Below are 144,179 nucleotides of genomic sequence, written 5' to 3' on the forward strand. Positions count from 1 at the left end.
TGCTGTCACCTTGGCTGCTTGGTAGACTTCCCAACAATCCATGTGGGCTCCTCCAAACAACTCCTAAGGTTTCCTCAAGCTGCCCATCAAGCTGATCCAAGCACTGGTCAAACTATTTGACTCAACATCCCTCCAAAAACACTGTTGTACTGATGTTTTCACTTGTTGTTTGTAACTGTCCTGGTTAGGGCACTTACTGTAGCCCTAAATCCACTTGACAGTCACAAAACAAGCCCTTAAAGGGTTGCGACATACCTTAAGAAGGCTCCTCCTTTTCCACACTGCCTCCTTAGGGCATAGTCCACCCTTGATATCTCTTACGCAACTCCTGGCTGTGTGCTATGGCCTACGACCTAGCACAACAACCCTTCTATAACAATAACCCCTCCAAATAATGCCCAAACACCCTCCAACAGTAGCGTCCCTGCCTCTCATGAACTCAGCCTCATAGCAAGCCTACTTGACCCTCAAAACAATGACCTAGATAGCCCAAACACATTCCGCACCAACCTCCTTACTCGGCCCCCCCTGCAGACTTCAGACCCTCTCCTGCACACTGTCTAGGCTTCTTGTTTTGCTACGGTTAGGGCTAGATAGTCTGCTCTCTTCACTGAGTCCTTCTATTGAGAATATGTTGCACAATGGATACCTATAACACATCAAATCACCCTTTATTTGTAGCCAATAAAGGGGCTCCAACAAATTAGTGAAGAGACACATCTATTGGCTAAATTTTACTTCAAGCCTACATGACTTGAAAACCAATAATTATTTTCGAACTTCAAAAATTCATTTCTCCACTTCTACAACTCGAAATTCAATGATTCTTAAGGTGTTGGATTCTCCTTTCCGTCATATATCATCTCATGACATCACACGTAATAATGTGCTTCCGAAATTGCCCCAAACACGATTGGGTGCAAGACCCCAGGCTTGGGTTCCAAGCCCACAAGCCTACTTGTGGCACTTTGACCTCCAACCCTTAAACACTAGGGCTTGGAGTACCTCCCAAGCTACAAAAAAATCAACACTCCCTCTTAGTGAGGGAGGTACTTCCAAGACTATGAAGTAACCATCATCATCCAGCAACGACACTAGCCCATTTGGCATCCATCACTGCAACATATCCTATAGAATGAATCTGACAATCTCGGTAGTGCTTCTGCCTCATCATATTTGAACTTGAAGATCCCAAACATCTATAGGGCTGCTCCCTCTGAGGCTAGAATCCCTTTGAGCCTACACGATATCCAGTGGCTCAGTCCTGTGAGCACTCATCCTCTGGATCAAATACCACTTGTGAAAAATCCACCAATCTCGGATATGCAACATCACGTTTCGATGAAGACTCTAGCCTGCCAATTTGACGTCCATCACATGAAGCCATCTCGATCAACCTGATCTTGTCCATTGCAAAGAAAACCTCGAGCTTTCCCAACCATCCATGAAAAATCAACGGAAGTCCATGATCAACAATCTATCCTACAACATACTGAAGTGCACCAGGTTCACCACCAATCCACCAGAACTCTCAACCCATCTCATCATGTAATCTATCGAGACCACATCTCCATGTCTTCAGCTGAACCCTTAGCTCCATGATCCAGACACCCACAACTCCCTCTGAGTTGCTTCGTTGTGCACACTCTGATTCACTGTCCCTCAAAGTAGCTCATATATGCTCTGATACCATGTTGAATTTCCATGATCTTGGGTCTAGTATAGAATCTTAAAATCTATGACGCTACCAAACCAAGAATCTCAACGATACTACTTTTCACAGTAGAATATAAATAACAGTAAATCACACATGCACAGAATATCAACAAATTTTTATAGTTTTCAACCCAACTTCATTATATTAAACAACATATAAAACAATAGTATAGGGCTCCCGTATTAGGGATAATGGCCCTCATACATCCACTAGTACAAGATACAAAACAGGGGCTTGGTGTCAGTTGATCGACAACCAATCTGCCCTCAACAAGATACTCTGACCATCTGGCTATCGTATGCTCTCTTAGCTCCTCTCAATCGTACCCTGTACCTTCCCAGTCCTTCGTCTCCTGATTTGCATCTCCTACCTCTATTAATGCTCCAAGTCCATCTAGCCACTGAACCTCGACTGTCAATATGCTCTCTAGTTGTGCCTATTCCATCAAGGCATCAACACATGGAGACTCCTATCGAGTTGTTTGTAGCGCCACTTGTGAACAACTCTCAATCTTCCCACTGCTGCTCCTCAACTACTCAGGCACTTCTGCCCACTATGGTCTTCCTGCGCTATTCCAATGAAGACCAACACATGGCATAGAGGGCCGCCTCCTATCACTATAAGGTGTCCAGCTCCCACAATGAACATGGGCTAGGAGGACTACCCATCATCTGTTATAGAAGTCCTTCCCCACACACAAGTCTCAGGCTCCACAAACTGCTCTTAGCTAATTAGACCTTTGAGCTCAACAACTGCCTCTCTTGAAACTACCTTTGTCCATCAAGATGTTTCTCACTGGGCTCCAACTTGGACACTATCACACTATCCTCCAGCAGACCATAAGTGCCCAATCCACGTTCACACTTGGTCCACTCTCATGCTGCCCTCCAATAGTCTACGAGAGACCAAGTCCACACTGTAGCATCTGCACCTATTTATTGAATCCACACACTTAGGAGACCCTTACACATGGCTACCCAAAGACTCCACCAATATGCTCTTTTCTCTGCAATAGAGGAGATATTGCAAAAATCTGGGCATCAACAACTTGTCCTCTCCTAGGACATAATCCAACTACCATCCAAGGGAAAATCTAAAACTCTCCTTGTTTCTCTCCTCTTACCTCTCATATGATGTGCCTACTATCACATTGGTTGTTTGGTAGACTTCCCAACTGTCCAAGTGGGCTCCTTCAAATAGCTCCTAAGGTTTCCTCAAGTCGCCCATCAAGCTGATCCAAGCACTGGTCAAACTCTTTGACCCAACATCCCTCTAAAAACACTATTGTATTGATGTTTTCACTTTCTATTTGTAACCGTCTTGGTTAGGGCACTTACTGCAGCCCTAAATCCACTTGAAAATCCCCAAATAAGCCCTTAAAGGGTTGTGGCATACCTTAAGAAGGCTCCTCCTTTGACATGCTACCTCCTTAGGGCATATTCCACCCTTGAAAACCCTTACGCATCTCTTGGATGTGTGCTATGGCCTGTGACCTAACACAACAACCCTTTTGTGGCACCGACCCCTCCAAACAATACCCAAACAACCTAAAACAACAACGTCCTTTCCTCTCAAGAACTCAGCCTCACAGCAAGCCTACTCGACCCTCAAAACAACAACCTAGATAGCCCAAAGATATTCTACACCAGCCTCCTTACTCGGCCTCCCTTGCAGACTTCGAACCCTCTCCTCCACGCTGTCTAGGCCTCTTCTTTTGCTGCAACTAGGGCTAGATAGTCTCCTCTCTCCACCAAGTGCTTCTATTGAGAAGATGTTGCACAATGGATACCTATAACACATCAAATCACCCTTTATTTATAGCCAATAAGGGGGCTCCAACGAATTAGTGAAGAGACATATCTATTGGCTAAATTTTACTTTAAGCTTATATCACTTGAAAACCAATAATTATTTGCCAACTTCAAAAATTCATTTCTCCACTTCCACAACTCAATTCAACAATTCTCGAGGTGTTGGATTCTCCTTTCCACCCTCTATCATCTCATGTCAACACATGTAGAAATTTGCTTCTAGAATTTCCCCAAACACGATTGGGTGCAAGACCCCAGGCTTGGGTTCCAAGCCCACAAGCCTACTTTTGGTGCTTTGACCTCCAACCCTTGAACACTAGGGCTTGGAGTACCTCCCAAGCTACAAAAAAATGAATAGGATCCACTTTCACGTAGTGACTTGACTACTAAAGTCAGGGACCGAATTTGACTACTAAAGTCTATGAAGACATGCATACTCTACCCCTTCTGGTTTTGAACCTGTGACCTCTTAAGAGGAAACACATGATCTTAACCATTAGTCCAAGTCAAGTTGTATAATATTAATATTATACAATATTTATTATTTATTGCACTTAATATATTATATAATACTATTATATTATATTAATAGTTTTAATATTTTCCAGATTACACTTTATAATTGCCTATGCAATCTATCAATTCATATATTAAATATTATCATATATTAATGGCATTTAATATAATATAATATTAATAGTATTATATAAATATTAAATATTAGATTAGATTAGATTAATATTATTAATATTTATGTCAATATTAAATATTAGTTATTAATCATATTAATATTAAATAGTAATATTACTAGCCTAGATTGGCCTTAACCCTGAATCTACCAAGCATCGAGAGGGATCAAATCTCTTGGGGTGCAAACCTCTTTTGGAGTGAATAGATATTTGATCCCTCTCGGTGCTTGGTAGATCTGGTATTAAGATGGATCTAGGCTGGTTATAAAACCGTTCATGCGTGTATTTATTTTGTGTCCAAATAGTCCTTTATATAATGATAGGTGACCATAATAACCATAGCAAAATAAGATATTTCTTTCAAACCAAATACACAATTGTCTTCATAATTGTCTCCACAATATATTCATAAATCCCTCCTTGAATCTTTCAACCAATATCCATCGATAAATTCTCTCATTTCTTTTCATCTTTTCTTCTCATACTTCTAGAATTAGTCTACATCATTACAATTATACATATTATTATTCTTGATCACAGGTAGAGTTATTTCATCATACTTTCCTTTATCTTTCTCTCATTTCTCTTCATCTTTTATTCTCACTTCTAGAATTATTCTACGTCATTACAATTATATCATATTGTTATTATTTTTTTCCCTTAAAAACCTGTAATTTTTATTAATAGAGATAAAAATTACTTTTTGTAGACACACATAGTGTGTATGCATATAGAAATTAGAAAGTACATGACGAAGTTAAATAGAACAAAAGACATCAATAAATGTTTCATAATGACTAAGAACCACAAAGCATAATTTATGAATCAATAACAAAAGAGCAAAGAAAATTAAGGATGACAACTAGAGCTAATCTTTTCCTTTTATGCACCTTTTTCCAACCATCAAGATTTGGTTCAACTAGAACCATAGACAATTCTTGTCCCACATGTGGGACTTCTTTATCTTCATATTATTATTCTTGATCACAAGTAGAGTTATTTCATCATAGTTTCCCTTAATGAATTCTTGTGATCTAATTATTTCTCTTTTCCACTTGGTCCTTTGAATTGGTCTTATCTTCATTTTCTTTCTCTTCAATGCTCTTTGTCTTTTGTGATATTTGGTCTTCTTCATTATTTGTTCTCAATTTTGTCTTCTATCTACAATCATAAACATAAGTTCAATATCTATATAAAAAAGTCACCATCCAATAGAATACATGGGTCAGTAGTTGTATTTGTCAGTTGTCTAGAAATATTTTCTCATACATGATTCATCAACTATTCTTTGATCACATGTCTTTACACATGTACTTTTTATCTCCCATACACCATCACCAATAATTATCTTGGGTTTTTATTGGCTTACCTGTAACCATTCTCTCAATACTCTAACATCACATGGTGTCATATGGTAATACTATTTATTGCACATAATTAATGCTTCATTACACTTATGGTTTATTTTGTCACCAAGTACAATGACCTACTGATGTTTGGCTTAGAATTTCTATACTTTGTATATGCATGTTTATGTGGATGTATATATTATGTGTTGGCAACAAGTTTGATGAATACTCTTGTTTCGCTCACATGTATATTGGCACTTGTACATGGCACCTAGATGTAACCTTGGTGGATTATTATGGTTGCGCATTTGTGATTTCCGTTGTAGATACTTGAGCATTTGAAAATACATTAAAAAAAGGAGAAGAGTCATAATGTTCGAAGCTTTCACAGAGTGAAATACTACTCATGTGCCTCACCTTGTATTAGCATGTGCATTTTGATGGTCTTGATTAGATAATGTATGCCTTGCAAACATTGGTTACGATGTTTCTTTCATATTGGTTTTATGATAATCATGATTGATTAGAATTAAAGGAGTTAGCTAAATTGGTTGTTGTCAATGTGGCTGAGAATTTGGATAGTTCCATGCCAAAAGGTGCCCAATTTGAATCCCCTTATGCTAGGCACACTAGTCTATGCTGATGGGTTTACTACAAAGGTCATCTACAAATGAAGGGGAGCATTTCTTGGGTTTTCTTGCAAGGTTTTCCTTAGAAAAAAAAGAAAAATAAAAGGAGAAAAATAATGGATGATTGGTATCCCCAAATATTAACTTAATCATTTGAACCATCCATCGAGCATGTTGTTTGCAATGAGGTCATAAGTGATAGGTTCAAATCTGCTCTAGTCCCTTGAGGCTACTAGCTAATATTATGGCCAACGATTAAGCCAACCTCCATCCATTTATTATTGGGAGAAGGGGTGGAATCCAAGGATGATTTCCTTTGGAAGAAAGATATAGTTGATTAATTTAATGTAGTTGTGTTGCCTTTCTTAGATATATATTGACTTTCCCATACGATGGTTGATGCTTGGGATTCTTTTGGAACTTTGGAAACACAGACTTTTAGATTTGATTATTTGTAATGACTTGTGTGGTTGAGATCCTCGATATTTCACTATGGTGTTTTTGGCTTGGAATTGATTGGCTTCCCATCATGGTATTGTGCATATTGCTGCAAAATCTAGCAGGTCTAGTGAAAGTCTTCTTAGATGTTCTTACAAAATCTAGTAGATCCGATGAAAAGCTTCACTAGGCATGGGGATAGACCTTAGGGCAACAATGGGGAAGGTTGTCACTACCACCTCAACAACCTTCCTCCTATTGTTTATTGGGATTTCAACCACAAAGAAGGCTTCCTTATGCCACCTATAAGGTATTATAATACTAGATATCAAGGTGACTTATTTTGGATGTCTAAGTATAGATAAAGGGCTTGGTAGGGAAAAAGATGACCACAGTGTTCAAATCGAAGGTTCAAGCTCTAAGGTTAAACCAATAACTAGGCTATTATAAGTTAGGGTTTGATTGATATTTAATATTAGGGCACGCAGTGGCATATAAAAACCTTAGAAAGACCATACAAATGATTTTCAACAAGAAAGGGATAGGGTTTCTAATAGAGACTAGGGCTAACTCAAGGAAACAAGTTTTAGGGCTATTAGATGTGCATAAAAAACAATAGATTGAGGTGATTTCAACCCTTTTAGGGCATGCAAGACAACCTAAAATGATATATTTTTCTTTTATAATATTTATATAGGTTGATCTACACTTTAGATCCACTTTCAAGTAATAAAACAATAATTTAGACACAAATATGCACCTAAAACCATATAGGTTTCCCTAGCTGTCTAGAAGAGAGAGGGTTTGCGGAAAATTTATTTAATATTTAAGGTTGATCAACGCACTTCTAGACCATTTCCTTAACCTTAAAGGGAAAATGGAGTCTTAATGGAGCAAAGTACTAAGGAATGACTATGATAGAGTAAGGGGGATGGTCTAAGGCATTCACTTCTAAAACCTTACTTAACATTCTTGTGAGGGGAGAAATTAGTTATAAAGTTTGCACACTAGGTGTTTCCTTATATACTATGAAGAAGTCAATTTTTAATGCAATTATGATGCCAAGTTTCACCAATGATAAGCATTTAGACATGGAACAATAGAAACCATATAAATATTTAAAGCATGCAAACTATTAATAATCAACAATAAAATTACAAAATATTCCATGATAGCACTTCTTTCAATCTCATAATAGTTTCTTGTTGAGGCTTCAAAAACCCCCCTAAGTTTTTCTTAAAAATCTAAGGGCCCCCTTTTAAATTTTGAAAATATATATTCTATTTGGATTTTATTTTGTTTGTTTTTTTTTTTTATAATTTTCAACTTTTTAGTTTTCCATCATCTTCAAGTCTTCGAGAGCTTTTCGGTGATATAAAATTTTCTTTAGTTCGAGTCTCGGATCAAAAGTTATGGCCCTTACAAGTTTTGTGATTTTTCTTGTGTTTTCTTGTTGACATGGCAACCTAGGTGGAGGGTGATGTGGCAATACTTGTGTACTTTTATTATGCTTTCAAATCCATATTCCTTGAGAATATTTGGAGTAAACTTTTATGTTGACAGATAGACATTTTCCCATCTTGGACCTCACCTTCTCACCACTTGTTAAACTTCGAAAATCATCGAGAACTAGAGAGCCCGAGGTTCAGAGAAGACAAGGAAATTATGCCATGTGTCCCTCCACAGTTGATCTAGATCTTTTAACTTCAAGGATGCATACATAATTGCTTATAAAAGAGCATGTTAACCAAGTAACTTAACACATGAAAAAGAAGCAGAAATCATAAAGAAGCCATAAGATCAAAGACACACAAATGATTTGATTACAAATTTTACCCAATGTGGGCTACGTCTCCGGGCCCTGCTCAAAGTGGGGAGGCCTTCTTTCATTAAGTGGTAGCAAAGAAATGAATTACAATCAAATTTACAAAAATGACCCTTATACCTCCATTTCCGATGATGGACTGAAATTGGAGACCTTGGTTGGAGAAAAAAACTCCAAGATTGGATTCCAAGAGCGAAAACGTGCAAAAATGACTATAAACTTGTAAAATTTTGACATTGGCACCTCTGGGCATCCAAGGGAATCTTTTCAACATCTAGCAGATCCCTCGCTCATGGTTCCTACCCTCCTGGCCGCTTAGGGCTCCGCACTCCTCTCCTCCACAAGTCTCATGGGCAAATAAATTGAGGTTATATATTAAAACTAGGGCGGAGCCACCAATGTGGGCCCATTGGCCTATTGGTGGTGGTGGCGCGTAGTATGGAGGTGGTTCCAATTTGAATCCTGTTCCATACCATATGAGGGTTCAACCGTTGTTAAATGAGAAAATGTTTTGTTTAAATGTTATTCGGGCGGTGGTCTTGGTAAACATGGCTCCAACAAGGGTTGGGCGAGTCCACTAGCAGTGGCCCACCCACCATATTTAAATACATATTATGTAACACCATTGGGGGGTGGTAGCCCACCCCACCAAACTTATATATATATATATATATATATATATTTCTTTTTTTTTAAAACATAATAGATAAAAAAATTCCACCGAGAATTAAGGGTTATTAGACAAATTAAGGAGGTGACAAATTTGTTCATTCCGATGGCTAATTTCCATGTGTCGGGACTCTGCCAAATTGTTGCCTCGTTAGTGACTGCCACTTGGCCAAGTTTGACCAGAACTTTGACCAGCTATAATTTGAGAATATGAACTTGGATTTGAGTGATGTTCACACCATTGTAATAAGGAAAACGAGCACTACGATCTGATCCTAGTTTCACTTCCATCTAATTACTTTGATTTTTGAGCTATTTTCAAGGCCACTTCTATTTTTGGATCCACCGGATCATTCCTCCCCACTAATGATATTTTGGACCGCCAAAAGCTTTATCAGTCAATTGGAAAGTGAGGAAATTTTCCCTCATTTTCTCCTTTTCCATCCATCGAGCCTTACTTGGATGCATTCCTTTGAAACTAATACGATGGTACTCCACTTCTCCCCATCGTGAAATCCTGGTCTTCCTGTCAAGAATGATATCCTCTGGTAGCTTGTCCAAGTATTCAATGCAAAATCGTCCACTATAGGAACTTGTCCAACCTATTTAGTGTCCATGATCAAAGGAGTCTCATAAAGCTTCAATTTTTCAATGTTCACTACTGAGTACATCTGCATGTATGCTGGCAAATCAAGACAAAAATTATTGTCTCCAATCTTCTCTAATATGGTGAATGGGCCATATCAGATTGGTCGCAACTTATTTCCTTCCCCTTTCATTCTCTCTTTACTAATGTGGAGCCACAATTTTTCTCCAACCTAGAATTGGTGATCAACTTGGTGCTTGTCAGGTCGATCTTGAATTTTCTCCAATTTCTCCTGCACTTCTTGATGCATCATTTGAATTTTCTGAATGAACTTCCACAATTTGTCCCTGTCATCTTGCGCACTAAAATATTCATCGCTCCCAAGACCATGTCTAAGGGATCCTTTGGCAAATAGCCAAAGCATGTCTCGAATGGTGAGCTATGAGTGGATGAATGCACTACTCGTTTGTATGCTTGATGTACATAAGGAAGCTACTCATTCCACAACTTGTGAAGCTTGCCACAATAGCCTTAGAGTAAGTGTATCACTGTGCAGTTTACAACCTTTGTTTGTCCATCGGTTTGCGGATGAAATGTCGTGCTCCTCTTCAACTTGGTGTCCATCATTCTCCACAAACTCATCCAAAACTCTCCAAGAAATCGAGAGTCTTGATCAAACACAATGGATGTGGGCAACCCAAAGTGGACCCATAAAAATTGGAAGAAGAGATGAGCAATCTTCTCTGCAATGAACTACTTTTTACAAGGCATTAATACATAGATTTTTCCAAATTGATCCATAATGACATACAAATAGTCATGACCTCTCCTAGACAAAGGAAAACCGCCTACAAAATCCATTGACACACTTTCCCATGGATGACTCGGAATAGGGAGTGGTGTGTAGAGCCCCAATTTTCTATTAGTGGGCTTGCTAACTGAACACAACACAGATCCCTTTACATATTGAGTCACAATTTTTTTCATGCGAGGCCAATTACACAACCTCTGCAAATGACACAAAGTTTTCCCTACACCAAAATGACTTGAGACAAGAGAGGTATGTGCCTCTCTGATTACATGTATTATTTCATTGGTGGGGATATAAAGTTTTCCAAGGTGATATAACAACTTTCTTTGCAAATGGTAATTATCCACCTATGATCCATGAGTCAGCTTTGCATAAATCTCCTTAAAATCATCATCATCAACATATTGTTCAACATAAATTTCAAAAGATAGAGCCATTTTGAAAAGATAAAGATGCATAAATAGGAGGCCGAGAAAGCATATATGCCACTTTATTGCTGGTTCCCTTTGTATTTTACTACCAAGTGAAACTGTTGAAGGAATCCCATCCATCTGAAATGACGTGCTTGTTGGAGTTTGGTCTGTGACTGAAGGTAATGAAAGGGTTAGTGATCTATGTGAATGATGATCTCCTTGCCGATCAAATAATGTTTCCACTTCTTCACGCTTTGAACCAAGGCATACAACGCCTTGTCGTATGTGGGATAATTTAAAACATCTTGGGAGAATGTCTCCGTACGGTAACATACAAGTTTCCTCTGCTGCATCAATACTTCTCCCATGGAATATTCGTTGCCATCTGTATCGATCTCGAAAGGCTGTTGGAGGTTAGGTAAGGCCAAAACTGGTGCGATACTAATCTTCTCTTTCAGTGTATCAAAGGTTTTTTGCTGCTTTCCTCCCCACTGAAAGGTTTGCTTCACACTCGTAAATTCATGTAAGGGGGATGAAATGATGAAGAAGTTGGAAATGAACCTTCTCTAGTATTGTACTGCACCCAAAAAGATACGAACTTCTGTAACATTAGTGGGTTTAGGCCACTTTACAATCACATCAATTTTAGAAGGATCTATTTTCAATTTTCCACCTCCAACAATGTGACCTAAGTAAACCAAAGAGGTCTTCCCAAACTCACACTTAGACATTTTGACATACAATTTTTCTTTTTGCAAAACATCAAGCACTTTTTTAACATGAATCACATAATCATCCCATGTCCTACTGTAAACAATAATTTCATCAAGATATACAAGTACAAAATCATCAAGAAAAGTCCTGAAAATATCATTCATCACCCTCATGAATGTGGTCAGAGAATTGCATAGTCCAAATGGCATCACCAACCATTCAAACAACCCCTGTTTCGTCTTGAATGTAGTCTTCCATACATCATGTTTTGCAATCCTAACCTAATGATAACCACTGCGCAAGTCTAGTTTTGTGAAATAGATAACATTTATCAATTGATCTAACAAATCATCAATGCGAGGGAGAGGGTGTTGATTCTTTACCATTATTTTGTTGATTTCCCTATAGTCTACGCACATCCTCCATGTGCCATCCTTCTTTGGCTAACATGATGGGTGAGCCACATGGAGAAGAACTTGGCCTTATGACCCCTTGGTTCAATAATTCCTGTATCTACTTCTTTATCTCCTCCATCTCAATGGATGACAACATGTACATACCAATGTTGGGTAAAGGAGCATCCTGCCACTAGTGAATCTCATGTTGGATCTCACGCTTTAGAGGCAACCCACTTGGTTCCTGAAAAATCCCATCATAGTTAGAAAAAATTTCATACAATTCCTTTTATGAGTCGGATCACAACCTTGGAAAGCTTCATATGTCTCCACATATTTTTCTCTCACAACCATGATCATGCAATCTTTGCTAGAATTAATCAATCTCTTCATATGACCTACACTTGCAAGACTGACACTGATTTTGGTGCGATGAGCTCTAACAATGTATTCCAACTCATCTTTTGTGAGATGATACTTGTTTTCATGGTGAAAGAAAAATTCTTCCCTTCATACAAAGGTGGACTCCCCAATACAATACCACATATATCCAAGGGTACAACATCAAGATCAACCTCATCTACTAGTTTGGATGCAATCACAAATCTAGCTCTACACTACTTGGTTACATGTAATTTTTCTTTATCACACACCCAACCAAGAGGGTATGGTTTCAGATGAGGCTTGGTCTCTAATCCTAACTTTTTAACCAAGGATTCTAAAATCAAATTTTCTTGTGAGCCCAGATCAAACAAGGTTTCCACTTTAGTATGTTTCATTACGACTCTAATGTGGAACAATTCAATTCTCTTTCATTCATTAACAAGAGGCTCATTTGAAGAACTTGTACTTGCATGTAACTCATAATTTTCATTAGCATGAAGAGAAAGAGTACCTTGTGTTCCCACTGATGTGATCCATGTCTCATCACTAGAATCGGATCCAATCTCCTACTGCATGGCTTCCACCATCTTTTTCTTGTTCTTCCTACCAAATCTCTTTGGTTTCAACTCCAAATGCAATTTCCAACAATTTTCATCATCATGGCCTTCCTTCTTGCAATGTGTGTAAGATATTTTTTATCCTTCCTCCTTCTTTGTTGTAGATGCCTTCTTTTCCTTCCCCTTGCCTTTTCCTTTGACCTTTCCATTATGAGTTTTAAAAGATGATTTCTTTGGTTGTTCTTCTTTACCATTGTTGCCCTTGCTTTCAAGGTGAACGACTTTCACACTGGCTGCATCAATAGTAGTAGGCTCAAATAATAACAAAGAATGTCTGATGTAACTATGTAAAGCACCAATATAATTTGTTATAGTTTTGGGTGAATCAAGTGAAATGCCCAAATTCAATGCTTGTTTTCTAAACTCTTCTGTGAAGCTTTGCACATTTTCACCCTTTCCTTTTCTTAAACATTGACATTCCATTGAAGCCTTTTGTTGATAACCCAAAGGATAAAACTGATCTTTTATTGCAAAAACAAAATTGGACCAGAAGAAAGGAGATTACCCAAGTTTTTGTTGCCTTTCTGCAACTCGCTCTCCCACCATATGAGAGTGGTACCACTCAGTCGAAGAGATGCTAATTGGATATTTGCCTCATCTTCCTTGATCTGCTAAATCCAACAATAAGCCTTGACCTGTCTAATCCAATTTTTTAGTTTCTTTACATTACACTCTATATTATATGTGGGAAAATCAAACTTTACATCTAGCTTAAAAAATTACTTCTTAGATGTATTCCTATGATTCTTGTTAGAGTGATGAGAATAAGAAGAAGAAGAACTATCATAAGAGGATGGAGAGGGAGGTTCAGGAGGCTCTCCTCTTCCACCTTCATTATTTAATGATGCATGGCCATCTGGATCTTTCTTTTGAGGCTTGATTGTCTTCTCATACTCTGCAAACAACTTGTTAACTTTCTATGCCATTGTGAAGAATATCTTGCGATAATTTTGCTCTTCCTCCATTTGAGCTTCCTCATCTGTCATGTTCCATCTTTGTGGTGCACGCTCTTCTTCGGGATCAAAGGATTTAAGTTTTACTTCTCCTCTTTGGAGCTTGTTCTTGGTTAGCATTCACTCATGCAACTCGCATCAAGAAGACCTACTTTGATACCAAACTTGATCCATATCTTTTAACTTCAAGGATGCATACAAAATTGCATATAAAAGAGCATGTTAACCAAGTAACTTAACACATGAAAAAAAATCAGAAATCATAAAGAAACCATGAGATCAAAGGCACATAAACGATTTGATTACGAAGTTCACCCAATGTGAGCTATGTCTCCGAGCCCTGCTCAACGTGGGGAGGCCTTATTTCATTAAGTGGAAAAAAAGAAATGAATTACAATCAATTTTACAAAAATGACCCTTATACCTCCATTTATGATGATGGCTTGAAATTGGAGACCCCGACTAGAGAAACAGACGACACGGTTGGATTCTTGGTGCGAAAACATGTAAAAATGACTATAAACTTGTCAAAGTATGACACTGTCACCTCTGGCCCCCCAAAGGAATTTTTTCACCATATAGTAGATTCCTCGCTCATGGTTCCGGCCCTCCTGGCCACTCAGGGTTCCACACTCTGCCCCTTCCCAAATGTAATGTGAAAATGAATTGAGGTTATATATTAAAACTGGGGCAGAGCCACCAACATGGGGCCGTTGGCCCGTTGGTGGCAGTGGCACATATCATGGAGTTCGAATCCCGTCGCATGCCATATGAGGGTTCAATGGTTGTTAAATGTGGCAACATTTTGTTTAAATGTGATTCGGTCGATGGTATCGGTAAATGTGGCTCCGACGGGTATCAGGAAGGTCTATTGGGGGTGGCCCGCCCAGACCAATTTAAATATGTATTATGTAACACCATTGGGAAGATCGTTCCCAAACTTATATTGTTTCTTTGTCTTTTTTTAAACATAATAGATAAAAAATTCCACTGGAAATTAAGGATTATTAGACAATTTAAGGAGGTGACAAATTCGCCCATTCCAGTGGTTGGATTCCTTGCGCCGAGACTCTGCCAAATTGTTGCCTCATTAGTCACTGCCACTGGGCCAAGTTTGAACATAACTTTGACTAGCTATAACTTGAGCATACAAACTCGGATTTGAGTATCGTCTGCACCATTGAAATTAGGGCGACAAGCACTATGATTTGGTCCTAGTTTCACTTCCATCTGAAGACTTTGATTTTTGAGCTATTTTCAAGGCCACTTCTATTTCTGGATCCACCTGGATCAATGATGACACCAAATGTCACTTCATTATATCCCTATCAAGATACTAAAATCACCTTTTACACTTGCTACATGACACTTTCACATAGATAAAACATTAGCAATTTGGCCACGCCAACGTTAATGTTAGTGCATCTCAGATCTCGCCATCTTGGAAGTATCCATCTTGGTGTTGTTTTTTACTTAAACCTTCCGACAACCTAACACCCAAGAGAGAAAAAATTTCACGTCAGTGGCCATATTTTTGCATAATTTAACTAGATGAAATTCAGTGGTCAAAATTTTGGGTTGCTGAAATCTCAAGGTCTCGAGGGTTTTTATTTCCGTTACTTTCAAATTACCCTAATATTTCTAGATCTAAGACTTGAGGGTCATTTATTTAATATTCAATTTTTGTTTATTTTATTATTTTATTTAGTTTTTTATTCTCATAATCTCTAGGGTTTCCGTCCCATTACTTTCTAATTCTCCCAAGATTTCTTGGAAGCCAAGGTATGAGATTTGTGAGCTTCATTTAATTCATGTCATTTATTTAATATTCAATTTTTGTTTATTTTATTATTATTTAATAATTTTTTTTAATTTCTTGGAAGCCAAGGTATGAGATTTGTGAGCTTCATTTAATTCATGTCATTTATTTAATATTCAATTTAGTTATGAGATTTGTGAGCTTCATTTAATTCATGTCATTTAGGTATGAGATTTGTGAGCTTCATTTAATTCATGTCATTTATTTAATATTCAATTTTTGTTTATTTTATTATTATTTAATATTTTTTTACTGAGATTTGTGAGCTTCATTTAATTCATGGTCAAAAGGCCAAGGTATGAGATTTGTGAGCTTCACTCTAACGTGAGCGCCCTCCTCCACACCTTCCAATTAGCTTTCACGCAAATTACTCTAATCACTCAGTGATAATAGAAACCTTTAGAAGTTTCCTTCTTCTACGGATGTGGGATATCTATTTTAACATTTCAATCAAATGCTGAAATTAACCCATGAATTTGCTCAATGGTAGTTGAGCGTCAACTTATTGAGGCTATATTTAGATTTCTATAAGGACAAATTTAGCTCAGAATAGCTCAATGGAAAGATAAGAAGTAGGAGAATAATTTGGGAATGCTAATATTGTCAAAGATGTAAGATAAATTCTTAGAAAAATCAAAAGAAAAAGGGTTGTAAATTTAGCATGATATTATTGGGTTTATTGTCATGAATTAGTTCACTAAGTAAGTAGAATTAAGGAGCAGATTTCTTGATGGTTAATTTTTGTCCAAATTGGGAGGAGAAAACCAATGAAATCCAATAAGGGATCAACATGTTGTTTTTGTTTTGATTCTCTTGTAAATTTGTTTTTTTCCTTTCACTAATTAAATCTTTTATGTTGCACATAGGTATGTAGTTAGTGACTTATGATTCATGGATTGGAATTCAAAACTTAAGGATTTAATCCTCCAACTCTTGGAAGATCAAAGAATTAATATTCATTTCCATTTTTTAATTACTTTTTGAACTATCATAAAACATGCTTCTATTTTCAATTAATTTGTAACATTTTTAAAATAGAACTTGGGATGTTGGGAGCAAGGGGGGGAGTCCAATTTGTGGAAAAGAAACTAAGCCTTTGCACTGTTGTAGGGTTTAATTCTACGAAAAAACTTGGAACTTGTAGGACCGAACCAGAGAGGAGATGCTGAGTATAAGAAAATCACATGGCGTCATGAAGCATTCTTTGAAATATTTTGTACTCCGGAGCTTGTAACTAGATCTCTATTTCTATACATTGTTGTCTAAATTTGAAAGCTGGTTGTTGGCTTGTAAACTTTATTCAATTCTAATTTATTTTTGTTCTAGATTAGTATGTGTTTTATGGTTTTGCACCACAGTTAATTTCATATAGTCACATGCTCATTTAAAACCAATTAAAAGCTATCTTCTCATAGTTGGTGAGCTTTATATCAAAGTTGAATATTGGATTGAAGAGAACTTGTATGTTGGCTGATAACTGCTTTGTAGTTTAATTGCATACTCTTTTTTCACTTTAACCATTGATGTATCATATGAACTAATTATATGATACACTAGTCTATCTTATCTTGAATTCAATTGTTATAATTTGAGTCTAATTGTGTGTTTAAATGGTTCTAGTAATTATTTATTCAAATAACCAAATATGCACATGTGTCTTCAATAACTGTGAATCATATGAACTATTTATGTGATTTATCAGTTCATTTTAATCTTATATTAAGTTATGCTCTATTAACCTTGACCTTGGTTGAGATTGGGATTATTCCCTCACTTAATCAAGTTAAGTAAGAATAGTTAGTTTTATATTAATGACAAGATAGTTCTTTCTGTCATCTGCATATTAGCTTAGACTAGATTTATATTTAAGAGATCTTATTAGAATGTCTCCTTACGAGGAACAATACTTTTAGTGACAACCAAGCCTACATACCGAACATAATTGTAGAAATTTTAAATAATATAACACTTATTCACAAAGATTATCCTGATTATACACTATTCGCGGAATGCATGCATAATACATAACCTCCTCTACTATTGATCATCAATTTGCAGTATTTAGAAACAATCGCATGCGCACATTGAAGCATTAATCACACATATCAACACAGTATATCACGGGGAAAGCATACAGCTGAAAACCCCCAACTATCTGTATATTATATTGATTGAGAACATGTAACAATACATAGTACAATACTCCTCACAAGTACTTAGTACTATATCCACCTGTTACACACAAACTAGCTCAGATCTGAATCAATCACAGGTTCAAATCTCCTCCGCTGCTTGCCTGCCTCCACTGCGTAATCCTGCATGAGAATAATGATGAATGGCAGAAGAAAACTCATATTTCCTTAGCTGAACCACGCAATCCTCATTGGCATTACTCAATCCCATTGATTGTGCAAGATCTCATGCACAACTATAGTCACCACTGATAGCAATCTCAACCTCTAACACCTGTCTCCACTGAACTGTCCATGCACTGAGTTAACTGATGTATTCTTCAGTTGCTTTATGAGTTAATAATTAGTGAATTAATTAACAATTAATTCACATCACTCATCACTAGTGTATTCTGCAGTTAGACTAAATACAACTAGTTTAACCAAGTCAAATTGAACACAACTCCATCAACTCCTCAATCAACTCCACCAAACTCAACCACATGAGTTCTAACTGAAGTCTTGCATGCAATAGCTCAACTGGTCCACAAGAAAAGCGTATTTCCTTCTGACAGCTGCATGTGCCACATTTGTAGCTCAAACTGAAGTGCTCCAAGAGGATAAGATAATGTTTATAGTCCAAATATTATTATGAGCTAATAATATTCAACTGTTCTATTTTTAGCCTGGTAGTCTAAAAATAGACTCCGCCCATATGTCTAAAAATAGAAGTCCATCTATTTTTACCAACATGACCAATCATCCACAAATAGCATCCTCCAACTCATAGACCATGATCCATATGTCTAAAAATAGACATAGTCTAAAAATAGACTTTGCGCCAAAAATGGCCTGCGGGCCCACTTAGTGAAGGTGTCTCCTTTCCACTAAGCGCCATCATCTTGTTGCATTTTCAACACTCCCTCTCAAAAAGATATGGATTATCTGCAACCCCTATCCTGCAACTCTGGAATGTTCTGTATGCAACACATTTGCCCGGTCCACTTGCTCCAACAACACTTGGAACAAAAACACTCCCAACTGACCACTCTGTTGGGCTAGGAACATACTCTGATGCTGAAGCTATACCTACTGCTGAAAAGTGCTACCTCTCTGACATCTGCGCTACTGCAACATCTCCATGCATCTCGCACCATTGCACACCTCTCTGTGCCACCTAGCACTATGCAAAACACTTGTGCCTCTCGCATTGCTACAGCCTGCTAGCTATGCGATGTCCTGGGATTCGCTGCACTGTCGAACTCTCTGCCGCTCCATCCGCATCTGTCTCTACCCAATCATCCAGTTCCTACTACTCCACATTGGGGCTCCCGTAGCAAGGTCTCATCCAAGAGGTTGGGTACCTCAAGGATCGTGCCCCTCCTGTTATAGACAATTTTGTGCCTTACAGCAACAAACATGAATTGTCAATAATCCAAGGGATCCAAAGTTCCCTAAACATGATGTTCCTACCCCTAGAGGAACAAGGTCAGCAAACCAACAGCTCTCAAATCAGTTCTCCACCTGAAAACACTCAAAAACAAGCAATCCTGAATTCAAAGCAGGTGCTCCACTGGGTTTCTACGCTGAAACACAACTGCTCCATGGTGTACCTGCGTTGCAAAGCAGGCAGAACAAAGCCGACCTGCGCTGGGCGAGTTTGGACATGTGGCACAGTGTGTCATTGCTTTGGAATCTTCCAAAAATGACACTTGGATCAGGTATTTCGCCTTGTGATGAGTCAGAAGCTTTGTTTCTCCAAGTGGAAGCAAGGTTCACCAAGTGGACTCAAGAACTGAAGATCAACTAAAGATTAACTGAAGAGAGAGAGGACACAAGGCAGCTACACATCAGTTGCAAGCTGACTCATCCTTTCTCAATTCATCTATATATTGAGCTCTCTCCTATGAGCTCAGGAGGCTGGAATTTTGTGCAAAGTAATGATATGATGTTGGTTTCATTCTTGAGTTATTGGGTGATTGTTTGAGAGAGGTGAAGAAGAGCAATTCTTTCTGCTGGGAGGTGTTGCTGGGTTGGAGCCTGCAATGGTTGTAATCCTCTCAGAACCTTTATTTCTTCATTAATAAAAGCTATTGAGGTTCTTCTATGTGCTTTTGTTCAATTATATATTGTGATGATTGCATGTTTGGTTTACACTAATCCATGAACCAGTTATGATTGCATGCCTCTTGTAGTTTCCTTCTTTGTCATTGTGCAGGATCTCATTGTAGCTGGGCGAGCAGAAGGACAAAGAGCTAGGAGCAAGCGGCCAAAGAGGAGAGTTTGGATTCGACATTAAGCGCAAGGCAACGGTTAGTGCTTCCTCCATTCTCTTTTGCTTTCATAAAGAAGTAAACTTTCATTAGTTTGTTTTACAGTTGTTGCTAAGGAACTGTCACCCTTAGAGTGGGTTAGGGTCATCCGAATCGGATACTTTTCCCTACAACAAACTGGCGACTCCGCTGGGGATCGTATCCATTTGATTGTGTTTGTAGTATCTTTGCTATTCATTTCCTGAACAAAAGAGTACCAAATCGAAAAGCTTTTGACTATATCAAAAGCGAAGTAGAGGGGCTGCTACTCTTGCTCATTGTCTGAGCAGATTCATGATTTGAAGAGCTGATCTACAAAGATCCTTGTAAGCTCTTAGTGATAGCTTTGCACCTTCTAAATCATCCCTTTAAGTGTGCTTGACCGAATGCTTCTGATTTGAGCAAAAACCGTGCATTTTTTAGAAAATTATGACCCGGAGACTGTGAAAACGCAACTCTCGTTTTCCAAAGCAGGTAGTACACAGGCTACCTGCTTTGCAACGCAGGTCCCGAACTAGCTACCTGTGCTGAGAGCCAGTTTGACTATGCAGAGCCTGCGTTGACCCAAATTTGCTTAGTGCATTTGGGGTTTCCTCCTTTCTCTTGCCTGTTTTCACTTAGTTTTGCTGCTAGGTGTCAGTCTTGTGCCTATTTTGAAACCAATATTACTTGCCATCATTCTGCCTTTGTTATATAACGAAATTGTACTTGTTCTTTGTATTTCTTGCTCATTTACAATTTCCCATAACGAAAAGTAAACTAGTCATGCTTTTGGCCTCTTAGATCTGAACCTGTGTTAGGCGTTTTGCTGGTCTAAAGAGTTAGCTTGTTTGCTGTCCATAGCTGATTAGTCATTTTACTTTCGTTAGTTTGGTTTGATTTCATGTATTTCCAGTGATTAAACAAGTGAATCTTAAGGTGTCTTTTGATTTTGGACAAGCTTGTTTACTTTCGCTTTAAATCGAAATCAAAGTTATATAACCACTTTCTTTTTGTATCCATCCACATTAAGAAAGGGAAAAAGAAAATACATGCATTGTGCATTTTGCATTTGACTGTGTGCTTGACGATTTAGGAAAATTTGCATTTTAGTGTGTGCTCTATGATCTGTGTGAAAAGATTTGCCTTTCTTTTCCCTCAATAGTTAAGGTTTTCAAAGTTGAAAGATTGAAAAGTTTGCTTCTCATCTTAGACTGCATTCAGGAATTTGTTATATACATCTCGTGGTGATCCTTAAAGGCAAACTGATAAGCAAGATCAACATTAAAATAAATCCAATTTACATAACAACGCTTTGCAACATAACGCAAACATCTAGAGGTCTAGGTAGAGACGTGTTTCGGCGTCGTTAAACATAGTGACTGTCGATCTCTACGAAGGTGGGTGATTCCTCCTGAGAGTCGGTGGCACTAATACGGACTTGTGCTCCCACGTACCGTCGCGTATATATTGGGAGACCCCTATAGGCAATTATCCTTTATCCATAGGAAGCCGTGTCGACCGCCCTACTGATCACGATGCAGTGAACACAGCATTCACGAAGATCGACCACCCGTACCGTAAAACGTATTCTGTGGTTTCGCGAAAAGTTTGGCACACCCTCTGCCTAGAACTCCAGAGCAGTTTCTTTTGGCCTTTTTCAAACTCTATAACTGAAAAAGTCCATTCGAGCATTTGTCACTTCGGGCTCGTTAAAACATCGAAGGTGACTAGAGTCATCTTTAGCTTTTTCTCGACTCTTAAAACATGAAAAAGCAAGTTTGTGTCTAAAAGCGTCGTTAATAAAATTTATTTTAAGCGGAACAAAATCACCTGTTATTCCCACGTTGATCTTTCAGTTGAAAAGTATGGAGCCCACCAACCAAGAGGCAACCTTGGCGGAAGTCCAAATCCCTTCTCCTCTTGGGGAGATGTTGGTGCGCCTCATATGGCAACATTGTCACTTCCAGGATTGACAATTGGCCTACCTGTATGGCTCTTTTCAACTAATGTAGTCCAGATCGCCACTAATCCTGAGCAGTCGAATAAACAGTCAGACCAGTCTAGGACTACGCACCAGCCTTCCACTTCTTACAATACTTCCTCTGATCCTTCATCTTCGCGAGGTAGAACTGGCAAAAGTCAGCCTCCCAAGGAGAAGAAGGAAAGGAAGAAGAGAGAAAAGAAGCAGAAGGAGCCTATGGCGAAGGCGACTGGGGGCAAGCAAAAGACAGCTGACAAAAACCCACACACTGCACCGACCGGGCCTAAATCGCCATGTGTCATTTGCGAAGGGGCCCACTTCCATCGTGATTGTCCTTGTATTCCCCGGATACTAAGGGACTGGTCCCCAAGATTGCACAATCCGGTAGCATCAACCTCTGGCAGTCATGTTGATTGCAGTCCATCAACTAGCGAGAGTGGAGGACGAAGAGGGAGACCAAGATCACCCTGTATATTGTGTGAAGGCGAGCATGCCATCCACAAATGTCCATTCTTAGATGAGGCAAAGAGAGTTTTGGAAGATCGTCCGGTTTCACCGTTACGACTTCCTCCTGGATACCAAAAACTCGCGCCTAATCCCTCGATAGTTGAAAATCCAGCTGACCCGCCCAAGTGGTCAGCTGAAGTGTCGGTCATTGAGAATGAACCTACTGAATCCAGACCAGACGAAAGTCTAAAGGTCGAAACGGCAGTTGACCCGGTTCTTCCTTCAGAGGTTTCATCGTCCAATGACTCCGTCATTGAAGATCCATCTTCAAATGACGCCCTCACTGAAGAGGATAAGGATGACACCGTCCATATTCTTTTCATCAACACAGAATCTGATGAGCATCAGGGCAATGTGCCCATTCCTTTATCGCAGGAAGGAACATCGTCAGGGTCGTATCCGGCCGTATATTCGGTCCCACCACCAAGCAACCTAGTTGTATCGTTTGATTGGAATCAACTAGGCAGACCCCGGTTACCAGCCAGTATCCCATTCAGAATCATAGTCCAAATCTACAGAATGGTGATGGCTGGAACTATCATTGATGAAGGGGCATCTGTGAGTATCCTTTCCTCTGTTGCTTGGAAAGCACTGGGTTGCCCAGCGCTTTTACCTGAGATGAGAAATCTATCAGGTTTTGATAAAGGAACCAGTCACCCGTTAGGGATTCTCCCCAATGTTCCGCTTACATTGAAAGGGAAGTCAGTTCGCATGAACATCATGGTCGTCCAGGGACCCTTGGCATATAACTTACTCCTTGGACGAGACTATATATATTGCATGGAGGCAATAGTGTCCTCGCTCTTTAGAGTCATGTGTTTTCCGCACGAAGGAAGAATGGTCCGGCTCGTAGACCAACTTTCATTTCCAGGATCACGCATTGCAAATAGTCAAATACCATCCCTTAACGGTTTATTCACTCAAGGAATGCCGCCGCCTCCGGTTCTACTTCCCGATGAATGCGAGTAATTCGGAAAGAAAGAACTAGGACCCAGGGGGCATGCACCCTGGCCTGCCTCGGGCAGAGAAAACCTTAGGTATAAAGTTAATTTCCGCAGAAGAATGGACTAGTCCGTACCCTGTCCGGCAGTGGAAGGGAGGGTTGTTCTAGGATAAAATTCTTTTGTCAAAGTTATGTGAGCGAAGCGATCGCTCCCTTTGTCTAAAGAAGTGGGCTTTCCTAAGGAGGGGGTCTATTTGTGGCAGCAAGAAGCCACCATCTTTGAATGTCAAGCCTCACCCATTAAAACAAGCTGTTTTGAAGGATAAGTAGGGGCAGTCTTCAAAGAAAGAGATGAAATTGCTGCAACGAGTAGTCACCATTCTTAGCAACCTAATGATAGACATCGCCGAAAAGAGAGTTTAGTTTGCGGCAGCAAACAAAACCATTTTTTTCGGATAATAAGTAAGAGATGGCAGAATCTCGAAATTATACTTTATACCTGGGGGCATGCAAACCTTTTGGAGTGCAAGCACGGGACGACTATTTATTTTTTTAAATTTTTAGGTCCTCTAACCCGTTAAACTCGTAGGATTAGCCGTTTCCAGCTTGCATAAAGAAAGGGTGAAGGGCAAAAGTTAAAACCTGCCAATTTGGAGTAATTAGTGAGGTATCGCTCCTTAAATAAGATTACCTCACCTAAAAGCATTCCTTGTATTAAGACTGGTATAAATCGAGCAGTTTTAGCAATGTTCATGCTCGTTAAAAAATAAACGCAAGAATCGAGCAGTTTTTGTGCAGAAGTTCATGCTCGTTAAAAAATAAACGTAAATTGTGAGCAATCTTTCCCTAACAGTTCAAGCTCATCCAGAAAAAATGAACCGGTAAACAACCTCGAGAAATGTAACCTTTGAAAGCCATATTAAAAGCCCTTGGTCGTGTTTATATGCCATCACCTCCATCCGTTCATTTGGCCAATCGTTCACCTCCATATGTTTGTTTACCCATTTTGAGGAACAGTTGCGAAGAGTGATTTCACTTAGCCATCCTTGTGACACTGCCGTGATTGGAGAATTCCAACCTGTACCTGGAATCTGCTGCTATCCCTGTTCATCACTCGTTCCTCAAAAGACGAGTCTTCTTTGAGCTCTTTTCACTGACTCGTAAAATATGAAAAGTTTTCCGAGTTTTGGCCTTCCAGCTCGTTAAAGCGACCGGAAAGCTATCCCTCCTCTAGATTTTAATCTTTTTGGACCTAAGGGATTATTGCACAAAAAGATCGAGCGCTTGTTTTGTTCGGCTCATTAAAGCAACCGAAAATTCATCCCTTCTGTATTGTTTTAAACTTTTTCGGACTTAAGGGATTAGATGACGAAAAAGGAATTTTGGAGTTAACTTTTCGTACCTTTTCAGACTCTCTAAAAATGAAAAGGACCGAGTTTTCCTTGTCGTTAGACTCGTTAAAATGATTAGATAGCGACAAACTTGTCTTTAGACGAGAACGAGTTTCCCTATCGCTAGGCTCGTTAAAACATAGCGATGGGCTTGCCCGAAGGGCAGGTTATAGAACAAGCATATGTTATCCTCCTGAAGCTTGACAAAAATAAAGAGGTACTGGTCAGCAATGACTGGGGAAAAATTGGGAGAACCTCACAGTATTAATGGTAGCAAGTCGCTCTTGAACATGACACTTTGTCCTCCGTCCGCATCGGGTTGGGTTGTTTCATTCACCGGTCGCAGAACCATGGTCCTCGCCACACCGTCCACAATTGGGGTAATGCTACCAATCCATCACATCAGTGTCGTTATATGTTCAAGAGATGTGGTTCTGTAAAGAGTCAACCCTGTTCCGCCCACTACCATACATTATCCTTCATCCACTTCATGAGCGCCACCCTGAATTATACATCACAGTTTGTTTTCACCTCATCATAATCACTAGCTCCGTTCTGTGTCACTGATGTGGGATTCATTAAGGCCCTCCTTTGACGGATCGCTCCTTGTCGACATCAGCTCATTATCCAAGGAGTTGATCTAGGAACACCCCCCTCAGTACTTTGAAGCTTGCATGCCTCAATGGAAAGTTTCTCACTTCCGGCGACAGGTATACATCAATGACCTTCGACCAGAAGATTTTGCATGGCGGTCGACGCCAAGTCCTTTATTCCCACCATGTAGATTGTACTGCCGTACCTTGAGGGTCATCATCCTTATCGGTGATTCCTCTCGCGCTTGTTAACGGTTTACATTATTGACCGGTAATCAAGCGATGTCTTTCCATGTTCGACTTCGAGAAATTCTCACATGGATCGACTTGTACATTGAGTGAAGATCGGAAGAGATTGAAGACCCTGGATCTAGTTTCATCCATCCGGGCTGCGATATATATTCAGGACATAAAGACATTTGATATGTACATCATTGCAGCAGATGATCATCCTTTTCAAAGGATGATAAATTCGGCAGAGAATTATCAGTCTAGCATCAGACGATCGTCTGTTCTATGTACCAAAATGTATTTATAAAGCTGAGCATGGGAATGCCCGCCTCAGCTAGATCAAGAAAAATGTATGAAAAATAATGTATTGTATTGTATCTTATTACAGGACACTTCTCAGCAGATCGAATGAACTTCGGATCCTCTCAATAAAGCATTTCACCCGATAAACGACCTCATACTTTAGGGGGCATCTGTTATAGACAATTTTGTGCCTTACAGCAACAAACATGAATTGCCAATAATCCAAGGGATCCAAAGTTCCCTAAACATGATGTTCCTACCCCTAGAGGAACAAGGTCAGCAAACCAACAGCTCTCAGATCAGTTCTCCACCTGAAAACACTCAAAAACAAGCAATCCTGAAATCAAAGCAGGTGCTCCACTGGGTTTCTGCGCTGAAACACAACTGCTCCATGGTGTACCTGCGTTGCAAAGCAGGCAGAACAAAGCCCACCTGCGTTGGGCGAGTTTGGACATGTGGCACAGTGTGTCATTGCTTTGGAATCTTCCAAAAATGACACTTGGATCAGGTATTTCGCCTTGTGATGAGTCAGAGGCTTTGTTTCTCCAAGTGGAAGCAAGGTTCACCAAGTGGACTCAAGAACTGAAGATCAACTAAAGATTAACTGAAGAGAGAGAGGACACAAGGCAGCTACACATCAGTTGCAAGCTGACTCATCCTTTCTCAATTCATCTATATATTGAGCTCTCTCCTATGAGCTCAGGAGGCTGGAATTTTGTGCAAAGTAATGATATGCTGTTGGTTTCATTCTTGAGTTATTGGGTGATTGTTTGAGAGAGGTGAAGAAGAGCAATTCTTTCTGCTGGGAGGTGTTGCTGGGTTGGAGCCTGCAATGGTTGTAATCCTCTCAGAACCTTTATTTCTTCATTAATAAAAGCTATTGAGGTTCTTCTATGTGCTTTTGTTCAATTATATATTGTGATGATTGCATGTTTGGTTTACACTAATCCATGAACCAGTTATGATTGCATGCCTCTTGTAGTTTCCTTCTTTGTCATTGTGCAGGATCTCATTGTAGCTGGGCGAGCAGAAGGACAAAGAGCTAGGAGCAAGCGGCCAAAGAGGAGAGTTTGGATTCGACATTAAGCGCAAGGCAACGGTTAGTGATTCCTCCATTCTCTTTTGCTTTCATAAAGAAGTAAACTTTCATTAGTTTGTTTTACAGTTGTTGCTAAGGAACTGTCACCCTTAGAGTGGGTTAGGGTCATCCGAATCGGATACTTTTCCCTACAACACCTCCTCCTTGGGACGATCAATCCACATCACCCCACCTCCTACCTGGAGGTATGGCTGCATGCGATCCCTCAGCCCACCTGGCTCAAAATTTCCCCCTACTGGAGGTCTTTGCATGAGTAGATGTCCCTACTCGATCTCCTCACAGCTTCCCTTGTTGTGGCTGCTCCACAATCTCCTGAAGCTGTTGCACCAATCGTGGCTCCTCCACAATCGTCTAAGACTTATCCTGGCTCTACATGTTAAGAGGTAATATACGCTCTCTCTCAACCACCGAGTCTCCATCAGTTGCCTCGCTGCTCAAGGCTTTGCATGCATCTTGAACCTCAAGAGCATACAGGTTCTTGACCCGTGAACCAATCTGCTTCACCTGTCTAGTGATGATGTGTCTAAGGAAAACCTTTCCCTCACTGAAGACTACATCATAGCCTCTGTCTTCCAGCATCGCGATTGACACCAATTTTCTCTCCAGTCCTGGTACATACTTACATCGGTCAAGGTAAGGCGCGCTCCATGCTCCCTCTGAAAAATAACCATGCCTACACCTGAGACACTATACTTCTCATCATTACCCATCGCTATGAGTATCTGGAGATCATTCTCCTCCAAAGTATTGAACAAACTCTTGTCACCCATCATGTGGAAAGAAGCTCCAATATCAAGAAACCAACCACTTCCCACCAGGGATGAAACCATGCATGCAAAGAGTGTGAAATCCAACTCAAACTGTGAAGCAAGTGCCTCACCTTCAGATCCTTCCCCAGATCCCTTCTTGGATTTCCTTCGTGGACAATTTGCAGCATAATGGCCCACCTCATGACAATGAAAGCATCGCACTTTCGATTTGTCAACCTTCTTCCCATCATTGGAAGAATTGGATTTGGAAAAAGAACCCTTCTCCTTCCCCTTCTTTGCTTTAGCAGCCAAAGTGAAATTTTCTTCATCAGATGCCTTTGATGAAGATCTGTCCCTAGTATTCCGCCTGATCTCCTCTTGCACAAGATCTGACCAAAGTCTCTCCCATCCTGGAAATTTCTCCCGACCATTGACAGAGTCCTGATAGGAATGCCAACTCTTTGGAAGACCAAGGAGAGCCAATCTCACCAATTCCTCATCATCGACAGTCACCCCCACACTTCCCAGCTCATCCCGGCATTGGGTGAACTTCGTGAGATACTTGGGCATACTGTTTCCATTCTCAACCTTAATGTTTCTGAGTTTATCCTTGAGCGCCAACTTCCTCTGGTTTCTCTTTCTTTGGAATAGATCTGTCAATGCTTTCCACATCAAGTATGGAGAAGCCTTTCCATGCAGGCTAGATACAATGTGATCAGAATCCTTCGACACTTTGTTGTCTTCTTTTTCCAAACCTCAACGTGAGCAGCATCAGTAGGCTTTGGGACCTCAGCATCTATGAAATCCTTCAACTCATTGTCATCTAACACCACCTCCATCCTGTCTTTCCATGAAATATAATTCGAACTGCCTTCAAGGGCATACTCCAATCGCAATCCGTAGAAAGACATTTCAACTTTGACACCAAGAAAACACTGCTGCAAATTCGAATTCCACCAGCTCAAAACTCAACCGCTTCTGATCTAAAATTCATGAGAACAAAGTATTTCTCGTACAGAGATTGACTGTATGGGATTTTACTGGATATCTCACCTTCCAAAAGAAGGATGACTCCAGAGGCTACCTGGCCCGATTACAGACTTTGCCTGAAGAAATAAAATGTAATCACTTTCTGAATAATAGATCTGATGATCAACTCTGCTCTGATACCATGCAGAAATTTTGAATAATAAACACTTATTCACAGAGATTATCCTAATTATACACTATTGCGAAATACATGCATAATACATAACCTCCTCTACTATTGATCATCAATTTGCAGTATTCAGAAATGATCGCATGTGCACATTGAAGCATCAATCACACATATCAACACAATATATCACGGGGAAAGCATACAACTGAAAACCCCCAACTATCTGTATATTATATTGATTGAGAACATGTAACAATACATAGTACAATACTCCTCGCAAGTACTCAATACTATCTCCACCTGTTACACACAAACTAGCTCAGGTCTGAATCAATCACAGGTTCAAATCTCCTCCGCTGCTTGCCTGCCTCCATTGCGTAATCCTGCATGAGAATAATGATGAATGGCTGAAGCAAACTCGTATTTCCTTGGCTGAACCACGCAATCCTCATTGGCATTACTCAATCCCATTGATTGTGCAAGATCTCATGCACAACTATAGTCACAACTGATAGCAATCTCAACCTCTAACACCTGCCTCCACTGAACTGTCCATGCACTGAGTTAATTGATGTATTCTTTAGTTGCTTTATGAGTTAATAATTAGTGAATTAATTAAAAATTAATTCACATCACTCATCACTAGTGTATTCCGCAGTTAGACTAAATGCAACTAGTTTAACCAAGTCAAACTGAACACAACTCCATCAACTCCTCAATCAACTCCACCAAACTCAACCACATGAGTTCTAACTGAAGTCCTGCATGCAATAGCTCAACTGACCCACAAGAAAAGCATATTTCCTTCTGACAGCTGCATGTGCCACATCTGTAGCTCAAACTGAAGTGCTCCAAGAGGATAAGATAATGTTTATAGTCCAAATATTATTATGAGCTAATAATATTCGACTGTTCTATTTTTAGCCTGGCAGTCTAAAAATAGACTTCGCCCATATGTCTAAAAATAGACTTTGTGCCAAAAATAGCTTGCGGGCCCACTTAGTGAAGGCGACTCCTTTCCACTAAGCTCCATCATCTTGTTGCATTTTCAACAATAATCACCAACAAATGGATTAAGGTATAATTGGGGCCTTGACCGGGTGATCTCCCCATTGTTGGCTTGGTCAAATCTGAGCATCAAAATTTTTGACACTAGAAGGAGGGTAGACTGACAAGCTGACCCTGTGGAGCTTTTTGCTTTATTTTTATTTTTATTTTTAAATGGCTCCTTACCAAACCCTTATTTGGAGATGCGTTTATGGACGATTATCATGTACTACTACTCCTTTAAAAATAGTAAAAATATTGTCTAAAATTAAATTTTATGGTGAAAGTGAAATATCTTCATCTAAACATGTTTTTCAGTTTATTCATTGTTGTGTTTTCCATGATATTGATTAGGTGCTCAATATTTAGCTCAAAAATCAAAGTTCTTAGAATTGCTTGAAACCTGAACGACTGCGTACATCTCGGCTATATGATCCCAATGCAACTCGTTTCACTTAAAGTCGAGTTCGTATGAGGAATATATCGTGTTCTGTCCACTTTGCCAAACATAGGAAATTTTACAAAAAAAAGTACAGTGACTGCACAGTGAGCAGTCTGTACTGTTGACATGGAAGGTGATTGGGCAGGGTCAAGGGGATGGTAAACATCCAATTAGGATTTGCCAAGTGGCATTTTTCTATTGGTTTGCAGGTTGGTGATTTGGTTCGCTTTGATTGGTCGGAGGTGGACCAATGAGGAGGGGACAAGTGGCAAGCTCGGAGGCCGCCACATGTCCTCCCCAAAGGACCAGAAATATGGCACGCTTTACCAAAATTTTTGGGTAGGTCAACAAAGTCAAACCCGCGACCTGGCCCACGTAAACTCTAGGACTTATTGCTACACCCGCACTATGGTTCTTATTAGACTATGGTTGCCGCTTATAGTTATGGTGTTATACGTTTACGGTTGGGGGAGGAGGGAGCCAGCCCACGAGCCATCCCCCTCCCATGTGATCACTATAATATAACCGTTGGTTTACGGTTAACCAAAAATTGTGGCATTTACTGCTAACATTTAATGGCATTGCATGTGTCCACTATTGCGAAGACCGCCAAGCCAACAGTTTGTATGACCGCGCCATTAAAACTCGCTTAATGTGCTAATCCAGTTTAACCCTTAATTAAACTGCATTCATCCATTAATTAATCCACTATTTAAGCGTAGTGAAGATGGCGGAGTTTTTGGCAGATCCCCTAAAAGTCCACGGTAACTTGAGTTTTAGCAAAGTTCACTGGAGTTACTCTAGTTTTAGTGGAGTTTTACTAGGAGAAACAATTTTTTCCATAACTTTTGCAACATTCGACCAAATTAGGAGTAGAAAAAGGTGTTCATCTAGTTCACTGGAGTTCCTCTAGTTTTAGTGGAGTTTTACTAGGAGAAACAATTTTTTCCATAACTTTTGCAACATTCGACCAAATTGGGAGTAGAAAAATGTGTTCCTAGATGATTTTGATGTTATGAGCACATTGAAGCAGGTTTCAGGAGCAATAGAATATTGTAAAACAACATTTTTTCCATTTTGAGCTAATACAGATGCCCAAGCCATAGAAGCTGGACCAAGGAGATGTAGCCCAGGAGGGGTGAACTCCTTCATCAAAACACTGTGTTAAGTGTTAATTTTGATGGTTTGTTGTACATTTGACTGCTACTATTTAGAACTTTACTTTTATGCTATTTTTCTCATGAATTTGACATAAAACTTGACATAAATTTACCCGTTCATTCAAAAACACCATAAAGGAAACCTATGCACATGAAGCAAATGATAAACAGTTGTTTTTAATTCTGAAGTTGAAATTAGCACAACAAAACTAACATTCAACAACAAATTAGATATTTTCCACGAAGGTGTCATGTGCAGGTTATTTACTCTCACTTTTGAAGGTTGAGTGAAAACTTGGCATGAAACATTATCGACCACATCCATCCATACATTCAAACATATTATATATGAGTTTTTGTTTGATTTTGAGGATTATGATTCTAATAGATTATACTATGAACTAAATAATATTAGGATAACACCTAATGAGTCATCAGAAGAATTTTCTATAAGATTGATCCATCTTTGTTATAGTTTTCCTTTTAATTATATGCCTTCCATTAGTGAATGTTTTGAACACCTTATTTCTCATCTTGATAATCAAGATCAACTTATCATTAATAAATCTATATCATATATTAATTTTCATCCACATAATGATTTAGATTGACATGAGAACTTTGAAGATATGGAAGCTATGAGTGAACAACATTGTGTGACAACTTTTTTCACTCTCATAGATATGGATTAGGGGGAACATGATACTTTGAAAGAAGAACATGTGACCCATGACATTTCTCATATGCCAACATCTTATTTAAATAATTAAGAGATCTCTTGTACAGACAACGAGGTTTCAATTATCCATGAACATAGCAATGAAGAAGTTTTGGGTAGATAGGAAGAAAGTTTCCCCACTGTAGAAAATACTATAACTAGCTCATGATCAAAAGGGATTGAATCTAAAACTTGTGTTCAAAACATAGAACAATCTTGCCATAGGTCAATTGTTGAGATTCAAGGTCAATTTCTTGGGAATTCTATTAGTGATCATTCTTCTAATTCTCCATCAGAAACAACTCTTGAATCTTCTTATTTTGAAATATCTTATGATGTGCTCTTTCCTTCATCTTTTAACTATGAACATGATAATGCTTTAGATAATATTAGTTGTTCAGACTTTCAGAGAAAAAATGCTAAGGATATCAATTAATTTAATATTAGATAAGACTAATTGAAATTAGATATGAAGGCTACTATTGCACGGGACTCTTTTTATTTCATTTCATCTTACACTTATTTTTCCTTATATCTTGACTTATTCAATGATTCTAATTCTATGGATATCATTTCAGATCCTGTGAATTTTCAATTAATAGGACATGGATCTATTAAAGTGCAAGATCATGTTAAATTACATGAACTTATCTTCTCCCATGCAATTAAACCCTCTCAACCTTCTATATGGGAGAAATGATTTTCTTTAGCAAACATTTTTTACAAGGAGTATTCTATTGATTCATTTTCATTTCAGATTAGTGAAGAGTCTTTGTATACAAATAATCACTAGGTGAGACTAAGGGTTTTAATAAAACAAATGATGATATTGGGTGCCACCCAATTTCTAGCAACTTATCTTATACAATGAAGGATGACAATAAGTTGGTTATTCAAAGTTTGAATTCTTAGAGACTTGTCAAGAGCTTGAGACACTTCGGTTGCAACCAATGGTTATGTCAGTTTCTCATGATCTTGCTAAGATCTCTAAAGTTAATCACATCAAGATTCTTCCACTAGATATTCTTCATAGCAATTTTACACATGATCCACGCTCATCTATAAAATGTTTCCAAATTTTCCACATCAATCATTGTACATATCATGATAGAATAGAAGATTGGTTAAAAGAATCTTTCCATGCAAAATTTTATTTAAATAAACTGCTCTTTCCTGGCACGCGCACACACACACACACATATAGCTTATTAATGATTGAATTTTTGTTTCTAATTCCTTTTTTATATATGTTTCTAGGTTTAGATCTACGTGGATGACTTCATTGGATGTTTGATTTTACATAGTTATGATCGTCCCTGTAGATTAGAATAGATATAGGAGTAGAAAAAAATAAATTTTGTCTAGTTTTAGATTACTTTTCTTCTTTTCATCAAAATAATGCATTTATGAATTAATATGCCAATCTCAAGCTAGCGACAGTCATCACAAGGTCATATTTAGGGAAGTGATCTTTACCTTTTCTCCTCTCCTAGTAATTTTTCATCTTGCATATGCTTACAATCATTAATCACATTTTTTATCCAAGTCTATTTCTCAACTAATCATTATGAGGACTTTGATATAAAATGTTTAGTTTCAAAAAGTGTGAAGCAAGAAATATTCTAAGAGAATAAAATGGGAAAGATTCCATTCCTTGCTTACACATCACTTCCATTACTTTACTCTTTTTATGTGTAATTTAATTAATTTGGCTACCCTATTTTGAAATCAATGTCATAATTGTATATCTAGTTTAGAATGTATCTTTTTCAATTTAAAATCTTTTATGTTATTTCCTTTGAATAGAAGGCTCGAATAACACTTATATTAGTAAAATTAATATATCACAATCTAAGAGGAAATGATGTCTTTAACGTTAAGTTATTAATCAATTTTAATAAGGCTAGGAGACCTGATTTAAAATTTAATTTATCCCTCACAATCTAACTATTCCTTTTCTTTTTTAAACTATGATATGATGATATATGTACTAATTGAGATTTATTATATTCAGGGCCTATCTTAATGCACTAGTTTTTAATAGGTTTTTTGGAATTTTCTATATCTTTATTTTCCTTTTCTACATTTTCAGAGTATGGTGATTCTTCTATCATAAATAAGGAATTTACAAGATTTTCTATGGATTTGGTTTTCACAATCCATCGAATTTATGTCAATAGTTTTGTACATTTTCTTGATTTTCTTTTGATTTATTTTCAAATTTAAGTATTTTTAAGTTTTATATGAGAAATCTCTAAGGTGACATAAATGGAATATATGCTCTAATATTATAAATATGAGTTTTTATTTATTTAAAAACAACCACATTGAGTTTCAATTCTTATTTATTCACTATCAACTACAGAGGAACACTAAAACATATTTCAAATATTATGGTTCTCTTTCAAATAGAGGAAATAACCTTAGCCTTTTTCTTTGAATCCCACCCCATTAAATAAATCCTCTACATTGGTAGATCAAGGGAAAACTTTTGGAGTTAAACTTATAGAGTATTATATCTATTTTCTTCAAAAAATATATAAGAGCATCTCTTGTACTACCCCGCTCTCCTTGCCCAATTGCATATTGCAATTCTCTACAAAGCAAATCCAAGGAGTGAAATTTAATGTAAGAGAGTTGAAAACACTGCAAAGTGTGGGAAGTACAAGTAAACTCATAGGGGCTATGGATGCTTGTTGATAATGTGGTTGCACTTGTATGGTACCGAGACACCTTCATTGAGGCTATAGACACTTGTAGGCATAAAAAAATGCAGTAACAAGAGATAAAATATACGCCTAACATATGTTTACTTATCATAAAAATCCATAGCTATACTTTTTGTATTCAATAGTACAAGAATAATATAAAACAAATTTCCCTAGTTTGGACTCATCTTTCAAAGATTTAGTAGATAATAAATACTTTCCATTTTTTTTCCATTAAATTTGCCTTATGTGGGACCCATAAATTTTGATGAAATGTTTGAGAATTTTGTGAAACTTATCATTTATTTTTTAATAAAATTAAACCCAGTTGTATTAATAACAGAGATAACTGCTTCACCCTAGTGCGTCACCATTTGTTGAGGCCTCAACAACCACCCTTAGTTTTTCTTAGAAGGCCCCCCATGTATATTTTGAAAATAATGCCTCTATTTGCATTTGATTTTGTTTACTTTATGTTTTATAATTTTCAAAATTTGAGGTTTCATTCATCTTCTACTCTTCGATATTTTTCGGATGATATAAAATTTTCTTCATTTTGAATCTAGGATCAAAAGTTATGGCCCTTAGAAGTTGTGGTTTTTCTTTTGTTTTCTTGTTAACATGGAAACCTAGGTGGAGAGTGATGTGGAAATACTCACATGTACCCTCACTCTCATGTGCACCTTTCTTATGCTTTCGAAACCATATTCCCCAAGAATATTTGTTGTAATATTTTATGTTGACAGACATACTTTTTTCCATCTCGGACATTATCTTCTTGCCACTTTTTTAACTTTGAAAGTCATTGAGAACTTGGTGCAGGTGCATATATGGGGCACATAGTTTGATGAAGACTGGACCAAAGTTTTCTAATGTGATGGGATGGTCACATGATGATGCTGGGGGAGAGATTTTAAATGTTTTGTAGGAAATTGTAGACATTTACATTAGGATGTGAGTTTTTTTTAGAATAAGTTGGAGGAAATATTTCCTAATGGAAATATTTCTACTACCTTCAAACCCCTTAATACCATTATAATTCTCTTAGATCCGTCAAAGTCCCTGTAAACCCTAAAGACATGGAAGAGGTCTACTCCATCCTATGTTCTTGTGGGATTCCCTACATTAGGGAAACTGGTCGCTCCATTAACCAGAGAATCCAAGAACATGCAACATATATTAAGCACAACCGCTCTTGTTCCTCAGCTTTAGCTGAACATGCAGTGAAATCCAATCACCATGTCTGCATCGAGGATTCTCAGGTCATCACTAGGGTTGATCACTTCCATCATAGGAAGCTTCAAGAAGCCATTGAAATTGAAAAGCACACTATTAATCTTAATAGGGACGATGGTTGGAAGTTAAGTAGAAGTTGGATCCCCACCCTCTTTTCGTAGATTGTTTTTTGTTTTGTTTTGTATATCTATATATATATATATATATATATATATATATATATATATATATATATATATATATATATATATATATATATATATATATATATATATATATTATTTTTACTTTTATATATATCCTCTTTGACCTCCCTATTAAAATATTATCCAATATTTTAACATAATAATATTGAAATATAACTGTTGAACATTATTCTTTTTTTTAATAATAACAATATTAAACTTATTTTTTATTATTATGTATTTACAAATATTCAATTCTTATTATATTATTATTAAATTAATCTAACTAATTTGAATTCAATATTATTTTAATAAAAAAAATATTAATAAATTAAAATAAAACATAACAAAATAATGATAAATTTATTCAACTAATTTTTAACGGCTAATTCCTAACAACTATTTCCTAACAGTTAACTCTAGAACTAGATGCATCCTTGCTATTTAAAAATTCTAACTGATTGATTTTTTCACCCTTTTCCTGAGGATGAACCACATTAGATGGTTCGAAACGTCGACCAAAAACTCATGATGTGATTAATTCGAAAGAATTTATCAAAATGTAAATATAGTTCCATTTTCCCTCATTTTGTGGAGAAGGAGAAACAATCCATATTGTGACTCTTGTTTGTGCCATGTTAGCTTTATTTTTAATGAGGAAGAGTGGTTGAGAAGAGCAGTGCAACAGTAGCAAAGAAGTGGAGAGGAAGAGAGGAGGAGCTCCAGAACGAGGAGAAGAGACATAATTCAAAAGTGTTAGTTTTTGGTAGCATCAAATGTGCTCTAGCCTTGAAAATTGGTGGAGAGGCTAAGACACATGATTTCTAAAGAACCCAGAAATCATTTGGTGAAATTCCACCCATATTGTATTTTATTAAAATAATTAATATTTTTAATGGGGTTCCTGAGTCTAAGCTTATGGAAATTAAAATATTAATGGGTATTAATCAAAATATGGGTGAGAATGATCTAGAAGGCAGATCAAGTCATGTTTTAATCTTAGCCTTTGATTAGAGACTTAATCTCGACCGTTTAAGTCTCAACGAGAAAATTATAAGAAGGAGGCTTGGGGTTCATTTGGAAATGCACAAAGAGATTGAGGAAATCAATTTTCTGAGGTGAGAAGTTCTCAGGAGGAAAATCGATTGGGGAGATCTTGCAGCAGAGGGGTAGTGAGAATCCGAGAGAAGGAATTTCCAGAGAATACAAGGGAGAGAGAGGACAGAAAGATGCCCAGAGGAGGGCTGACACTAGCCTACGTAGTGTTGACACAAAGGAAATGCTGTCAGTGAGGGGAAGTCGAGTTTCTACTGAGGGAATTCAAAGTTCAGTTGCCGGAAGCCAAGGTGTGAGACTGGAGGAAATAAAGTCGATTTCTCAGCCAGCAGAGCATCCAGAGCAGAGAGGCTGCGTAATACCCAAGAGGGGTGATGCAGATGCTGCCAAAGGTGACGCAGTTTGACACAGAGGCCATTAGAAGGTGATGCAAAGCTTCCAGAGCTGAGGATCAATGACTAATTCTCCAGTGATAGGGTGAGATTATTTCACCAGCCTTTTGTCCAGTATTATCTCTGTAAATGATTGCTAGTTGAGCATCCTAGATTTGTATTCAAAATTTTCTCCTTCATAATAATAAACCCTCAGAGCTATTGCACCGGTTTTCCTGCATTGGGTTTTTCCAGGGACTATTTTGTCCAAAAATAACTGTGTCCTATGTATCTTGTTCTTGTTCAATTTCCTTGTTTCATGTAATCAAATTGAAGTAGTGTAGGTTGCAGAAGTAATTTGCTTCAATATTCAGAAGAATAACTTGATAATGTATATTAAAATCAAGTAGTTGAACAAGATTCATATTTTTTGCAGTAGGGGTTCCTTGAGTATTAGGAATTTTCACATGATATCAGAGGATTTATTTTCAAACAGGGAAGAGCAGATCCAACACTGAGTAGAAAGGCCAAAAGCTGCACTTGGTAGCAATTCGAATCCCCTTAAAGGGATCACGTAGTCCTTTCCGAGAAGCAGAGATTTCGAGGAAATCTCTCTCCGAGAGAGTCGACAGAGAGGTATGATTTCTAGTTCATGAGTTTGCGGAGGCAAAGGGAGTGACGCAGAGCCTCAGCGCAGTGCTTGAAGGGCGTAGTTTCTGCCATGGCAGGAATCCGTCGAAAAAGAGTGATGACACATAGAAGGGGAATTTTCTCCTCATAGGACTTTTCTCACCAAAAGTCTAAATTTTTCACTTGTCGGACAGTAGAATAGTGCTAAGCAGTGACTAGAGGAGTCAGTTCGACAGTTGGGTGAGATGGCATCGCATGGGTTCAGAGATCAGGATAGGTTGGAAGGAGATTCCAACTATGTCATATGGAAGACTAGAATCTTAGCTATTCTGGAAGAATATGATCTCGAAGCCTACGTCAAGAGTATTGTGGTTGTTCCTGCTGACAATGATCAAAGGAATAAGTATAAGGCTGAGAAAGGGAAGGTGAGGAGGCTCAATCTTGATGGAGTTCAATATCATGTGGTCTCACACTTGCAGGGCAAGGATATAGCCTGAGAAATGTGGGAAGCTTTGTCATCACTGTGTGAAGGCACTTCCGAACAGTGGAAGATGTACCTAGAACAAAAGTTGCATCAGGCATTGATGTAAAATGGAGAAGGGGTTAACTCCTATCTTCAACGTCTTGAAGACACCAGAGAACAACTTGCTGTAGTGGGGTCTACTCCTCAGTCTACCACGATGCTAAGGATGACCCTAAATGGAGTCTCAGATGAATGGTAAGTCTTCATCCAAAGTATATTGGGCAGGGAAAGACTACCTTAATAGGAGGAGATGTGGGTAACTCTTCAACATGAAGAATTAAGGAGGGACCTAGTAAAGGTCAACATCAATGGCAGCAATGGGAGTGGCACGAATATCAAGGAGGAGGAGGAGAATGCAACTTTAGCATCAAAGGGACAACAGAAGCCGAAGCAGAAGAAGGACATTTTGAAGGTGAAATGTTTCAGATGTGGTGATATGGGCCACTTTGCATCCCAATGTCCTTTGAAGCAAAATGATAAGGATGAAAAACATGATCCTAAGGTTGCTCTAGCAAATATTGACGAAGATGAGTTTTCCATGAGTGCCCACACATCTCCAGTAGGGAAATGGGGCGATATTGAGCTGTATTCGGGAGGACTACATGTGGGCAGGATCCTTGAGGAGTCTACCTCTTGGATCAATTCCTTTCTATGGGAGCCCAGGATTCAACAATAGCGAGATGGATTTCGTGTCAAATGATGCACTGGATTGTTTGGAGAGAAAGATGCAGTAGCCTGAGACAAGAGACTGATCAACGCAGAGCAAGTTTGGAAACAGTGCAGAAGTCAGCAGCAGTGTAGAAGATTCAGAGGGTCAGAGAATAGTAATATTTAGATTCCAACATTCATGGTATTATTCTGAACACATTTAAGTTAAGTAATTTTGGATGTTTTTCAATTGCTTCTCTTAGCAACTGAGTTATAGTACGAATGAAGTGTTAGCAGTGGCAGTGCTAACAACATAACAGATGCAAAATTTGAGAGGGAGCTGTAGTACAAATGCAGAAGTGGAAGTGGAAGTGTCATGGGAAACAATACAGTTTCAACAACAACACAGTGTTGGTGGCAGAAACAGTACAGAAAGGAGATGCTTCAAAGACAGAGCAACATGTAGGTGGACATGTTGCTAGAGCACTTTCGTCGCTAAGAGGGAGTGCTAGTTATTGGTAGCTTCAAATGTGATCTATCCTTGAAAATTGGTGGAGAGGCTAAGGCACATGAGTTATAAAGAACACATAAACCGTTTGGTGAAATTCCACCCAGATTGTAATTTATTAAAATAATTAATCTTTTTAATGGGGTTCCTAAGTCTAAACTTAGGGAAATTAAAGTATTAATGGGTATTAATCAAAATATGGGTGAGAATGATCTAGAAGGCAGATCAAGTCATGTTTTAATCTTAGCCATTGATTAGAGACTCAATCTCAATCGTTGAAGTCTCAACGAGAAAAGTATAAGAAGGAGGCTTGGGGTTCATTTAGAAACACAGAGAGAGATTGAGGAAATCGATTTTCTGAGGTGAGGAGTTCTCAAGAGGAAAATCGATTGGGGAGATCTTGTGTTAGGTCCCTATGATACTAGTGATTCCCCCATTACTATTGTCATTGTATCCCTTATTGTTATTGTTGTGCCCCTATTGTCCCCATATTGTTATTATTATGCCCCATAGAATCCCACTATTGTTATTTTTGTGCCTTTATATTATTATTGTTAGGTCGGCTTGGTTATATTGTGTCCCCTTAGACTCCTATATATAGAAATGAGGTTTTGTCATTTGAATCATCCAAGAATTGTTCATTTGTGTAATGTAAAGGAGGTTGCCCCCTCGAAGAGACTGAATTCTAAAGTGTTTATATTTCTTTTCTATCTTTTTGTGAGTTGGTTTCATAACATTTGGTATCATAGCTTTGGATTCTAGGGTTTCGCTGCTCCAAATAGGTCATCATGACATTTTCGCCATAATTTTTTTTTCACGACATTTCAAAAGCAAAAAAAAAAAACCCATTTGAGACGAAATTGAGTTGAACCTCAGGTCTGAATTTCAGAGCTTGTCTCACTATATTTCGGAGATATGATCTGAGGAAGTTACGGTTTTTGCAAGATCCAGAACTTAAGCTAAAACATGGCATCGTGGGATTTTCGCTATAAATCTTTCGCTACAAAAGTTTTAGAAGTTAAAACAAAAACCTATTTGAGAAGAAATCGTCTGAACCTCGGCTTCGAATTTCAGATTCTTTCTCGCTACATTTTCGGAGATATAGTCTGAGGAATTTAGGGTTTTTGTAGACCCCCGAATTACATTCCAAACAGGTCACCATGGGAAAATTGTCATAACTGTCTCGTTGAGCATCAAATTGAAATTTTGTAAGAAGTTACAGAAAGAGGACGAACTATAGTTTCTTGTAACTATTTTTTAGATCCAAAGGTCAAAACACTGACACATAGCACTTCATACAAGTTCGCTCTTCTGAAAATGTATATAATCAGGTCACCGTGGGAGAGTTGGCATAACTCTTCCTTGTAGAATCCAATTTCGATCAGAATGGTGGCATTGGAAAGAGGGCACATAGGGCTACTGCAGATCACGATTTCAGAACTGGGAGATCCAAAATTACAGAGGTACATCAAATTTAATATTGATCTCCTACAAAGTGAAAAAAAGGTGTGTATTTTTTTAAATTTTTTCATAAGCTTGGTTTGAAAAATTAGTTTGAAGGAATTCAAAGGGCATAGTGAAGCATTATTATTTGTAATTGATTCCCCGAAGAAAGAAAATGGAAACACCTAATAAGCAACCTGAAAGCTCTAGCATGACTCATGAAGAAGATGAAGAAATGAAACATGATATATCAATATTACGAAACCAAGTGCAACAATTTTCACTTGCACAAAAAGGTAACAAAAAATAAGATGGATGGTTTAAAGAGAGATGTAGAAGCTAAGATGGATGGTTTAAAGAAAGGCATAAAAGCTAAGATGAATGACTTGGAAGCCAAGATGGACGACGTGGAAACTAATATGGACGATTTGAAGACAGATTCGAAGACAGATTTGAAGATAGGCATGGAAGATTTGAAGACAAATTTGACAAAGTTTCTACAAGAAATGCTTACTAATGGCGAAAGGGTAGTAAAGGAAACTCATGATGAGAACAAAACAAATGTTAATCATGATTTCATAGACACTAACGTTGGATCGAAGAACGACCATGTTCCAAAGATCGGTATGAGGAAGTTTGATGGCAAGGATCCCGGAACATGGATACTACAGATGGAGCAATTTTTCGATCTCCATAATGTGCAAAACCCACAAAAGGTACACATTGCAACTTTATATTTGGAACCAAATCAGTTTGTATGGTATCGATGGTTTTTCTCTCGTAAACAAATTGTCACTTGGGCCATTTTTACGAATGAAATGATAACACATTATGAGGATACAAAAAGCAACATTTTTTTTAGCCAATTGATGAATCTCGAACAAAAGGGTTCAATGATGGAGCACATTGAGGACTTCCAAAAATTGAATATAAGGGTAAAAGATATTCCATAGGAGAATAGGATTGATATGTTCATAGGGACTTTAAAAGATAACATCCAACATGAGGTTTTCCTTTGGGAACCATATTCATTGGAGAAGGCATTCAGGTTGGCAAGGAAAATGGAAAGCAAAATTATGGCAACAAGGAAGCCTACCACTCACAATCATAAAGATGGAAGTGTTGCTACCCCTAGCCATCCACAACCTACAAGATTGACACCACAACAATTGGAAGAAAAAGAGAAAAAGGGCTTTGTTACAGTTGTGATAGCAAATACACTAAAGGTCATAAGTGTGCCAAGAAGAAATTATTTTACGTAGATTGTGAAGAGGAGGAAGAAAAGGAACAAGAAACATCAAAAGAAGAGGATATACACCAGAAAAAACCCTAGAAAAATAAGAAATGAATCTGACCATATCTTGTAATGCATTGGATGGAATTACCACTCCTCAAACTATCAAGATAGAAGGGCATATCAAGAAGAAAAAGGTAATAGTGTTGATTGATTCAGGAAGTACACATAATTTTATTAATTATAAGATAGCCAAAGAATTAAATTGATTCCTATATCTAGCACCATAGTGTCAAGTGATGGTTGCAAGTGGAGGAACTATAAATTGCTCAGGAAAGTGCCATAATATCAAGCTATCCATGGAAGAATATGTAGTGAATAGCCCAATGCTTTCCATTCCAATGGGTGGTGTTGATGTTGTACTAGGAGTCCAATGGCTACAATGCTTGGGTACAATAGCTTTTAATTTTTAAGAACTTTTCATGAAATTCTCTTCAGAAGGAAAGGAAATTGAATTAAGGGGTATCGCAGGGAAACCGGGAAAGATAATCACCTCTAATGGATTGACAAAGCTTCAAAAGAAATAACAACGAGGCATAATTGCACAATTATGTTCACTAGAGGTTCCCACATCGAAATCATCCATTTCTCCAGATCTCCAAAAAGTCTTGGACAATCATTCCAAGGTATTTGAGACTACCAAAGGCCTCCCACCTATTCGTGATCATGATCATGCTATCAATTTGATTCTAGGAAGTGTTCCTCCAAACATCATGCCTTACAGATATCCCTATGTCCAAAAGAGTGAAATTGAATGTATGGTTGCAGAAATGCTAGAGGTTGGTATAATTCAACCTAGTCAAAATTCTTTCTTTGATCCAGTAGCATTGGTTCACAAGAAGGATGGATCATGGCGCATGTGTCCAGATTATAGGGAGCTCAACAAGCTCACTATTAAAGATAAATTTCCCATTCCTGTCATTGATGAATTATTGGATGAATTGCATGGATCAATTTACTTCACCAAGTTGGATCTTCGTTCAGGATATCATCAAATCAGAATGAAAACTGAAGACATTCCAAAAATAACATTTAGAACTCATGAGGGTCATTATGAATTTTTGGTCATGCCTTTTGGCCTTACTAATGCACCTTCTACATTTCAAGGTTTGATGAATTCCATTTTCAAACCCTTCCTTAGAAAATTTGTGTTAGTATTTTTTGATGATATACTAATCTACAACAAGTCTTGGAAGGATCATGTCCAACATGTTGACATGGTACTCAAACTATTGGAGGAGAAACAATTATATGCAAAAATTTCCAAATGTTTCTTTGGAGTACAAGAGGTGGAATATCTGGGTCATATTGTATCTCACGAAGGTGTTAAGGTAGACCCTAACAAAATTAAAACCATTAAGGAATGGAAAATCCCCACATCCATAAAGCATCTACGAGGATTTCTCGGGTTGACATGGTATTATCACAAGTTTGTTAAGAATTATGGGAGAATAGCAGCACCTCTAACAACATTATTGAAGAAAGATGCATTCTCATGGACTCGAGAAGCAACGAAGGCCTTTGAACATCTTAAAGAGGCAATGTGCCAAGCACCAGTCTTAGCTACACCGGACTTCAAAAAAACCTTTATTGTGGAATGTGATACCTCAAGAAATGGAATTGGTGATGTTTTAATGCAAGAACAAAGACCCATTGCTTTCAAAATTCATCTAATCAAAGGAAAGTATTTACACAAAGCTATTTATGAGAACGAAATGCTAGCAATACTACATGCACTTAAGAAATGGCGACCCTACTATTATAGAAATATTTGGGCACTGCAACCCCAATCACATATGTCCATAAACCAAGGGCATATAAACCCCTAAAAGTGTTGTTTCACACACTAAAGGATCAAGGTCAACTGATTACATCATTTCCCAGAAGTTCTCCATGAAAAACTACTCAGAACTAGTCAAAACTGGACCATACAGACTGCTCCATGCATAGGGTGCGATGAATCTCACCTACTACACACAAAGGGTGTGATGCATACTGAAAATCCCTTTTGCAGGGTGCGATGAGCAAGAGCAGAAAAATGGCAGATGCAGTTTGCTAGGTGGAAACCCAGAGAATCTTCTATAAACTGCTCATATGACACTTGCCTCTCTGAATTCGCCTAGGGATAAGTAAGGGATAATGAAATCTCCAAGTGGAACCAAGAACTATCAGTGAAATGACACTAATCAAAATCCCAGAAGCTGACTCACCCCCCTGCAAATATCTATATATGGATCCCTCATCCTAGAGATCTAGGGGCTATAATTTTGTAATTTGTAAGGAAGTGTTGTTGGTTTCTCTTTGAAGACATTGCATTGTTGGGTGATCTTGATTTTCATGAGGTGAAGAGGGCTTTCATGCTGGGAAGATGATGCTGGATCAGATAGCTGGGTTGTAATCCTCTCTTCTACTAATTCTATCAATAAAGCTATTTGATTTTTCCTCCATATACTTGTATGTTTCTGAATCTTGTATTTGTGTATGCATTTGTATGGTTAATGTACATATGATTCTATATTGTTTATGGTTATAGATCTCTACGCTTTGATGGTATTTTGCTGCTTTGACTCTACAGGTGTTCTTTGAAGCGGGACAAGTGAGGAAGGAGTGGCGAAGCTCTATCAAAGGAGAGAGGAAACAAGCAAGAAGCCAAGCGAAAGACTAAGGTTGGTTCTCTTTGCTTCTCTCTCATCTATCTCTCATAAAGGAAAACACAAGTTACTTTGAATTGTTTGTTTCTAAGATAGCTACCCATCTTAGTGGGACTAGCAGCGCTAAATAGACACTAGTTTTCCCAGAAACAAAATGGCGACTCCAATAGGGAACGAATAGTTTGTTTGTTTGTTACTGTTGTTTTCTTTATAAACTACAGACGAAGCCTGAAGTTAAGCCAACTAGCCTTCGAACTGCTTTTGCTATGCAACTGCAAAGTAGATCAATGCTGCTTCAGTCAATCTCCGGGTTGGTTTATGAACTGAACATCTGACTTGCAAACATCCTAAGTGCCCTTGTGGTAGCTCAATAACCTCATTAGATCATACCCCTATGCTTTGTGTTTACTGCCTATCATAAGCTCAGTCTAAATCCCTAAACTTAGCTGGAAATTTTGAGTGAAAACCAAGCTCAGTCTCATCCCTGGACGATTGCACTGTCTCTCATTGAAAGTCTGGATGCATCGCACCTCTCGTGTGCTGCAGGTGAGATGCATCCCTGTTTCCCTGCGTTACAAGTGCAATGATTGAATGAGACTATTTCTGCCTCCAGATTTTAGTTTTTTCTTCATTGTTTTCAGCTCTATTCAGTAGTTTTGCTATCTATGATCAGTATATCACTATTGAAACCTTCTTCCTTTACATTATTCAGCCTCCATTGATAAGGAATTGTGAATTTTTTTTAATGTATTTTTCATCATTTACAGTCCTCCTTTGCAAATGTAGCTTAATCGAACTGTCGTCTTTTGATTCGAAAGTGTCACAACTATCATTTTCAGTCAAGAAAAAGAGTGTCGTAAAGTCTTCCTCTTTTATATAGTCGATTATACTTTTGCCATTGTATTTGATTTGAATTTTCAATTATTTGAAGTGTCGAAAGCATTTTCCCATTCGAAATTGAAAGTGTTGTCTTAGTCTTCCTTTCGTCTTTTGAAAAAGAAATTGCTGAAGTGTCGCTTTGAAGAAAAATAGTTCAGATATGTACTTAGTTTTCTTCTTGTCATTCTCACATTAAGGAAACAAAAAAACAAATACATGCATGTGCATTTGCATTTAGACTGCTTGCGGAATTTGATTTAGGAAAAGTGCATTTAGTGTGTGCTCTATGCTCTCTACTGAAAGAAAAATCATAATATTCTTTCCTTTGTAGCTAGGATTTTCATTGCTAAAAGAAAATAAATGATTGTTTATCATTTTAGATTGCATACTTAGGAATTGTACATCTACATCATGCGGTGAACCTTGAAAGGCAAACTTCTTAAGAAAGATCAACTTTAAAATAAACCTCAATGAACATAAAAATGCTTTGGAACCTAACACACAACATCTAGAAGTCTAGGCTAGAGACGTATTCTGGCGTCGTAAAGCTTGGTAACTATCGTTTTCATCGTAGGTTGGGTGATTGCTCCTCTTTGATATGACAAGTGCCAATACGGACTTGTGCTCCCACGTACTGTCGAGTATATATTGGGAGACCACAATAGGCTGATATCCTTTATCCTTAGGAAGTCGTGTCTGCCGCCCTATCGATTGCAATGCACTGAACACAACATTCGGGAATATTGACTGCCGTATGTAAAGTCCTCAGTAATTTCTCTATAATTTACCACCGAGGTGTATATTGCAGTTTTGAGATTGGTTTGGTAATCCCTCTGTCTAGATTTCCAGAGAAGTCACTTTCTTTCCTTTTCAGGCTCCAAAAGAAGAGGTCCATCTGAGCACTTGTCACTTCAAGCTCATTAAAAATCAAAGGTGACTAGAGTCATCTTTAGCTTTTTCTCGACTCTTAAAAATTAAAAAAGCAAGTTGTGAAAAAGCGTCATAAAATTTATTTAATTCAGAATAACATCATTGTTCCCTCATTGATCTCAGGTTGAGATAATGGAGTCCACCAATCAAGGATTTCCCCTTGGGGGGAATCCTAGTCCCTTCTCTTCTTGGGGAGATATTGGTGCTCCACACATGGCTACATTGTCCCTTCCAGGACTCATAATTGGCCTGCCAGTTTGGCTATTCTCGACTCTGTCGTCCAAAACACCGTAATTACTTAGCAATCAAATCAGAAATCAAATGATTCTGGAGTTGCTCCCCCACCTTCTACTTCGTTTGTTTCTCCCTCTCCTTCTTCCTGTTCGCTTGGTGAAACTAGTGATACTAAAAACCAAGTAATTGAGAAGAAGAAGAAAGGGAAGGAGAAGAAGAAGAAGAAGCCAACGGCGAAAGGGAGCAACCATGCATCATCTGGTGAAAATCCACACATTGCACCATCCAAATCCAAATCTCCATGTGTCAGTTGCAAAGGAGACCACTATCATCAAGATTGTCCTTGCATCCCGCGGATCTTGAGAGACTGGTCTCCTCGCTTGCACAATCTGGTGTCTTCAACTTCTATTGATCATGTTGAAATTACACCATCAACTAGTGAAAACGAAGTCAATGGATAGAAAGGAAGATATAAATTTCCTTGTAGGTTGTGTGAAGGCAATCATGCCCTCAACCATTGTCCTTTCCTGGATGAAGTTAAAAGAGTCTTGGATAACCATCCTGCTTCACCGCAGTGACTTCCACCTGGATACAAGAAACTCTTGCCAAGTCCACCGCCAGTTGAAAATCTGACCGACATACCTCTGTTGCCGGTCGAAATGCCTATCATTGAAGATAAACCCTTTGAGTCCACATCAGACCAAAGTCAACAGGTCGAGACAGCAGTCGACCTAGTCTTGTCTTCAGAAGGTCCACCTTCAGATGATACAGTCCCCCAAGAGAATGAGAACGACACCATTCAAATTCTTTTTGTTAACACAAAATCTAATGAACATGGGGGAAATCTACCCGTTCCTCTACCACAGGAGGGGAGTTCCTCAGTTCAAGAGATTCATCTGGCCGTTTATTCGGTCCCTCCTCCAAGAAATCTAGTCGTTTCCTTTGATTGGAATCTACTAGCGAGACCCCGCCTACCATCTAATGTACCATTCTGAATCATAGTACAAGCTTACAGAATGATCATGGCTGGTACTATCATAGATGAAGGGGCTTCCGTGAGTATCCTTTCCTCAATTGCTTGGAAAGCGCTTGGTTCGCCATTGCTTCTGCCTGAGATTCGAAATTTGTCAGGCTTCAATAAAGGAACCAGTCGACCATTAGGGATCCTTCCAAATTTTCCTATAACTTTGAGAAGGAAAACTGTTCATCTGAATGTGATGGTAGTCCAAGGGCCACTAGATTACAATCTACTCCTTGGGCATGGCTACATTTATAGCATGGAAGCTACTGTTTTCTCACTCTTTCGGGTGATGTGTTTCTCGTATGAAGGCAGAATGGTCCAAATCGTTGATCAACTTTCATTCCCTAGTTCAAACATGGCTACTAGTCAAATGCCATCCCTAAATGGTCCTTTTGCACAAGGAATGTCTCATCAACCTCTAGTTCATCCACCTGATGACCGCGAGTGATTCGGTGAATGTGACTAAACCCAAGGGGCATGCGCCCTAGTCTGCTTCGGTAGGAAAACCCCAGATATAAGATATGTTTCCTCATAGGATATATGAAAAATCTTACACACCCATCCATTTAGGAAAATGGAATCAGTCTAGAATAATATTTCCTCGTTGAAGGTTATGTGATTGGAAGCTCCCACCATTCACCTTTGTCTATTTCGATGGACAAAGCCAAGGAAGTGTTTTGGCTGCTATGTGGATGAAACAACCTTGCTTTAATGCAAGAACTTCCATATGTTAACCTGGAAACTTTACTTTTCTTTATACCTAGGGGCATGCAAACCTTTTTTACGCAAGTGAAAAGTGGCCAGCGTAACTCTAACCCCGTAATTTTACTAACTTCAACTGATTAAGTTAGGTGATTGGTCTGGTCAACCATTCACCTTTGCAAAGTAAAGGAAATGTTTCTCGGGGAGAAACTATCCTACCTAACCTTAGTAGTTCATCAACCCTCAGGACAGTAGTTGGTCGTTCCTAACTTGCATACAAAAGGCTTCGGAGCAAAGTTTCGCATGGGGTAAGCTCCCTAAAAAATGAACTTACTAATGAGAGACATTCTTATTATACAACTGACACGAGCAGGTTTACGCGAAGTTCAAGCTCGTTAAAAAATAAACCTAGCAATGAGCATATGTTCCCCCAGAGTTCAAGCTCATTAAAAAATGAACCCACCTTCGGGAAATAACCTTTGTGATCGCATAGCTATCAGCTTTTGAGCCTTGGTCATGTTCTTACCATCACCTCCACTTTTTAGCTGATCATATGCCTCCACTTGATTGTTTACCCTTTTGAGGAACAGCTGCGATGAGTGATTTTGTTAGCCAATTTCTTTACACTGTCGTGATTGAAAAGTTCCAAACTTACTTGGAACCAGTTGCTATCCGAAAACATCACTCATTCCTAAAAAACGAGTCTCCTTTAAACCCTTTTCAGATTCGTTAAATATGAAAATATTTCCAAGCATTCCATCTCGTTAAAGTGTTTGGAAGTAACAAGTCTCCTTTAAACTCTTTTCAGACTCGTTAAATATGAAAAGATTGTCGAGCATACCAGCTCGTTAAAGTGTTTGGAAGTAACGAGTCTCTTTTAAGCTCTTTTTAGACTCGTAAAATATAAAAAAGATTGTCGATCAATTAGCCTCTCCAGCTCGTTAAAGTGATTGGAAGTGCCATCCCTCCTCTAGATTTTAATATTTTTGGACCTGAGGGATCATTACAAAAAAAAATCGAGCGCTTGTATTTTTCGGCTCACTAAAGTGATCGGAAAAATCATCCCTTTCGTATTATTTTATACTTTTTCAGACTTAAGGGATTATACTACGAAAAAGGACTACTGGAGTTTCCTTTCCGTCTCTTTTCAGACTCCCTAAAACTGAAAAGGATCGAGTTATCTTTGTCGTTAAACTCGTTAAAACAATAGCGATAAACTTGTCCATACGGACAAGTGCGAGTTTCACTGTCGCTAGGCTCGATAAAACATAACGACAGGTTTGCCCGAAGGGAAAATTATAGAACAAGCATATGTTATCCTCCTCAAGCTTGACAAAAATAAAGAGGTACTGGTCAGCAATGACTAGGGAAAAAGGGAAGAAAACTTTAAGAACTTCATTGGTAGCAGGTCACTCTTGAACATGACACTTTCACTCCGTCACCATGATTGAGTCGGGTTGGGTTATTCCGTTCACCGATCATATCACCATTGGTCCTCCGTACCATCCATTTTTGGGTTTAACGCTACCAATCCATTTCAGTGTCACTGATATGTTCAAGAGAAGTTGCTCAGAGAATTCACCAACCTAGCTAACGCCTCGTCCGCTACAATACCTTCACGCTCCATTCTTTCATGACTGCCACCCTGAACCTTGTATCATCAGATCGTTTTCACCTCCAAAAAATAATTTTCTCCATTTCGTGTCATAGATGTGGGATTCATTAAGGCCCTCCTACGATGGGTCACTTCTTATCAACATCAACTCATTATCCAAGAAGTTGATTTAGGAACAACCCTTTCAGTACTTTGAAGCTTGCATGCCTCAATGGCAAGTTTCTCACTTCCGGCGATAGGCTTACATCAATGGCCTTCAACCAAAAGATTTTGCGTGGTGTTTGACATTGACTCATGTATTCACATCACGTGAATTGTACTGCAGTACCTTGAGGGTCATTATCATTATCGGTGATTCCTCTCGCGCCTGTTAATAGCTTACATCATTAGCTGGTAATCAGGCGATGTATTTCCATGTTCGACATGAGAACATCTTTTCACATGGATCGGCTTGTACTTTGGGCGAATATTGAATGAGTTTGAAGACCCCAGATCTAGTTTCATCCATCCGATCTGTGATATATTCAGGAAAATAAAGACATCAAATGTACTCCATAGCTGCACAGATAATCATCCAAGCTAAGGGATGATGGATCTACCAGAATCATCAGTCTGCCACACAGACGATTGTCTGTCCTATGTACATGAAAATGAATTTATAAAGTTGAGCATGGGAATGCCCACCTCAGCTAAATCATGAAAATATTATGAAGATAATGTATTGTATTGTATCTTATTACAGGTCACCTTCCAGTTCGAAAAACCTTGGATCCTCATGATAAAGCATTTCACCTGACATCAGAAGATTTACGACCTCATGCTTTAGGGGGCAACTGTTATAGACATATTTGGGCACTGCAACCCCAATCACATATGTCCATAAACCAAGGGAATATAAACCCCTAAAATTGTTGTTTCATAGCCTAAAGGATCAAGGTCAACTAATTACATCATTTCCCAGAAGTTATCCATGAAAAACTGCTCAGAACTGGTCAAAACTGGATCATACAGACTGCTCCATGTTGAGGGTGCGATGCATCTCACCTACTACACACAAAGGGTGCGATGCATACTGAAAAGCCCTTTTGTAGGGTGCGATGCATACTGAAAAGCCCTTTTGTAGGGTGCGATGAGCAAGAGCAGACAAATGGCAGAGGCAATTTGCTAGGTGGAAACCTAGAGAATCTTCTAGAAACTGCTCATATGACACTTGCCTCTCTGAATTCGCCCAGGGATGAGTAAGAGATCATGAAATATCCAAGTGGAACCAAGAACTATCAATGAAATGACACTAATCAAAATCCTAGAAGCTGACTCACCCCCTGCAAATATCTATATGGATCCCTCATCCTAGAGATCTAGGGGCTGGAATTTTGTAATTTATAAGGAAGTGTTGTTGGTTTCTATTTGAAGACATTGCATTGTTGGGTGATCTTGCTTTTCATGAGGTGAAGAGGGCTTTCATGCTGGGAGGATGATGCTGGATCAGACAGCTGGGTTGTAATCCTCTCTTCTACTACTTCTATCAATAAAGCTATTTGAGTTTTCCTCCATATACTTGTATATTTCTGAATCTTGTATTTGTGTATGCATTTGTATGGTTAATGTACATTTGATTCTATATTGTTTATGGTTATAGATCTCTATGCTTTGATGGTATTTTGCTGCTTTGACTCTACAGGTGTTCTTTGAAGTGGGACAAGTGAGGAAGGAGTGGCGAAGCTCTATCAAAGGAGAGAGGAAACAAGCAAGGAGCCAAGCGAACGACTAAGGTTGGTGCTCTTTGCCTCTCTCTCATCTATATCTCATAAAGGAAAACACAAGTTACTTTGAATTGTTTGTTTCTAAGATAGCTACCCGTATTAGTAGGACTAGCAGCTCTGAATAGACACTAGTTTTCCTATAAACACCTACCTAATGGGAAGACACTTCAAGGTAAAACAGATCATGATAGTCTTAAATAGTTTTTGGAACAAATATTATCTTCAAAAGAGTAGCAAAAATGGGTCACAAAGATGTTGGGCTATGACTTTGAAATCATCTACAAAAAAGGGAAGCAAAATGTTCTAGCAGATGCACTCTCAAGAAAGGATGAGGATGTGGAAGCATTTCTTTGCGCCATTTCTATTATCCAACCAGATTGGATAAATGAAGCAAGGGATGAATGGAAGAATGATGAGGAAGTGTGGGCACTCATTCAAAAGATACACAAGATCCCAGTACATCAGATACATTTAGCTCGAAAAATGATTCGTTATGGTACAAGGATCGGTTATACCCATGTAAGAATTCCCAACTCAAACAAAAGATTATTAGGGAATTGCACACCTCTCCCTTAGAAGGGCACTCAGGATTTCTAAAAACCTGCCATAGGGTTAAGAAGGATTTTTTTTGGGATGGCCTTAAATCAGATATTCAAAAGTTTGTGGCGGAATGTTTGGTTTGCCAACAAAATAAAGTTGAAACAATTAAGACCCTAGAGCTATTACAACCCTTATCCATTCCAAGCCAACGTTGGGAGGAGGTTTCAATGGATTTTATCACATGATTACCCAAGTCCGAAGGAAAGAGTGTTATCATGGTGGTAGTTGACAGACTTACCAAGTATGCACACTTTTGTGCATTATCTCATCCATTTAAAGCAAGTACAATTTCTACTGCATTTATGGAAACAATTCAAAAGCTACATGGAAATCTAAAGATTGTTGTAAGCGACAAAGATCCCATTTTCACTGGAAATTTTTGGACAGAATTATTTTCTTGTCTTGGGACTCAGTTAGCTCATAGCTCATCTTATCATCCTCAATCTGATGGGAAAACTGAGATAGCAAACAAATGTTTGGAAGGATATCTTCGTTGCTTTGTATCTAATAAACAGACACATGGGTCAAATGGTTGCCTCTGACTGAATGGTGGTATAACACTTCCTTCCATACTGCAACAAAAATGACCCCATTTATGGCACTTATGGATATCATCCACCATCAATCACATCATATTTAAGAGAAAATTCTAAGGTTCAAGCAGTGGAATATCACATTGAGCATCAACAACAAGTTCTCCAACTCTTAAAGGATAACGTTACCTTGGCGCAGAATAGAATGAAATAGCAGGCAGATCAACATCACAACGAAAGAAGTTTTGATGTAGGTGATTGGGTATTCCTACGACTACAACCATATAAACAAATGTCCCTCAAGCAAGCTAAGAAGGATAATAAATTATCACCAAAGTATTATGGTCCGTACAAGGTGTTGCAAAAGATAGTTACTATGGCATACAAATTGGAACTTCCTGCAGCTTCCCAAGTGCACCCAGTTTTCCATGTTTCATGCTTAAAGACGGTTATCGGTGACAAGATTCCAGTTCAAACAATATTTCCAGAACTTGATGAGGAAGGAAAAATCATATTGGAACCTGAATCAGTCAAAGAAACAAGAACTCGATAGCTACAAAATCGAACAATTTCACAGTATCTCATCAAGTGGAAGAACCTACTCGTTGAAGATTCCACATGGGAGGATGATAATTTTATACTGAAGCACCCAAAACTACTCAAGCGTTGAGGACAACACTTTTTTGAAGGAGAGAGGCATGTTAGGTCCCTATAATACTAGTGATTCCCCCATTACTATTGTCATTGTATCCCTTATTGTTATTGTTGTGCCCCTATTGTCCCCATATTGTTATTATTGTGCCCCATAGAATCCCACTATTGTTATTTTTGTGCCTTTATATTATTATTGTTAGGTTGGCTTGGTTATATTGTGTCCACTTATACTCTTATATATAGAAAGGAGGTTTTTTCATTTGAATCATCCAAGAATTGTTCATTTGTGTAATGTAAAGGAGGTTGCCCCCTCAAAGAGGCTGAATTCTAAGGCATTTATCTTTCTTTTCTACTTTTTTTGTGAGTTGGTTTCATAACATCTTGCAGTAGAGGGGCAGTGAGAATCCGAGAGAAGGAATTTCTGGGGAATACAAGGAAGAGAGAGGATATAAAGATGTCCAGAGGAGGGCTGATGCTGGCCTACGTAGTGCTGACGTAGAGGCAACACTATCAGTGAGGGGAAGTCAAGTTTCTGCTGAGGGAATTTGAACTTCAGTTATCGGAAGCGAGGGTGTGCGACTAGAGGCAAGAAAGTCGATTTCTCAGCCAACAGAGTATCCAGAGTAGAGAGGCAACGTAATACCCAGGAGGGATCACATATTTTGACGTAGAGGCCATCAGAAGGTGATATAGACCCTCCAGAGCTGAGGACCAGTCACTGATTCTCTAGTGACAGAGTGAGATTATTTCACCAGTCTTTTGTCCAATATTTTCTATGTAAAGGATTGCTAGTTGAGAATCCTAGATTTGTATCCATAATTTTCTCCTACATAATAATAAAACCTTAGAGATGTTGCACCGGTTTCCCGCATTGGGTTTTTACGGGGAATATTCTGTCCAAAAATAACTGTGTCTTATGCATCTTGTTCTTGCTTAGTTTCCTTGTTTCATGTAATAAAATGTAAGTAGTGTAGGCTGCAGAAGTAATTTGCTTCAATATTTAGAAGAATAACTTGATAATGTATATTAAAATCAAGTAGGTGAAGTAGATTCAAATTTTCTACAGTAGGGGTTCCTTGAGGATTAGGAATTTTCACAGAAGGAGGCCTAGGCTGCATTGTGTAACTGGCCAGTTTAATGTATGTTTCAATTTGATTTATGAGCAATTTTTAACACCCTCCTCCCACATTTATCCAAGCTAATTGTTCCACCGGGGTAAACATGTAACGAAGAGTTACTAAGATATGATTTGAATCCCCAAGTAAATTAAAGGAAGTGGAATCGACAAACCAAAACTAAACTGACCTTCCTTAGGAGCTACAAGACCCCCAAGGGCTAACCAACCACTCCAGGTGCCCAACCCTTGAGATAAATTTCTTTTTTACTGAGCTAGACCCCGAGTCACTCCCATGACAATCCCTCCATGCAACTGTAACCCTCCAATCGCTCCCATAATAAGGGCATCCACGAGACTACATTCTTTTTTAGGTAGTTTTGTACCAATGACCCCAAATTTTGAGCCACTTTTTTAGGGCTAGGATTCAAGCCTCTACCTAGAACTTGATGAAATTCTCAAAAATAATGAATAAAAAGAAGATAAGGCCTCTAATATAAAACTTGAACAATGACCTAACCGGACTCATCCTAACCATGACAGAGATTATGTCAAACAAATCAAGGACATGAAATGTACAGGTCATAAATACACATTTGAGCATACAGATCTCATACTTATATGAGAATCATCAAGAAGGTCTAATGCCTTCTCATAATAGCTGAAAGATCATCTATTAGGTCATGCATTCATCAACCATTCATATATTCATCAAACATGCCAAGAGCCATAAACAATACACATAATGTAACCAACATATAACCAATATATAAAACAACAAATAACCAACATATAAACCATGAAAACTCAACCATAATATCACTATCATAATCAATACATATATACGTGAATCACAATAGAAAATACCTCTTGTTAACATATGACAAGGACAACCAAGTCAGGGACTTCCACGTACCACCCAACCATAGACTGGGTTGAACCAAACCTTTATTTCAGCTAGTCACCCCTGTGCCATATTCCAAGCATGAATGTGGGATCTCATGGAATAAACCAAGAACAAAAAAACAAGGGATTCCATAGGCTAAACCACCTCATCCCTCAACCAATGATTCCACCTCATGGTCGGACATCACTAACCATCACCAGATCGGTCTCCATCCAAGTTGTTGAGGGCTCCAGATCATTTGTTCCAACCTAGATTCCAAGACTAGTAACTCAACCCACAACTTCCGCCTGGCTCTAGAGCATTTGTTCAACCAAGGATCCACGACTAGTAACTCAACCCACCAAGGGCTCTATAACTTTTGTCCAAACAAGGCTTCCAGGACTAGTAACTCAACCCAAGCTATTACAAGGCTTCCAGAGCGTTTGTCCAACTAAGGATCCAAGAAATAATAACTCAATCCACAACCATATAGAACATGAGCACCGATCGGAAATCAAAAGGGAAAACCCACAACACCATGGCTATCTGGGAAATGGCAAGGCTAGAAAAAACACTGTCAATCCAGGAAATCCTCCATGCCAATGACAAATCATAACTAAATAACTGATTACATATACCATGCATGCCAAAACTAGCAAGGAAACCACACATGCAAATCAATACCTGCAAAGTAATCTAGCTGTAGCCGTTGATCCCACCGTCCCCTTACACTTTCCTGATTTTCCTTTTCCTTCTTTTCCAAATCCAATGTGCTCCAAGAATGCTCCCATAAAACTCTAAGTGTGCAAGAGTATGAGAGAGGTAGAATAGAATGAGAGCTCCAACCAAAACCTATCAAAATGCCATGAACTAATCCTCAAAAGCCTTTTTATTATTGAGGCCTCGATTTTCTCCATTTTCCATTATTTTTCCTTCAAATTCCCTCTCATGCAAACCTATGACCTTCCACCTTCCTTTTCTCCTATTTTTCTATTATTTTCATAAATAAAATTTGTGATATCCCCAATTTTGATTTTTTTTATTTAACAGGATTAACTAAGTTTATTGGGGAAGTGCTAAGCATAGCAAAATTTTGTAATCTGAGCATTGGATATATTTTTGGTGCATGGGACTTAGGATAAATCGAAAACTTCAATATTAGTGGCATATGGGGGCCACCCCTCATGGAATACACACCCCTTGGAGGAAAAATCAATTTTGTGGAAAGGAGGTCGAAATATTTGGATGAGGGACCCATAAGGAAAGGTGAGGAAGCAATTATAAATAGAGGGTTGAAGGCAACATTGAGCACCTTTTGATAATTTGACATTTACACATTGTTGATATAGTTGTTCAACTGAGTCACAAGTGTTGTTTAGCACTAGAGGTTTCCAATGGGAAATGTTACCCTCTTCTTCGGTGGACCACGAGTGCCACCCGAGGGAGGTATTGTCACGACTTTGTGGAAACTTGGGGGACCAGTCTCAGGTGGTACGACTTGCCTTAGCTTTAGCCTAGAAGCAAAAGAAGAACCACATAATTCTTGGGTGAAATGGGGTACTGAAATTAGAGGCTATACCATTATTGGGAAATTCCTTGTCCAAATTGCAGGTGAAGGAAGAGAATTTATGGGAGTTGAGAGTGCCCTTCTCAGCAAGACAAATTTCTTTGGTTGGGCCTGCGTAGACTTGTCCCAGGACTGCACAGTCATTGGTGGAGCTAATTGTGGGGAGGCTTGATAGAAGGATTTAGGAGCTGATTGTGGGGAGGTTTGATAGAAGGATTTAGGAGCTGATTATGGGGAGGTTTGATAGAAGGATTTAGGAGCTGATTGTGGGGAGGTTTGATAGAAGGATTTAGGAGCTGAGCTATTGGGATTTCATTTGGAGGGCCATTGGAGGAGGATTGTGGTAGTTTGGAGATCAAAGATTGATAGGAGCAGCCATAGTAACAAAATTTGAATTTGGTGGAGGGCCAAGTTGTGAAGGGTCAAATTTTGAAGTTTGGAACCAAGGGAAACCCTTTATAGGTTTTTGACAAGGATCTGAAATATAAAGTTTCAAAATTTTCTGAGCACCGGAGGTGGGGCTTTCAGCCGTATCTTTGCAGCAGACAATGTAGAATTGTTGAGGATTGCACAATGCCTTTGGGGGTCGATTTTGGGAAGTCCAAATCGGGCCAAACCATTTCTATGTTTTTGTGGGTTTTGGCCAAGGAGTTTGTCATTGAAGGTTCATCACTTTTTGAGACCAGAGGTGGGGTTTCTTGCATCTCCTTTCCAGCCAGTAGTTGTAGTTACTAGGAGATAGTGTAGAGCATTAGAGGAGTAGTTCTTTCCAACATTGAGATTACTATTTGACACCTGGTTTATGTCAAGATTTCCCTTGAGGCAAGCCCAGGTGCAATTTCAGCACTATTGTACTTTCTCCACTCCATTAATAAAATGGCTCAGCGAAGCAGTTTTTGGTGCAATTTCATGGACTGATACATGTGTTTGATTTTCATGGTTTTTATGTTTATGTTTGCTTGCTTATTTACTGTAAATATTCCCTGAGAATATTATAGTGGTATCAGAGCATGATCTTGGCCAGTTGTGGGGAGGCTAGTAATATCATGGAGGAGTTGATGAGGTAGAGCCAACAATTGGTAAGGCAGAACCAACAGATTCTAGAGGGAATGCAATGACTGATACATAACCAATACAGAAGCCAAGTACATACACACGCATCCCAGCAATACAACACCCACACGTATGTTCAGTCTGACCATCCTACCATGCCTCATTCCTTGGATGAATAAGAGAAGGATAAGTATAGGTCAAGGGTTGGACCATCATGTAGAGCTGGGTAGTTAGAGGATGAGACCCAGAGGCGATTTTGCTGGTGGAGACCTGGTTTTAGACATTAGGAAACTGATGAGGAGGTCAAACATGAGGCTAAGGCCATGCAGGGATGTGAGGAGCACGTAGATACACATAGCATGACACAGGAGCCACCCTTGTGGGAGTTTCCTTTGGTAGACTTGATTGACACATTGGTGGAGATAGTTGGGCACATATCCATGGGACCATCCATTGACGGGGTGCCAGTAGGCACATAGGTACCCAAATCTGTGACAAAGTTCCCATATGATAGCTACATACAATAGCATGGAGAGCACCTTGAAAAGCGTGAGCTAAATAAGGATGTCATGCTTGAGGAGGTATCTCTGGTGGGGAAGCTTGAGACTCCGGTTGAATCCATGATGGAGGAGGATGGGTAGGCATATTTTGGGTCTACCATCATCGCGGAGCAGATAGATGCACATGAAGCTAACAGAGTTGCAGTACTTCCATTTAGTAGCTCTCTTTAGGCTTATGTATATGGGGCCTATAGTACTGTTAAGATACCTATACACGTTGGAGGGAGAGTGCCTAAGTTACATAGACAAATTGTATATGTTGACTGGGCCAGTGAGATGAGGCGACATGAGTTGCATAGGGAACAACACTCACATGATGGACTTGCTACATATTTGGGGACCCTTGCATTTGATAGCTCTCATGGGGTTGGGTGGCACGAGTTATTTAGTTGGTACCTGATAGGGCTGACTAGGTTTTTGGATACATCCATGGTCGGGAGCATAGTTCAACAATGATTGTGTTTTTCCATAGGTGCACAAGTGTTGGATAATTGTTGGGACCTAGGTGGGGCTCCCCACCACTCCATGGATTGGGTAAGTCAGGGTAGTAGCAAGATGGTGGATACAATGATTGGAATCAACCCCATTTTCATATTCCCACCAAAGTTTTCGGCAACACCCATGACAAGTCGAGCTAACAGAGGGGCAGGAAGACTCCATGAGTTGTCTTGGCATGTTGGTCATGTGTGGGGGCATAGGATGATCAATGTACCTTGGCAAGAGGTTGTCATAGGTGGTGGCATCGACAAGCCACTGGATAGTTCCTTGTAGGGAGGGGAGGATTTCCCATGTATATATGGGGCACAATGGTCATCGAGGAGTAGCACCTTAGGGACACCCCCATAGGTACATAGGGAGATTCACATGTTATATCTCTTAGGGAGGATCAAGGGAGATCCACTTATCCGAGATTATGGAGATCCATTCATCAGAGGACCTGGTGATGTGACTATAGAGGTGATGATGTCAGTCAGGTGCAGGTTGAAGCGTACTATCACAACTTTAGGCCATGACACCCAAGGATGCGTAGGAGCATCCAACATTGAGCAGTGGTTGGCATGTGGACATAGAGGTGCATTGTGGTGTGTCGTAGTGTGCTGGATTGCGTTGTCGAGCAGGAGGAGCAACTCACTTCACATTGAGTACAGGGATACTTGGTGGTATGTAGTGACATATGATGCGACACAATGGGCCCTTGGAGTGTTGCCTCCAAGGAGACTTATGGGCATGGACATTATATTTACCATCAGGAGCAGCTCACCCTAAATCGATGGGGACATTGTTGAGCATCTAGGGACAACATGTTCAACGGAGACAAGTCTTTGATTGGGTTATCAACAGATCCGAGGCGAAGGGAGGGACGTCCATAGGGTTACTCTTCAGTATCCCGACAGACTCTTGGTCATACCCTTGGGGACTTACCCACCTATCACGCTCCAGTATTTCTTACAGTCACAGGGCATTTGGTTGTTTCCCTTTGATGCTCTCAGTACAGGCAGTAGGACATGGGAGGCTCACCCTAGGTAGATGGATGAGACACAATGTGTCATGGGAAAGAGGGAGACTCTCCAGTTGATACATTTGGTGGGTGCATGAGCCAATAGATACAGGCTTAGGGATGGCGTGGTTTATTGCCGAGGTAGCATATGTTCCACCCCTGGGCTCACACTTGGGGGGATGATTGCGAGGGAGCTGCATGATGCACTTTCAATGAGACAATCTGAGGCATTATATGAGCATGAGGTGCAGTGGATGATAGACCTCATCTACAAGCAGATGTTTGGACTCTAGGAAGTATCGGGGTGCGCTTTCAGGAGGCAGGATCATAAATTTCATGATGTGGCATGGCAGGCGCAGGGAAATTTTGAGTTCACCTGGTTGATTCATGACATGTGGAGTCTATACATTGATTACATACAAGGAGAAAAGATATGGAACAAGAGGGTTCCAATAGTCATCAAGACTATGTCGCAACGAATCTTGTTATGGGATTCGGGGATTCAGTCAGCTGACAGGTCACTCCACTTTGTGATGATCAAAGACATGGTAGAGGGTGATCTAGTTCACCTTGGATTTGACACATGGGGGATCACTGAGACCTCCACTATATGGTGAGGCAGATTTATCTTGTTGTTTCTCAGGACTGAGATTGGCAGTGGATGGGTAGACATTGGCATCATGGAGATGCCTGGGCAGGATGAGCTTGGCCTTCACAGATTTTTTGCCATCAGGTCCCAGGAGAGGAGGGTACAGTCTGGTCACGATGGGGAGTATGTCATAGTCAGAGTGGCGTAACACCAACATGGTGGCACCCTTTTGAGACTAGCATGGGATTCGAGCAACATAATACTTCACAACTCAACGACCTTTAGGGATGAGATGGCTACTACATGGGGAGATCATTCAGATCTTCCATTGGGATTTAATGAGTCATTGATGGTATGGGTAACTTCATTAGCATGGAAGGTTGGTCACTAGGATGATATCTGGAGAAGCTCATGTGAGCGAGAATTTATCTCCACAGGGATTGGGTGGTATCTTCAAGAGTTTACTCTTGGAGTGTATGAGATGGACTACTTGATAGGGATGCTTCGTGAGGGGTTGGACATGGTGCCACATTATCACGATTCCCTACTCATTGATGGTATGCAGAGGCCTTTTGGTACTTATACTTGGCAAGGTAGTGGATGGAGCAAGGGGAGATTCATGTTAGACATGATGGCTTAGGATCCTAGTATTGAGAGATTCCTTCATGACATGACAGTGCAAAGGTTGAGGAAAATTTAGTGGCGCATCTTAGACCTTGGCATATTTTGCAGTGACAGTGGGGATCAACAACCAAACATCGTGATTGTTCATGCATTGCTGGACAAGCAAGTTTTGGCGGGGAGGACTGTGATATCCCCATTTTTTTTTTAATAGGATTAACTAAGTTTATTGGGTAAGTGCTAAGCATAGAAAATTTTTGTATCTGAGCATTGGAGACATTTTTGGTACATGGGACTTAGGAGAAATCAAAAACTTCAATATTAGTGGAATATGGGGGCCACCCCTCATGGAATACACATCCCTTAGAGGAAAAATCGATTTTGTGGAAAGGAGGTCAAAATATTTGGATGCGGGACCCACAAGGGAAGATGAGGCAACAATTATAAATAGAGGGTTGAAGGCAACATTGGGCACCTTTTGATAATTTGACATTTACACATAGTTTCTCTAGTTGTTCAACTAAGTCACAAGTGTTGTTTAGCACCAGAGGTTTCCAAGGGGAAATATCACCCTCTGCTTTGGTGGACCATGAGTGCCACCCTAGGGAGGTATTGTCACGACTTTGTGGAGACTTGGGGGACTAGTCTTAGGTGGTACGACTTGCCTTAGCTTCATCTTGGACGCAAAAGAAGAACCACACAATTCTTGGGTGAAGTGCGGTACTGAAATTAGAGGCTATACCATTACTGGGAAATTCCTTGTCCAAATTGTAGGTGGAGGAAGAGAATTTATGGGAGTTGAGAGTGCCCTTCTCAGCAAGACAAATTTCTTTGGTTGGGTTTGCATAGACTTGTCCTAGGACTACGCAGTCATTGGTGGAGCTGATTGTGGGGAGGCTTGATAGAAGTATTTAGGAGCTGAGTTGCTGGGATTTTATTTGGAGGGTCATTGGAGGAGGATTGTTGTACTTTGGAGAGCAGAGATTGATAGGAGCAGCCACAATAACAAAATTCGAATTTGGTGGAGGGCTAAGTTGTGAAGGGTCAAATTTTTAAGTTTGGAACCAAGGGAAACCCTTTCTAGGTTTTTCTGGGTTTTTGACAAGGATCTAAAATATAAAGTTTCAAATTTTTTTGAGCACCGGAGGTGGGATTTTCAACCGTATCTTTTTAGAAGTCAATGTAGAATTGCTAGGGATTACATAGTGCCTTTGGGGGTTGATTTTGGGAAGTCCAAATCAGGCCAAACCATTTCTGGGTTTTGGCCAAGGAGTTTGTGGCTAAAGTTTCATCACTTTCTAAGCACCAAAGGTAGGGTTTCTTGCAACTCATTTCTAGCAAGCAGATGTAGTTACTAGGAGACAACAAAGAGCATTAGAGTAGTTCTTTCCAGTATTGAGATTACTATTTGACACCTGTGTTCTGTCAAGCTTTCCCTTGACGCAATCCTAGGTGCATTTTTTGCACTATTTTACTTGATCCACTCCATTAATAAAATGGCTCAGTAAAGAAGTTTTTGGTGCAAATTCATGGACTGATTCATGTGTTTGATTTTCATGGTTTTTATGTCTATGTTTGCTTGGTTAGTTACTGTAAAGATTACCTAGGAATATTACAAAATGCCAATAAATTCCACTTTGCTTTTCCAAAGCCTTTTCCATTTCCTTTGCCAATTTCCATAGCCATTAATTAATCACAAGTGATCCCCGTCACTATGTTTTTTTCCCAACATTCAGCTTGGAATATGTGTCCCATGACCTTGGTTATTATTTTTCCTTTATTAACTTTATTACATGGATTTTAACCCAGGGCTATTACAGACCCCTCGCCCTTAGGGGAACACCATCCTCGGTGTTCAATGACACCTATAACCAACAAGAGCATTGAAAATCAAAACATACTACGTATGGAGCTTTATAACACAACTCATTGTACTATTTACAATAAAAATACACATATGCACATTTTCTCTAACTATCAAGTAAAAGGATATAGTGCCCGCATAAGTCAACATGGGAATATAGAGGCTCACACATCCACCCTCAAAAGTAGTACCAAGATTCACCTCCTTCCCAATAAGTCCAAAATCCACTGCCAAAGCCAAACTTGCATCTAATGTCCAACACTATAATCCTGTGCCACTTGTCCTCTTAGTGAACAGTTATTGGCTCATTGTTCTAGGGCACACTCCCAATGTGCTTTTGATTCCATTTGGAAATTCTCATGAACAAAGAAAATTTACCTCCCAGCTTTCCCTTTTTTGCGAAACAGTCCTTCGGGAAATATGGTCACCCCCTTTCATGCAGTCACACGCCTTCCAAGTTTCATGGGCATCCCCTTCTCGACTACACAGTCGCTGAGGTGACCCCTCCCTTGGTAAGGTTTCCTCACATAGGAAGGTCCAAAAACCAAGTCATATCCATGCCTCAAAACCATCATACCGATCATAGCATGCTCATGGAAATCAATGGACATTATTAGGTAATTGTGTCCCACAACGACCTTACTTCTGAAGTGCTTTACCAACATACTCTGCTTGTTCCAATTCCTTTTGTCATTGTTGTTAATTCTTACAGTCAGTTTCAACCATCCAACCGAGCATTTTCATGCTTTCATGTACCAAGCACATAACTTCCATTAGATTTAAAATAAACTGAAATAAATTCAAATCATACCTCATTGGTGTCCCGTCAACAAATTACACTTTCCATTCTGTTTACTTCCTGTCACAACAAGTCAAACTAACATCTTTGACCAAATCATCATGTATAAACATATAACATCTTGTTATCTCAAAACTCAACTATCATAAATCAAGAATCATGAACCACATGAAATAATCATAACCCAGAATTATAGATCACATGTAAGCATCATAAGTCAAAATCATAGACCACATGCATAATCAAAACATAAATAAAATATTGATACTTATCCTTCAATTGGTCCTTTGCTTATGCCTTTATCCTTGTCCTTTCTGTACACACACTGGATTGGTTTCCAAGCCTGGATAACACTCAATACCTTCTCTCCTCTTCAATCACGTACATATACACACAATATACATCATAAAATATACACCTACACCCATTGTACAACACAATACATATATGTACACAAAGTACAACACAGTGAATACACATGTCACAATACAATGGTTACATAATCCCCGTAACACAATAACACAATACCACATGTGCACAACACAATGTGTATGATGTGTACAGAATACCACATGTACATAGTGCCACATGCATAACGTGTACACAACACCACATGTACACAACACCACCTGCACAACATGTACACACCACCACTTGTACACAACACCACATGGATGACATGTAAACAACACCAAATGTACACAACGCCACATGCATGACATGTACACATCACCACCTGCACATAGCATTGCATGTACAACATGTACACAACAACACATGTACAATCATGCACACAACACCACATGTATATAGCACCACATATACAACATGCACACAGTGCCATATGTACACATCACCACATATGAAACATGCACAAAGCACCATATGTACACAACACCACATATCCAACATGTGCACAATGCCATCTGTATACAACAATGCATAAACAACATGTACACAACACCATATATACACAACACCGCGCGTATACAACATCACTGGTACAACTTGTACAATATGTGCAACATATTCACAATATTAGTATTTCACATCCAGAGACCACACATTGAATCTACCAAGAAACCTTGCTTCTAGTGTCTTTCCACCATCCATGCTTGTCCTAACATGCCACAAATTACACTACTTTCATTTCGATGATGTAGCCCTCAATTTACCTGTCCATAACACAAACATAGACATAGTATAATCACATAATATCAATTCATATCCACATGCTACTAGCCTCATAGATCTTTCAAGGCTAATCTTCCCACCTGATTCCTGATAAACTAGGAACCTCTTCATGTCATTCACCTGCATAAACAATCGTTCCTCCATAAGAATAATTATTGATGACCTATCATACAACAACATACATACATATATATACATATAAAAATTAGCATAAAACATTCATAATCCCTGACGACCCTGTCAGACAATGACATACATACATACATATAAACATTAGCATGAAACAATAGTGATCCATAATTACTCCGTCACACACACACACACACATATTTATAAACACTAGCATAAAACAATCATGATCCCTGGTGACCTTGTTAGACAACAACATACGTACATACATATATACATATATAGACATCATCATAATCATAATCACAACATAATTACCAGATATCATAAGGTTAAGGTTAAGGTTAAGAGAACTTCCTTTATCTATGAAATGCATGCACAATATTGAGAAAAATAGTTCCCAACGTAGCCAAGGCATATGATGCCTCTAATCCATTCACTTTACCTTTCCTGATACCTTTCTCATGATTGTCTTGCCATATACCATTTATCCTAATGGGCCCAACCAACCCAAGCAGTTCTAATTTTTGAAACTGCGGTAAAATTCCACCTTGGACAACTCAAATTACCAAGATAATTATTGCATTAGATTCCTCTTTTCGAGAGGACCAAAATCGACCTAAAGATCACCCAATTTGGTTAAACAAAAGTTGAGTTATGAATTCTTTTATTCATACATGTATGGATCGGCCTTAACCTCTTGGGTAACTACTTGGGTTAACCTCAACCCCAAGTAAACCCTCAAGAAAGCCTATAAAATAAAGTGGCCTCAAGTTCATTTGAACACACTTGATCAAGACATGTTTCTATTCTTCTATTTTGTTTTGGCTCACATAGGTTCATTGATAAAAGTTATCAGAGGGTCCGAAATTACAAGCGAAAGGTTCGCTTTGGGTTAGGGTTTTCTAGATCGCGGTTGCTGGCACAAAACATAAGTTTTTTGTCCTTGGTCATAGGCACAAAGTGGGAATGATAGTGACTTTGGTTCTCTGGTTGCTCTGAGACAGTTTAGTGAGAGTGACTCTAGGTTCAGAGGCATATCGAAAGGTTCTGGTCCTCGGTCGCTCGCACAAGGTAGCCATGGGAGCGACCCTATCATCTTGGTCGCTCACATAGCTCAGCAAGGGTGCGACTTTGGTTTGTCGGTCGCTTGCACAACTTGGAAAGGGTGTGACTTTGGGTTTTAGTAGTATAGTGCCACAGTCGCTTGCATCAATACCTCCTAAGAGTGACCCTGTAGTTACAGTCGCTCGCATACGGTGACAGAGAGAGCAACCAAGGAGTTTTTAGTCGCACATAGAAAGTTCGATGAGAGCGACCAAGGTTCTAAGCTATGGTTTGACATCTTGGCTTCAATTGACTTTAGTGATCTGTTATATATGGGTTTCTATCTTATGTTTTACAGATCTGTAGATCTGATTATTAGTTTCAACTGTAAACATATGTATTGGGTTCATTGATAGTGACAACAATGCTCAACAATGTTCGACACAATGAAAACAATATACAACAGTTGGCATCAGTTTTTGACAACACATTATAGCCATCGGTATGAGGGTTCTGATTCCTAGCATGATTCGATCTGTTTCATAAATACCATTATCGTTTTACTACATAGACAAAGTTATGGATCATTTGCTGCATCATTTGATGATGATCTAAGAAGAAAAGATTTTCAAGGGCTTTCCCCATAGTGGGTTTTTCCAGGGTCTTGGACCCATCCTGGTGTCTCTATATTTGTGCATGCTTTTCTTCTACTGTTCCTTTTATGTTTCACTGCATTGATGATGTTGGTGATGTTGTTTCTTTCTATATAATTGCATATTCTGATGTATATTGGTGTAGATAAGTATAATACAATGATGATATGGGGTGAAATTAAAGTATAAATTATGACATTTAGCTATCATAGTAAAGAACAATTTCCCCATATGAAAAATTAACATGGTATCGCATTTGGACTGAAGAAAAGTCATGGAGATCACCCTGATGATGACACCTTTGATGGAAGCAAGAAGAGGATGGTTGAGACCTAAAGTAATTCTAGGGTTTGAAGATAACCCTAGGTATCTTGATGATTAGGGTTTGATGGATTCTACGAGGTTAGGGTTGGAGAGAAAACCTTGGTTTATGGAAACCATATGATATATGGAACCTACCTAGTTAATGTGAAGATGCTCAAGCCCTAGATGGCATAATCCCTAATAGATCTGGTTGGATACTTGAAGACAACATTGGTATATGGACCATGGAAAATGATGGCTCTTGAATATTGGTGCAAGAGGGAGAGGATCACCTCTCATTGAAGATAAGTATTTCTTGACTTATGATGCTTCTTACTTGTTAGGCTTATATATCTGATGATTATGTTTATTGCTTGTACTTCCTGCATATGTATTTAAGTATATGGATGTTTCTAACCTCCTTGATGAGATGTGATGAGTAGATCCTTCTTGAGGATCATTTTGAGATGCAGATTTGGAAAGAGATAAAGAGGTACTTGATGAAAAGATGACAAAGTGCTTCAAGTGGCCTATGTCTAATGAGTAGGTGCTCAGGTATTTGAATAACACAATGTATGTATGGTATGTTGTGTTTCAACTATTGGCTCGGTAAGCCCTAAAGTATGATAAGAATGTATCTTTCTTTAATGGCTCATACATTCATATGAAAGTGACTTGGATATATGTCTCCTATGATGAAATTATGCACCTGGTTTTGAACATATTTGATCTTATTGAATTCTATGAGCCTATCTAATGTTGATACATTGGTACACTTGATGTTTGGCTAACATCTATGATCTATCTGTTGGATATATTGATCCTATAAATAAGGATAGCACCTTGGCTCTAGAAAAATGATACTCTTGATACTTGTCATGATGGATTTCATATAGAAGGATAGTTCATTGACTCCTATACATGAGTCTGCTGGTAATGTTTGTGATAAGCATGATGAAATCATATGGAAAGAGTGATTGACACTCTTGTTGCTTTGATAAAGAACTGCCTATGGTCTTGTCTTGATGGCATATGGTTAAACTGGATGTAGTAACTTGATGGAATGATTTAACAGAAAATGTTATTGTGTTCATAATCTTTGATATATGATGCTGCATCTATCTACTACGTTGAGTCTAACCTTTGATGAAAGGTTTGATATGTGATGTTGATAGCCATATGTTTATGATCTAAAAGATCTACTATTGCATGAATCTACTAGAGACATGTTGCTTACATGAATGAAAATGAATGCTGCAGAACCCCAGTCAGAAAGAGAACCTCTTCTCAAGATTCTTACCCTTATTACTATTTGTATTATATGCTGCTTAAGTATGATTTATGTGTATCTGACAGTATTGATCTATAGCAGCGTCTTAGATCTGAAGCCCTTACAAAAATTAGGGATTCTACTCTGGACGTAGTCACAGATCTAGGAGATCTCGTCTGTGGATGCACACATGCCAAGGCCTAGACAACGCCCAGGCATCTAAAGTCACTCTCATGCTAACCTAAAGAGAGCGACGAAAGGTTTGACTATTGTTGACCATCATCTGAAGCTTTCTGAAGTTGTCTGAACTCTGAATCATGATGACCCTGACATTTTTTTCCACTGTTAACTAATTTCCAAAGTTTTTGAGTTAAATTGTTGATCATATAATGAAGTATTGTGCATGAAATCAGATGGTCACCTGGAAGATGTCAGTACCACAAATGTATTATAGATAACAACAAGATATGCTAGCAGGAAAAGCTTGAATATTTTCCATAACATGAACATGCATACTGAACTTGTGTTTGTAGGTTACCGAGACATACATATAGATATGTCACTATGTTTGTGCTACAAGAGGTTGGCATGCTTTGGCATTACTAGTATATATGAAAAGTGTTTTCTCATGCTACTTGAAATAAATTTGAACTGACGATTGAGATGTGCTTTGATTATAGATATCTCTACAATAGTAATTTGGACTTGACTTGATGTCTAGTGATCTGATTTGATGATTGTTGATTTGCCTTGATATCGATACTATGTGGGCATGATGATGTATGTGGAAATTGGCCTCCTTGTTATGATAGTTGCAATTTGGCATGAAAAATGGAACCTACATGACTCATCCTTGATGTATGCATTTGCACCTAGTGACAGGATGACTTGTATTATGATTATAAGAATTACTTAATCAAGTTTGGATTGATAATGCATGACTTGTTGGCATGATGAGGTCATGATTTGATATGAGCTCCACATGTCTCCTAGTTGAAAGTATTAATACTATGATAATGATGAATTTGATAATGGTCATGATTTGGCTTCTAAACTCTGATGAGTTGACTCTATTGTTGATGGTACAACATTGAGTTATGTAAGGATGATTATGTTGGCTTATCAAGGCATTATTCTTAGAGCATTGCAATCCAGATATGTCTAAATTGACAGTTATCTGATGAAATTAGGATGATGAGTTCCAAGGTATGGCTTTGATATTGATTATGGTTTTGTTTTATATCTTGATGATCGACTTGTATAGCTGATGAGCCATTGATGATCTAAATCAGAGGGATATGGCTTATGAAGCTCGAAATGATGTATCATGTCATGATGAACTGATTTCTGGAATTTGGGAAAGAAATTCCATATTGCAAAGCTATTGGAAAATGTTTTTGAATAATGAAAATTGCAAATCCTTGGATACTCTGATTTGAAGTTCAAGATGTTGTTGAACTTGACATGGCATCTAATGGTTAAAGCATTGATGTTCCGTTTTAAACATCCATCTATATATGTATGATGTGCATAGAACCTGAATAAATTCATGAGTGAGTTGCTTCATGTACATAGAGTTTCCACCAAGCATGCTTTGAAATATCTGCATGAGGTGTTCTAGTTTTGAGAATGAGATATTTCTCCTATGATATGTATCTACATAGATGTATTGCTAATATTTGAGATTATTGTTGATAAGCACATTTGGATGCTGCTTTAGTATGTGATCTGCCATGATATCTTGGATGAGAGGTCCATAGCATGACCGAGGTTGATCATGATGTTGTTAGCATGGCTAGCGATGAGGTCGGATACATAAGCTCCTTAGAGAGTTTTTTGAGCATGATTTGGATATGACATGGATACATTGTGATGATCTGATTGGCAGTAAGTCCCATATTTATAGTCGGGACCGAGATACTCTCACATATTGAAACAATGCAGCTGTTCGAAACAACCTTAGGCTTGCGGTTGGAACCTCCTTGAGAGGGAGGATGATTATGGTATCATTTTGTGATTAATATGATTATATATGATCTGACATGATTTGATGTTCTGTATGAACATGAAGCAACTACCATTGAGACAAGAAAATACCAGATTCGAGTATAATGAGAGCAACGTAGATCGAGGACACTAAGCCAACAATTCCCCCCTATTTGAGCTCCCAGGGTAAGGAATTGAGGGATAAGGGCTCCTGGGGTTGAGGGAACTCTAGAAAATAGGGCATTACCCTATCTATCTCTGGACCATAGGGAGTTACCCCTATTTGTTACCCATAGGGTTGGAGTTGTAGCTCACCCTATCTTGGTCTTAGTAGAGTATACCCAAGTTGGCATCATACCCACAAGCAGGGCTTGTTGGGAATATTACTCCTCGTCTAGCCAACGAGTTGAGGGTATTCTTAGAGGTGTACAACCCAAGGCTATTATGATGCAGGTGTTCTACCACATGACTATTCTGGGTCATTAATGGGAAGATCAGTATGCAATAGGATGGGTTAAGATGACCCGTGGGTTGAGATGACCCAATATGATTTTGGGTTGAGGGTAAAGCTCCCCGTTGAAATTCCAGGGTTGAGGGTGTACTCCCCTATGTGATCTAGGGTTGAGGGTTTACTCCCCTGTGTGATGAGTTATCCTATTGCTTGGTATGGGTAGAAGCTATTGCTCCCCGTTATGATTCCAGGTTGAGATGCGCTCCTTGATGATATGCTCTTCGATGATGATTGATAATGATCTAGGTAGTAGCCCGCCAGCATAGATTCTAGATAGCAACCTGATGGATAGATGGTGGTATCTTGAGCTCCCCTCTAGTATCAAATTCTTCTTCTTCTAGATCTGCGAATGTTCAACATACGAGAAAGAACAATCAAGCGATAAGAAAGAATAAGTGAAGGATAGATCAAGTTATACAATGATGATTTATGATGATGAGACACTTGAGATGGACATGGCATGATTACTACATTTCAGAAATGAGCCATGATGATACATGACGATACTCAAAGATTACAGAATGGCATATTGTTCGATGGACATATATTGGCAGGTGGAATTCTCCCTAGTTGAGAGGGAGTGTTAATATTTGAAACTGCGGTAAAATTCCACCTTGGATAGCTCAAATAAACAAGATAATGATTTCATTAGATTCCTCTTTTCGAGAGGACCAAAATCTACCTAAAGATCAGCCAATTTGGTTAAGTGGAAGTTGAGTTATGAATTAATCTATTCATACATGTATGGGTCATCCATAACTTCTTAGGTAACTACTTGGGTTAACCTCAACCCCAAGTAAATACTCAAGAAAGCCTATAAAAGAAAGTGACCTCAAGTTCATTTGAACACACTTGATCAAGACATGTTTCTATTATTCTATTTTGTTTCGGTTCACACAAGTTCATTAGCAGAAGTTTGCACAAGGTCCAAAATTACAAGCGAAAGGTTCACTCTCGGTTTGGATTTTCTAGATCTCAGTCACTGGAAAAGAACATAAGTTTTTCGTCCTCAGTCACAGACATAAAGTGGGAAAGAGAGCGACTCTAGCTCTCTAGTCACTTTGAGATAGTTTAGTGAGAGCGACTTTGGGTTCAGAGGCAAATCAAAAGGTTTTGGTCCTCGGTCACTTGCACAAGGTAGCCTTGGGAGTGACCCTGTCATCTCAGTTGCTCTCACAACTTGGAAAGGGTGTGACTTTGGTTTGTCATTCACTCACACAACTCGACAAGGTTGCAACTTTGGTTTTTCGGCTGCTCGCACAGATCGATAAGAGTGCAACTTTGGGTTTTAGTAGTACAATGCCACAGTACCTCACTTCAAGACCTCTTGAGAGTGACCCTGTAGTTACAGTGGCTCGGATACAGTGACAGAGAGACAAAACAAGGAGTTTTTAGTCGCATAAAGACAGTTCAATGAGAGCGACCAAGGTTCTGAGCTAGGGTTTGACATCTTGGCTTAAGTTGAGTTCAGTGATCTGGTAGATCTGGGTTTCTCTCTTATGTTATACAAATATGTAGATCTATAGATCTGATTTGTTAGTTCCTTTATTGGGATCATTGAAAGTGACAACAGTGCTCAACAGTGTTCAACACAATGACAACATTATATAGAAGTTGACATCAGTTTGTGATAGCACATTACAACCATCAGTATGAGGGTTCTAATTTCTAGCATGATTAGATATGTTTCATAGATATCATTATTGTTTTACTGCATAGACAAAGTTATGGATCATTGTACTCTCTTTTTTTGCATCATTTGATGATGATCTAAGAAGAAGAAGATTTGCAAGGTTTTTCCCCATAGTGGGTTTTTTCCCGGTCTTGGACCAATCCTGGCGTCTCTATATGTGTGCATTCTTTTCTTCTATTGTTCCTTTTATGTTCCGTTGCATTGATGATGTTGTTTCTTTCTATGCAATTGCATATGATGATGTATAATGGTGTAGATCTAAATAATGCAGTGATGATATGGGGTGAACTTAATGTATTAATGATGAAATGCAACTATCAGAGCAAATAACAATGTCACCCTATGAAAAATTAATAATTGGCTGTCATATTCTTTCCTTTAGCTGCCCTTATACATGCACCGAGCTTCATCTGGGCCCTTACATTACCTGTTAAGTTTCATTCAACTCTCCCTAAGCTCCATTAACTTCCTCCTTCCCAACCAATTCCCAAGACCCTCAAAACACAAAAGGCAAGAACAAGAAACAAACAAGAAGAAAACCATGAGAAACCAATAACAATACAACACCATAAACAAAGTGGTATGTCCATGCACCAGACATAAACAAAACTACAAGTCAAGCAAAAACAAATCACAAAGCATTGAAAGAAAAAACTAGCAACATACACCATGATGACTCAATCCCATGGTTCCCAATGCTTCCAAGGGAAAGATCAACCTAAGCCTTCTTCAAGATTTCATAACAGTCTCTTTTGCCATGCATTCCCTATATCATACAGCCATAAACATATAACTGCCAGTGCATAAATAAACATAACAATATACCAGTTATCTTACCTTACTGTGCCAGACACGTTTCCTTGTAATTGAACACGTACATATATCATCTCTCAAGGGACTCCAATTCCCTTGATGGATCCAACTATAACTAGAAACTAGATAATATACGTGCTAAGCACATGTTCATGAATATAACACATATCCACACAATGTCAGATGAAATCAAGGTTAAGAAGACTTCCTGTATGCAAAGCACTCATTCATTTGGAATTGTGGTTTCCAAACATAGCCAAAGGAATTATCGCCCAATTCCTTTCTTTTACCTTGCTGTAATTAAATATTATTATGTACTATCACATCACCCAACTGTTAGTTATATAAACAAATCAACTATTACCTTGTCATGCTATTACCAAGCATGTTTCCCTGTAGTTGTTCACACATGTCAATCATATGTTCCAAAGATCAAGACATCATGTCTATTAATTATCTTTTACCAAGACTAACAACCATGCCAAAATCAACAGTCAACTCACAGTCATTAATCATAATACTAGAACTAGCACTCACTTATACTCAAGTACATATCAGTTGTCTCAACACATAATGTTTTAGTGAAACCATCTTAAAACAAGATCATTCCTTCATGCAATCTTACAAACACATACTCATATCATGCAATTAATAAAACATTCAAACAACTATAAACGTACCATGTTAGATAAATCAACTAGACGACATAATCAAACACTCAAACACCAAATAGATAACATAATCAAACTCATACCTCAATGTATCTCAGGGGAGGCTATCACATCTACACAAGTCAGTCTAGATTAGTGCGACACAATATCACAATTATATCGACTCATACCTGAGTATCATAACCAAAATCATCTGCATAGACCAATCCAGATTAGCACGATACATATAACATCAAGATCCTAAGTACAATGACCATAACCATCATGCATATGACCACAATGCATATAACAAAAAGTTACTATCTTTCATGACTAACCGATGCATGCACATATGATCACATAGATTAACTAACATCTATCATACATGTAACTGCAACAACCATAGACTAACAGACATGTACATAACCCTAATGCTTATAACAACCATTAACCAACATACCTACATACCCACCATACAAACCTGTATGACGATCTTCTCTTACCTTGAGGTCCAGTGTTGCAACCTCGCTTTGATGATCTGCATCTCCTTCTCTATCTCAGCCAACACATTAGCATCATAACAACCAACAACATCATGATGACACAAACTACATACAATGACCTCACAATGCATGTCTGACCTACTATACATGCATAACTATAACCATGACAATGCATGCATAACAACATATAAACACTGAAATGCATAACAAATGCATATACAACCAACATGCATTCATCACAAGTGCATCCCAACAACAACATCATCAAGCCCTACATGACGACACAACTGTAACAATGACCATCACCATGCATACATATCAAGCATATATACAACCTACATGCATGCATGCCAATGACATTCTGCCCATCCAGTCCAAGAGTTGAACCATGCTCTGATACCACCTTGTAACACCCTTCTCCCACATTTACCCAAGCTAACTGGTCCACTAGGGTAAACATGTGACAAAGCATTACTATGATATGATTCAACTCCCCAAGTATAGTTAAGGAAGTGGAATCGACAAACCAAAACCAAACTGACCTTCTATAGGAGCTACAAGACCCCTAGGGGCTAACCAACCACTTCAGATGCCCAACCCCTAAGCTGACCTTTTTTTTATTGATCTAGACCCCCAACCGCTCCCATGACAAGCCCTCCATGTGACCGTAACCATCTAGTCACTCCCATAACATGGGCATCCATGCGACTACAATATTTTTCAGTCACTTTTATGTTAGTGACCCTAAATTATGAGCCACTTTTTCAGGGCTAGGACTCAGGCCTCCGCCCAGAAATTGATGAAATTCTCAGAAATTGATGAAATTATCAGAAATGATGAATAACAAGAAGACAAGGCCTCTAATGCAAAACTTAAACAAGGATCTAACCTGACTCATCCTAACCATGATAGGTGTTTCGTCAAACACATCAAGGAAATGAAATGTATAGGTAATAAATACACATCTAAGCATAGCGATCTCATACTTATCTGAGAATCGTCAAGAAGGTCTAAAACTCTCTCATAATAGCTACAATATCATCTATTAGGTCATGCATTCATCAACCATTCATATATTCATCAAACATGTCAAGAGCCATAAACAATATACATCATGTAACCAACATATAACAACACATAAACCAACAAATAACCAACATATAAAGCATGGAAACTCAAACATAATATCACCATCATAATCAATACATATATACGTGAATCACAATAGAAAATTCCTCTTATTAGCATATGAAAATTCCAACCAAGTTAGGGACTTCCATGTACCACCCGACCATAGATTAGGTTGAACCAAATATTTCTTTCAACCAGTCACCTCCATGCCATATTCCAAGCATGAATGTGGCATCTCATGGAATAAATAAAGAAAAACCAAACCAAGGCTTCTAAAAGATAAACCACCTCAGCTCTCAACTAGTGATTCCACCTCATGGTCGGACATCACCAACCATCACTATATCGGTCTCCTTCCAAGTTGTCAAGGGCTCTAAAGTGTTTGTTCCAACCCAACTTATAGGACTAGTAACTCAACCCACATCTTCCGCCAGGCTCCATATCGTTTGTCCAACCAAGACTCTAGGATTAGTAAATCAACCCACCAAGGGCTTCAGAGCTTTTGTCCAACCAAGGATTTCAGGACTAGTAACTCAACCCAAGCTGTTACAAGGCTTCTAGAGCATTTTTCCAACCAAGTCTCCAAGAACTAATAACTCAACCACAACCATATGGAACATGAGTACTAATCAGAAATCAAAAGGGAAAACTCACAACACCATGCCTATCCAGGAAATGGAAAGGCTAGGAAAAGCCATTGTCAATCCAGGCAATCCTCCATGCCAATGACAGGTCATAACCAAATAAATACATACATATACCATGCATGCCAAAAATAGCAAGGAAAACATACATGCAACTCGATACCTACAAAGAAATCTAGTTGTAGTTGCTAATCCCGTTCTCCCCTTGCTTTTCCTTTGCCTTCTTTTCCAAATCCAATGTGATCCAAGAAGGCTCCCAAAAAACTCTAAACATGAAAGAGTATGAGAGAGAGAGAATAGAATAAGAGCTCCACCCAAAACCTATCAAAAAGCCATGAACTGATCCTCAAAATCCTTTTTATTATTGAGGCCTCTATTTTCTTCATTTTCCATTATTTTTCCTTCAATTTCCCTCTCATGAAAACCTGTGACCTTTCATATTCCTTTTCTCCTATTTTCCATTATTTTCATAAATAAAATTCCAATAAATGCCACTTTGCATGTCCAAAGCCTTTTCCATTGCCTTTGCCACTTTCTATAGCCATTAATTAATCACAAGTGATCCCCACCACTATGTTATTTTCACAACATTCAACTTGGAACACATGTCCCATGACCTTGGTTATTATTTTGCCTTTATTAACTTTATTACATGGATTTTTTACCCAGGGTTGTTACACAATTCGTTTATGTGCCTGTGTGTGTGTTGACCTCTTTGTCTGTATATGGTTAATGAAGTGCTGGTATTTGGGGAAAATCAATTTCCGTTTGTAAACTATGGCAATCACATTTTATTCCTGTGCATTGTTGTCCTTAGAAGTTTGCACTTGTAAAATCAATTTGTGTTAAAGAATATGAATATTGGGACCATAGATTGTTGGGGTTCATTCATACATTTTGTGTACTTGTTGAAATGGTTTCAACGCCCCGTGATGGAGTATTTATTGTGTTTCGGAATGGCGATTATGTGTGATATGAATGTTGTTAGAATAAAACAAAGCACCATTATTTGGATGCAGCCACACCCCTTTGATTGGTATGTGATATGATTTGTTTGGTTCCCTTGAGGTTATAAATAGTGTGCTCAAGAGTTGATAAACCACACCTATATCTTATAGTTGTGCTAGCCTTATTTGAGTCACCGTGGTCTTAGAGTGCATGCATATGGAGGAAACAAAGCACCCTGTTTTGTTGAATGTTGCCCAAACCTTTAAGATTTGTTCCTAATTGGTAAACTTGGGTTAGAGTTGTAAATCCCCATGCAGTCGTTTGTAATGTTAGGAAGTAAGTCTAGGCTATGTAGAATTGATTGGTAGAAAGGCTGAATCATTTCACCTTCCAGAAATTCGAAAAGACAGTTTTTTGGAAGTGCTACGAAATCAACTCATAGCGCTTACAAGGTTTTATAACAATGCTACGAATTAATCTTGTAGTGCCTATAGCCAACAATTTTCAGGGCCACGTGTTAGGTTTTTAATTCTCGTTTTGGACTTATTTTCGCATCATTTGATAGATGAATCCCATGTAATTGGATGAGGTGAGGATTGGAAGGTTAGATGGAGAATCTCTCATGGAATTTTGAGCGAAGTGAATTCATATTCCTATATTGAATGCATAGTGTAAATGTTTCCTAAATTAGTTTCAAATTGGATACAAAGTTTTTGTGTTTGTTGAGTCTTCCCGGGTCCTTGGTAGCTGGGGTAACCCATCCCAGTCTATCATCAAGTGGTATCAGAGCTGGGAAAGATCTTTAGTTGACAAATCTTAGAGGAGGATACAAGACGCTTTGGAAGAAAATAACAAAGAACAAAGGGTGCTTGAAGACTAAAGCTACAACAAGGCTAGATTGACAAAGAGTCTGAAAAAGGTAACAATTAATATGTTTTGCAATTTTGAAGATTGTTGATCACAAGGAAAGTCTTGAAGATCATAAAATATTGCAAACTGAACTTGTTGGAGAAGCGAAAAATTAGGAAGTAAGTGAGATGATTGCATGGATAGGAATATTTATAATATTTCATGAAAGAGACAAGATTTGAAGAGTGTGTAAGATATCAAGGAGTTAAATATTTTCAAGGAGAAAGAAGATTGCTTGAAGAGGCTTCAATGCAATAAGTAATGCATAATTACATGATGGCAATGACAAAACTTGCAACATAATACAATTGGAGCAAAACCCTAGTGAAAGTCTTGTATTAAGATTTGAATTGTTCAAGATATAATTATTTGAATTTATAGCTTGAGGAACTACAATGTTGGATGAGAATTTTCAAGGAATATGAACAAAGGCATAAAGGACAAGAGAAGGAAAGACACCAAGTAGAGAACTTGGTATTGAGGAAAATAAAAAACTTGTCACAAAGAGTTAGGGAAGAATAACCTCACCACAAGAAGGTGACAAGTTGAATTCTTAGAAGGACTAAATTAGTAACAACTACCATAGCAAGTAAGATTTGTCAAAGAAGAAGGACAAGGAAAATATTTTTGATGAAGAAATAGTGATGGAACCCAACAAACAAAATAAATTTATTGAAAACTAAGAAGAGTGAGCAATTGAAGATGCAAAAACCAACAACTTTGAAAGAAAAAGAGCAAGAGTGCTCAAGAAGAGGTTCTACTGCAGAGAACCTAGAGAAGAGAATATACCAGGAGGATGATTTGGTATGGGTGACAAGTGGCAGACTTGTTACAGTGAAAAGAAGGGTGTGTTGCAGCTCACTGGTAGACAAGGAGATATGAATATGACTATTATTAGTCATAGCAAGGTTTAAGAGGAAAGTCACAAGAGGAATAATAAAAGTGCCAAAGCAGTTGGACTTAAAGGAATGAGTGATGAAGAAATTGAGGAGGATATGGTTGAGTTAGAGTAGAACTCAATCATGCGAAACAATTGCTACAAGAAAGTCATAATGACTAGAGTTATGAGCAGGAAGAATGGTGTTCATTTAAAGAACATGAAGGTTTGCAACAACAAAGGGGATAACAATAGTAAGAAGAATTTTGCAGTAGCAGTTGTGTGGATATTGAACAAGGAGGTAAGGTTCTTTTGTTTTCAGTTAATTGTGGATTAATTTCTAATTACAAGTAGCAGGGGTAAACGTTTGGAGTTGAGGATGAGGGGCAAGGAACCTTGTAGTATACATTGAGGAAGAATGGCAAAGTTCTCAGAGGAAGAAGGTGAGTAAATTGCATGCAGAATCCAAAAGAGCAGAGAGTGCTCAGATGAAGATTCTAGAGGAAGGAGTCAACAAAAATATCAGGAGAATACCAGGCATGGAGGATCTTAGTATGGTATTTACAATAAGGTTGATGGAGTCATCTTGTTGCAGTGGCTTGTGTGAAACTCACAGTGAGCAGGGAGAAGCTCATAGAAGAAGGAAATTTGTGACGATTGAGATTCATAGTAAAGTAGTTGAAATTAAATTATAACTAGAGATGATGAGAGGTCTTCTAAAAAAATATGAGGAAGACCAAGGTTACAGATGAAGTCTTTAGAAGAAAGTAAAATGGAATTTGTTGTAGGTGAAGTTGAGACAAAGATCAAATGCTCAGTGGAGGAAAATCTCAAAGGAGTTGAGTTGCAGCCATGGAAGGACAACCTAAGGGTGATGAAAACATGTGTGTGGATGTTAATGAGGATGTTGTTATAGTGGCTAAAGAAGATAAAGATTTGATGAGCAGACTGAAGACAGAAAGTTTCAGCCAATGACTGAATTAGAAGATGAAATTGACAAAAGGAAAGCAGGAAGGTATAGTTGGTTGCATGAAGAGACAACGTATGATGATAAGGAATTTTTTTGATCAATGTATTAGCAAGTTTAAAAAATCTGACAAGAAGTAAAGGTCAGAGTTCACAATAGAAGGAGTAGAAGAAGGTATAGGTTGAGTAAAGATTTGGTAAGAGATTTTTTTTTCACTATGCATGTGATAGTAGAGGAAGGTGAAGATATTTGCAGCAACCTAAAGCAAAGAGTGCTCGAAGGGTTCTAGAGAAGAGAACCAGGAAGATGCCAAAAGCCAAAACTCAGGAGAAATTTTGGTGAGGTATCATGTAGCAAGGTGGAGACTTGTTACTGTAGAGGCATGTTGTATCTCACAAGTTTAAGTTTTTCGAGAAGACCATATGCATATGACTAGGAGGTCATAAATTTTCCTACCTTGGGAGTTTGATGCAGGTGCATAGATGTGGCACCAAGTTCGATGAATACAGGATCGAAGCTTGCAAATGTGATGGGATGGTCACATGATGATGTTGGCAAATACTTTAAATGTTTTGTAGGAAATTTTAGATATTTACTTTAGTATGTGAGTTTGTTTTTAGAATAAGTTGAAGGAAATATTTCCTAATGTAAATATAGTTTCAATTTCCCTCATTTTTTGGAGAAGGAGAAACGATCCATCTTGTGACTATTGGTTGTGCCATGTTACCTTTATTTTTAATGAGGAGGAGTGGTTGAGAAGAACAGTGCAATAATATTAGAGAAGTGGAGAGGAAGAGAGGAGGAGCTCCATAACGAGGAGAAGAGACAAAGGTTGGAAGAGGTCTGGGATGCGTTGTATATCTAGTCAGTTTAACGTATGTTTAAATTTGATTAATTAGCAATTAATTTATGTGTATCTGTGTGTGTTTACCCCACTATCTATATATGGTTAATCAAGTATTGGTATTTGGGGCAAATCGATTTCTATATGTAAACTGTGGAAATCACATTTTATTCCCATGCATTACTATCTTTAGAAGTCTGTACTTGTACAGTTGATTTGTGTTAAAGAATATGAATATTGGGACCATAGATCATTGGGGTTCATTTATAAATTTGTGTTCTTGTTGAAATGGTTTCAACCCCCCATAATGGAGTATTTTCTATGTTTTGGAATGGTGACTGTGTGTGAGATGAATGTTGTTATAATAAAATAGAGCATCATTGTTCGGATGCAGTCACACCCTTTTGACTGGAATGGATATAATTTGTTTGGTTCCCCTGAGGTTAGATTGGAATGACCATTTGCATCCATTAACTGGCCAGAATCTAGTAACTAATGGCTGGAATTTGGTGGTCGAAATTTCAAGTCACCAGAATCTCGGGGCTCGAGATCTTGAGGATTTTCATTTTCATCACTTTCAAATTACCTTGAGATTTCTCGAAGGCTAAGATTCGATATTTGTGGGTCATTTATTTAATATCTAATTTTTGTTAATGGTTGGAATCCGATGGTCAAAATTTCAGGTCACCAGAATCTCGAGGCTCAAGATCTTGAGGATTTTCATTTTCATCACTTTCAAATTACCTTGAGATTTCTCGAAGGCTTAGATTCGAGATTTGTGGGTCATTTATTTAATATTTAATTTTTTTTGTTTATTTTATTATTTTATTATAGTGATAGTTTTATTATTATTATTATTATTATTATTTTATTCTTGGAATCTCGAGATCTCAAGGGTTTTCGTTTCATTAATTTCTATTTCTGAGAGGTCAAGGTTCAAGATTTGTGGACTTCGATAAAACCTTTAACGTGAACACATTCCTCCATATCTTCCAATTGGCTTTCACACAAATTAATCTAATAACTCAAAAAAATATAAAACTTTATAAGTTTCCCTCCGCGACGCATGTGGGATATCTATTTCAACATTTCAATCAAGGGCTAAAATTAACCCATGACTTTGATCAATAGTGGTTGAGCGTCAACTTCCCGAGGCCATATATAGAGTTCTAGAAGGCCAAATTTAGCTCAAAATAGCTTGTTGAAAAGCTAAGAAGTAGGATAATAATTTGGGAATGTTAATTTTGTAAAAAAATGTAAGATAAATTCCTAGAATAGTCAAAATAAAAAAGGGTTATGAATTTAGGATGAGATTACTAGGTTTATTTTCGAGTGAATCTCAAGTTCTAGAAAGCCATTTTGGGCATGAATCTGCTCACCAAGAATGTACAATTAAGGAGAATATTTATTTAGCTGGTGTCTTTTCAGCTGTGACCTTATCGAGGAATCTGGGTCATTGGATATTCTGCCCTGTCTATTTAAAGTGCATAGCCTGATCTGCTCATTCAACTTGTCCTGACGATGAACCACACTGGTTGGTTCGAAACGCGTCGACAGAAATTTCTCCATGTGATTTTCGCCGAAGAATTCTTCAAAAAATTGATATGGATCACAGAAGTCTCAATTCAATGGTTAATTTTTGTCCAAATTGGGAGGAGAAAACCAATAAAATCCAATAAAGAATCAACTTGTTGTTTCTGTTTTGATTCTCTTGCAAATTTCCTTTTTCCATTTTACTAATTAAATATTTTATGTTGCATACAATTACACAGTCTATGAATCATGATTCATGGATTGGAACTCCAAACTTAGTGATTCGATCCTCCATCTCCTGGAAAATCAGAGAATCAATCTTCATTTCTGTTTTTTTAATGATTTGCATAGCTACCATTAAACAAACTTTCATTTCAACTAATTTGTAATATTATTTAAATGGAACCTGGGATGTTGGGAGCAAGGTGGGGGGTCTAATTTCTGGATAATAAACTGAACCTTTGCACTATTGTAGAGATTGATTCTCGGAAGAAGTTTTCAGCCTGCAGGGTTGAATCAGAGAGGAGGTTTTGGGTATCAAAGAAACTCATGCTGTCACAAACCATTCTTTGAAATCTTTTGTACTCCAGAGCTTGTAACCATATCTCAATTTCTACACTATTTTATGAATTTGAAAGCCACTTGTTGCCATTTAAACTTTATTTAATTTTGATTTATTTATGTTCCATATTATTATGTGTTGTATGGTTTTGCATTGTTGTTAATTTCATGCAATCACATGCTCATTTAAAATCAATGAAAAGCTATCTTCTCATGGCTGGTTAGATTTAGATCAAAGTTGAATCTTGGATTCAAGAGAATCTATGTGTATTGGTTGGTAATTGATTTGCAGTTTAATTCCATGCTCTTTTTTCACTTTAACCATTGTTATATCATATGAACTAATTCTATGATACAATAGTGTATTGTATCTTGAATTCAATTGTTATCATTTGAGTCTAAGTGTGTGTTTAAAAGGTTATGGTAAATATTTATTGATACAACCAAATATGCACGTGCCTTTAATAACTATGAATCATATGAATTATTTATGTGATTTATCAGTTCATTTTAAGCTTATATTCAATTCCGGTCCATTCACCTTGCTCCTAGTTGAGATTGAGATTGCTCCCTCACTTGATTAAGATAAGTTAAAAGAGTTTGTTTTAGGTTAGCAATGAGATTGAGACTGCATTTAGATTTAGGTGATCATATCAGAAAGCCTCCTTACAAGGATCAATCCTTTTAGTGTCAACCGATCCCACATACTAGCCAGAATCACTAGCATCAATGGATAAAGGTCTAATTAGGGCTTTGATCAAGTGATCTCCCCATTGTTGGCTTGGTCAAATCTGAGCATCAACATGTCTCTAAGAAAATGTCACATCTAACAACATGCTGCATCCATAAAATATCACATTATGCCCAAGTAACGAATAAGGAAGCTAATTTTCATTATTTTTAAAGTGGCTGAATCTACATATGTGATGATAAAATAAGAAGTGACGGTTAGGATATATTTATATGAGCCTTCTCCCACTCAATTGACAAATAAAATGACTAAGAATCCCTAATGGCAAGTTCACTTTGAGTGTTCCACAAGAAAGAGGCTACAAGCCGACCTCATTTATCCAAAACAAGACAAATATACCATAAAATCCCTCATGTGTGGGAATAAATGTTCCATTAGTATGGTGTCATCCTCAAAGTGAGAGAAATAGGCCCTAAAAATGTGATATAAGGGATAATGAGTGTTCCATACTCTAATAAGTGCCTCAAAGATCATGTTCAGGCCATCACAAATATCTCCATGCTAATCGGTTTGACCAAGGTGCCCTACATCACCCTCACAAGAGGAAAATGAGTGGCGTGGCACAAAATATCTTAAGTGTTGGGGTTCCAAGGTGATTTTCAAACCACCCCTTACCATCTTAAGGATGATCATCATCATCTAGGCTCTGGATCAAGTGATGCCCATCAAACAATGTTAAGGCTAACCTAGGGGCATCATAGGCCCAATGGGCACATCATCAATATATCCAACACTAAGAATCATAGGCTCATAATTTCAACATACAGGTCCCTCAGAGTGTCAAGGATCATGTGAAGTCCTCAAATATCCCAATTCTCTACTATGAGTAGGCAATGTTGCACCATCAAAGTCAATATCTTTCTCTGCACTAGATAGTAAGACTTCTGCTACTCTATTGAGGAGGTGGGGAAATCACCTCTAGAAGCTTCTATTGTAGTGACGTGGCCACCTAAAAAAACCTCCTCAAGATAAAGTATAAATCAATAATCATTAGGTAACTAAAACCATATATACATCATAATGGACCACACTTAATGTTAGGGGCACAACCAATACTTCACACAAATATCGCCTTCAAATATCTAACTATACCAAGTCTCATATAGGTTTCCATACCTTATGTTTAGAATGGCTAGATGGATAACCCTATTAGGTGTTTTCAACTCCTAAGGGGAAGTGTCAAGTCCTAGGTTAACCCATAAATCCATAGGTGCATGTGTAGATGGTGGTAATGGAGTGGGCATGACTTCAAAGCAAGGTTCCATAACCAAGTGACTAGCTAATGGTGGTCCAACATCCTAAGTGTGTATATGTAAGGAGGGAGAAATCATGGAGGTATGAGTTATCCCTTTCCTCATCCTACTTTTTCCACCCCTTTGGTGCACCTTTTACTTCTTTATAACAATGCTTTGATATGGTTAAATAACTCAGGTGCCCAAGCTTGCATTTGAGATATTTAGCATTTATTACTCCTTAAGATGAGGGAACTTATTTCTCATCAAGGTTGAGCCAATACAAGGGTTCCTTTTTATAAATGGAGCATCAAGTACTCTAGGAACCGCGGGATGACCAATGAGGGGGGTAGAGCTCATGCTAGGATTTTTCCCATGCACTAATTTTTGTCTCAACCATCTTTTGAATTTTACCTTTTTATTTCAATGTGGATTTTATTTGCTTTTATCTTTCTTTTAGTTGCATCGAACTCTAGGGAAATAATTTCTAATTGTTGACAATGTTGTAAGTCTGCAATACAGGGAGTCTCCCTGATATGAAGTCCCAACTACACCTCACACCATTTGGATTAGGAGCCCCATCCAAATAATAGGACTGGCCACCATAACTTAAAGGTTTTCCTTAGCTGCAATAAACAAGATAAGAGAGTAGAAAACAACCTTTAAAACAAGCAAGTTAACACTATGAAGCATACAATTGCAATGTATATAAGGTACCTCCATGGAAGGGAAAGAAAGAGTGAGCCTATAAAAGAAAATTAATATTACTATCCTAAAATAGACAAACAGGAGAAAAGAAAGACCCATTAGTTAACTGCAAAATAGTTCACAAGATAACAATGATCATGGAAGCAAATAACAACACACATTCAACAAGATGCATGCCAAAGCCAATGGAATAGTTTATTTTCTTTAGCATGTATGAACAAAAACATATACCACAAACATTAAAATAATAGTCTTACAACATCCATGATACATGCATGAAAGTATGTTCGCTCTGAGAGCTTCATATATTAAGTGAAAGTTCCAAGATACACGAATACAACGATGCAACACTAGCCCCAATAGTGGAACATTAAGTCACCACTTGCTCCTCAAAAGAACGATCTTATCTCCTATGCTAAGCTAGAGAATCCAAGGTAAAAATTTCTTTGCTTGAGCTATGAGGGTGTATTTATAACAAATGAGGTGACCTTTCACCTCCCATGTGACTCTTGACATCCCTCATGACTCTTGAGATCCCAAGTGACGTTTGAACTTCTATGTGACCTTTGAACTCCTACATGAATCTAGGACTTCATAATGAATTTTAACATTCCATGTGTGACCCTTGGGATTCCTCAAATTTTACATTTTCCCATTTTGAAAATACAAAACATTGCACCAATAATGTGGCAAAAATACATGGGACCAAACAACTCTCTTGTGTTGACACTTTGAATGAACATAATTTGGTGACTGTGACATGAGACTTGATGGAAATGTATTGATATGAGGTTACTTTCTCTGCTACTATGTCTTCAACTCTTGATGATTGATCTATGATGTGCTTGATCTTCACCCTCCAAATGGTCTAGATGAATATTGGAACCTTCTAAGTCAACTTGAGTTGCCATCTCTCTGTCGTGGTCTAAGATTCCTTTATCTCTTGCATGATGGTATCTTTGTATCTCATCTCCATAAGTGTGTTCTTGTAACCTCTCCTTGATGACCTCCTTGAGTAGCATCTTGCCATGTTAGGATGATAAGACCTATAAATGAATTTTACTCATGATAAGACAACATCAGTCCTAGAATCCCCTATTCTATCTTGTCTGCTCATGTGAGATGCTGATTGTGATGGGGCAGTGCATAAGAACTAAGAGAGGAGCCTTCTTAGGCGCAAAGTGCAGGATCAAGAGGCAAGGACTGAGGGAATGGGAATTGTAATTGTGCAATGCGTAGTGGCAAGGGAAAGGCAAGTCATGGATTGTGCATTGGGCATGTACATGAGGCAATGAAGGCCTACGTACTCATTGAGAATGGAAAGTTCACAATGCTTAAATGGAGGGGTCTAGGTGATGCACAATTGAGCACTGAAAGGATTGAAATATCACCCTACTTCTCACTAAATGTGTATGGTGCACAATTGAGGCAAGGCTGGTCAAGGCATTGTGCAGTGGGAAAATTTAGGAGACAAAAGTGACAAGCTTGGGAACTATGATTGCGAAGTGCACAATTAATGAGGAGAGGACTCTAGGAATTGCAAATTTGGCTTCAACAAGGATCTAAGGACGACCCCACTATTGACTATAAGTGTGAAATGCACACTAAAAGGAAGGTTTGGTCAAGAATCGTGCATTGGGCAAGTGTAATCAACAAGATAAAGTGACTGTACTTTGATATTGCTCAATGCACAGTTGAAGAAGATTGCCCTCTATGATTGCAAAAAGAGAAATTCTAGGAGGTATTACATTCACTATTATGGCCTATGAATGTGTAGTGCATAATGGTTAAGTACTGAAGGATTGGTCACGAATGGCACAAGTTGTGAGGACCAAGAGAACTCCAAAATTGACTAAATGTAGGATCAGTGAGACAAGAGAGTAATATTAAGACAATTAAACATGTCCTAAACATGATCTCACACTCATAAACAATACAACACATGACTAGAAGATGTACAATACCAAAAATTAACATGTATATAGTGAAACGGCAATAAAACGACACTTATCTCCAAGTGCGGCACTTAAGATATATCTTTACGACACAAGTGTCAATTGTAACCAGAAGGTATGTTATTCCATGGGAATGTGTCCAAAGCATATTCTTATGATAAATAAAATTAAATACTACAAGAGAGTGCTTTGGATCCACCTCTAGGAGATGTCCCATGGTGCTCTTTAGGGTATGTGAAAGCAAGTGAAAGCAGCACATGTAAGAGTGAAAGCAACACATGTGAAAATAAAAGAAAACACAAGAAACACATGCAAGGGTGTAAGCAAGAGGAAGTGACTCTTACAAGAGATAGAGTAAGTGAAAATGACACTTACAAGAGCAAGAGAAATAAAAAGATACACTTGTAAAATAAAAATCAACAATTGAAAAAATCACTCAAGAGATGGCGCATTTGTAACCAAGAATGCTCCTTGTATTCCAAAAGTGCCCAAAGTTCAAAAGCGAAAGATGGATGTGAAAATGAGCTATGGAATAGACTCCTTAATAGGGAAAGAAAACATGAAATTAGAGTTATATTTTGTGAGCGTGCTTCGTGCATTTTGAGAAACTAGGAGCTAAGAGTGAATTGATTACCACTAGAAGGTGCGATAATACTGCCTTGAAGAATAACACTCTCATTGTCAACAAGGAGTGTGCAATTACTATCTGTAGATGATTACTTTCCATTGTAACTAACAACTCTAGAATCAATAGGAGTGATAAATATGAAATCACTGTGGATAGGAACTATGTAGTAACTGTGAGTAAGGATTGAACAGTGGTTGTGAGAAAGGGTTGCACAATGATTGTGAGAAAGGGTTGCACAATGATTGTCACCGGTAACAATGCAATCATTGTTGGGAAGGATTATGCAGTCAATATCTATAGGGACTGCACAATCATTGTTGGAATGGATTCCGTAGTCACTGTTTCTATGTATTGCGTAATCACTGTCTCTCAACCAGAGATGCGCTATCTTTCCTACTTGGAAGAAGTGTGCTTGTGAAGACATCAAGAGCTGGGCATGTGAACACAAGTAGTTCGACACTTAGGATTCCTAAAGGAAGACTTGAAAACATAGGCAACATGACCGAGCATGACCTTATTGGCTTGAAACAAAAGATGACATGATCATAAGGAGGCTCCAAACTTTAAAGGCAGGAAAAATTTTGGAGGGTGTTGTAGCAACGACAACACTAACCCAGACCCAAGGATGAGGATGGGAAGGTGCCAATCCCTATGACCAATTACCAGTGGCTGGAATAATGGATATGGAATAGAGGAAATAATGGAAAGTGGTAAGTATGGAATATCATTGGCACACTGCTTCAATTAGAGCTTCCACAATAGTGTCATTCCTATAACCATAAGGCCTCATAGGAGGTCCCATTATACTAGGATCAAAGGATAACCTCCGAGATGAAGTGAGCAAACAAGAATAAAATCAAGATCAGTTAATTGTCCAGATCACCCCTTGATTCATATTAGTATGCCCCAAAATAGTAAGTCAAACCACATGATTACAAATTTTTTAAAGTACTTGCCGATGGATGACTCACCTTACTTCAAGGATGAATTCTGGATGGGAGAAAGATATATAAACAAAGAATATAAGTGGTGGGTCCATAACATCACATCAAGTGTTGATTAATAGGGTTGCTGGCTAGCTAACTATCCAAGGAGGAGAAAAAATTCTCCTATGGGGCTACCTACTTTGTGGTGGGTAACATGGCCATATTGCACTACATTATTATTACATGGAAATTTTTATTGGCTCAAGCTTTTGATCTTGGCCCTCCAAGGGAATATAATAGTGGACATTTCTTGAGGCCATTTTATTCCCTACTCACCTCCCTTGCCAAGTTTCATTCTTGTAGTTTGGTTTTTTCTTTGGTTGATATTGAGCCATGCACAATTTTGTTGAGCCAGTCCTTAGTTGCGTCCCTTGCTACTATAACCATATTTGAATACCATAAAGGGTATTCCTGGATATTGGTTGATTCATTGTGCTCAAGTGTTGGTTGAGTTGGGATTTTGGTCTAGTTATTTGCACTACAAGCATGACCCTATCCTACTTATATTCACTAATCTAGCTACCTACATTTGGAAGGGGTAGGGTCAAACCTATTTTGAAATACTTCTTTCATTGCTTGCATTTCACTAGTTAATAAGTTTAGGGTCATTTTTATTATCATTTTTTGTGCCTATCATTTTCTTCTCCTTCACCCTATATTATTTTGTCATACTAGCCCAACTTTAAGCCCTAATTCTCCCAATCTCATTGGTGAAATGACATGGTCACCCAATATTTTGATTAACTATTTATGGTTATTCTTAATGCATGCTATTTCTAGTCTTCTCTTTGTTCACTTCATATTTACATTACACTCACATTCTTTTTAATAGCATGCTTGTATTTGAATCTTATGTACAACATTTTATTCTTATAAGTATTCCTCCAAACCCTAGTCTACATTTTGTGCTATCCTAACAACATCATTTTGTTTCTAAATTGGTGGGATTGTAGAGTTGTTTGTGTTTTGATGTGGGTACTTGGCCCTACATATTTCCATATTACTTTGGTTACACAATCAATTCTACTCTTCCTCAACATTGATACTTGGTACAATTACCAGACAATGCTATATCCCTTGAGTTTTCACTTGTCACACTAAAACCACCAACAATCATTTCCTTATCTCAAAGGCTTAACAATTCTAGCAATTTGTATCTCTACCTATTTTGATAGTGATTTTGTTAAAGTCCACTATTTTAAGTTTTCCCTAATTCCACATATAACCATGAATTCAAGTAACTTGGGCATAGAACTTTCATTCTCTATCACAATTTCTCATTTTATTATTAAGGCTTTAGTATAATCTCATCGTTTTTTTTAGTTGAGTATGCATTTGGCTATGTTTCCTATAGGCTGATTGGTATATTAAAGCACCTCCTAGTCTATATTCATTGTATGGATACACATACTGCAGGGCATTTTACATTATGTTATTGCAACAACATTTATGTTTTTATCTACTAAATGCATACCAATGTCACCATCCATATTTATCGAGCATGTATTGACTCATAGAATATCTACTCACTTCTTGTTTAGGTTTCCATTACATTGTGTTTAGTTTCATTATATAATCTTTCTTTTCTCCCCCTGGGCACAACATTCGTTGTAATTGTTTTCAATGCTAAATGTTTTGGGTATTGGTTGGAATTGTAGCATTCTTATTACATGTATATATTGGTTGTTACATTATCATTGTTTATTATATGTAACCATTATGAGCAATAATTTTTCCTTGTATCACAACATCATTATTACATATCTTCATCGAATTGGTTGGGGAATGTTAAGTGTACATTGCATTTTTTTCACTTCTTAGCACCTACACTCAAGTACATATGCATCCTTATTTCATTGTTCAATATGCTCATATACGTTTCTTATATTACACCAACTTCTATCATCTTTTGCAATCATATTATGCTTTATTTGATTAACATGTTGCATATATTTGGAAGGTGTTTTATCCAACGACTTTGCCTTTGTTTAAATCTAATCATTGTACTTTATTACACAATGATATTGCAACTTTGGCATCATTTCTCTTTGGTGATATCTAGCATTGTATTTTCACTCGTGCAAGTTTTAGCTAATCTTCACTTAGTGAATCATTTAATATGTTATTACATTACATGTTACGAGAAGAAGCTTGATATTTATTTTTTCATGCAAACTCATAGTGATATTGTAGTGTTGTTTTATTTCATGAGTGAATGATAACTTTTACAAGTGCAACATGCAAAAACATCCTTATGCTAATTGTCAAAGCTATTAAAATATTAACTCACTTGCCATAAAGGGACCTTAACCTTCTACATCTCCATTTAAATTTCACTAACCATTCCCTATATTTGAATTGATTATGATTATTAGGTTGCATGCAAGAGAATGTCTATATTTTTTCACTTTTGATTTGATATTGTAATGCTTTAATTGTGCTGTTTGAATGAATCACTATTACAATACGGATATCACATTATCATTATTCTTGCATGTTTTTTTTAATGTTAAATATGGGTTTTTAGGGAAGAAGACACTCTCATGGCTAGAACAATAGTAAAGGGGAAGGGGAAGATAACGTTTGGTGAGGTAAATAAAGGAATAAAGTCAATTTTTCTATCCATTTTGATGCATATTTTGAAGAGTTTTCCCAACAAGAAGAAACTGGATACCTTGGTAATAACTCTAATGTTCAACACCCTATCTTTCCTTTCCCCTTGATATCAATCCTTACCCAAGTATACATAAAATTAATTTTGTTTCCTCACCTCTTGTGCATAATACCTATTTCTCTTTGGAGTTTGTTGCACCATCTGTTGCTATTAGTAATGATGGTTGGGAGCCTCTAGACCCTCTTGGTGCTCCCCAACCACATGGGTGGGGAAAATCCACCAAGCCATCCTATTTTGCATTAAATTTGGCACTACCACCATTAAATGTACTATTCCACCGCCACCACCTCCTAGAGATACCATTCTCAAAGTTAAACCTTTAAATCATAAACATAAAAGTGTTGAAATTGATCTATTGATTTCTCCTTAAAAACCTTCAAGATCTCTTGTTATATAGTATATTGCTATTGTTATTTTTCCCATTGCTTTTGAAAAATCCACATAGAAAATTCAACTCATTTTCATCCTCTCTCAGATATTGCCTTACCATTTCAAAGGAAAACAATAATTGAAATTTCATTTGATAATGTGCACCTTAAGACGACTAATACATGACCTACCCCTAGGAGAAACAATCCTTCATCATTTTCTAATTATGGACTTGCTTTACTAAGGTCCAATATTTGATTTTGTACAATTTATTGAGCTTCTCTCATTTTTTTGATTGACTTTATTATTTTTGGATGTCAAAATATATATAGTTGATGTATATGGAACATTTTGTTGTTTTGTATATATGGATTTATAGTCTTCATTTTTGGTAAATGAACATTTAAAGTGATTTAACATATTACATATTTGATATGGATGCACATCTATTTGATATATATTAATGAATATTTAATGTTTGTGACGATTTATTTATAGTAGATATTTTAATTTTTCATTGCAAATTCATAAGGATAAAAGTACAATGTTGAATTATAATGATAAACATGGCATTATAGTGTTACATTAGTTTGTTTATTTCCTTTTATTAAACTCATGTTTGTTAAAAGAGGCTAGCACAAAAAGAATGGTGCAGACATAAGGAAGATAATTGGGTTTTATCTAAGAGTCATAGGTAAATAAAGCTTTGAGAGGTCATTCTCGTGGTAGTTAATGGTGAATCAATTTATTTTAGAGTGGTGGGATCCTCTTTGTCTCCACCCCCTTAAGGAGATGTTTTTTAATTAAATGACCTTTGGTATACCCTAAAAGGTCCTCTATTATATTATTCTATTATTTTGATTGAAATCATTTTCATAATTGCTAAATGTATTATAAAAATTGGAGATATATAGAGCAAAGGAGTACAAAGTATGTTAAAGCTCTACAAATTTAGTGAAATAACATTTGATTTTCATTTCCATTTGTTGCATTGTAGATGATTTAACAACATTTATAACAAGGATACTTTCTAGGGATTCAAATTATTGTTTGGGCGAAATATTTTTTTCTATGACTTAGATATAATGCTTTATAGTTTCTTTAATGTGTTCTACTATTATCGCTTCCCATTCCATTTGCTTGATAGATTGTCGAAATGTTATACTAGGTGAAGGGATTCATATTGCCCTTTTGAAATAATGAACTATTACTTTTTAATGATTTTATTTATGTCAACTTGCTTCTATATGGTCTCACAAAAATTGAGGCGGGTTTTGAATAGAATTGGTCCAATGTTTCATATAAGGCTATCAGATGTCTATTATTTCATGAATGTAATTGTGAGGGACATCTCACTTTTGAAATAAAATTATGAGATTTGGTCATATCTTGATTTGCTTTTTATGTTTTCAAACTTTCTATGAATTTTAATCTTTTGTTCTTTATTTAATCGTGTTTTACAAAATGGAAATTATAAACATGGAAAAACTTCAAAATCACATAATATATTCAAATTGTTTTCTAGTTTTTTTTGTTTGTTATTGTTTATTATTTTATTTTGTTTGTATTTTTGTTTTTTGTTTTGTTTTCGAGATGGAACTGTGTATAGGATTAATATCTTGTCTGACGTTTCGAGTGGACTCTCCACCCATCATCAGGGACTAGAGAATATTGAATGATAAATAAGCGAGCGCTGGAAGCCTTAAATAAAAAATAATTCACTTATTTAGCTGTCGGGAAAATTAATAAAATTTAAGATATCCGTTAAGGGACAGATCAACATATAGAAAATAATTCACTTATTTAGCCGTTGGGAAAATTAATAAAATTTAAGATAGCCATTAAGGGTCAAGCCAATACATATATATATCGTTAAGGGTCAAGTCAAAAGGGGGGTGTTAAAGAAGATTTTTTTAATTTATAATAATGAAAAAATTGAATTAAAAATAAAATGAATTAAAAATCTAAGGAAATCAAATTAAAATAAACAAATTAATAATTAATAATGAAAATAATAAACTAATAAAATTCAATTATATCAATAAATAAAGGAAAATGAAAAGGAGAAGTAAAAAAGCGAAATAATTAACTATTAAAATAATTAAGAATAAAAATTACATTTAAATAATTAAATTCAAAGAAGTCAAAAGGACCAAGTCAAACCTTTTATGATGAAAAGTAATTTCAAATTAAAATGGTAATGAAATTAAAATTAACAATTTAAAAAAATAAATAAACAAGGAATTCAAAATTCAAAAGAGGAATAACCAATAATTAAATTTAATAAAGAAATAAAACGGGGAGAAGGATTTTTTATTTTTATTTTATTTTATTTTTATTTTTATTTTATTTTTTTTGCGTAAAGGCTACTTCTATTAAAAAAAGAGAAAATATATGTACAAAGAGGTCAAGACCTCAGAGGGGGGCTGAAGCCTGCCCTCAACCAGATATTCTGATACACATAAACCCCTTTGACAACCCTTCCGGGATTGAGAGACCTTGAAGCATATTTTATAAGTCCCTTACAGACAAAAGTGTAAACCAGAGCTGTGTTTAACACTACAGTACTATCGACGACTATGGCTTTGCTGATAAACATTCTGCCCTGATAGCCATATGCAAAATTAGACCAAAACAATGGCTTGCTGAGCCATGACCTGATACAGTTCATAGGACTATAATGGCGCGCATCGATACAAAACCAAGAGCTGAAGCAAAACAGAGTTGGCATTATCCAGAGAAGCATAACAGAAAAAAGAAACAGACCAGAAGAGAGATTGCCATCAGTAGGCATTGTACCAAATTCATTAAACATGTTTCTGAGAGTCGAGAGCATCCTTTTCCACCTGGCTAGGAGAGCCTATCCACGTGACGACCGCGTTGTCTGCATCTCCCATGTCGCCGCCACCTGGAGGAGTTTCCAAATTCAGAATGCCACCGGGAGGATGCTCCGGCTCACCTGCAAGCACATTGCGCTGTGTAGAGTCCACCGGAGGCTGAGGAGCTTCAGGCACATTACCTTCTTCCTGCATGTTGTCACCATTGAACACGACACCAGCCACCTCTCCCTGAAGAACGCTATCATCCTGAGACTGAGACGTAGTGGTGTGGGCCGAGCTGCTAGGCTTATCCTCCTCCTCAGCAAGGATTACTGTAATACTGGCTGACAAAATGGGCTTATTGAGCCTACTATGGAATTTGAAGCGGGTTGTTTGGAAGGAGTTGTGCGGGAGAGGCCTGCCATGACCAGAAGGCGGAGAGGACGGGGAGGCAGAGGCCAGAGGGACAATGTTCTGGGGAGCAGATTGAGAAGCGCGGCCTCGATTGCCAGTGGTGCCTCCACGGCGAGAAACTCCACGACGACGAACCATTTCCCAATTAACTGAGAGACCAGGGAAGGGAATTTGGTAGGACCAAATGGGAAAGGGTCGAGCGCAGGCGAACCAGGCCAACCCAAAAAGGTAGTGGGCTTGGCCCAGTTTAGACTAACTACTCGCGCGACGAGCTACGACCTTGCTTGGGATCGAACACAAGACCGGTCTGTCATGACGAGGCTGACTTTACCACTACGCCGCCTCCACGGCCTTGGGAGAAGGATTTTAAAGGAAGAAATAAATGATAAATAATTATTAAGTAATAAAATAAAATAATTTATATAAAATTAAACTAATGAAATAAATATTCAATGAGAATAAACAATTCAGATAAACAAATCAATATCCACAAAAGGAAAATTTTTAGCGAGAAAGATGATGGATAACAAGATTTTCGAATTGGCTTAATTTAAAACCATTTCCCCTATTGAAATTATCGGGGTGCTTCTCTATTTCAAGAGCTAGGATTTTGGATTGATCAAAGCAAACAAGATGTTTGGAATTGAATGAATGGTCAGTAATGGCTGACTTAGACAAATGAAGATGGTTAGTGTCAACTATATGCTCCTTCAAACGAGCTTTTAAGGGATGACCAATTTGACCAATATAAGATTTCCTGTATGAGCAAGGAATTTGGTAAACACCCGAACATGACATGGGGTCACACTTATCTTTGGATGACATAAACATTTGCCTTAAAGTTCTATGAGGTTTAAATGTGGTTTTAATATTTTTTTTATAAGATTCTAGATATGAGGTCAGTGGTCATGGAAGAGAGACCTTCCCTGGGGGAGAGGGGCGAGTATACTGGGATTTGGGATTGGAGACAACCTGAAAGGCTTTACGAATTTGAGAACGGGTGTATCCATTGGCTTTAAAAGCTTGGTTTTCTAGTTATTCTTTATTTCAATTTTGAGCTTTGGAATTTTATACTATTGTCTTGTTTTATATTTTAAAAGTATAAATCATATAATTACAAAAGAAATAAAAAAAGGAATATGTTAATATTTTTGAAGACAATTTGATAAAGTTTATGCTATAAAACCTTTCTCCTACTCTTTCCTTATTTTATAATTTGAAAAGTACAAATCATATAATCATGAAAGGAATAAAAATGGAATATGTTAAAAACTTGGAAGACAATATGATAATGGGTACACAATAAAGCCTTTCTCCTACTCTTGCTTATGCTATGCTTTTTGTAAGGATAACAAAAGGCTTTAAGATGACCTTAAATAAGCTATAAATCCCTAGACTACATTTCCACTTTCCTCTTGCTTTATCTTTATGAAAGTGCTTGAACATTGCGTGCTCAAAAAACATTTAGCACAATGTTACAAAAAGGATCCAACACCCATAATGTAAAGTCCCAATCAACAACATGTTAGTTTTGCACATTTTAAGAAGGTTATCCACTATCATAGTGTCATCTCAATGGCTATTCTTCTCTTTTTTAGTTGGATCTTCTCCAACCTAATGGAGACTTTCCTAATGATAGGATTGCTAAGGATATAGAATATAATTTCCAGGAGATGATTGAAGAATAAGCTTTAGAAAAACATATGGTTGTATCATAGATGGAAGAAGTAGAGTAAGAAAAAGTAGATGATGGAAATCCAAAGGCTAGTGCATACTAAATCTTGGGAAAAATAGAATCAAGGAACAACATTCTAAAGAGGGTTATTTTGTAAATAATTAAGGAAGAAATCATTGCAATTAGCATGTTACAATCAACTATAATAGTGTTGCAAATAACTACGGATAACTCTTGGAGAGCCTTATCAATGCCATTTGAGCAAATTTAAGGTGATGTCCTACAATAATATATTAATTACAACCCCATCTTTTTTGATAAGTGAAGAATTAATTTATGCAGAAATATAATAGCAAAATAAAATACGAGAGATATTATTCTCACATTATTCTTATCTGAATGATAGATGCCCCATTACAGGGCCTTCATAACACATTCTTTACAAGACAATCTTGCAATTATCCAACAACATACAAAAATTAAGCCTTGCATATGATAGAATGATACCTTCAATCTTCCATTAAGCTTGCCACGATGTACACTATAGCACAAGGGGAGAGCTCCTCAATCCCCAAACTCCCAACTCTCATAAAGGGAGAGAACATTCCTCTTTATAGATGAAGTTTATTCTCTCTTGAAATAAAATGTTTTATTCTCAAAATAACTCCATGGCAAGTCAAATAATAATATAATAATGGAGTAGTTAGATCCCTCCTCAATCAATTGTTGACCATATCAAATGGTATGAGGACCCCAATTACAAATTGTTAATTTTTGCAACTTTGATCAAATTCCACTTTGGAAAGCTCATATGATGAAGACAATAATTGTGATAGATTTCTCCTTTCGAGAGGACCAAAAACGACCTAAATATCACCTTATTTGGACAAGCAAAAGTTGGTTTTTGAATTGATTTATTTATTCATGTATATTGGATTGGGTCTGCCCTAAACACATGTACAATTGGAAAAGTAGGCCTCAACCCCAAGTGGACCCTATTGAAAGCCTATAAATAGAATATACCTCAAGCACATTTGGACACATTGATCAAGCCATGTTCTCTTCTCTTATTGTCTTGGTTCACACAGGTTTGACAGAGGAAAGCTCGTGCAAAGGGTCTGAAACTACAAGGTTGAAGCTCACATGTGTCTGGGGTTTCTGGATCTCGAACGTTGGCTCATAACTGTGGATTTCCGTCCCTATACATTGGCAAAATATGGTCTAGACAATGTCTAGGAAGTCTTGGATTCTCACACTCAGTATCTAAGGGAGCATTTAGGAGGTTAGGGTTTCTACAGTTCAGTGTGGATCCTAGACACATGCACAGAATGGTATAGGGAGCATCCAGGTTGCCATAGACACTAGCACAATAGTGTCAAGGGAGTGTCAGGGCTACCATACACGCTCACACATAAGCCTAAAGAGAGCGTCCAGGGTTTAAGATAGATCTGGGTATGGTTGGTCCCTAGACACCCGCACGCAATTCACTTGGGAGCGTCCAGATCAGTCCCAGATGCATTGATCCAGTTTTCTTGAGAGCGTCCAAATCTGTCTTAGACACTCGCACAACTCCTTCTCCATGCATCCGAGACCTAAAGATGCATTATCAATATGCAACCTTTTTCAGTAGTGTTCATCTCAGTGACAACAATATCCAACATTTGACTACAGTCAGTAACAACAAATTACAATCCTCAGATTTAGGGTTTTGATTATAAGCATGATTCAATTCATTTCATGGATATCATAGTTTTTTTTTTGCATAGATAAATTTATGGATCATTGCACTCTCTTTGGATGAATCATTTGATGACGATCTAAGAAGAAGAACATTTGCAAGGGTTTTCCCTGTAGTGGGTTTTGCCCTAGTCTTAGACCAATCCTGATGTCTTGTTGATGCCTCGAAAATCGCTGCAACAACAATGGGGGATAACCACCCAGTCCGGACCTTAAAGCAGCTCCTTTTCCGTTTGGTGTGGTGGCTCCGACTGGTTTAACTAGGTCCAGTTACCTTCTCCCTATCGCTATTGGTTTATTATATACCTTTAACTACCAATAGACAGGGATATCAGATCAATTCTTCTTGCTGATCAGGCAAGAGAATGACCCTTAAGCTGATTTGGGTTCAGCCAAGCCACAACTAAAATTTTACCTCTTTGAGAAGAGGACTTAAAAGAATGTATAAATTACCCTAAATGCAAGCTTATTCTATAATGCAAGCAAAAGAAACTAATCTAGATCCTATCTTAAATAGGAAGATATAGATCTAACCCAACTAAGAGCAAGATAATTAAAATATTGGGATTTAAACATGCTTTGCTTATAATGAATATCAAGTTAATGAAGTAGTTCAATTAACTGATATTGTGGATATAAAAACAAATCCTATTGAGACCTTTTAACTGAAATAATAAACCAACAACATTCAGGAAGTAGTTCACAAAAATGATATTAATTATCAAATCAGTAAATCCAATAATTGAATAATGATATGTGGAAATAGTTCACAACACATTACCATTCAATAAATCAGTTTTATAAGACATATTTCTGAGTAAGTAGTTACTCAAAAATGAGAAATTAATTCATAAAAACAGAGATACATAATAACAACATTGAGAATTTTTTATTTGGATTTTAATTCCTTGTAACATTTTGGTTTATATGTTAAAATCGCGCGCGCTCCTCTGCAGTGATTAGGTCAGGGATCGCTGCGTGCTGTGCCGCCGCCGCCATGGGTGCTCCAGGGGGCGGAGAGCCCTCTCCCCCCCCTCCAAACTCTTCTACAAATGCATTTCGTAACCTTCTGTCTCAGAAAGGGAAAAAACGTCCAACACCTGAAGTTCCGACGTTCATCAAAAAACTTGAAGAAATACCAGAGATTGCTCTGCCTGAAGAACAACCGATCAAAATAGCTCTTTCCTTGGCTAACAGAGGTTTGCTCGGGCAATTTATGGGTCGATGGCCATCAAAAAAATAGACAGATGAATGGGTCCAACGAAATTGGAGGCCTCTGCTGACGAACAACGTGATCTGTTATGTTGTCGGTAGAGGATTTTTCATTTTCGAATTCACTACCAAGGAAGACCGTGACCTGGTGTTCAGAAATGGTCCGTATTTCATGGGAAATCAAGGCCTTTTCCTGAACAAATGGACCCCTGACTTTGACCCTTCAATCGATGTCCCAAAGGAGGTTCCTGTTTGGGTCCGGCTCCCCAACCTGCCGATCCACTGTTGGAGCTACCAATCCCTACAAAAGATTGGAAACGGGCTGGGTCGATTCATTGACAAAGCTGACAATAGGGGCCAATACACCTACGCAAGAATCTGCATGGAAGTTAACTTGGAAGCTGGTCTGCCGAAAGCCGTTAAACTTACAGTTGGAGATTGGCATCACTTCCAGAAACTGGACTATGAGCAACTGCCCTTTAAGTGAAAAATCTGTCACGAGCATGGTCACTTCCAACGAAACTGTCCTAAAGCCCCATCAAGGGACAAGGTGGAAGAAGGAGGATGGAAAGAGATAAAAAAGGGCAAGGTAGTCTCAAAGCCTTCTGAATAGACAAAATCTGGAACAATGGAGAAACCCCAGTCCAATTCTCAGACCAAACCAATCACAAAAGAAGGCCCCTCCTCAGTTGAAAAGGTGAATGTAACAGAGAAAATTCAACTGTTCCTCTAGCAGCTGCTAATCAAAGGGGAATCGAAGGTACTGAGGAGCACATTAGTCTAGCCTTTGACTCAGGGGAAGAGTCAGAAGAGAGAGACACCGAATCAGATGGCTCGCAAATCACTCCTATCAAGTCGGCTAGGGGTCGGAAATCCAAGAAGAAACAGAGAGAGGAGAAAACTTATCTAGACATCCTACAAGGCTCCCAGAAAAATCTCAAAGGAATGATGAACACCAGATTCGGGCGCAAGCAGAGCAAGGCTCCAAAAGGAGCCACCACCTCCCAAGTCAGTAAATAATGAAGTACGTCTCCTGGAACTGCAGAGGGTTAGGCAGCAAACTTAAAGAAGAAGCCCTGAAAGACATTGTTAGGATGCATTCGCCTGAAATCCTTCTCATCCAGGAGACAAAGATGGAGGATAATCCGCTCCTCCAAACTAGTAAGACATTCTGGCGTAAAGGTCCCGAAAGAGTTGTCAGTGCTAGGGGCACCTCTGGCGGGCTTGCCTCCTTCTGGGATAGCTCCAAATATGAATTGATTCAAGAAGAAAACTGATCTCATTAGATTTTCATCCAGCTCCTCCACAAAGACTCTGGTCAACAAGTAAGTATGTTCAATATTTATGCTCCAGTCCTTCCAGCGGAGAAAATTTTTTCTGGGACTCGCTTCAGTCCTTTCTTTTATTGCACAACCTAGAAAATATCATTATTGTAGGTGATCTAAATGTCACTCTAGCCATTGATGAGAAAAAGGGGGGTTCCCCAGTAAGGGATCCAGCTAGAGAATGGGTGGAAGACATAATGCTAGACTGGGATCTTGAGGATATCAAGCCTTCTCCTGGGAAATATACCTGGACTAACAAAATATTAGGGCCCAACCACATAGCTACTCACCTGGACAGATTCCTTGTCCAATCCTCTTTCCTTACATGTGGTCTAACAGCCTCTTCTAAAATCCTTCCAAACTGCACTTCTAATCATAAACCTATTAACCTCGAGCTCTCCCTTGATGGAAACCTTGGTCCAATACCTTTTAGATTCAGTTGTGGATTCAACAAGATGGTTTCCATGAAGTGGTTTCTGAAGCTTGGAATCGGCAGATCCTGGGATCCCCATTCTATGTTTGGGAAGAAAAATTGAGGGGCCTTAAAAGAAGACTCAAGGATTGGGCTAAAACTTTGAAAACTCCCACTGCCAAGAGAAAAGAATCCTTAGAAAACCTTGTTGCCCATCAATCTGCAATGGAGAATTCGGTTGTTTCTCAAAGTCTACTTCAAAGAGAAGTTGAGTTGAAAAAAACTCTCCATAGAGCCAGTAGGGAAGAAGAGGAGTACTGGAGACAAAAATCCAGAAACTTATGGTTACAGGCCGGCGACAAGAATACTAGTTTTTTCCATAAGCAAGCCGAAGCTCGCAAGCAATTCAAATCTATTTCAGAAATTCGGTCCCATGATGCCGTGGTCAAAGATTCTGAAGGCATCAAAAGAGCTGCTTTTACCTTCTTTAAAGAGCTTTATACAGCTCCTGAAATCCCTCCTTTAGACTCCCAAGCCTACCCCTTTGATCTAATCCCTCATTGTGTTCACGATTCTGTTAATTCTATGCTTACCGCTCCGATCAGCATGGATGAGCTCAAGAAGGCTTTGGACTGCATGGAGCCAGATAAAGCTCCTGGGCTTGATGGGTTCAATGCCAGATTTTTTCAGACTTATTGGTCTATAATTAATAAAGAACTTTTGAGAATGGTCAGGAAGTCGCAATCATGTTCCAAGATCGGAGGCAGCACCAACTCGGCCTTCCTTGCCCTGATCCCAAAAGAGAAAGGAGCTTCTGATTTTGGTAGATTTCGGCCCATTTCACTGTGTAACACAAGTTATAAACTAATCACCAAAACAATAGCCAATCATCTCAAGAATGTTTTTTCGGACATCATTTCGGAAAATCAAGGAGGTTTGATCAAAGGGAGAAAGATTTTGGACAATATTGTGTTGGTGCAAGAAGCAGTTCATTCAAGTTGCCACCGAAAAGAGAAAGGAATGGTGATAAAGCTCGATCTGGCAAATGCCTTTGACAGGGTGAAACCTGATTTCCTCTATGCTATTATGAAGAAACTGGGCTTCTCTATAACCTTCATTAATTGGGTGAAAGCTTGCATTGCCTCCCCTTGGATTGTGCCGCTGGTTAATGGCCAATCAACAAAATTATTCAATGCCTCAAGGGGCTTAAGACAAGGTTTCCCCCTGTCCCCGCTCCTCTATGCTATTCAAGCCTCTGTGCTTAGCTTCCAACTTGACTGTTGTCAACAAATCCAATCTCTGCCAGGACTCAGAATGGTTCCCAATGTTAAAGACATTAACCATGCCCAATTTGCCAATGATACTCTGTTGCTTGGAGGAGCGAGCATAAATTCTGCAAGATCCTTTAAGAAGGAGTTGGACATCTACAAGGAGGTCTCGGGCAACAAGATAAACTATCTAAAAAGCACTATCTTCGGCTGGAACTGCTCGGTCAAGGAACTGGCTGATATTTCCAGGCTCTTAGAGATGAAAGGAATTCAGACCTGGGAGTTTTTTAAATATCTGGGGATTCCAATCTTCAAATCCATTCCTAAAGTTGCCCACTGGATGCCCCTTCTTGACAAACTAAAACTTAGAATTCAAGCTTGGGGAGCCACTTCGCTGAACAATGTTGGGAAGGTTATCCTGATGAAATCTGTTCTCATAAGTATGCCTCTTTATCAACATTCCATTCTGCTTGCTCCCAAAACCTTCCTCAGTAAAATGGACAGTCTGCTGAGAAGATTCCTCTGGGAAGGGGGGAAAAATAATGAAAAAATACTTCATTTAGTTAAATGGGACACTATTAAAAAGCCAATTCTGGAAGGAGGTCTTCAATTAAGAGATTTGGGTGCCCAGAATCTCTCCCTGGTCTCCAAAATTCTATGGAATATTGTTGCTGGAAAGGCTAGCTGGGGTAAGAGAGTACTGTGGAAGAAATACTTCAATGGACAGCGGCTGAGGTGTTTGGACTAGCCCCAAAAAACCATTAAAGGTTCTCCGATCTTCAAACTCTGTCTTTCTGCTATGGAGCATTTCAGTCACAACCTTTACTGGATACCAGGTAATGGGAAAAAAATCAGAATTTGGGATGATCCAATCCTTGGTGAACAGCCTCTGAACCATGTTGAAGGCCTGACAAACATTAAAATCTAGCTACAGTCCAACAACCTGAATACCTTGTGGGACATCTCAACTTGGACGGATGATACTGGAAGACAATGGGCTAGTTGGTACCTGGGAGAGATTCCCCAAAGGCTGCAGGTTGAAGCATCGTTACTTTTAGATAAGCTCTAAGGAAAATCTCCAACCAAAGCAACAACTAAGGACAAAAGGGGGTGGGGCTCCCTCACTGGAAATTTCACAGTCTCTGAAGGTTAAAAAAGTATGACAGCGATTCCTAATGTCCCCCCTGACCCTACTCAATGGAGATTTATTTGGGCCTTCCCTTCGCTTCCCAAAATTGACTTCTTCTGCTGGACGTTAGCTCATAACAGCATTCTCACTAGAGATATCCTGAGAAAACGTGGAATGGAAGAGCCTTCCAGATGTCCTCTGTGTGTGTCAGAGGAAGAGTCTGCTAACCATCTGTTGTTGTTTTTCCCTTTTGCTCGTGATGTCTGGAGGGGGGTCTTTAGGTCAGGGGCTGACAAAGTTGAGATTCCTGGTAATATTTCTAACCTGCTTCACAACTGGGTCAATTTATCTCCGTTCGATCTCTCTAAAAAATGCCTCCTCAAGACAGCCTGGATATGGATCCCTAAATTCACCTGCTGGAAGTTGTGGTTGGAGAGGAACAATAGGCTATTCAGGGATGAAAAATGTACTCCTGGAAAAATTATCACTAAAATCCAAGCTTTATTGTGAGAGACTTTGGATACCAAACCTGCAATAAGGAATGAAGCAGTCTTGGACAGTGAGGAGGAGCTTTGGCTCTAAGATCTTGTTCCAAATTATGTTTTCAAGCCCTTGCCACCTGCAATTTCCCAAGCTAATTGGGAAATCCGCCTGGAAGAACAGGAGTTTATAAAATGGTGCTCTGCATTGGAGGAACACTGCCTCGTCTTCGACGGGGCCTCTAAAGGCAACCCCGGAGCTGCGAGTGGGGGTGGGGTTCTTCTGAATCCGGATGGATCAACTGAGTTTCGGTATCAATGGGGGCTGGGCATCGAATCTAATAACAGAGCTGAAGCTCTAGCTTTGTGGCAAGGGCTTAATCTGGCCATCAAAAGGACTTTCTGACTCTGTCGGTCTTTGGAGACTCCAGGCTGATCATCCAAGCGTTGAACCTCAACTCAAATCCCTCGCAGATTCACATAGTTTCCATTTTCAAGAAAATCAAGTTTACTCTGGCCCGGTTCCGAAAAATAGCCCTTTTCCATATTCTAAGGCACCTGAACAATCAAGCTGACCTTGAAGCCAATCTGGGCTCTACCCGTTGCAGAAGATCCCTGTTAGTCAACTCTGATGAGTCTAATTGCATCATTCCTTAATCCCCTATTGGTCGACCTGTTCTCAAAATTGCTTTCAAAATCCAGTCCTGTTCCATTTCATGCAGTCAAAGGTTTTGATCCCGGTCTCTATCTGGTCGACAAGCCAACATCTATCTCGATAAGGGCAGTACGATTTCCAGATAATTTAATGGCTGAAGCAAATGAACTTGACGGTGATCAAGTTACAGATCACTCAGATTCCCAAAGATTGCCTCACTGTCCAGAACAAGAAGATGAATGCACTATTTTTTTCAGAACAGTCTGTTGGTCTTCATGTTCCTGAAAGCCCTTCATCGGATAGTCTATCTTCTAGTAGAAAGAAGAGCATGGTGACCCCCAAGCATCATCCTTCTGCCAACTAGTGCTCAGACCCACAGCTAAAAGAAGAAGACTTGGGGGAAATTATGGAAGAAGACATTGAAGATCCAAGAGCTGATGAAGAGGGAAGAAACCTGGAGAAGGCTGTTGAAGAGGAAAAAACCCTGCAAAAGGCTGATGATGAGGGAAAAACCCTGCAAGAGGCTGATGATGCAGATAACTCACATTCCATTAAGAGCATCAAATCAACTGTTGAAGAACAAGAAGCAATGAGACCCTTCAATGCAGAGGCCTTGGAGGAAAACTCAGGAAACAAGGCGATTCTTCCCAACAATCTAGACCTGATCTGCGATCTTCATCCTAGGCGATTCTTCTCAAAGACCAACTCTAAAATCTGGCTATCGGTTGTTCTGTCCGCTGCTGCTCTGCTTGCCGCTCGGAAATTAATGCGTCGATTATTGATCTTAAATGCATGAGTTCCATTCTTTGTTGATTCTTTGGATTGCGCATTCACCACATGAATCTTTGTATTATTCTACTTTGTTCTTTTTTCTTTCAATTACGCTGAGTTGAGTCTAGGCCAGGGTAGCTCTATATTGATAGAAGGACCTGTCCAGCCTCTTTATTGATGGAAGGAGGACTTGTGCAAGCAATAGGCGAACTCTGGTTATTCTGAAATGGAGGTTCGCCGTTATAACATGCCAGTGCAAGGAAGATGCAAAGGCTACGCTGGACTAACAAGACCACCACTACAAGCGCTGTGTAATTTCAATTATGATTTCAGACAGTACGAGGCTCGATTTCCACCGCGACCTCTGTAATTGTATCAAAGAGCGGGATCCTTCACTGTGCAACAGGAATCTCAGCTTCAGACATTGTTGTAACGCTCCAGTCCGCAGCAGCTGGTTTGCCGCTCATTAATATCATTAACCGTTACAGTCTAAAAAAAATAAAAAAAATAACAACATTGAGACAAATTACCCATATTGACAATAGTGCACAAATATGAATAAAATGACACATTCCTGTTACCATAAAAATAAAACTGACATTTGAAACAGTAGTATTAGAAATACCAATTTATTGCATCCATCTCTCTATCCCTGGTCTCCAACAGCTCTTTACATTGCTTGAACTTCTACTTTCAAAGCTAAAGCCACAATAGTGCAAACTTTGCCCTTCATGCATAATTCAAGATACAAAGGGAAAATCCTCAATAATCCCCAGATCTGAGATTTTCTCTCTTCTCTCCTACAACTTTAAATTCCTATTACAGTAGTGCTTTTAGAAGTCTAAAATTGTAGAGGAGAGCAGCCCATTATTACATTCTGCAATCTGCTATTTATAATATTTGTGAAGGAATTCTTGAGAGGAAAGTTTGTTGAAGAGAAATCTGTCAAATCCAATTTTATTTGCTCAAAAATCCTGATCTTCAATTGCTGGAGCATTCTCATTGATTGAGATCCTTTTCTCCATATTTCTTCCATTCTTTTCCTGCAAAAAGAAATCAAAATAAATTAAGATACAATCAAAATATCATTACTGGAAATTAAATCAAATCCAATCAAACTCTATTAAATAAATAATTGAAAATAAAATACAAGCTCTCTATTGATTTTTGGGGTGGTTTAATTGGCCAAAGATATTATTAACCAATGGATCTGCAATTAGAAGAGGCTTTGGACAAATGAAAATGAAGAAAATAACTCAGAAAAATGATTTTGTTTTCAAAATTCGGAGCTTGATCTTCTGCCTGATTTTTGATCCAGTAAATGATTAAATTTGTTAGTGAAACCTCCTCCAAAATGTTCTCCTTGATTTTCTCTTTTCAATGAGCCATCTTGGGCCTCATTTGGCCAAGTATAACTCAATATATGAGCCTCCAAAGTTGATGGATCTGTTGGACACCTAATCCTAAGTGGGTTAGTGTGGAAGTCGAATGGACAAAAGCAGTCCAAGAGACCTTGGGATCTAAAACCCAAGAGTCACAACATTGTATTATAAATGTATATCTCCTGTTAATAAAAAAATGAACTCACATGATTTATCTTTCCTATTCTATGTTTCCCATGTGTGTTTAACATGGTATCAGAGCAGGCGTATTCCTGCCCTGCATAATTAATGTGAGCCATTTGTCTTATGGCCTTTTTGTGCAGTCATTTCTGCCATCAATTCTGCATCTCAGGAATATTTTCTCATGAATATTACTTCAGCTAAATTTTAGCTGCTCCTGACACTGCCAGCGCTGTCCAAGCTGTTCTGAGATGTCTGTCTGCCACACCTGCACTGCCCTGACATATTCTATTTATAATTCCTGCGCCCTGTTCAGTTAAATACGCTCAGACTTCAAAACCGTTTCATATTCTCTGCAAATTGGGCTCTGTCCATAATTAACGCCTCTGTCCAGAGCGCTACTTTGCCTCTGCCTCCTGTGATAAAGTTTAAGGATGATGGTCCTGCTCGTCCTCCGCCGCGGAGATAATATTTAGGACCATCTGCAGTGCGCAGTGAAATTCACTGACTTTTCCACGAATTTCAATTGTCATTTGACCAGCCATTTCTCTCATTTCTTGCACGACTATGGTTGCTCCACTATTCTTTTCACAGCTCTCCATATTTGGAACAATTTTATGATTCACAACGTCCTCAGAAATTTGCATCGTGTGTCTGTAATTATTATCGTCAGGAAATGGCCTTGGGATCTTTAACATGATATTGATTCCAAATTTAGGAAGAACGCTAAGATCATGCTCAAACATCTTTAGATTAGAAAGAACTTGTTCCAGAGCTTTATGAACATTCGCAGGTTCTCCTCGTATCTCAAGCAGCCTGTCGTCTTTTGTACCACATGCAAAGGGAATATTATCAACACCATCGAATATTTGAATATTGGCGTTTGTACTTCGTTTAATAGCTCGTATTGTTGTCCCCGCCACTCCAATTATATGTGAAGCCTGTTCTTCACCCCCTAGTAGCAGTCGAGTTATAACAACTTGATCTGAACTTTCGGGACGATCTAATCCAGTGACTAAAGCATGAACTTTAAGGATACCTTTCACTGCTGGGTGATATTGTGTTTTACGTTGCGAGTTGGCCCACACCAGGACCACTTGTTCAGAGCACCGTAATTCTCTTTCTAGAATTCTGATGCTATATCTTGTTAATTCCATTAAACTACCTCGGAGGAATTAACAATGGCAGCAGCCAATATTTAAGCCAGTTCATTCTAAAAGCCTTCTCTGAGCCAATGAATTGACCTTAGCACATTAATTGTGGCAGTGAGTCCATTCTGAGGCCTTATTTGAGGGTTTGGACGATATTGCTTTGCTTATCCGAGGTGAATATTCTGTTGAGCACTTGTTCGGATTCGAACTCGGATTGTTACCTGGATTGTTTGCCTTGAAGGGGTTTTAGGAATTGCCCTCTGGAGCAGTGGAAGGTTACAGAGTTGAAAGACGAACTCAAGAGGCGAAGCAAAACATCTAACGACATCTCCAACTTCATATCCTTATGCAGTGGGGTATTTTCTGAAGCAGCATTGTGTTCAAATGCTCCATAATTGGACGTTGAGGTATCAATAACCATGTCTCCAGGATGAATAGTTCGATTCTGACCAAAGTGATTTTCCATTGCATAAAATATTTCCTTTGTGAAATTTGCTGGTAATTTCTTATCTATGTGCATTGCGTTCAAATTTACTGGTGCTTTCCAAACTGATCAAATTTGCGCCCCTGAAAGAGCAAGGCATTGAAGTGTTTGTAAGGGTGGCAAATGAGTTCCTGAATATCTAGTGTGGAAAATGTCCATGCTAAGAACGCTTTTCTATCTACAGGAGGAACATGACCAGAGATATGTGCTCCACAATCTGAGTGTTTCCCTTGAGGGGTTTCTTTCACTTCAAGTAAGAGAGAATTGAACTTACCAGCATTTCATTCGAATGAAGGCACTAGATATCGAATTTGAACTGTTTTGAAGTGATATATATACGGTGATATATATTGGTAGCATGATATATATTGAATGCGTTGTTTTAATTTTGAATGTGCTTTTTATATATGTAAATCCGTTGGCTGGGCTATCGATTTGATGTAACAAGAGCGCTATCTGAAGTATGTCCATCAAAACGTTTTGGTTTTGAGCTTGAATCTGTTCTTTTTATATATGTAAAGCCGTTGGTTCAGGACTTGCCTCTCGGGACGACTTGCCTCTGCGTTAAACATTTTTGCTGACAGTATGATGCCTCTCTGTTAAATATTTTTTGAAGACTCTGTTTATAATTGTGGTAGCGTTTTACAATAGGAGCAGAGGTATATTATTTGACATCAGATCTTAATAGGGCGAGAACCATTCATTCTTGATAGGGAAAGAGCCATTCATTCTTGCAGGCCGAAAGCATTTCCTTATTTGAATCCAAGGGCATATATTATGTAGGAGTTCCGAATGCCTGGAATACCGAATTCTTCATCATTTTAGGAGGCTGAGATTCATTGGGGATCATTTGTACCACTGCTAAAAGATCAAGGGCGCATTGAGCCTTTCATTGATTAAAATAATGGGCACATTGTTTCATTGAATTTTGGTCATATATGAATGATGTTTATTGGGTTGATGAGCATTTGAATGATTTGAGTCAGTGGGTTTAAGAAGGCATGAATTTGCCTGCTGATGAGTAGATATTGGAATTGAGATAATTCCATATATGATGACTTTTAATGAAAGTATGAAATCAATGGTGAATGATTTTGAACCACATGAAAGATAAGCTTCCGCATGCAAATGGTACAGTTGTGAAATTGCCAGCTATTGAGGTTTTTTGATTTGGGTAAAAAAAAAGCTGAGATGCATATTACTAGTCCGTTTTAAAGAACCTGGATTCTGGGAACTTTTTGCTGATGCTGATTTGAAAGTGAAAGAGTACTTGAAGGATCCAAACAAGTTTGCAGTTGCTGCTGCCCCAATTGTGGCATTGTATTTAAAACTCATTATAGTGCATTGATTCCTTGATTCCACTGCTGCATAAAGATTTTGGTGAACTGATTGTAATCTTTTATATTGCACACTGATCATTTGCTGACATTTATAAAGGATATTGCTGTGTACTGTGAGTAGATATTACTTTTCTGCATTGAGTAATAGTTGTGATCAGTTTTTTAAGGTGTAAATCAGACATTGAAGAAAAAAAATGGCCAGAACCAGTGAAGTATTACAGTTCCTTAAAACTCTGATATTATCTACTGTTGATGACACATTACAAATCAGCAAAAGATCTCTCTAAGAAATTCAGACATGTCTACAAAATGCACAGGAAAAGATTGATTTTTTGCAGCTTGAATCACAGCTACAGCAAGAAGAGCTACATCAAAATAGACACCATTCTGAACCTGTTTTTGTTCAGAACATTGAGACAACCACCCATCAGCAGCATGATGTTACAGTTCATTCAGATAAAGCAGCAAAGTTACATGCAGATGCAGAGGTTCAGTCTGCACTTCCCAAGCCCATCATCAGACCTTGGGAACAGCTTGTCCACAACAAGCACAGAACTGGTCTTGGATATGACAAGGACTTGTCCTTTCATATTCCAGACTATGCCAAGCCCATTCAGTTTCAGAGTGCTGGATTCATTCATGACAGTTCAGCTTCAGGTGTTCCAGACTCTGCCTCTCTTCCACAGCAGCAACAACAACAAAAACAAAAGATCGTGAAATGCCAACACTGTGACCGAGTTGGCCATATGAAAGATCACTGTTTTGATCTTCATCCATGTAAGAACTGCCATAAAACCAATCATTCTTCACACAGATGCTTCAGAAACAAACGTCCTGCAAGAACAAAGATTCATCTTGGATGGATCACTTCTTGGCAATGGGCATCAACAGCCAAGAAGATATTCCAAACACATGTCAGAACTTGTTCCAGAGTATTGAACAGTCTTGCAATTGAGTTTTCTCCATCTTCTCACCTTGTATCTGACAGGGGGGAAATGATGGTCATCTACAAGTTTCAAAGTCACATCAAGCGAGCCTGAGCCGCAACCTGCCATACCAGATTCAGAGTTGTAGCCAGAGACAAAGATGCCTGAACATGCCTTCAGTTGGCAATCTGAGACACTTCCTCTAGCAGAAGACTTCAACTTCTTGCCAGTTTTGGAAGAGTTCCAGGAACACAATTGAGAACACTTCCTCTAGCAGAAGACTCCAGCTTCTTGCCAGTTTTGGAAGAGTTCCAGGAATTGCATTAAGCATTCCAGAGTTATTGGTTATCCTTAAACCATCACAGGATGAGACCTCCCTTTTATGGTTGAAGGTTTCCCTCTTTAAAACAATAGGATCACTTCCTCTAGCAGAAAACTTCAGTTTCTTGCCATTTTTGGAAGAGTTTCGGGAACTGCACTAAGCGTTCCAGTGTTGGTGGTCATCCTTAAACCACCGCCCTTTATACCAACATTTCATAGAGCACATTCAGCCTAGTGCTGCCATGCATTTTTTGCACATTTTGTATTACAGCTCTCTTCTTGGACTCATACATAACCCTTCGGATTAAGGGGGGGAATGTTGGACACCTAATCCTAAGTGGGTTAGTGTGGAAGTCGAATGGACAAAAGCAGTCCAAGAGACCTTGGGATCTAAAACCCAAGAGTCACAACATTGTATTATAAATGTATATCTCCTGTTAATAAAAAAATGAACTCACATGATTTATCTTTCCTATTCTATGTTTCCCATGTGTGTTTAACAGGATCAAATCTGACATGTATCTAGAAATTCTGTTGCTGGGCTAAAAAATCAAAATTCTCATTAAAAATTAAATCCTAAATTAGAATTCTAATTAATTCTAAATTAATTGTTAATTATAAACTAAACTAATTATTAATAAACTATTTATTAATCTAACTAACTGATATCTAATTAGCTATTTTATAAACTAATTAACATTAATCAAAATAATAATTAAATTTTAATTTAATTAAATTAATTAAATTCTATATATTAATTAATTTATCTAATTTAAAATTTAATATATTAAATATTTAAACATTTTAAACTAAACCTATTCTCACCATACTATATTAAATATTTAAACATTTTAAACTAAACCTATTCTCACCATACGTTAATACATAAACCATTTTAAAACCATGAATGGAGATATTAACTTGAAAGTCAAACATTGACTTATCGGATCGGAGGAAGTGTGGTGTCGGGGGCATAAGACTTGTATTTAGTGAAGACTCCCGATGTGATTCATTCAAACCAATGAATTTTAAAGTTTGGTTAATGCCCCATTGCCCTTTGGTTAATCGGCGATCGGCATCGGGAGGTGTCGGGGGTTTCAAAAATGTGTCATTAAAAAGTTCCGATGCGATTATGTATTAAATTTTATTTTAATTAAATTAATTATATTTTTAAATAATAATTAATTTAAGATTTAATATTAAAGATCAATTTTTAATTTGGTTTTATTTTATGAGGTTTTATTTTATAAACTACAGCCACTTTAAAAATGAAAATTAAACTATAGCTATTTTGAAAATAAATGAAAAAATAAATTACAGCCACTTCGAAATTATGATTTTCGAGATTAGTAATTTATTGGAGTAAATTACTAAAATCCAGTTGCTTCATGATTTGGCAGTATAAGTTAAAAACGAAAAAAATGTTAGTGAGAACTAACTAGGGATTAATATTTACAATAAATGCATTATTGAACTAATTTATTTACAAAATGCAATATTGTACATTTTATGCATTTTTAACCCAGGCCAGATAAATGACAAGACTTCAAAGGAGTACCATTTTCAAACAAGTTGTCCAAATGAGGCGAAACAAGCGTCAATGGAAAGCTTATAAAAAACCGATTTTAACAAAGCAATCAAAACAAGAATCCAAAGAAAATGAAAAAATAACAAAAGCGTAGGGCAATCAACTAAATAAAAATCCAAAAAGGTGTTTAACCAAAAATTTCATAGAAAGAGTCCCCATTATTTGAGTTGAGCAAGTCAAAAATGGAGGGGGTTGTGTTTTTTACCACAACAGTGGCGACGCACGGGAGAAGAACCAGTTATCTCTGTTTGATATGAATGAGATTTTCCTAAAACTAAAGTAAAAATAATTAAAGAAGAGAGAATTATGCTTGAAATGCTTGACTAGGTTCATTAGTCTGAATAAGAGCAAGAATCATCTAACTATAATCTTTTTAAAATTCCTCATAAATTAAAATATTTCAAAACTCTATATCAGTTCTTAATTAGTTGTAGAGATAAAGCAGGTGTCACTTTACAGCTTAGCTTTTAAAATATACTCATTTGTCACAGGTAGAGCAACTTCTACCAGAAAACATTTATAGTCTCGACAAGCTTACCTTTTAATCATCAATGATTCAGAATCCCATCTGTTTAAAAATTATTGATCTAGAGATAAACCCATTTAAATATGCTTATTTTCTTTGTTTTTTTTTATTTTTTTATTATTCTTAAAAGCCATTGTCCTGGTTTGGTAGCCAGATAGTTGACAATGCCATTCACTGGTTATTATTGGGCTGAACAAGCTGGCTCGTGATGAGACCCCTTGTCTTATAATTGTTGGCAATCATAAGCCATTACCTTCGTTTGTTTAGCAGTGTTGGTAATGTCAGCCTATTTTTCCCCTATGATCATGGTAAGTAGGATCATGATGAGACCTCTTATCTTTTAAGTTTAAATATACTTCTGGATCGCGCTCTAGAAAAATAAGACTTTCTAGGACAGGGAGAATCACTGACTCCTTAAGAGTTAAGAATGACAATTTCAGAGTTAAAGGTGCTTCGCTGTAAAGTGTCTTTACTTAGTTAAAAATAACTTTTCTTGACTGATAATAGAACTTTGAAAGATCCTAATAAAATTTTGAAATCTCAAAATGGTTACAATTTCGATGAAAAATAATTTCTTCAGATTTATAATACTTTGTCAACTTCTCTAAAATGGTAATCTCTTCCTTAAGTATGTCTACCTTTATAATAAGAAAATCAAACTTTACCAAGAGATTTAAGAAAAAGATAATAGGTGACTATTAACTATTTTTCTCCATGTATGCTGGCCATAGTTAGGTAACAAGAAGGCCTTCCATATAAATCATGGCTAAGTCACCAAAATCAAAATTGAAAACTAAAGAAAAAAGAATTCTTAAGCCAAAGTGAAAAAAAAAATCAGCAAACAAAAAAAAAATGAAGAAATTTTAAAAGTGGAAAGGAAAATCCAAGTGTTGAAAAATAAACTCAAACAAGAATGTTTATACCAATGTCTCAACAATATGAAGAAAAATAAAATGATCATGTAATCAATCTTTCTTATGTCGAGATTTAGAAAAATCATACCTTGCAGGGTTGTAAGTGTTTTAGGCTTTTTGAATAGCAGTGACGATAAAATTCAGCCACAATGAAAACTTTCTGTTTGATATCAATCTTCTTGTTTCAAAGCATCATCTTGATCATTTTCTAATAAAAGGGATGCTTAAAGAAACAAACTAAAGGTTCAGAAACTTCCTGGTGTAGCTGTTTCAATGAACATTATCGCTGCTTCTTGAAATAAATCCAAGAGAAGAGTATAGAACTTCGAAAATGTGATCTGGCAGAGGATTGAAAGCTTTTTACGAAGAGCTGCAAAACAGATTTATATATCAGAAAAACAAAACTGAAACTAAAGTAATGAAATGGAAATTTAATGAAAGTGGGTACATGAATCTTACCATTGGATAATTGCTTGTGATCTTACCTTGAAAGTTATCAATTTCTCCAAACTGGCTGACTTCTTATTTTAATTAACATTAAAAACATGAAGAAGTCAAACTAACCAAAATCCTGTAACCCAAAATCATTATTTATTTTATTTAAACTAAAGCAAGCAATAAAATGTAAAAATGGAATGCTTAGTGTTCAAGGGAATCGAAATTAAAACAAATGCATCAGAAATGAGAATGAGAATTTGCAGTAATGACTGTTTCTCAAAATCTGCCTCCCACCGAGTTAACGAGGGGCTGCATCATTGGCCGAAAGGTGAGGAATAGTGACATGGTAGATCCAAACAGGGCCACCGGACTCAGGTTGATTAATGGCTCCTTTGATGAATTGATAGGGCGAACAACACTTGGCACGACAGAGCCAGAGCACACGGATCTGATCCTTAAGGCAGATCGACAGCAGAAGGACCATATACGTGACACCGGGTTAGGCGGATCAGGATCACAACCAGAACCCAGGCTACAAGTAACATCAACTTGTTTTCAGATTTTTATTAAACCGCCTGTGGGGAAAACCAGTCTAGTGTGGGTACATGCAGAAAGCACCATTATGCAGTTGAAACAACAAATATGGGCATTGATGGGATACCCTGTTCAGATCCAACATTTGATCAGTGGTAGGTGGTCCCTTCAGGATAGTAGAACCCTGAAAAACTATGATATTAGCCCAGAAACAACCATTTCTTTAAACCTTAGGTTGAGAGGAGGGGCTCTGCCCCAGGGACATCCAAGCTCCTCAGGAGGAGACAAGGGGAAAAAGACAGCATCTCAGCATCAACCCAAGGGAGGCTCCTCTTACAAAAACATATTACAGGGTAACAGAGATCCAGGGTCCCCTCCAGATCAAGGTGGATATACACCTAGGCCATACATAGTAGATCAGCTAGGGCAAACCCCAGCCCTCAACTTTGATTCTACAGGACTTGAAGATTTCGTTAAGTCATATGAAACACAGGCCCTAATCTGCCGATTTAACAGTTTTTGGCCAAAGCCAATGGATCTATTTCACTGGATCTTCACCAATTGGACCATGGAATGTGATATACATTTATTCTCCAAGGGTTTTTTCATTGTTAAATTCGCATCCACAGAAGTCAGAGATACAATCATCAGTGTCGGGCCTTGGTTTTGGGGAACATCGGGCCTTTTTATGACCCCATGGTTTCCAGATTTTGATCCAAACAAAATGACTGTCTCCAAAATGCCGGTCTGGTTCCACCTATATAACCTTCCCCTTCACTTTTGGAGTGAACAAGTTTTGGAAGGAATTGGGAACAACATAGGGAAATATATCAAAACAGATCTAGAAAGGACTGATGAGAGAATCTACATCTTTGCATGCATTTGTGTGGAAGTAGATCTAAGTAAAGGACTATCGGAAAGTATAAGGCTGGTATACAAACAACAAAATTGGCTGCAAGGACTAGACTACGAAAACACTGCTTTCAGATGCAGGAACTGTAGGCTGACAGGACACTTGCAAAGTACATGCCCAGAAGCCAAAAAAGCAAACAGTAAAAAGAAGCAAAAAGGGAAGCCGAGGAAAGGATGGAAATTTCCCCCTCCTGACTCAGAGGACGACAAATCAGAAGCAGAGGAGGAAGTTACCCACACAAAGAATTCTTAACCCTCCCAAGGAAAGGAGACCCAAAAGGAAAACATATCAGCCAACAAGGTTTCACAGCTCCATTCAAATCAGGTAGAGAAGACAAGCGAGGATCTGAGTATGGGAGGGATCAAACGGCATCACCCCTCAGATACTTCAGACTCAGACAAGGATACAGCTCCACAGAAAGCAGAAACACAGTTAGTCCTAGCTTCGATCGAGCCCACTCAAGGAGAGTGGCGCAAGGTCGAAAAGAAGAAGGGGAGAAAAACATGAGGTGTGAGTCCTCTACTCACTACCGGGAACCAGTTTTTCTGTCCTTTTCTCCTTTCTTTTTTCTTTTCTTTCATTCTTTCTAAATGCACGGTAGCCTAGCTACGTTGCATTGTGTGCGAAAGCACTCGAGCCCAATGGGCAACTTATGGAAATGCTTCAATGCATATGCTTTGTGTAACTTTTCATTTTTTAAATAAAAGGTTACCGCTTTTTTCTTGTGGAAAAAAAAATGACTGTTTCTCAAAATATTATAAGTTTCATATAAACTCCATGATTTTATAAATTGTCGGAATCAAGACCGAGTCCAAGATAATAAAATTTAAATATGAAGATAGAGAGGTCTTGAATTCCATTTTTAATTATGGAATTATATATTTAAAACTGAAATGTATGAGAAATTGAAATGATTTTTGTATGCTGCAAATTTGTCATCAATTGCTTTTTTCTCATAGTGGTTACCCAAGCTCGCTTTTAAAATAACACATCATCGTATCGGATGATTCACATAACATGTTTCTTCACCATGCTTCAAGTTTAATTTACAAGACTTCACCTTTGTTGCTATGCCATATATCGATTAAATGTTAATGGCTCAAAGGCATGCATTGAAAACTATTGCATCGGTGGTTGAAATAGCAAATTGCAGATATGAGATCATGCGAAGAAAATATGTGCGATGAGATGTAGTGATCATACTATTGAAAAACTGTTATACTGCGAATCGGGGACAATCATGCTGCAATTCATAGATCGCACACCGCATCTCGCGATTTGTATTTTGCACATTGCACATTGCGCATTGCAAATTTGGAATAGTGATATGGCCATAAATAAAAATGCGAGGAAGCAATTGCAATATTGGGGATGCGATGGATGACATAACTAATCGGCGATTGGAAAGCTTAAGCATCCGATGTAACACAATATATTTCTTGCGATGAAGAGTGGACCCGATAACTTTTATGATGGGATTTTAATAACATATCGGATTCGAGACATCGGCCCTTTTAAAGTTATGCTCCTACCATTATTGCGATTAAACAGACGCGATATTTTTTATGAATTTGATTTGAATTTCATATCGGGTCCGGAATTATGTGTTCATCGCAATATCGGTAAAGTCAATTATCGGAGATCGGCGATTCACGATAATGGAAGTATACTTCAACTGCAAAGCTCTGATATGCGAAATGCGATATGGCATATGAGTAAGATAATACATCGGAGGTATTTTATGAACAATTTGTTATCAAAAGAAATGTTAAGAACTACTTCCGATGAAATCTTATGATGCGAATGGTCTTATGATATTCCTTGAAATTTCAATTGGGTTTTCTAAGTGAATAAAAGCAAAGTTAAAGAATGTTCAAATTCTAATGAATAACAAATAAAATTTCCCTGAACCTGTTGCAAATTTGAACTAGGTTTGTTGCTTACTTCAAGTTTTGAAAACAAATGAAAACCTGCAAATTAAAACAGAACAAGAATAAAAAATAAACTAAGAAAAATAGAAACTAGTAATAGATGAAAATGAACTTGTAGATGCATACCTGGAAGGAAATTTTCTATTGATTTTACTTCATAAATCTTCAAATTCTTCTTTTGATTTATCAAAATTTTGTCTTCGTTCAAAATCATCTCATTATTTATTCTAAATCTAAGTGTGCAATCAGCCTAAATAAAATCTGTTTATTCATATTCAGGAAATATAAAATTTACCATAAATAAATATAAAAATAGGTTTCCCTTTTGAATTGAAACAACAATTTATTATCTCTGCTTATTCTGAATAACTTGAAAAGAATCTGTATTGTTATAGCGACTGTTCAATAATGCCTAGCGACTGTTCAATAATGTCTTTAGTAAATGAATATGATGCGTATTGCAGCATCAAATATTCAATTAAAGATCAGAATGGGATAAAGTCACTAATTGTGGAAAAATATCAAAACAGATTTGAATGTGTACACTCAGCAAAATGGACATCCTTAAGGTCAGCTTTAGCAAATTCCGAGGAAGATAATGATTACCGTGAAAGGTTAGCCTGACTAATAGTGATTGAATTAGAATTAAGATTATCATAGACAGTCATACATTTCATGGGATAATGGGGTCATGAAGCTTTTATATCGTCAAATCCTTACCATATAAATTTCAAAAGAAAATCTTAGAAGGAAATGTCGAAATGAAGAAAAGTGGCTTTGAGGCAATCGATGCCAAGTGCAACTTTAATTGAATTTAATCAAGACATTATTCAAAATAGGCAGAGTAGAGGTATTGCTGTAAGAAATTTTAAAAATGAGAACAAGAATTAAAATTTTCTGATAGGAAGAAAATGTTTTCACTGAACATGTATGAGAAGGGTTGACTGCTTTGTTTTATTTTTTTAAATCTACAAAATTGTTAAAAACTAATTAACTACATAAAACAAACTAACTAAATTAATTCTACTCCTATTCTAACCATATACACGAAAATGACTAGGTATAGTCATATTTCCAATGTAACCATTTTCTCATTTTAATTCCTGCATGTATGTACAGTTCAAATGTTAGTAATAAAAATAGAAATCTTATTTAACTAAGAAAATTAAATATGAAATCAAAATGTCCAGTTATTGTTAGTAATTTATTTAAAATCTCCTTCTCATGAAATTTCCTTTCCAATTGAATACCAATTGGATCATAGAAATCTGGATGGATTTCTATTAAGGATTGGGAAATGTTTAAAAGAGGAGATGAAAGGCCAAATTGTGGATATGAACTTTTATATTCAAAGGCACGGAAAAAATCGTTAGTGTTATGTACAAATGTTAAATTATTGAAGATATTCCATGAAAGAAAAGTTTCCAAATATTTTTCAAATGAATTAATGAAAAATGAATGGAAATCTGTTAAATACAATTGAAAATTATTAATTGAATTAAAATGCTGGCCAGATTGTAAAAATATATCCTCTAGTTGAGATTGTCTTTGAGGAAATAGAAGCTTTTGATAAGAAATGAACATCAATTGATATTGACATGTTAACAACTTTTGATGTTCATGGTTATAACATGAAACTTCAATTTCCCAATAAAGCAATTCATCAATTGAGTGTTTGACAGTAAAGTGCTCAATATGGCAACATAATGTGTTAAAATTCTGAAAAACAAAATCAAAAAATAAATCTAAATTTAAACAAAATAAGTGTGAAATAAAAACTAAAATGAAATCACTATTTGTACAACTAATGTTACAGCGCAATTGGGATCGTTTCGAAATAATTTCATTTTCACACGGATTGGCCAGAATTATGGAATTTGAGTAATTTTGAATTCCAACTTGTGAATTAGAAAACGAATTATGATTATGAGTAGGAATGAGAGCTTGATCATGATACGAATCATAAATTGGAAATTTTTCTCGAATAATGAAATCATGAAGATAATTTGCTGCTCTAAAATGAGGATTGATTGGGATAATTTCTAAATTGAAGCGTTTCTCATTCTCAGATTTTATTTGAATTTTATCATGAGGATTCTCTTGAGAAGAATAGAAATCAACAACCTCGATGTCAGAGTAATTATCATAAATGACTTTACAATATTCTCTAGAATTCTCTTCTATCTTATCCAATATATCAAAACAAGGAGGAACAATAATTTCATGTTCATTAATGGAAAAAGAATAATCATTAATTGCTTCTCTATCTTGATAAAAACTTAATGGTAATTCATTTAGATCAGCCTCTGTATTTTCTGAAATATCATTAATACCAAGAGGGGGAAAATTACTATCATTAAAAATATCAGGATAAAGGGAAAAATGTGAATCTGAAACAATGCATTTAAAATTGTCTATGTTTGAAAACTCTTGTGCATTATGCTCATTGTAAATTTTAGATTGCAGATCATTCCTTTGCGTGCTCATGCTTTCTTGAAGAAGGCTGCTTTGCTGCTCTGATTTCGGCATTTGTTCATCATGGAAACATTCAGAAATTGTTACAGCTGTTTGCATGTTATTATTTACTTTGATTGTTGCTTGTACTTGTTGATTTGCAATCTGATTTTCTAAATTTACTACAGAGTAATTTTCAGATTCCAAGGCAGCTCTTTCTCCAAAATTGCTGATGTTGCCTTCTTGCATTTGAATAGAAATATTTTCTAAGCTTTGTGAAACCACTTCATCACAATTTATTTGCACATCCATATTGGTATTCTCATTTATGTTAGAAGGGGATGAAACAAAAATTGAACTAATTTCATATGGATTGGGAATGGGAGGAAAAGAACAAATATATTCAAACCAATCTAGTGATTCTTCTTCCGTAGGTTTATCTTCATCTTTAAATCTTAAACAATTCAAATGAAATCGAATATTAAAATCATTAACAGACTCATTTTCAAATCTTCGTAGATATTCAATTTCATCACATACCTGTTCATAATCGTAGCCGTCAAATTTAGAAATGAAAATTGTAACAAATTGATCCCAGCTGTGGATTGAGGCAACCAGAAGAGTTCTACACCAGTTTCTGGCTTTTACCGCAAATGTGAGAGTAAAAATTCTGCATAAGATGCTTTCATCAATTCCTTGAAAATCATAATTTGAAACGTTTTGAATAAATTGAAGGACATGATTAAAAGCAGAAGAATTTCCCTTACCATTAAAATTTACCTGAGACAAGAGTCTTACCACTTCGGGTGGAGTATTGGAAGATGCACGTCCATGGATACAACTCCAAATTGGAAGTTTAAGAGGAGTCATTACAATAAATAAAATATTAAAATTGAAAAGACTCCAATAGACGAAAAATCTCAGGCCCTCCTTCTAGCGCTAAAAATGTTGATGCCTCGAAAATCGTTGCAACAACAATGGGGGATAACCACCCGGTCCGGACCTTAAAGCAGCTCCTTTTCCGTTTGGTGTGGTGGCTCTAACTGGTTTAACTAGGTCCAGTTACCTTCTCCGTATCGCTATTGGTTTATTATATACCTTTAACTACCAATAGACAGGGTTATCAGATCAATTATTCTTGATGATCATGCAAGAGAATGACCCTTAAGCTGTTTTGGGTTTAGCCAAGCCACAACTAAAATTTTGCCTCTTTGAGAAGAGGACTTAAAAGAATGTAGAAATTACCCTAAATGCAAGCTTATTCTATAATGCAAGCAAAAGAAACTAATCTAAATCCTATCTTAATTAGGCAGATATAGATCTAACCCAACTAAGAGCAAGATAATTAAAATATTGGGATTTAAACATGCTTTGCTTATAATGAATATCAAGTTAATGAAGTAGTTCAATTAACTGATATTGTGGATATCAAAACAAATCCTAGTGAGACCTTTTAACTGAAATAATAAACCAACAACATTCAGGAAGTAGTTCACAAAAATGATATTAATTATCAAATTAGTAAACCCAATAATTGAATAATGATATGTGGAAATAGTTCACAACAAATTACCATCCAATAAATCAGTTTTATAAGACATATTTCTAAGTAAGTAGTTACTCAAAAATGATAAATTAATTCATAAAAATAGAGATACATAATAACAACATTGAGACAAATTACCCATATTGACAATAGTGCACAAATATGAATAAAATGACACATTCATGTTACCATAAAAATAAAATTGATATTTGAAAGAGTAGTAATAGAAATACCAATTTATTGCATCCATCTCTCTATCCCTGGTCTCCAACAGCTCTTTACATTGCTTGAACTTCTACTTTCAAAGCTAAAGCCACAATAGTGCAAACTTTACCCTTCATGCATAATTCAAGATACAAAGGGAAAATCCTCAATAATCCCCAGATCTAAGATTTTCTCTCGTCTCTCCTACAACTTTAAATTCCTATTACAGTAGTGCTTTTAGAAGTCTAAAATTGTAGAGGAGAGCAACCCCTTATTACATTCTGCAATCTGCTATTTATAATATTTGTGAAGGAATTCTTGAAAGGAAAGTTTGTTGAAGAGAAATCTGTCAAATCCAATTTTATTTGCTCAAAAATCCTTATTTTCAATTGATGGAGCATTCTCATTGATTGAGATCCTTTTCTCCATATTTCTTCCATTTTTTTCCTGCAAAAAGAAATCAAAATAAATTAAGATACAATCAAAATATCATTACTGGCAATTAAATCAAATCCAATCAAATTCTGTTTAAATAAATAATTGAAAATAAAATATAAGCTCTCTATTGATGTTTGGGGTGGTTTAATTGGCCAAAGATATTATTAACCAATGGATCTACAATTAGAAGAGCCTTTGGACAAATGAAAATGAAGAAAATAACTCAAAAAATTGATTTTGTTTTCAAAATTCGAAGCTTAATCTTCTGCCTAATTTTTGACCCAATAAATGATTAAATATGTTAGTAAAACCTCCTCCAAAATGTTCTCCTTGATTTTCTCTTTCCAATGAGCCGTCCTGGGCCTCATTTGGCCAAGTATAACTCAATCTATGAGCCTCCAAAGTTGATGGATCAAATCTGGCATGAATCTGGAAATTCTGTTGTTGGGCTAAAAAATCAAAATTCTCATTAAAAATTAAATCCTAAATTAGAATTCTAATTAATTCTAAATTATTTGTTAATTATAAACTAAACTAATTATTAATAAACTATTTATTAATTTAACTAACTGATATCTAATTAGCTATTTTATAAACTAATTAACATTAATCAAAATAATAATTAAATTTTAATTTAATTAAATTCTATATATTAATTAATTTATCTAATTTAAAATTTAATATATTAAATATTTAAACATTTTAAACTAAACCTATTCTCACCATACGTTAATACATAAACCATTTTAAAACCATGAATGGAGATATTAACTTGAAAGTCAAACATTGACTTATCGGATCGGAGGAAGTGTGGTGTCGGGGGCATAAGACTTGTATTTAGTGAAGACTCCCGATGCGATTCATTCAAACCAATGAATTTTAAAGTTTGGTTAATGCCCCATTGCCTTTTGGTTAATCGGCGATCGGCATTGGGAGGTGTCGGGGTTTCAAAAATGTGTCATTAAAAAGTTCCGATGTGATTACTATCTCCGATCCGATCGCCCGATGCGATTAGGAATTTTTTTTTTATATTTTTTTATGTATTAAATTTTATTTTAATTAAATTAATTATATTTTTAAATAATAATTAATTTAATTAATTTAAGATTTAATATTAAAGATCAATTTTTAATTTGGTTTTATTTTATGAGGATTTATTTTATAAATTACAACCACTTTAAAAATGAAAATTAAACTATAGCTATTTTGAAAATAAATGAAAAAATAAATTACAGCCACTTCAAAATTATGATTTTCGATATTAGTAATTTATTGGAGTAAATTACTAAAATCCAGTTGCTTCATGATTTGGCAGTATAAGTTAAAAACGAAAAAAATGTTAGTGAGAACTAACTAGGGGTTAATATTTAAAATAAATGCATTATTGAACTAATTTATTTACAAAATGCAATATTGTACATTTTATGCATTTTTAACCCAGGCCAGATAAATGACAAGACTTCAAAGGAGTACCATTTTCAAACCAGTTGTCCAAATGAGACGAAACAAACGTCAATGGGAAGCTTATAAAAAACCTATTTTAACAAATAAATCAAAACAAGAATCCAAGAAAATGAAAAATTAACAAAAGCGTAGGGCAATCAACTAAATAAAAATCCAAAAAGGTGTTTAACCAAAAATTTCATAGAAAGGGTCCCCATTATTTGAGTTGAGCAAGTCAAAAATGGGGGGGGTTGTGTTTTTTACCACAACATGTCTTTATGTGTGTGCGTGCTTTTCTTCTATTGTTCTGTTATGTTCCGTTGCATTGATGATGATGATGTTATTATTTCTACATAATTGCATATATTGATGAATAATAGTGTAGATCTGAATAATGTAATGATGATATGGGGTGAACTTAATGGGTTAATGAAGAAATGCAATTATCAAAGAAAAGAACAATGTAGCCCTATGAAAAGTTAACATGGTATTAGAGTTGGGCTGAAGAAAATCCATGGAGATCACCTTGATGATGACACCTTTGATGGAAGCAAGAAGAGGATGGTGGAGACCTAAAATAATTATAGGGTTTGAATAAAACCCTAGGAAACTTGATTATTAGGGTTTGATGGATCCTATAAGGTTAGGGTTGGAAAGAAAACCCTAGTTTATGGAAAATACATAAGATATAACATGGTCAATGCGAGGAGGCTCAAGCACTTGTGAAAATTTTGATGAATCCCTAGATGGGATAATCCCTAGTCGGCCTAGTTGGTTGATTAAAGTGTTGACGGTGTTGGACCCACCAACATGTCAAGGGATATCTGTGGTAAGAAGTCCCAATTAGACCTTAGACCGTTTGGTGTAGGAGTCCCAACAGTGGGTCGTATGGTAATGCCTTGACTGCGATTTCGCACATAGGCAAGTAATATAACTCTATTGGTAGCAAGGGTGTGACAACTGCGGTGAGTCAAGGAAGGTGCATGAGAGGTTCTAACACACGGGGGTTGAGATGAGTGCGCCCCTTGGAAACCTGTGATAGCACACAGCTAAGAAGGGAACACATGAGCAAAGATACATCACAACATGGAAGGAGAGTTAGAAATAAATCCAAAGTGGTGGTTAAACCAACAACACATTTTAGAAATATTCATACATACATACACAGATAGCTATACATGCATGCATAACCAAACCAATACATATATCATTTAGAGTAAACCAGATAGCATCGAATACTATAAAACATATGCATGAAACGTGCTGGCTCTTGCTATATTAAGAAGTGTAAGTTCCAGTCATACAATACATCCATGTCCAACCACTAGTTCCGATAGCGGAACGTTACAACCACAACCACCTGCTCCTCCAAAGAGATGTACTAGCTCTGCATAGTGGAGAAGCCAAGGCTTGTTACAATCAAGGATAATTTTAGGGGCGAATGTTCGCCCTTTGGCGAAATTAAGGGGTTTTAAATTTTTAGTTGGCGAATATTTTGTATCATAGTACATTTTTACAAATCACCTCAAATAGCCCACCTTATTTTAAGGGAGAGGGTAAAAAAGGTAAATTTAGCCCTTGAAATTAGGAGTTACAACCTTCCATTCGCCCATTTTCAAGAATAGGTTTTATTTAAGTGAATCCATTCGCCCATTTTCAGGAATAGGTTTTATTTAAGTGAATCCTATGGGCCAAATACCATATTTATAAAAGAGGTATAGTAAATTAATAAAAATATAAATAAATGAGAGGTATGGTAAACAAATAAAACATTTTTTATATTTACTCCATAAGTCACCTCGTGTAAACAGATAAAAATATAAGTAAAGTGGAGGTATGGTAAATAAATAAAATGTCTTTTTATACTTACTCAGAATGTATGGTAAATAAATAAAAATATAAATAAACTAGACGTATGGTAAATAAATAAAACCTTTTTTTATATTTAGTCCATAACCCTCGTTCTATTTATGAAGGCTCAAGAAAGAGGTTTTATTTAAGTGAATCCTATGGGCCAAATACCATATTTGTAAGAGAGGTATGGTAAATTAATAAAAATATAAATAAACGAGAGGTATGGTAAACAAATAAAACATTTTTTTATATTTACTCCATAAGTCACCTTATATAAATAAACGAGAGGTATGGTAAACAAATAAAACCTATGGGAAAAATACTATGGGACAAATACCATGGACTAGATTGTTATTAATACCATGCAAAAAACCATTATTAACCCTAATATTAGAATTAGTAAAAATAAAAATGGCACATGGTATTGACCCATGGTATTTACCAAAATGGCACATGGTATTGACCCATGGTATTCACCTGGAATGTAGCCTATTTAAATGGGGGAATTAAACCAGCATAGATCCATCTTTACTCTGGATCTACTAACCCCCAAGAGGTATCAAATATCGTGATATGCAAACTAGCATAGAGTGAAAAATATTTGATCCTCTTGGGGCTTGGTCAAGAGTAAAAATGGATGTAATTTAATGTAGGTTAAACATTTTAGCTTGGTTAAAATAAAAAATAAAATAAAAATCAAATATTAATTTTTATAAATTACTAATAGTAATTTTTAAGCTCCAGGTTTATGATAACCCATGGTATTGACCCATGGTAATACCATGGTATTCATGTGAGCATAGACTATTTAAAGGGGAAATTCTATCGTCTTAGATCCATACAAAGTTTTATTATTTAGTGAAAGACTTGCCAAGATCTTACAAGATTTTATAATTGAGTAAAATATTCGCCATGCCTCGTGAGAGATTCGCCAAAAAATTATATATACATATTATATTATTGATAAAATCGCCTTCCATTTTTCCTATATACCATGGAGATTCGCCCATTTATTATATTTATAAATTTAGGGGGGGTTCTTAAAATTTTCCCTAGTTACAATATTGTCCAAGCTCTCTCCAAGATAGTCTTATCAGAAGCTTGGCTGACCAAAATCCTATACAATGAGTTATGAGGGACTATTTATAGCAAAGGGTGGGGTGACCCTTGACATTCCCTTTCGTGACAGTCCAACCACCCTCATGACTCTTCGTCTACTCTATGAATGTTACATCCAACTATCACAACTTGACTAACACTTGACATGACGTTACATTACAATGCACATGTACCCATGTGAGAAAAGTGGCTTGAGCAAGCCATGCTAGACATCACTATGACTTAGACAACCATGGAAGTCTAACTCCTCAACATCCTCATGATGATAAACATTAACATACTGATGCCAAGATCAGTAGTCCTTGTTGGTGTCTGTGTGCTCCAAGGTGACATTTTTCGGGAACCTGACTCTTGCCTCCATAGCATTCGGGTACACTGCTTGGGCTCCTCTGTCCAACTCGTCTGTAAGCATGTGCATCATTGTCTTCAATGTGAACGGACCAACAACATACTTGTGCATGATGTCTGCACTGATGGACAAGTCTGGGCTGGTAGCACTGTGCATCAACTCATCGAAGTATGAGTCAAGCTCTAGTCGGACCTTTGCCTTTGTCTTCGCCTTGGTAAGAGTCCCAATAGATGGGATCGCATGTTCGCACACCACAACATCCATACTCTTGAACACACGTGCATGGGAAGCCTGTATACTAGTGATGAGTTGTGGGAGCTCTTCATAGTTCTGGATCTGACTCTGGATATGTGCCTTCAGCTCAACCGCACTGGGCTTCATCATCTTAGGCAAGTGAAGTGGGGCTCCCTTGTATCTCATTGTCCATGCTTGCATGTAATCAACAACAGCATGCAAGTTCGTCAAGATACGTGCTCTTCTAGCACATTGCTGCTGCCATCCATTGAGATGGACGGTTATCTTATGCGCAATGCCAAACTTGGAGTACAATGTTCGAATAGCTGTGTCAAGGGACAATAATTCATCTAGTATTGCCTTCCTTAGTTCAGCTTGGGCGGACGTTGTCACCAACTCTCCTCCTTTCTTGGTCGTCTATCCGTCTGTAGTTCCTTAGCCATTCGCTCATCCTCAGCTATCAGAAAGCGAACACTTGAGCTAGTGGCTTCGACATACACTCTAGTTGCATCGATCAAGGTTGCTATATGTTTTCCCATGTCAGACACGATCACTCGTTCCTCAACTTGTGTAGGAGATGTATGATCATCTAGAGTCGACACTCTATGAGACTGCACAACTCTATGTTGAGACTCGTCGAATGAGATGTTGTGCATCTCTTCTTCTGACTGATCTCCGAGGATCTCAGTGCCTCCTCAGTCACTTGAGACTTGCTCATCATCTAGATGCAGTGAAGTAGGTAAGTCGACCTCTTGGTGGTGAGGCATAAGGTCGATGTCCTGTTCCAATTCCCGTTTCTCCATATCCATATCCAACTGTTGAAGTGCTTGTTCTATCTCATGAGTGAAGTCCTGCTCCTGCGATGGTTCACCCTGTTTGCCTGATGCCAGCTGTTCTGATGAATCCACTACCTGTACGGGCATTGTTTCATCTGTTTGCACATGTTGCACCCCCTATTGTACCTATTTCTACTGTGCTTCCCTCTCCTATTTGTGCAGCTCTTGTTCCTTCCGGAGTTTCTCCTTCAACTCATGCAACTCCTTCTCTGCTTCCTCCATTCTTCTCTTCTCCCTCTTCCTTTGCGCAATTTGCTTGTCATGCTATTGCCTCTTCGCCTCTATAGCCATAACTACTTTCTCCACAAGTGGATATGCTCAGAACTTGCAGCTTTTCTCTTCCTCCATGCGATCGACAATATTCCTCTTGCCCTTGTCACATACTGGTATGATTGCCTCTGCTGCTGGCGCTAGTGCTCTCCGAGATGCTGCTTCACGTTGCTTTGCTAGCCACTCCACAACGAAGCTGACCCGTTCATTGAGTCTGGAGGAATTGTAACATTATCTCCATGGGTCCTCCTCCACCCAACGACATGCTCTGTGGATCCAGTTGAACTGTACTCTCGTGCAGTGATCTTTCACAATACAATGTGGGTCATACAGATTGTAACTTCAAAGGTTGAATGGGTACTTCTTCATCAATTCTTCCTCGACATTCCTTTTGCTTGAAAATTTGGATCTCGTATAACCCAATCCACAATGGAAGAGTGGGCCAAGGTGACTTCTTCTTTCGGTGCAGTCTAGTTGTCAATCTTGTCGAGATGTGATATGCTACTTCCTGCATGATGAGTATGTCCAAGGAAAACTTCGGTAGAACATGCAGAGGCTTCTCTGCGCTGAATATTCATATGAAAGTGTCGGACAGTGAGGCATACCACTCAATAATGTCTATCAGTGCCTCCATTACTTCCTTCGACATGCAAGGTGGATCCTGTTTGAATATCATTTTGTAGACTGGGGTAACAAAATGATCGGAAAACGATGTGATTACTCCTCTAAAGCTTCATTCAGACAACAACTTACAATATGTGTTCACAACAGTCTCCACCGGTGACCATGCCCACTCTAAGCTCGAGAACTCCTGTCGGGCACAGATTACATCTAAGATGTAGGTGGACATGTAGATCTCTGCTTGCATACCTCCGAGTGACTTTCGAGCCTTTGTTACCTATTCCTTCAGCTGATGAGCCAACATGCCAGACCAATTACATGGTTTACTCTCTTTGTCTAGTTGGTCCAACGCGATCACCCAACTCTGTGGGAATGTTTCCATGCTTTCTTGGCCACATAGTCGACATGCAAATATGACCAAGTATTAATATGCCTTCCGCAGTATCTTTGTCTTATAGATCTAGTTGGGTGTCATCTTGAATCTATCTAGCTCCTTTACCCAGTTCTTCAGAATGTCTCTAGAGTTGGCACTATTGTCAGGTAAGCTGAAAGGAGTCTCCAAGATAGTCACGGGCTTCGACATATGATACATCTCATTATAATTCTATGCCTAGAAGGTGGCAAGCTTCGTCCCGCTGACACTACTCAAATTCATTGTCTCGGGATCAGTGTGCGAGACGATCCAGTATATCATATCTGCCCATGGGAACACAGGGTATCTGCATGCATTCGATACAATCCTGACTTGTGAATGTTCACATACACCTAATGGTCTTCAAGGTCTTCCCCAAAAGTTCTCGCTAATGCTTCATTGACCTCTTTCCATTTCATCTTGATGTCCTTGTCTAGAAACAACTTGGTATCTTCATAGATCAGTAGACATGCGGACACCTTCTCAACTGCAGCTTTAGTTGCACTTCCGTCAGTGTCCTTTGATCCTGCTCTCTTGGAGGCCATTGATCCTGTACTTCTAAGAGGTAGATGAACACTTGAAAGACCTAGAGATAAAGCAACATGCATGGAAATAAATCTATTAGTGAAAACCAAAGCAAATTCGAGGAATGACATAACACATACTTGGGGAATGATAGACAAAGATAGCGCAATTTCTTCTGGGAGGTTGGGTGACTGGCTGCTAGAACTACGCAAAAGGAATTTTGGGCTGTCTAGGAGGCAAGACTTGTTTCTGGATTTGCACAAAGCACAATTAAGGATGTCTGCTGACTGCTAGGATTGTGCAATGCGCAATTCCATCTGGCAATGACTGCAGGCCCAGGGACTACGTTACACAATTTTCTAGGCCAACAGTCGTTGTCCCTCAGGAATGCGCAAAACAGCCCTGGAGGACAGTGCCTGAGAAGAAATGCCCATTTCTGGAGAGGATGACGGAGCCTTCCTTGCCCAGATTGTGCAATGCTGTCTGGGTGAGGCAAAGTCCGAGCCATGGCTGCCCAAACCCGCTGACGGGAAACTAAAGAAAATATGAAAGTGAATGCATGGTGACACTAAGTGAAAGAAGAAGTGATTGATTGTACATGCAAAGATTGAATGAAATATTCAGTAAAAAGATCAACATGCATGTGGGTGAAGCAAGTCACCGAATCGACGATCGTTCATGCAAAACAGTTTCATGCATACGACAATAGTGAGATAGAAACAAAAAATGAAATAGTGCTAGTATGAGCTAGTATGCATGTAAACAACAGCAAGCATTCAAAAAAAATGAGAAAACATCACTCACACAAGTGAAAACACAAAAAGCGACAAAAATGCTGAAAAAGACAAGTTGAGATTACTTACACATGAATAGTTGAGCCGGATGTGTCGAAGAGTCTTGGATGTGGTGTGGGATGTAAGAGCTCCAATATCGATGCAAAAGAATGATCTCTGATGCGTCGAATAAATAAATTTTAGCTTTTGACGTGCATGCTACAAATTTATGAAAAAGTGACACTTAGAGGAAAGTTTCTAAAACGAACTTTGCATGTAACGTCCGGCTGCTAAAAATATCTCCCTGAATCAAGGGATGCTTTTTGCATGTTTCCTTCTTCTATTATGGGAAAAATAAATCCATGCATGCAAGTTAAGTTTCCTTGGTCCTTGGTGGAATTGGTCAACCCCACTTCTCATGCATGAGGCTGCTCAACTGCTAGGAGAAAATGTGCATTTCTAGATGGGAGCTCGTCTAGCTGCCCAGGAGATTTGCGCAGTTTCTAGGTAGAGTAGTTGACTTCTGCCCACCATTTCACAATTCCTGGGCTGAGCATGCATGGTGGAAGGATTGCATAGTTTTTTGGGTGAATTCTGACTGTCATGATTGCATAATTCTGGAGCCCAGCAGGCTGCCGGAGAGAATTACGCAATTTCTGGAGGGAAGGTTGGTTGCCCTCTAGAATTGTGCAATTTCTTGGGGGAGCTGCTCAGCCTGCAGCTGGACCAAGTCCGGGTGAACAACCTGTGAGGGGAATGCATCAAGCTTTGATCAACAGGCTGTCTTTGTGCAAGAAAAACACTGAAGCTTGTGTACTTGATGAAGCAAGACAAGGTGCTATGAAAGGTTGGTAGGGAGGCTCCAAAATGAAGCTAAGGCAAAATTTTGGAGGGTGTTTGTAGCTGTTACAACACTTGGTAACACACTGGTAGAATTCCAGTTCTCTGAATGGACCTTTTTCGTGAAAATAAAATCTAACACCTGCAGAAGTATTGTTTAGTTCTCAGTTCTTCTTGGTTTCACACTAGCTTGATTTTAAGATGTAGCATCTGGCAAGCTCTTAGTCGGTTGACACACATTCTAAGCCAAGGCAACACAATTTTTTCAATTGGGGTTGAGGGGTATATTGGTGCACAAGCAGTATAGTCGTCAGAGTCTTAGTTTCATCTCTTGTGTTGCTCCCCTACCAGCAAGCCTGGACAGTACCCCGGGAGAGTCACATAGGAACACAAGCATGGCTCTGCTGCCAGCGATCCTGGTCAGTACCCTGACATAGTTACTTGCATCACCTCTCTGGGTAGGAATCATTTCTCTTCTTTCGCCTTGTTCATTTTTCATTTTGAATTTTTTCACTTTTCGTTTTTTTTCATTATTCATATTTTCAACTGTGCATAAAACTTATTCATTTCAGAGGAAGAAGATGGATCCCAAATTATTGAGCGCGGAAGAGGTTGTTCCTGCAAAGAAGTAGTTTATTATACTTCTGACATGCCTGTTAAGGTTTTCCCCCTCACCTTACTCCACTTGACTGAGCTAACAAGGGTTAACCCAAAAACAACCGACTGGAATAGGTGACCCTAGTGAGCGCGCAAGTGTTGTGTTTTCACCAAGGTTCACTTCGAACAGTACGTATTTTCCTTCAACGTAGCATGGACTAAGAGTAACAAGATCTTCATACAAAGGCAAGATGACAGATAACCAAGTAGTGATAGCTACACAAGGCCTCTTATATTTTACCAAGCTTGTTTCAAGAGTCATACATGGTTTCATGCAAAACTAATCTATGAACAAAACAAGAAAACTAACAAACAACAAGAAAAGCAAGAGCAGAATAAAAAGAAAAATCAAAGCTAGTAAGAAAACAAGAAAGCAACCAAACAAACAAACAAACAAAGTAAGCAAACAAGCATGTAATCAAACCAACTAAAAGCAAACACTACTCCTACTCCTAAACTAACAATGCATGGGCCTAATCATGTGAAGTGATATTTCTAGTGCATCCACCGACGCATTGATTAACCCGTGTTGGTGAAGGCTTGGTCCGAGAGCAACCCAGATGTGCAAACCAACAAGCAAGAAAGATATAACAATGAAGACAACCACACTTCGTGTTTCAAAGTGCCCACAGGATGTAAGTGAGTGGAAGTGCATGACAAGCAGTCCGTGGACTTACCATGGTGCTGTGTTACACTGCATGCAGCTTTGAAGCATAAGCACACTCTTGACTGTGACATGCAAGAAAATGAAAGAAACAAAGACAACTTGTGTCGTGCATGCGTGCTTGCAATGTAATATTCCTCCAATGCATGAGCGATAGGATCGTGCAGTTCGAGTGGAGGAAGCATGATCTGTGTGTGAGATTTATCTTCAATGCATACAGACGAGTGATGAGGAGCCTTGGGTGATTGAACAGTTTCTTGACCGGGAGTGAGACTATCCCTAAGGGAGCGAGGGCCTGACATAACCATAAGCTCGGGCTGAAGTGCCTCGACAGTCTTGGGTGTTTCAACTTCATTGTCAGATAGATCATCATAAACCGATGGCTTTGAAAAATCAACTGCGATAGAATCATGATCATGATCGAATATGGGAGTAAATGGATCATGACAACCATGATCAAAAAAATCAATGATTTCATCGGCATCCTCATGATCAGATGAATCAAACAGAGGGGTAGATGAAAAGTGGACAAATTCATCCTCTGTGTTTCCAGAAAAGGCAGATGAAAGATCAAGTGGATTTTCAATGAATAACTCATCCTCTCCATTGTCAAATGATGGAATGACATCTGGTGTGTCCTACGAGTGATCAACAATGGGTGCATCTGTGGATGAAGATACACATGCGAAATCATGGATGGAAGGTTCAACAAAGATGTCAGGGAAGAATGGAGGGGGCTCGGATGGAAGGGAGTCATCCTTTGCCGAGTGTTAATGCTTAAACTCCCACTCATATTCTTCATGAATGGCGTCACATGTTGGTTGTGCAACACCAACTCCGTCAGTGGCTTGTTCTCATTCAAAATGATTGTAGAGTCCGGAATGGAAGAACACGAGAAAGTATCATCCAAAGGAACAACCAAGTGCCAAGATGGAGGTTATGGAACAAAGTGCATATGAAAACTCGATGGACTCACAACCAAATCTACGCAAAAATTAAGCGAAGTGATGTTGGGAGGATGTGACAACTGAACAGATGTGTGAGCATGATCCTCAACATCACTCTGCAATGGTGGAGCTGTTTGATGAGGGGATGGCAGACAGTCACTTGTGACAATGACCGCATCTATCTGAGATTGTGCAACTCCATCACTAAAGAATGTTGAGCGAGGCTTGATTTCAAACTTCTTCTTGGGATGAGCAGATTTCTTAACACAATACTCGAATCGGTCCCAAAGATAGAAAAATTTCATCTGGCTCTTCGGAGCTTGAAACTGCAAGTCACAAAAGCACTACCAAAAATCCATAGTCGATTCATGCGGAGCCTTCCATTGTTGTAATAGTTTTTGGTCAAGATGGTCTGGATCAAAATGATAGAAAGTGTCTTCAATGAGATCACAGAAGTGCTTGAGTGAGTGTACGCTATTAGCTGGTAGACTGCACAGCCATCGAAGTGGAGATTTGCGAAGTGTGTATGCAAGAAGCAAGCTAGCCTGTTCGTCAGAATACCCATCTTCCTCATGAAGCATGGAATGAAAGTCATGTAAGAACTCAGGCCAAGACACTTCGCCTTCACCATCATATGTGTAAGTGGAAAAGAGATCAAAGAGCTCCCTCATGATGGTAACATATTCATGATTCGAAAAACATCACGGAGGGAGAAGATTGCAAGAATCCATGATAGATATGCAAAGGTTCAAAACTTGGATGAGAGGACACAGCGTGTCATTTGGCACTACTTCTAGCGCCAGAAATGTTGACAGTGTTGGACCTGCCAACATGTCAGGGGATCTCCCCTGTAAAAAGTCCCAATTAGACCTTAGACTGTTTGGTGTAGGAGTCCCAACAGTGGGTCATATGGTAATGCCTTGACTGCGAATTCGCACAGAGGCAAGTAAGATAACTCTATTGGTAGCAAGGGTGTGACAGCTATGGTGAGTCAAGGAAGGTGCATGAGAGGTTCTAACACACGGGGGTTGAGATGAGTGCACCTTTGGAAACCTGTGATAGCATGTAGTTAAGAAGGGAACACAAGAGCAAAGATACATCACAACATGGAAGGCAAGTTAGCAAGCAATCCAATGTGATGGTTAAACCAACAACACTTTTTAGAAATATTCTTACATACGTACACATATAGTTATACATGCATGCGTAAGCAAACCAATACATATATCATTTAAAGTAAACCAGATACAATGAATACAATACAAGATATGCATGAAACGTGATGGCTCTTGTTATATTAAGAAGTGTAATTTCCAGTCATACAATACATCCATGTCCAGCCACTAGTTCTGATAGCGAAACGTTACAGCCACAACCGTCTGCTCCTCCAAAGAGATGTAACAGCTCTGTGCAGTGGAGAAGCCAAGGCTCGTTACAATATTGTCCAAGCTCTCTCCAAGATAGTCTTATCAGAAGCTTGGCTGACCAAAAGCCTATACAATGAGTTATGAGGGACTATTTATAGAAAAGGGTGAGGTGACCCTTGACATTCCCTTTCGTGGCAGTCCAACTACCCTCATGACTCTTCGTCTACTCTATGACTATTACATCCAACTATTGCAACTTGACTTACACTTGACATGATATTACATTACAATGCACATGTACCCATGTGAGAGAAGTGGCTTGAGCAAGCCATGCTAGAGATCACTATGACTTAGACAACCATGAAAGTCCAACGCCTCAACATCCTCTCGATGATCAACATTAACATATTGATGCCAAGATGTGTATCAACATTAAAATCTTTCAGGAACCTGACTCTTGCCTCCATAACATCCTAGTACACTACTCGAGCTCCTCTGTCCAACTCGTCTGTAAGCATGCACATCATTGTCTTCAATGCAACCGGACCATAAACATACTTATGCATGATGTCTGTATTGATGGGAAAATCTGGGTTGGTAGCAATGTGCATCAACTCATCAAAGTACGAGTCAAGCTCTAGTCGGACCTATGCCTTTGTCTTCACCTGGGTGAAAGTCCCAATAGATGAGATCGCATGTGCGCACACCACAACATCCATACTCTTGAACAAACGTGCATGCGAAGCATGTATACTAGTGATGATCCACGAGAGCTTTTCATAGTTCTGGATCTGACTCCAGATATGTTCCTTTAGCTCGACCGCACTATTCTTCATCATATTAGGCAAGTGAAGTGGGGCTCCCTTGTATCTCATCATCCATGCTTGCATGTAAGCAACCACAACATGAAAGTTCGTTAAGATATGTTCTCTTCTAGCACATCGCTACTGCCATCCATTGAGATGGACGACTGCCTTATGCACAGTGCCAAACTTGGAGTACAACGCTCGAATAACTGTGTCAAGAGACAATAATTCATCTAGTATTGCCTTCTTTAGTTCAGCTCGAGTGGACGTTGTCACCAACTCTCTTCCTTGCTTGGTCATCTGTCCATCTATATTTCCTTAGCCATTCGCTCATTCTCAACTATCAGAAAGCGAACACTTGAGCTAGTGGCTTCGACATACACTCTAGTTGCATCGACCAAGGTTGCTAGATGTTTGCGCACGTCAGACATGATCACTCATTCCTCAACTTGCGCAAGAGATATATGATCATCTAGAACTGACACTCTACAAGACCGCACAACTCTATGTTGAGACTCGTCGAATGAGATGTTTTACATCTCTTCTTTTGGCTGATCTCCAAGGATCTTAGTGCATCCTCAGTCACTTGAGACTTTCTCATCATCTAGATATGGTGAACCATGTAAGTCGACCTCTTGGTGGTGAGGCATAAGGTCGATGTCCTGTTAAAATTCCCGTTGCTCCATATATTTATCCAACTGTTGAAGTGCTTGTTCTATCTTATGAGCGAAGTCTTGTTCCTACGATGGTTCACCTTGTTTGCCTGATGCTAGCTGTTTTGATGAATCAACTACCTATACAGGCATTGTTTCATCTGTTTGCACATGTTGCGCCCCCTGTTGTACATGTTTCTACTGCGCTTCCCTCTCCTGTTTGCGTAGATCTTGTTCCTTCCGGAGTTGCTCCTTCAGCTCATGAAAATCCTTCTCTTCTTCCTCCATTCTACTCTTCTCCCTCTGCCTTTGTGCGATTCGCTTGTCACACTGTTGCCTCTTCACCTCTATAGCCATAACTGCTTTCTCCACAAGTGGAGTTGCTCAGAACTTATATCTTTGCTCTTCCTCCATGCGATCGACAATCTTCCTCTTGCCCTTGTCACGCACTAGTATGCTTGCCTATGTTGCTACTGCCGCTAGCATTGGTGCTCTCCGGGATGTTGTTTCACGTTTCTTCGCTAGCCACTCCACAGTGAAGCTGATTGATTCATTGATTTTGGAGGAGTTGTAACAATATCTCCATGGGTCCTCCTATGCCCAACGACATGCCTCGTTGATCCAATTGAACTGTACTCTCGTGCAATCATCTTTCACAATACAATGTGGGTCATATGGATTGTAACTTCAGAGGTCAAATGGATACTTCTTCATCAGTTCTGCCTTGACATCCGCTTGCTTGAAACTCTGGATCTCGTATAACCCAATCCACAACGGAAGAGTGGGCCAAGGTGCCTTCTTCTTCCGATGTAGTCTAGCTGTCAATCCTACCGAGATGTGATATGCTACTTCCTGCATGACGAGTATGTCCAAGGAAAACTTCGATAGAACATGTGGAGGCTTCTCCATGCTGAACATTCGTATGAAGGTGTCGGACGGTGAGGCATACCAATCAACAATGTCTATCAGTTCCTCCATTTCTTCCTTCGACATGCAGGGTGGATCCTGTTCGAATATCATCTTGTAAACTGGGGTGACAAAATGATCGGACAATCGTGTGATTACTCCTCTAAAGTTGCATTTGGACAACAACTTACAATATTTGTTCACAGCAGTCTCTGTCAGTGACCATGCCGACTCCAAGCCCGAGAACTCCTGTCGGGTATAAATTGCATCAAAGATGTAGGTAGAGATGTAGATCTATGTTCGCATACCTCCGGGTGACTGTCGAGCCTTCATTACTTGTTCCTTCAGTTGATGAGCCAACATGTCGAACTAGTTACATGGTTTACCCTCTCTGGCCAGTTGGTCCAACACTATCACCCAACTCTATGGGAAGGTTTCCGTGCTTTGTTTGCCACATAGTCGACATGAAAATATGACCAAGTATTGATATTCCTTCCGCAGTATCTTCGTCTTATAGATTTGGTTTCATAATGTCTCTAGAGATTGCCCTGCTACTGGGTAAGCTGAAAGGAGTCTCCATGATAGTCACGGTCTTCGACATCCGATACATCTCATCATAATCCTATTCCCAGAAGGTGTCAAGATTCGTCTCGCTGACACTGCTCAGAGTCATCATCTCGGGATCAGTGTGCAAGACGATCCAGTGTATCGTGTCCGCACATGGGAACGCGGGGTATCTGCATGTAATCTGGTAGAAGCCGGACTTGTGAATGTTCACAGACACCTGATGGTATTCGAGGTCTTCCCAAAAAGTGCCTGCAAATGCTTCATTGACCTCTTGCCATTTCATCTTTATGTCCTTGTCTAGAAACAACTTGGTATCTTCGTAGATCGGTAGTCATGCAGACACTTGCTCAACTGCTACTCGAGTTGCACTTCCGTTAGTGTCCTTTAATATTGCTCTCTTGGAGGCCATTGATCCTGTACTACTAAGAGGTCATGTTAGGTCCCTTTAATACTAGTGATTCCCACATTACTATTGTCCTTGTATCCCTTATTGTTATTGTTGTGCCCCTATTGTCCCCATAGTGTTATTATTGTGCCCCATATAATCCCACTATTGTTATTTTGTGCCTTTATATTATTATTGTTAGGTCGGCTTGGTTATATTGTGACCCCTTAGACTCCTATTTATAGAAAGGAGGTTTTGTCATTTGAATCCTCCAAGAATTGTTCATTTGTGTAATGTAAAGGAGGTTGCCCCCTCGAAGAGGCTGAATTCTAAAGCGTTGATCTATCTTTTCTATTTTTTTGTGACCTGGTTTCATAACATTTTGTATCAGAGCTTTGGATTCTAGGGTTTCGCTGCTCCAAACAGGTCATCGTGGAATTTTTACTATAAATTTTTTTCTGTGACATTTCAGAAGTGAAAAGAAAAACCCTTTTGAGACAACATCTCGTTGAACTTCAGGTCCAAATTTTAGATCTTGTCTTGATATATTTTTGGAGATATGATCTGAGGAAGTTAGGGTTTTGCCAAGCTCCAAAATTTCATCTAAAACAGGTCTTCGTGGAATTTTCACTATAACTCTTTCACTACGAAGTTTTAGAAGATAAAAAAAACCCATTTGAGAAGAAATTGGTCTAAACCTCGGTTCCGAATTTTAGATCCTATCTCGCTATATTTTTGGAGATATAATCTGAGGAAGTTAGGGTTTTTGTAGACCCCTGGATTACATTACAAACTAGTCATCTTAAGAAAATCGTCATAACTTTCAATTTGAGGATCAGATTGAATTTTCGTAAGAAGTTATAGAAAGAGGACGGACTATAGCTTTTTGGGTATCATTTTCAGAACCTAAGGTTGAAACAGTGACCCTCGGCACATGATACAATTTCACTCTACTGAACCAGTCTATGCTCAAGTCATCGTGGGAGATTTGGCATAACTCTTCATTGGTGAATCCAATCTTGATTAGACTTGCGAAGTAAGAAATATTACTCAGAGGGTTACTGCAGGAAGAAAGTTCAGACCTTGGAGATCCAAAATTACAGAGATACATCATATTAAATATCGAGCTCCTACAAAGTGAAAAACTGTGTGTAGTTTTTATTTTTATTTTTGCATAAGCTTGGTTTGAAAAATTAGTTTGAATGAATTCAAAGGGCAAAATGAAGCATTATTATCGGTAATTGATGCCCTGGAGAAATAAAATGGAAACACCTAGTATGAAACCTAAAATCTCTAGCATGACTCATGAAGAAGAGGAAGAAATGCAACATGATATATCAAAATTACGAGACCAAGTGAAACAAAGTAACAAAAGCTAAGATGGATGGTTTAAAGAAAGACGTAGAAGCTAAGATGTATTGCGTGGAATCTAAGATGGATGGTTTAAAGAAAGGCGTGGAAGCTAAGATGGATGGTTTAAATAAATGTGTAGAAGCTAAGATGAATGACGTGGAAGCTAAGATGGACAGAGTGGAAGCTAAGATGGATGGCGTGGAAGCTAAGATGGATGATTTAAAGAAAGGTATGGAAGATTTGAAGACATATTTGACAAAGTTTCTACAAGAAATTCTTACTGATGGCGAAAGGGTAGTAAAGAAAACTCATGATGAGAGAAAATAAATGTTAATCATGATTTCATAGACTTTAACGTTGGATCAAAGAACCACCATGTTCCAAAGATCGATATGAGGAAGTTTGATGGCAAGGATCCCGGAACATGGATACTATAGATGGAGCAATTTTTCAACCTCCATAATGTGAAAAACACACAAAAGGTACGCATTGCAACTTTATATTTGGAACCAAATGACTTTGTATGGTATCGATGGCTTTGCTCTCGTAAACAAATTGTCACTTGGCTATTTTTACAGATGAAATGATAGCACATTATGAGGATACAAAAAGCAACACCTTTTTTAGCCAATTGATAAATCTCAAACAAAAGGGTTCAATGATGGAGCACATTGAGGACTTCCAAAAATTGAATATAAGGGTAAAAGATATTCTAGAGGAGCATAGGATTGATGTGTTCATAGGGACTTTAAAAGATAACATCCAACATGAGGTTCACCTTTGGGAACCAGATTCATTGGAGAAGGCATTCAGGTTGGCAAGAAAAATGGAAAGCAAAATTATGGCAACAAGGAAGCCTACCACTCACAATCATAAAGATGGAAGTGTTGCAACCCCTAGCCATCCATAACCTACACGGTTGACACCACAACAATTGGAAGAAAAAAGAGCAAAAGAGCTTTGTTACTATTGTGATAGAAAATACACTAAATTTCATAAGTGTGCCGAGAAGAAATTATTTTACATAGATTGTGAATAGGAGGAAGAAAAGGAACAAGAAACGTCAAAAGAAGAGGATATACACCAGGAACAAACCCTAGAAAAAAGAAGAAATGAATCTGAACATATCTTGTAATGCATTGGCTGGAATTACCACTCCTCAAACTATCAAGATAGAAGGGCATATCAAGAAGAAAAAGGTAATAGTGTTGATTGATTCTGGAAGTACCCATAATTTTATTCATTGTAAGATAGCCAAGGAATTGAATTGCTTCTTATATCCAGCACCAGAGTGTCAAGTGATGATTTCAAGTGGAGGAACCAGAAATTGCTCCGGAAAGTGCCATATTATCAAGCCATCCATGGGAGAATATGTATTGAATAACCCAATGCTTTCCATTCCAATGGGTGGTGTTGATGTTGTACTAGGAGTCCAATGGCTACAATCCTTGGGTACAATAGCTTTTAATTTTCAAGAAATTTTCATGAAATTATTTTCAGAAGGAAAGGAAGTTGAATTAAGGGGTATCGCAGGGAAACCGAGAAAGATAATCAGCTCTAACGGAATGATAAAGCTTCTAAAGAAAGAACAATGATACATAATTGCACAATTATGTTCACT

Source organism: Pinus tabuliformis, chromosome 9 (assembly GCF_031772625.1).
Source record: "Pinus tabuliformis cultivar Carrire ecotype Pingquan chromosome 9, CPIR1, whole genome shotgun sequence".
Lineage (NCBI taxonomy): Eukaryota > Viridiplantae > Streptophyta > Pinopsida > Pinales > Pinaceae > Pinus > Pinus tabuliformis.